This window comes from Cucumis sativus, chromosome 5, assembly GCF_000004075.3.
Source record: "Cucumis sativus cultivar 9930 chromosome 5, Cucumber_9930_V3, whole genome shotgun sequence".
NCBI classification, from domain to species: Eukaryota; Viridiplantae; Streptophyta; class Magnoliopsida; order Cucurbitales; family Cucurbitaceae; genus Cucumis; species Cucumis sativus.
This window is the reverse complement of record NC_026659.2, coordinates 4363528-4506617: the sequence shown is the minus strand read 5'-3', so window position 1 is coordinate 4506617 and position 143090 is coordinate 4363528. Positions and strand designations below refer to the sequence as shown.

General features: G+C 29.9%; 16 protein-coding genes, 2 long non-coding RNA genes and 6 other non-coding genes across 29 annotated transcripts; 14 read left to right on the top strand and 10 right to left on the bottom strand.

The window, feature by feature from the left end:
- The first annotated feature begins 1067 nt into the window (after positions 1-1067).
- Positions 1068-6565, top strand: LOC101203174 (metal tolerance protein 11). Of its 3 annotated transcripts, none has more exons than XM_004147657.3 (6): positions 1068-1438; positions 2351-2460; positions 2549-2794; positions 5145-5225; positions 5405-5638; positions 5796-6565. In XM_004147657.3, exons 1-6 carry the CDS (start codon positions 1270-1272, stop codon positions 6141-6143), a joined length of 1188 nt encoding a protein of 395 aa, XP_004147705.1. In that variant the 5' UTR covers positions 1068-1269; the 3' UTR covers positions 6144-6565. The 3 variants fall into 3 exon arrangements, with proteins under 3 accessions (XP_004147705.1, XP_011654939.1, XP_011654938.1); XM_011656637.2 differs by lacking the exon at positions 1068-1438 and adding an exon at positions 1822-2010; XM_011656636.2 differs by lacking the exon at positions 1068-1438 and adding an exon at positions 2038-2178.
- Positions 6566-15266: 8701 nt separating this feature from the next.
- Positions 15267-16032, top strand: LOC101203417. Its single transcript, XM_004147658.3, has 3 exons — positions 15267-15456; positions 15541-15646; positions 15816-16032. Exons 1-3 carry the CDS (start codon positions 15424-15426, stop codon positions 15953-15955), a joined length of 279 nt encoding a protein of 92 aa, XP_004147706.1. The 5' UTR covers positions 15267-15423; the 3' UTR covers positions 15956-16032.
- A 1597-nt stretch (positions 16033-17629) lies between these two features.
- Positions 17630-21885, bottom strand: LOC101203666 (glutathione S-transferase DHAR2). Its single transcript, XM_011656635.2, has 6 exons — positions 21678-21885; positions 21495-21585; positions 21249-21392; positions 18800-18917; positions 18576-18716; positions 17630-17933 (listed from the first exon to the last, which is right to left on the bottom strand). Exons 1-6 carry the CDS (start codon positions 21733-21735, stop codon positions 17844-17846), a joined length of 642 nt encoding a protein of 213 aa, XP_011654937.1. The 5' UTR covers positions 21736-21885; the 3' UTR covers positions 17630-17843.
- A 4954-nt stretch (positions 21886-26839) lies between these two features.
- On the bottom strand, positions 26840-28435 carry LOC101204391 (dirigent protein 24). The gene is made up of 2 exons (XM_004147662.3): positions 28187-28435; positions 26840-27973 (listed from the first exon to the last, which is right to left on the bottom strand). The coding sequence occupies exons 1-2, from the start codon at positions 28376-28378 to the stop codon at positions 26981-26983; spliced, it is 1185 nt and encodes a 394-aa protein (XP_004147710.2). The 5' UTR covers positions 28379-28435; the 3' UTR covers positions 26840-26980.
- A 2331-nt stretch (positions 28436-30766) lies between these two features.
- Positions 30767-31285, bottom strand: LOC101208257 (dirigent protein 10). Its single transcript, XM_004147678.1, has one exon. The coding sequence runs from the start codon at positions 31283-31285 to the stop codon at positions 30767-30769; it is 519 nt and encodes a 172-aa protein (XP_004147726.1).
- Positions 31286-33123: 1838 nt separating this feature from the next.
- LOC101203903 (spliceosome-associated protein 130 A) lies at positions 33124-38408 on the top strand. The gene is made up of 4 exons (XM_004147660.3): positions 33124-36378; positions 36786-37277; positions 37584-37738; positions 37834-38408. The coding sequence occupies exons 1-3, from the start codon at positions 33364-33366 to the stop codon at positions 37719-37721; spliced, it is 3645 nt and encodes a 1214-aa protein (XP_004147708.1). The 5' UTR covers positions 33124-33363; the 3' UTR covers positions 37722-37738; positions 37834-38408.
- A 931-nt stretch (positions 38409-39339) lies between these two features.
- LOC101204152 (caffeoylshikimate esterase) lies at positions 39340-41917 on the bottom strand. The gene is made up of 7 exons (XM_004147661.3): positions 41685-41917; positions 41452-41578; positions 41205-41351; positions 40977-41107; positions 40347-40484; positions 39857-39955; positions 39340-39764 (listed from the first exon to the last, which is right to left on the bottom strand). Exons 1-7 carry the CDS (start codon positions 41712-41714, stop codon positions 39486-39488), a joined length of 951 nt encoding a protein of 316 aa, XP_004147709.1. The 5' UTR covers positions 41715-41917; the 3' UTR covers positions 39340-39485.
- A 9903-nt stretch (positions 41918-51820) lies between these two features.
- Positions 51821-53378, top strand: LOC101221575 (60S ribosomal protein L35). Its single transcript, XM_004150913.3, has 4 exons — positions 51821-51958; positions 52117-52252; positions 52381-52537; positions 53076-53378. The coding sequence occupies exons 1-4, from the start codon at positions 51955-51957 to the stop codon at positions 53148-53150; spliced, it is 372 nt and encodes a 123-aa protein (XP_004150961.1). The 5' UTR covers positions 51821-51954; the 3' UTR covers positions 53151-53378.
- A 3157-nt stretch (positions 53379-56535) lies between these two features.
- Positions 56536-58266, bottom strand: LOC101221340 (3-ketoacyl-CoA synthase 19). The gene has a single exon (XM_004150912.3). It carries the CDS (start codon positions 58159-58161, stop codon positions 56752-56754), a length of 1410 nt encoding a protein of 469 aa, XP_004150960.1. The 5' UTR covers positions 58162-58266; the 3' UTR covers positions 56536-56751.
- A 3771-nt stretch (positions 58267-62037) lies between these two features.
- LOC101221801 (exocyst complex component EXO70H1) lies at positions 62038-64120 on the bottom strand. The gene has a single exon (XM_004150914.3). It carries the CDS (start codon positions 64013-64015, stop codon positions 62156-62158), a length of 1860 nt encoding a protein of 619 aa, XP_004150962.1. The 5' UTR covers positions 64016-64120; the 3' UTR covers positions 62038-62155.
- Positions 64121-76073: 11953 nt separating this feature from the next.
- On the top strand, positions 76074-76186 carry LOC116404187. The gene has a single exon (XR_004217124.1). It is a non-coding gene; the product is annotated as a U5 spliceosomal RNA (small nuclear RNA).
- A 2573-nt stretch (positions 76187-78759) lies between these two features.
- LOC116404184 lies at positions 78760-78872 on the top strand. The gene has a single exon (XR_004217121.1). It is a non-coding gene; the product is annotated as a U5 spliceosomal RNA (small nuclear RNA).
- Positions 78873-79794: 922 nt separating this feature from the next.
- Positions 79795-79913, top strand: LOC116404188. Its single transcript, XR_004217125.1, has one exon. It is a non-coding gene; the product is annotated as a U5 spliceosomal RNA (small nuclear RNA).
- Positions 79914-84301: 4388 nt separating this feature from the next.
- Positions 84302-84418, top strand: LOC116404183. Its single transcript, XR_004217120.1, has one exon. It is a non-coding gene; the product is annotated as a U5 spliceosomal RNA (small nuclear RNA).
- A 2056-nt stretch (positions 84419-86474) lies between these two features.
- On the bottom strand, positions 86475-89488 carry LOC116403702. Of its 3 annotated transcripts, XR_004216524.1 has the most exons (6): positions 89049-89481; positions 88702-88772; positions 88354-88424; positions 87758-88077; positions 87385-87511; positions 86475-86722 (listed from the first exon to the last, which is right to left on the bottom strand). It is a non-coding gene; the product is annotated as an uncharacterized LOC116403702 (long non-coding RNA). The 3 variants fall into 3 exon arrangements; XR_004216522.1 differs by having other exon boundaries at positions 87758-88424; positions 89049-89488; XR_004216523.1 differs by lacking the exon at positions 88702-88772 and having other exon boundaries at positions 87758-88424; positions 89049-89487.
- A 1014-nt stretch (positions 89489-90502) lies between these two features.
- LOC116404185 lies at positions 90503-90619 on the top strand. Its single transcript, XR_004217122.1, has one exon. It is a non-coding gene; the product is annotated as a U5 spliceosomal RNA (small nuclear RNA).
- A 2833-nt stretch (positions 90620-93452) lies between these two features.
- On the top strand, positions 93453-93566 carry LOC116404186. The gene has a single exon (XR_004217123.1). It is a non-coding gene; the product is annotated as a U5 spliceosomal RNA (small nuclear RNA).
- A 2568-nt stretch (positions 93567-96134) lies between these two features.
- Positions 96135-98736, top strand: LOC101222954 (3-ketoacyl-CoA synthase 19). Its single transcript, XM_004143636.3, has 3 exons — positions 96135-97166; positions 97683-98061; positions 98308-98736. Exons 1-3 carry the CDS (start codon positions 96375-96377, stop codon positions 98580-98582), a joined length of 1446 nt encoding a protein of 481 aa, XP_004143684.1. The 5' UTR covers positions 96135-96374; the 3' UTR covers positions 98583-98736.
- Positions 98737-102261: 3525 nt separating this feature from the next.
- LOC101218784 (cilia- and flagella-associated protein 298-B) lies at positions 102262-105011 on the bottom strand. 2 transcript variants are annotated; one of them, XM_004143540.3, is made up of 5 exons: positions 104692-104993; positions 104532-104581; positions 104161-104296; positions 102784-102890; positions 102262-102706 (listed from the first exon to the last, which is right to left on the bottom strand). In XM_004143540.3, the coding sequence occupies exons 1-5, from the start codon at positions 104879-104881 to the stop codon at positions 102665-102667; spliced, it is 525 nt and encodes a 174-aa protein (XP_004143588.1). In that variant the 5' UTR covers positions 104882-104993; the 3' UTR covers positions 102262-102664. The 2 variants fall into 2 exon arrangements, with proteins under 2 accessions (XP_004143588.1, XP_031740867.1); XM_031885007.1 differs by lacking the exons at positions 102262-102706; positions 102784-102890 and adding an exon at positions 103048-103287 and having other exon boundaries at positions 104692-105011.
- Positions 105012-107492: 2481 nt separating this feature from the next.
- LOC116403657 lies at positions 107493-111370 on the top strand. The gene is made up of 2 exons (XR_004216409.1): positions 107493-107556; positions 110610-111370. It is a non-coding gene; the product is annotated as an uncharacterized LOC116403657 (long non-coding RNA).
- Positions 108336-110171, bottom strand: LOC101223186 (probable membrane-associated kinase regulator 4). The gene has a single exon (XM_004143637.3). The coding sequence runs from the start codon at positions 109585-109587 to the stop codon at positions 108541-108543; it is 1047 nt and encodes a 348-aa protein (XP_004143685.1). The 5' UTR covers positions 109588-110171; the 3' UTR covers positions 108336-108540.
- A 1555-nt stretch (positions 111371-112925) lies between the features above and the next one.
- Positions 112926-125379, bottom strand: LOC101219173 (filamin-A-interacting protein 1). Its single transcript, XM_004143542.3, has 18 exons — positions 125049-125379; positions 124111-124332; positions 123433-123528; positions 122424-122476; positions 121840-121936; positions 120749-120822; positions 119553-119670; positions 118702-118812; positions 118509-118585; positions 117711-117777; positions 116358-116423; positions 115813-115920; positions 115590-115720; positions 115353-115419; positions 115164-115231; positions 114994-115084; positions 113818-113888; positions 112926-113548 (listed from the first exon to the last, which is right to left on the bottom strand). Exons 1-18 carry the CDS (start codon positions 125196-125198, stop codon positions 113185-113187), a joined length of 2031 nt encoding a protein of 676 aa, XP_004143590.1. The 5' UTR covers positions 125199-125379; the 3' UTR covers positions 112926-113184.
- A 3437-nt stretch (positions 125380-128816) lies between these two features.
- On the top strand, positions 128817-130977 carry LOC101202919 (leucine-rich repeat receptor-like serine/threonine-protein kinase At2g14510). Its single transcript, XM_011657869.2, has 2 exons — positions 128817-129010; positions 130404-130977. The coding sequence occupies exons 1-2, from the start codon at positions 128817-128819 to the stop codon at positions 130957-130959; spliced, it is 750 nt and encodes a 249-aa protein (XP_011656171.1). The 3' UTR covers positions 130960-130977.
- A 4846-nt stretch (positions 130978-135823) lies between these two features.
- Positions 135824-137517, top strand: LOC101203153 (probable LRR receptor-like serine/threonine-protein kinase At1g51810). Its single transcript, XM_011657868.1, has 2 exons — positions 135824-136020; positions 136950-137517. Exons 1-2 carry the CDS (start codon positions 135824-135826, stop codon positions 137515-137517), a joined length of 765 nt encoding a protein of 254 aa, XP_011656170.1.
- Positions 137518-143090: the final 5573 nt, after the last annotated feature.

The window sequence follows — 143090 nt, the reverse complement described above, 5'->3', positions numbered from 1 at the left end:
CACACTTAAACCTAATTTTATTTATTTTTTTAAATATATTACCAAATAATTAAAATAAAATATAACTCTCCTATTTTCAATTTACTTTTTTGAATTACCAAAAAGGTTATTGGTGAGCTTTGTTTATTCATTTTAATTGAAGATAAATAAATTGCTTTGACTTTGTCGAATATAATTTTAGGAAGGAACATTTGTAGAGAAAATATTTTGTTTTGTACATTTTTTTTAGAAAATGGTTAAAAATAGAGCATTTGTAATATGGGGTGAAATAGTTTGTCAACTTTTTTTTTTATTTAAAAAATATATATATATTTTTTTTATCGTTGGAGGGTTTTGATTGATATTAATTTTGTATTTATAGGTTAAAATAGAAGTTGAATTATATTGGTCCAAGAATTCATATATGTGGATAATTATTGCATTTAATTATAGATTCGAATACAAATTTATAAATTTCATATTAATTTTCTCAATAATTCATAGACTCTATTCATTTCGTATGACACGTGAAAGTTAGGTAAGTTTTATATAGTCAAAATTTGTTAAACGTGTATTAAAAAAGATTTATGATACGATTAGACACTAAAAAAATCTCAAACGACTTATTAAACACTCACAATTCAACCAATAAGAACAATTACAACTAGATGCTACCTATCCCTACCCAATCTTGGTTTGCACGAGTAAAAAGTTTAACAACTAAAGCTATTTTTTAACTTTAATAAAAATACTATATAACTTTCATATATAAAAAGTTTGCATCATCTCCTATGAGTATCTTTTAAAAAAAACATATTGTAAACACTTGTATTATTCCAATAAGATTTAATTGTTCCTTAATAATCATATGATTTAAAAATGCTCAACATAATACCATATGTGTAATATTTAATAAAACCCAAAGCATATATTTACTAAAAAAAATGTAATTTTATATAAAGAGAAATTCAAATTATATTTAAAATAGATTTAAGAAAAAGAAGAAAGGAAGAGGTTAAGTCAATTGATAGTATATTAATAGAAAGCAATGGCGCCGTACACGTGGCACTTGATTATTTACTTTACTGGTTCAAACGTTTGGAACTACGCTAACCACAACAGTGAACAAACCCAACTTCTTATTTTGCTAAAATGCCCACATATTCTCGTTAAATTTACCATTTGCACCACTACTACTCTCTTCCCTTCCCCTTCTTCTTTTCTTCTTCTTCCTCCTCCTCTCAAATTCCTCCATTCCTACATTCTCTCACATTTTCACTTCTCTCCAAAATGGTTCAGCCTGTTGTCTCCATCGAGAACGATGAGGAGAGCTCTCTGTTGCTCCAGTCCACCGCCGGTGACCTCTCTTGGCGTTTGAACTTCGATGGCTTTCAGTTCTCTCCAGAGCATAAAGAGAAGAAGCCCTCTCGTCCACTTCATGATTGCCTTGGGGTTTTGAGTAATTTCCTTTCCTATCTATTCTCTCTTCCTTCTCTTCTGCCGCTCCTTCTGTTTGGCTGAATCATTTCTTTTTTCTTTTGTTTCTGATCCATCTTTGATTTGTGAATATCGTATTCAATGCTCTTCCTTGCCTTGTTCTTTACTGGAAATATTCTTTTTCTATGTCGTCGCTTGTTGTTTTCTTCACTTTCTAATATAGCTGCTGCATATATTCCTTTTATTTTAATTCGTTTTTTCTTTTGTTTCTCAACAGTATTTATTCTTCTCCCACTTTGTTACTTCCTCTTTAATTTCTGTCCTGACATGGTGCGATTTTTCTGTTTGTTCTCTGTGACATTTTCTTTTCTTTTCTTTTTGCGTTGAATAATGGGGGAATTGTGGGTTCCGTTGGCTTTATTTTGTGTATTTAATGAGCTATTGACCTAATCATTCTTTGGATGAATTTAAAATTTGGAGAAGAGAATATGTAATTCCAAGTTTCAAAGGCCTGAACGAGAAGCTGGAGAATTATTTATTTATTTCTTTTGCTATAATTGGATGTGGATGTTTTGTGGTTGATTGATTCTTACAGTTTAGTATTTTTTCTCTCCATATTTAAGTGCTGAAGTTCATTGGTTGTGGTGTAGAGAGTTAAGCAGTAGTTCCCCAATATTTTGGGTTTCTATTTTGAGCTGGCTAGTTTATGGTCCTGGATCCTGTTAAAATTTTTACCTTTCTTTTGCCTTTGTAAAAGCATGTGTATGTCTTCATGTTTCTGTCTGTATGGCTACTACTATTTTTTGTAATTCGGGATTGACGTAGAGCATAGTTAGATTTCAGTTTGTTAAGGAAGGAGGAAAATAAAGAAGCAAAAGAAGCTTGGAAACTTCATTTATCTGTCTCTCATACTTTTCTTGGGGAATGAATTCAGGTCCTGAAGATTATGTAGCTGAGTACTACCAGCAGCAGGTAGAAATGCTCGAGGGATTTAATGAAATGGATGCTTTAACTGATCGTGGTTATGTTCCTGGAATGTCGAAGGTTGATATTGTTCCGTACTTGTATGTTTTCTTGATGATTAAGACATTCTTCACTGCTCAAAACCAAAATTTATTTATGGTGGTTGCAGGAAGAACGTGAAAATTTAGCAAAGAGTGAAACGTTTGCAATCAGAATATCAAATGTTGCCAATATGGTTTTGTTTGCAGCTAAAGTATATGCATCCATCAGAAGTGGTTCCTTAGCTATAATTGCATCCACACTGGATTCACTTCTTGATCTTTTATCTGGTTTCATTCTATGGTTCACTGCATTTTCCATGCAAACACCAAACCCCTACCAGTATCCTATTGGCAAAAAACGCATGCAGCCTTTGGTCAGTTCTCTTGCAACTTCCTCTCTACTCTTTGACTTGGTGAAAAAAATGATCATATAGATATAGGTTTACTTTACCCCAAGCCCATCTGCAACTGTGTGAAACTACCTCCTTGGTCACTGGCTTGTGAAACGTGTGTTTCACCTGTGCCTTTATTTTTTCCTCAATATGGGTACTAATAAAGTCTTATGTTAAAAGTTTCTTCTCTTCGGTAGTTTGATTCAGGGTTAACTAGATTTGATTGGAAGTCACTTAACTATTATTAGTTGACACCCATCCGTCAACTCTTAATAATACTGTTGTCGGTAGTTCGCTGCCATCGAGTCCCTCCGTAAGACTCTTAGTTCGAAAATAATTTCAAGTGTAGTTTTCTGTTTTTGAAAATTTTGCTTGTTTCATCCCAATTTCTTTACTACTATTCTCAGAAAGAAAAAACACTTGAATTCTTAGCCAAATTTAAAAGGCTAAAACTAGTTTTTAATTTTAATTTTTTTTTTTTTTTTTTTTTTTTTGTAGTTTCAAAATTTGGCTGTATTTTGTGTAAAACTCTTACCTTGCCTTAAAATTGGATTCTGCCTCTTGTTCATATTTTTCTAGCGGATAATGGACTGCAGAACATGGACAGCTTCCAAGGCTTTACAATATACGCCTTCCAGCTGGAAGCGACCCATACTTTTCGGTTTTGAACTCTGGATTTGTTTAAGCGTGAAGAACTACTAACCCTATTTGAGGGTGGCGGTGCATGAAGGAGGGTTTATTGTCTACACCTTGCTTTTGGCCAGGGTTTTGAGGATACTTGTAAATCCTAATTCACTTGTGTTTTGGATCGTCAAAGATAAGTACCACAAATTGAATCGTTTTTATGGAAGTAAAAATAGGGTCAAAACTTTGTGGGGCTGGAAAGACATCTTTGAAGGGAGGAAAGTGCTGGGAATTGGTTTAAGATATAGGGTGTGGGATGGGAAGGACTAAATTTTGAAAAACCCTTAATACCTTGCCCAAGCACTTTTCACTTCTTTCTACCCTTAGTAATGAGTTGGATAAGGTGATCGATCTATTTTAGCCAAGCATGATACGGTGAAATAAAAGCAGAAGTTACCTTTTGGTTGGAGGACTAGGCTTATTTAGAGAGTCTCCTCGGCGGTATGTACGAGTGGTAGTTCAAGTAGGCAGAGCTGTACATGGCATTTTAATCCACGTGATAAAATTGTTGTGAAATCTCGTCTCTTGTTTCCTTGGAACTTAGTTTTAGAAAAAAAGGGGGAAGAGGAGAAAACGCCAATTCTCATTTGCACGAAAAATGTTTGAAAGAAACATGGAAGCTCCAGGAAACTTTTAGCTGTCAAATGGGATTTCCGGAAAAGGGAAACGGAACTGGATGTTGGAATTTGATAATGCTAAACAATTTTGGTTTCCAAAAACCCTTACGGTTGGATATTGGCACTTGGTATATTTTCTCTGTAACTAGCTCTCTAAATCTAAATGAAGCCTCTACTTACACTACCCACAAAACCCAGAAATTGATTAGTTCTTTAGCATACCTCTATTTATCCTGCAGAGAGACAGACGTCCAAGCTATAGCTCTCAATTCTTGAATGCGATTCAAGAGAGCGAAAGACCCACAGTCCTCGGTATTGGGATTTTTGTCGATTCAGAGTCGCAGACAAGGAAAGCATTACCTTGAAGGGAGGAGCTCAGCATCCCATCTGTTTATAGATGCAGCTTGAATTGCAAATTTTGAAGCGTAATATTATTCTCTCTCCACTGGTAGACTTTTGAAGCGTCTAGATGACCAGTGGTTAGGGTATTCTGATTAAAGTGTAATATTATTCTCTCTCCACTGGTCAAGCATACTTGACTGCTAGCTAATATGATGATAAGTCCAATACCTCCGATATTTTGTCTCTTACTACGTCTTTTTTGTATATGTTATATAGATATATACAATACTATAGTTTTATGCGTGATGGTAGTTGAACGGATAAGATAAACCCACAATCTTGCTAAAACTGGGCTTGATGGTTCATTATCCTAGCGGTTGGCCCACTCAGCTTTTCGTCAACTCATTTCTTGCATTACCATTTGAAAAAAGTAATAGCTCCCTTGATTTGTTGTATACTTGTATGATTTTAAATTTTTTAATTCTTCAGAAGGCAAATAGAACGAGAATTAGATGAGTTCTCTTGCATTCAAGAGAGAAGGAAAAAGAGAACTACCAAATCCAAATTTGATTTTCTTCAGCAGTCTCTGTTGGTTGATTTAAAATTAATGATAAATAATAATTATCCATCTATTGGTTGTGTACTGTCACTGCTGGAGGATTAACATTCTACCTTTTGTTCTAATGCAGGGCATTCTTGTTTTTGCCTCTGTTATGGCAACTCTTGGATTGCAGATAATAATGGAGTCAATTCGGACTCTCCTATTAAGTGTAAGTAATTAGAGAATCGTCTCTCTTTCTCTTAAAAGTCTCCCTAAGTTTATCGCTTAAGCAGAAAAGTTACCCCTAGATAATGGACTGGAATAGATTTTCGTTCCACGACACTCCCCCAGATTGCTCAGAAGGTTTGACATCTATTTTCTTTATTAAATTTCCTGCTCCCCTTCCAGGATTCTGTGTTCAACTTAACCAAGGAGCAAGAGCGATGGGTTGTGGGCATTATGATTTCAGTTACTATAGTGAAACTAGTCTTAATGATCTACTGCCGTACTTTCACTAACGAGATAGTCAAAGCGTATGCCCAAGATCATTTCTTTGATGTAGTCACCAATGCAATCGGCCTTGTTGCTGCTCTCCTTGCTAATTATATAGCTGGCTGGATCGACCCTCTTGGAGCTATTATTGTGAGTAACAACCTCTCTTTCTCCATATTCTGCATTATTTGCTGAATCTGAAACTTCCTTACCGGATTTGTACAAATGTTTCTCGTCCTTCATTTTAGTTTCTAATACTGTCAACTCTTTTTGAAGTTACTCATGTCTACTCTGTGAATTGCCACAGCTGGCTTTATACACTATACGCACATGGTCGATGACGGTATTGGAAAACGTGAACTCCCTTGTCGGAAGATCAGCTGCCCCCGAGTATCTACAGAAGCTCACCTACTTATGTTGGAACCATCACAAAGCGATCAGACATATTGACACGGTACGAGCATATACATTTGGATCACACTACTTTGTGGAGGTCGATATCGTCCTGCCTGGAGACATGCCACTGGAAGAGGCTCACGACATAGGTGAATTGCTGCAAGAAAAGCTGGAGCTGTTACCGGAAATTGAGAGGGCCTTTGTTCATCTTGATTACGAGTACAAGCATAAACCAGAGCACGCACAGGCGCACTCTTAAGAAGTTGTAGGCAAATGGTGAATGATGTTTCATTCATTTATGTGGTAGTAAAATTGGAATAAGGAGGTGGTGTTTTGAGTTGTGTAAATTTGTGCCTAATTCCGCGTGAATGATGATGAGGAATTTTCTTCGGTGATTTTAGAAGAAAATTTAGAGCAACAAACCAAAGAAGAATGGTTTAGTGGGTGTCAGATAGAGAAAGCTGGTAATTGTATAAAAATAGAAAATTCTTAAGCCATCATTTCTCCTTAAATTTTAGGCATCTGAAGCAGAGGGTGAAAATAGGAGTAAGGTAATTTGTGTATTTATGTTGATTAGGAGTAAAAGAATGAACCAATTCGGAGACTTTGAAGAACCCTAAACCAAATCGATCCAAACCAATGTCTAACAAAAGAATCACATCAATATTGTTTTATTTTCAAGGTTCTTTTTGTTAATTATGAATTCAATTTGGATCTTTTTTCTTTTAATAATTAAAATTTGGCTTTTTTTTCCCTTCACACTTTTCTAAATAAAAAACATATTCTTTTGGTTTTACTGTCCATAATAATTGATTTCTTTTAAATAAAAAATATAGAATTTATTTTTTAAAGGTATATATATATATCATTACTTTGGTTCGATTTTGATTGGTTTTTTTTTTTTTTAATAAAAATTGATTTGAACTAATACGTTTTTTGAATTGTGCAATCATTTACTAAAAATCAAACCAATTTAGAGAATTTTATAAATAGTGGTTTTAGTAATAGCATTTCATACAAATCTTGCACATTGTATTTTTGTTTAAAACTACCTGTCATATTATCAAATATAAACTTGGAAGTACACATCTGATTTATACGCAATACGATATTAATATTTGATTTATACGATGCGATATTAAATAAGTTTTAGAAGTGTTAAAATAAATTAAATAAGTTTTAGAAGTGTTAAAATAAATTTTCCTGTGAACAATCATATGATATAATATTCTAAAATTTAAAGATATCTTTACAAAATGGAATTAGATCATGAAAGATTAAAATATAAGCATACTAAAGTGTACAGTCTTAGAACTTTCAATTTTTTATGTAATATATCATCCACGTATTATTAAACATTTTATACATTTAAGAATCTATCTCCACCCAAATGAATTTATACCCTTTTTGAATTATGGAATCCAGCAATATAATAATTTAAGTTTAATTAGATCCCCTAAACACAATTAAATAATTTTTTTTAGGTGCCTAGATGAATGTAAATATGTGTTTTCTCTTCTGACTAACTATAATCTAACCTTTCTACAACTTTGTGTCATTTCTCCAAAACAAAAAACATAACTAAGTGGGAAACATGATTTGCATACATAGTACATGACCTGTAAATTAATCTAAGAACTCACCTTATTCTTAGAAGACAAAAATGAAAACAATTTCTTGTGGACTTCATTAGAACATAAGTTTAAAACCCACTAGGCCATCATATTCCCATAACATTTGGAGAAGGAACGATTGAAAAGATTTGTGACAATCCATTTTGCCAAAACGAAAAGCTCTCTTGTGGGGATCTAAACAATTGTTTGCAAATTCAAAAACGAAGTTATCTTTATCATTGATTTGATGACATTGTTTATACAGTACAATTATTTTAGGGTTATCAATTAGTATGAACCACATGAATTGTTGGTGTGTGGGGTAGAAACTTAGATTCACTTTTTCTACCAAAAACAAAAAGTCCAATAAGATCAACAATTAATGTTTTTGAATGTAATACAATGTTGTCATATTTTATGACCTTACTTGAAAACAAATGGACAAAACACCTGCCCCCAAAGAAATGAAAGGAAGGAAAATGTGTCCCAATGACTCTAATGAGAATGTCACGTTGTAGGGAAGGACCCTTTTCTCCATGGATGGTGATATGCTTATACACCGTCTAAAATTTGAAATATCGATGTTGACAAAAATATCGTGAAGTTTCATTTCAATCAAAAATATTTATAAAATATCATGTCGTTTGGTAGAAGGGGGTATTTTAGTAAATTACAATAATGGAAACGAGAAATTAGATTTACATATTTGGTCTCATATTGGGTCCATTAAGTTAAAAGACAAGTTGGAGTTGTTCATTTTGTTGTCGACAAATCTTCTTCCCCTTTTCTTGATCTCAAACAAGTTATAGGAAAATCATCATTGGTTTTGATTGAATGGAAGGTAAGACCCTTATACTTCGTTGGTTATATATTTTTCCCAAAAGTTTACGTTTGAATAAAGAACTTACTCCTGAACTAATCTGCTTCAATATATACTGTGTGTTGTCTTAAATATTCATCAGTTGAATTCAATAAGTTAAGCTGATGGGTTTAATTAATATCATATAATATGACAGAAGAGAAGGGAAGAAAATGAGTGTACGTAAGATGAGAAAAAGAAAGAAAAAAGTTATTGGTGTTGTAGGTGGCGTCCGTCCAATAGGAATGGAAGAAGGAAGAAGGAAGAAGATGGAAAGATACTTCCAAAAGCAATCCTCATCAAAGCTAAAATTGTTGAGTATTAGAATTCAAGAACTCAAAAATAACCTAAACCAAATCTCAATTATTACTGTAATTTTCTCAAATAAAAAGTATTTAAATTAAGGTTATATTAGAAGTTTAACTAATTGGTATTAATAGATTTATATGAATATTATATTCAATTTTGTATCTATTATTGTAAGTGTGGAAACTCTTTAATTACTAAAATTAGTTTGAAATATAGCTCAAATTTGTTAGTTCTAACTTCATCCATGGTTTCTTCTTCTCTTTCTCCTTGTATATGAGATCTAATAATGTTCTAAGAAAACAATCTTGCTTCTAATTAAATTTGGAAATAAAAAATTGTAGTAAAACTGTAAAATCTAAAATGGGAGCAAAATTCATAAACAAAACCTACAACCTACAACCTACAACCCAAACATTTATCAAAGTTTATTATATATATTTGGAACATTTAATTTTGAATTTTTTTACTATTTCTCGAATTTTGTGTGTAAATAATTAAAAGCATTCACATTCAATAATTTTTCTTCATTGGAAAATTATTTATGAATTTCAAGTGTGGGATCTCTCTAAATTATACCATATTTAATTTCTTGATTTTGTTCATGCAAACTTGTGACTCACTATGATTAAAAATTTGATTATTAAACATTATGAAACTCTAGAATAATAATCAAGTTTTCAAAAGAAAAGAAAAGAAAAGAAAAGAAGACTCTTGATTCAACACGAAGTACTTTAATAATGGTATGGGGGATTCAATAATTATTTTTAATTTGAACCTTTTCTAGCTAACTGAATTATTGAATGGAATATTTAATTAACTTGAAATTTTTTAAAAAAAGAGAGTACATTTTAGTTAATGAACTGATTTGAAATTTAATTAATGGTGTAATCTACACCAGATGATCAATAAGACAATGATATGTCTAAGCTGATTAAAGTTAAAAAGACCAATCAAAACTAAACAAACTAATCAACGAGTCTAAGGTCGATTACTGTCGAACCTAAAGGAAGATCATATCTAAGAAAATTATCAAGTACAAAGGTTGGTTCTTTCAGAAAATTATCAATTATATGAACAAACATCTAAGGAAGTATTAGATCAATTATTTAAGAAGATTAACAAGTAAATAAAATGATAAAAATCAGAAATGATGATGAAAAACGATAGATATGCGCAACATAACTAGGATTAAAGATCAAATTTTACTCTAACTGTATCGAAACCATTTAGAAATAATTAACATGTCTTATCCTAATTAAATAAAATTAGGGTTGATAGAAAACGTACCTTCGATGCTACCCAATCTATGTAATCTTCTCATGAACATGAACCTAGGATCATTATAAGTAGTATTGACCCGCTAGATTCATATCAATCGAGCAGTGGAACCCGATAAGTGTAGGCTTGAAAGAAGAAAAAGTAATGAAAATTAGAGGAAAGAACAGATTTCTATGAGGGAGAGATGAAGACTTTTGTGAAGAATTAACTAGAATAATTAAAAAATTATAATTTTTTTTGGAAATTAGAAAATTCAGAACATTTTATAAAGTATTAAAATGTAAAATGCATGTAAAACCTTTCCAATTGTTAAACACCTACGATCCACTTACTCTTGCTAACTTTAATTCAAGGGCAATATGGTCTTTTGACCATTCAAGTTAAAGTTAAAATCAAAGTCAAACTTTGACTTTTTACTGTTTTGCCTGTCTTGAATAATTTCAGCCTCTCGAGTATGAATCCGCATTCATTTTCTCTAAATTCAAATCACATTTGAATATAAATCTGGTCAAAATTTGACTTTTCAAAGTAAAAAGTCAACATTTTGATTATTTTCATAATTTCCGAGCTTTCGGACATGAATATGAATTCTTATTTTTTATGTTTAAATATAAAGCTATGTCTTTAAACTAATAACCAGCCACTGTAATTATTGATTTGAAAACAATAAAAGAAAGGTAACGAAGATTATGAATTTGAAGCATTTAAAACCAATTGATATTCTTGATGAGCAAAGTTTCCTTAGTTTTGTTGATGGTCCACAAATGTCAAGAAAATTATTTATCGGTAGATAATAAACATCAATGATAATATATTAGTTGACTGACAATGCCTATAAAGTCAGTTAGGTTTTTTTGATAAACGGGATCCATCAAAGGATAAATTTTATTGATTTGCAATAACCATCATCGAGAAAAAATCAATATATTTGTTTTAAATTTCTCAACGAGTTTAGAATTTTCTTGATGGACAATGAACAAGGTCCATCAAGAAAATTGATATCTTGGTGGACATTGCCCAACAAAAAAAAAACATCAAAATTTCATATCTTAATGGTAACTTAATGAACAAAGACCGTCAAAATAGACATTTTTTGACGTGGTTTGTACATAAAAAAAAATAATGAAGGCATGGGGGATGGGAGGAGGGGAATGCAAAGCCAAGAAAAGAAGTAAAGAAGTAAAGAAGTAAAGAAGTAAGGGATGATAGGGGTCAAAATCAAAAGAGAACTTTCAAAAGTGGTCCGAAGTGTGTGATTGGAAAGGAAATTTGAGAAGGGGAATGGAGTGAGTGGCGAGTGGGGATATGTTGAAGTTTCATACGCAACCATTTCTTTGATACTAACTTTTCATATTTTGTCACTATTTCCCTCTTCCTATTTTAATTATAAACATGCCAATTTATATTTTTCATTTTACTCTCTAAATTTAAACAAAACAACTCAAACACAATATTTATTTGTTAAATCTTCTATTTTTTCTTTTATAATTTCTCATTTTAAAATTTTTAAATCATTTTTTATACTCGGGGTCAGTTAATTATGAAGTAAAAGAAACAAAATTCCATTTAATTATTTACTGTGATAAAAAATTTAAAACTCAATTTATTGAAAAATATTTATAAACGTTCTAACAATTATATAGATATTGATGGATTTATGTGATAGGATTTAAAATTTTGTTATATTTTGGTTTGTTTTGCTTTATTTCAAAACAACCCTACTTATTTTATAAAATAGAAATAAAATTTGTGGACATGTATTAATATTAAAGACAAAAATACAAGTATTTAGTGAAGATTTGATGTTCAAAATATAAATCTTAAAATCTAGGAACAAAATCAAAACAAAATTGAAATTTTAGTGGTAAAATTAAACTTACACTATAACATTCAAATCAAACTCAAAACTTAAAAGAATAAATGTGGGGCATTTTAAAACAACTAAGGGTATTTTAGTAACTCACTTATTTGTTATTTTTTATTTTAAACATTAATTTTTTAAAAAATAAAGCTGTTTGATAATTAACTCAACTTGTTTTTAAATTAGAAAGAAAAAGAAAAAACCTTTGAAAAAAAATACATTCTCTTAAAAGCAAGATTACACATGAAAAGTTTAGAAAAAAATATATATATTGTAACAAAACAATAGAATAATATAACATTTAAGTCCAATAGGTTGGATATAATTAAAAATGAAAAAAAAAATCAAAATGATTTATAAATTATTACATGCTTATAAATAGTAAAATAAATTAAAATATTTAAACACTATAACAAATTTTTTGAATGATAGAATCCGATAGACTTCTATCACTCTCTATCAATGTCACTGATAGAAGGATATCGGTGACTATCAAATATTTATTATCGATAAAATTTAAAATTTTGCTATAACTTGTAAATATTTTGTCAAATTTATTATTTTTGATAATTCTTTCGTAAATAATTAAAAAGATTGTTGGATGTTCGATAAAAAATTTAAATCTATTCATATCAATTTGAGTTATATTCATTTTATAAGTTGATAATACAGACTTAATCTCATTCTTACTTTATTATAAAATTGAGATGGATATATCAAATATGATTTTTTATCACGGCAAAGATTATTTTAAAATTTTTAATTGTTCTCGTGTGATTAAAAATTCAAAATAATCATTGGTATAACAAGAAAGATTTTTTTCTTTCCATAAAATAATATCTTTTCAACATACATTGTATACCGATACAAGAACTACTATTTCAAAATCTCAATTTCAACTCTAAACTAATAATTATATATAAGGTTAGAAAATGTATTTGTTTGAAAAAAAGTTCGTTTTGTCTTTTACCTAAGAAATAATAAAATTCCTACACTTTTCATATTTTTATTTTCTATTAAAAAATAAAAAAAAATGGTTTCATAATTCATTAAACACTACATTTTACATTATTAATTTACTTTTTAAAGTTTTATATATCAACTTCTTAACAAATGTTTTTATAAATCAATTTACATTATTTAAAGAAACTAAGACAAAGTACTTTTAACTCTTTTTTAAAAAAATAAAGTATTGAAAGGTCTTTTTTTAAAGTGAAAACTAAGTACGTAAGATGAGGAAAAAAATAAGTATAGTTTCAAAAATAAAAAATGCAATGATTAAGCATAAATGTGATTTTAATTTTCGCATGCTTTTCTTACGTCAATTTCAATTTACAGTTACCGACATTCATATCTACATCACTAATTCAAATATGAAACAATAAGGAAATTTTCTTCATTTTGGATATGGAATATTTATCGTATCTTCTTATTTGTTTGTTTGTTTCACGTACGTAGAACAAGAAAAGAAAAGAGAAAAAAGGGATCGTAGCACGACCCACCAACAAAGCGATTACTGGTGATCGACTGTTGAAATGCAATGGAAGTCGAGAGAACGAGGATAGTAGAGGTTTGAACTTTGAAGGTTAGAGCGAGAAAAGGAAAAAATGTTCGTTAAAATTAGAAACCTTAAACCTCTTAAGTGAAACGATATGAAATTTTAACCTTAAACCTCTTAAATGAAACGAGATAAAATAAAATTTCATATTAAGTTAGTCAAATCTTTCTCTCTCTCTCGTATTTGAGATGTTGTGTCCATGACCTTTAAGCTATGCTCACTTTAGTAACATATACATGTATTTGTGTTTATATAGTCTTTCTAAAAATAATAATGAAAATAAATGGACAAGAAATACAAATTAAAGATGGATAAATGAATAACATTCAACGTATTAGTATAAACATTTTATTAGTCAAGTTATATATATATATATATATATATATATGATGACAAAAAATAAGTCTTAACCCAAGTAATACGTACACTTGATGCATTTCGGATATACACCTAATACATAATTGATACACCTGTTACACATATTTATATACATAAATGTTGAAAATGACAAAATATTATGGGTTGTTTGAACTTCAGATTATGAAGAAGTGGAGTGACCTATTTTAGCTCACTCTATATTTACCCAAAAGATTATCATATAATCTTAGGATTATGATTATTCTACTTTTTTCCCCCCTTATTTCTCCTGTTCCTCACTCACTTTTTTTACTATTCTCTACCATTCTTCACTCCCCTCTTTCATTATTCCTTACCCTCATCTCTCCTATAAGTCATTATTCTCCACTTCTCAATTTCACTATTCTTCACTTCTCCAACCATAGATTATAGTAACTCAAACTATAATAATCTACACCTCAAACACAGACTATAATAACCCACAAAATATTATAATATTATAACTCATAGACTATAATAACCAAATATTATAATAACTCACTTCACGTTCCAAACGCTTATAAAGATTTTCAATTTAATGTCAATTAAGCAAATATACCTAATGACATTTGGGTAAATAAAACAAAGTTACATTTTTATAAATAAGTTAATCTTTATCAACTTTAGAGTAAAAAACATTGAACACCTTAACTTTTAGGAAGCGTTTGAGGTAAGAAGTGAGTTATTATAATTATAGATTATTTGGCTCTTCCAATATCAATAGGTTGGTTGTTTTACTCTTGTATCTTTCAACTAGTTTCGTTCAAGTAACGGATTCTAGCCAATTGAAAGGATCTTTTGATCAATCCATAGTTAGATTATAATAGTTTGTGTTTATGGTGTAGATTACTTTAGTTTGGATTATATAACAAGTGTTTGTGGTATATACTCTTATAATAAATATATGTATTTTTCTTCCCCTAATTCTTTTATGCAAAAATTCAAAATCTTTTATCATAAATTCAAATATTTAGAATACAAGTGTGTATCAAATGCTAATTAGAATGACATCAAGTGTATTAAGTTAGAAGGATATTAAGTATATATCACATGTCTATCACTTCTTTCTAACAAAGTAGATATTAATAGTAGTATATCGAATGCGTATTAGTGTGGATTAACAAGTCTATATACCATGAATCTAATTTTCATGGAAAGAGGCTTTAGTATATTTATGTATTATGGGCACGTAACTTGGGTTTACGAGTAAGCAAAGAAAACCGACATTAGAGAAAGAGCGGCGGTTGTTACAATGGCGGCCGATTGGGCCGGGGCGAGACTTGGGAGAGGTATTTTTGTTAGATACGAAGAAATTAACGTCCAATAGGTCCCACGAATCACGTGGTAAGGAGGATCACTCCCCCAGTTCCCAAAAGGAGACAAATGATTGGTCATTCAGGAATCCTCTTCAATCTCCTCTCCACCAATAATCACCCATTGCCCACGTGGTACTCTCCTACTGGCTGACCCCACCACCATTTCCTTATAACTCAACGCCTTCCTCTTTCCATCGCCACCCGTCGCTGTAAAGTTCTCAAACCCCTTTTCACTTCCAAATCTATTTGTTATTTTATATATATATCATACATATCATACAATCTATTTCTTTTAAATATACCTTCCTGCCTTAGATTGTGTTATATAATAACAATACAGACAATTTTAATGGCTGATTCTTCTGCTGCTTACATTCATATGGTAACGTTTTCACTTTCTCTTTCATATTAATTACTATAAATGTCTATCTTCTTTATATATTCATTCCCTTTCCCTTATATATAGGTACAACACTTGATCGAAAAGTGCTTGATCTTCCATATGAATAAAGATGAGTGTATTGAAGCTCTCTCCAAACATGCTAACATCAGCCCCATCATCACATCTACTGGTTCGTACGTTCACATTTTTTCTCCTCTCTTCTTCCACTCCTCATCATTTTCATCACAACCTAGATCACCAGTACTACTGCAGACAAATTGTATACACACACACACACATATATATATAGATGTAGATTCTTTGATCTTATAGGTGATTGTTTTAATCTGTTGTTACAGTGTGGAAGGAGTTGGAGAAAGAAAATAGGGAATTCTTTGAAGCTTATTCAGAATGTAAGGGAAGAAATGATAGAATATTGGCTGAAGAAGAGACAAGGAAGTTAATCCAAAGGATGATGTCTAAACATAGTGATGACTAGTTAGCTAAAATATTTGATCTACCTAGCTATATACACATGCATGCACCAAATTAACTAGTGATTATGACTTTTTCATTCTTTTTCTCTCTGCATGTACACACAATATTAAAAATATATATACACAAATATTAGAATAACACAATTTATCCAAATAATAACAATAGTTATATACATTATTTTCTTTCCATTTTAAACACTTCCACATATAGATACAATCAAAATAATATATTATTATTAGTTTGAATTAACATTGTCATCTTTTTACTCAATTTTAGTTTATGTAGCTTATTATTATTATTATTATTTTCAATCACATAATAATAATTTTTTGAAAAAAATATAATATGTGAATCTTTTAAAATTTTATTTTTCTTACATGGTGTACCAATACATCTTTTCGACAAAGTTATTGTTGTATTTGTTAAAAGATAAGAGTGGTTATGTATTTTGGGGTATTCGTAAGGCCACATGGCAAATAATGATTAGACTTTAGACGTTGAAGATTAGCGACTATTTTATAATAATATACATATATAATCATATGGTTTTTTTTTAATTATGGAAAAAAATTTGTTGGGTAATTGAGATTGTGACTTAAGACTCTTCTCCAATCGTCCAATATTAATGTTGAATTGAAATGCAAATAGGGCTTGACTCGACATTTGTCTTGAATAGGTATTGATGTTCATGTGACAATAAAAGAAAATATAAATGAAGCAAAATAATGCAGGGGGACAAGTAGCTTTCTTGCCATCTAAATCATGAACTTTTTTTTCTAGGGACATCGAGTGTGATCCTTTAGAGAGTTTAAATTCAACATTTTTGTGAGCTTTCAAATAAAATTTGAATAACTAGTTACAAACAATTAACTTGAGGAATAATGGAAATAGAAACTCAATAGGAATAAAATCATATTTGATAGAAAATGTTATTCGGATCATAAATCTAATTAATCATACATATTACTAGATATCTAACTGTGTCTACCGATCACTTCTAACTCTCGGATATTTATTTAAAAGGAAAATGTATTATCTATTTAGATGCGTGAAAGATTCATGTTAAAAAAGAATTTTAAAGTGAATGATGAAATTGAAATTGTTACTTTCTTGGTACCATAAACAATTATTTAATCAGTTTATTTTAATCTAGGTTAGAATTTATTTTTAAGGATGCAACTTCTGGTTTACCATTTTGACATGGGTCTGTTCTTTATGAAAACTCCTAACACATTAAGTCATTCATGAAAATAAAATGAGATCCTACTAAAACCATAGTGTCTGCTTTACCTTGTTTACATATCTTGTATTTGAAGTTGTATTTGTTGGGGTTGTGAACTCATTTTGGATCTTCATGTCCATAGAAAGTTTTTCTAACGAAAAAGAAAATCAAAATGGAGAGATCATTTTCGTTTGTTATAATTCTTTTGGTGATTAACCTAAATAGTATTAATATTAAGATGATATTCTATCTAGTAACTTTTAAGTAAGGTGGTTTAGATAGTTAGATTTTGTTTTTAAATACATAAAAAATGGAATAAAATAGGGATCATTCTTGCAAATTATGATGAGATGAGGGTTATAATATTTTGTAGTTGAAACTTCACTGTATGTTTGAACTATTCGAGGTTATGTTATAAGATTTAATGGAGTTAGTTTTGTTTTTAGCTTCATATAACCAAAGCTCTCACAGCCTTTACTAAAACAGAAGGCAGACTTAAAAGATTAGGCATAAAGATGTTACACTGTTCCGTTAAGAGCACCAGATAAGAAAAATACAATATTTATTGAAACATAGGGAAGATAGCAAGCAAAGCACCACCAGCCAAATTCTCAAGGATTAAACCCCTCCAATTATTTCATAACTTAGGGTGAATGCGTCCCTGTATTCATGCAGGATTCACCTTGGGCTCCCATCCAGCAATTACATGTTCTGGGGTAGCTTTCGTCTTCACGAATGATTCTCGAGCGAAAAGCAACTGCAAAATCCAGAAATCCCACCACCAAAAGTTTATCAGATAATGCGTCTATTCCATTCTTTTTCGCTACTGAGTTAGTTCTTCAGATCCCCCCCCCCCCCCCACCCACCCACAAGGATTGAACAAATAGCGATCCCGATAATCATGAAGTAACTAGCTGAACTCACATCCCACTTTAGGATAATTTTGTTTTAAATTGCAAAACTTCTTCAAATATTTTTACCGAAATATCATTGATCAATGATAGACAACAATGGACACATAGATGGATGTCTACTGGTTATGTTGTTTATCCATCAACAACATTTTTCTATATTTGTAAATAATGGACTTTTTCCCTATATTTGAAAATATCACTTAGATTTGATTTGTGCAAAACAACCTTAAATTGAAGAACAAGTTTATCCTATGATCCTCCATCAATTGAACACAAACCCCATTACAGCAGTTTTGAGTTCAGGAGAGCAGAAACCAACCATCTTAATAGGTTTCAAACTGCAGGCAATCTAAGAAGCTAGCAAAGCCTAGGCAGAGAGTGAACAAACAAAACTAATAACCAATACAAATCTGATACTGGCTTAAATGATTTAATTGAATTAAAAGTCGGAAGTTTTATAGCTCGTTTGTGCAACAACATTGTACCTCTTTGTAGGAGATTAAACAGGCCAAGTCTTTGGGGATACACCACTTCTTAAAATGGCCAAGAGCAACATCAACATGGTACAACTTCGGTGCCAGACTCAAATCAACAGCAGTTACCTTCTCTCCAGCAACATAAGGTCCCTGGCACCATGAAAAATTGCATTTAAAGAGAAGATAAAATGATACACTTTAAAATAGTTGTTCTACATATTACACATACATACATGAGCCTTAAGATGCTCATCAAGCGCCTTCAACTCTTCAAGTAAATTCTGCTCCGAATGATCCTTCGGGTCCTTGCTTTTCAAGAATTTTGTAAAAGCACTAAATATCTTCGATCCCCTATTAGCCAAAGGAGAGAGAGGACAGTTTTTTTCAGAACAAAAGCATAGTTTGTGATTTAGTTGAGGAAAGCCTTTACAATTAGAACCTTGCAAATGCCACATTCGGAGTACTGAATTAGGAAATCAAAATACTACTGAGAAATAATTTAAAGAAGAGTACAAATTCAAGCAAACACTTACATAGATCATGAGTTTATTTCAAGCATCGTTATAAGTTCAACCTCAATGTGGGATCATGCCCTAATCGTGCAGTAAATTCTTGTTCCATGACATGAAATGTCAATTGTAGAATAAATTCAATCTTTCTTTGTTGATTAAAAGTTAGAGAAATAAGAAATTCAGGCAGTAAAGAAAAAGAATCAGGATGTTGATTATTCATCCAAAACCGTAAGGTGTTTATGGGTGATTTCAAAATAAGTGCTCCTAGCAGTAGTATTTCAATTATAAATAAAAGCATTTTCCACCTTAGTTCTTCCCATTCAAGCACTTACAAAATCAAATGTGAGCACCTACGACTTAGGGGAATGGAATGTTGACCTGACCATATTCAAGCTTAAGAACTTGGGTGACAGGTACCTCTACATCAGCCAAAAAACACTTTACAAGTAAATTTTTACAAAGCGTTTTAAAGTGCATAAACTATTTTTTTTCCAAACCCCCTAAATGTTACTCTGAAACATGGTGATTCATGTGAGAAGTGTTATCGGTCCTTCAAGATTTGCTCATCTTGATAATGGATGCAATGTAATGATTTTGAACCTACCTAATGTTTTAATGTAATACAAACATGCCCTTCCAAAATTTTAAAAAAAAATTCTGCTGCCTCTGAAAAGAAGGCCTATTGTTTTAAGCAATTCGATGAAAGAAACAATTGGATCAAAGAGACTAGATGGGGATATGGAAACACTTCGGAGTTGGGTGTTCTGGCACACTTTTCCTTCATAACTTCCCACTTGACTTTTTTACATATTCTTTTTCAATCCTTGGAATCCTCTGTACGTGTTGTTTCTATCAATGAAATTCTAGTTTAAAAAAACCCACTACTCGTCAGTCTGCTCCATACAAAGAAAAAGAAACATGGTTTTCGCAAATTGCAAGACAAATTCAACTTCAATTCAAGTCTACAACAAGATGAGACCAACCATTCTGATTTTTTTTAAATGAAACAACACATGGTAATATAAAAAACTAAGGCCAAGAAAGAATGGAGATTCCCTTTACAAGAAAAGTCACTGAAACTGAAACGCAAAGGGAAACATGAAAGTGAACCAAGGACCAAAGTTCCCTAGATCCCTCTCCACACCCCTAAAAACTCTACAGTCCCCCTCATCCTAGAAAACCCATAAAACTGCACAGACGCTTGCAAGCCAAAGAAACCGAACCTTTCTCCTCAAAAGGCAAGTTGAGGAGAAACTCCTCGATCATAGCACTGATGTCTCTGTGACGTATACAAGTGTCTGGAAAAAAGAATCCCAAACTATGCTCGCGAAGTCACAGCACTGTAGAATATGGTCCCGACCTTCCTCCACCTTCCGAAAAAGAATACAACAAAAAGGCTTGACAAGTGAAGACAACTTCCTAGCGCTTATCCAACATGTTAGCACAATCGTGGAGAACCTGCCAAGTAAAGAGCCTTACCTTTCTAGGAACCTTAATCTTCCATAACACCAAAAAAGGCCAGTCACCTAAGGGGGAAGGATCAACCAAATATTGAAAGAAAGACATGCACGAGAACCCTTTGGGATGGGGACTCCAAAATCTAATGTCCCTTCTCCCCAGTCTAAAAGGGTGACCCTCGAGTAAGGAAAGAAGAGCAGCCACATCCATAGTCTCCCTATCGGAAAGAGAATGATGGAACTCGAAAGAAAAGGAAAAAAGGGTTGCCAGACCACACTAAAAACCGATAATGATGATTTTTTTAGAGACGAAAAATGATGCAGCGAGGGAACAAAACACAAAGAGATATCCTCCACCCAGTGATCTAGTAAGTATCTCTCCCCTCCCCCACCACACGACAACCAAGTACACAAAGAGAAGGGACCAAACATTCTGTTAAAAGAAGGGTCAAACAAGAAGGCAGTGAGACATGAGAAAAATGGACACATCAAACAAACACAAAGACGAGGTAACAATCGTCCCTACCCCCAGAGGAATTATCACAAAACAAATAAAAAGTCCAAATATGAACTGTTGAAAACATTAGTCAACATAAAAGCACAGAAAACAGCGAACACAATACTGAAGGCATAAACTTCATACATTAAAACATCTTCAGACATGGAACAAATGAACAAATCAAAAAAGGGTTAAAGAAGAAAAAAAGGCTTACACAGAAGAAAATTGAGGAGGAGTAACCAGAGAAGGCTCTGGATACTTCTTCTCAAGAGTCTCCACAATGACATCAGAATCAGGAACCCATTCGTCATCAAACTTCACCACTGGCACTTTTCCTTCTGGGCTCACTTTCAAGAACCTGCCAAAATCAACAACAATCAACACACGAGACACAACCCCATTTGCTTAAAATCCTCTTTCTGTTGCTGCAACCCAAATAAGCCAAATTTCGAGATATTACCAACTGGGTTTGTCGGATAGATTGATGAGATGCAATTTGTAAGGAAGTTTCTTCTCCTCCAAAGTTAAGAGAACCCTCTGACTGAAAGGGCCTGCAAGAGAAGAAAAACAAACCCCCAATTGCAAAATTGACAAAATCTGAAATAAATTTCAAAAGACGAGAGGGAGAGAAAGAAGAACATACAGTCCCCAATCTCATCGGGTGCACCAACAGCAGCCTTGACCGCAGCTTCGAGGGCCATTTTCGTAGAATATCTGGGAACTGCAGAAGAAGAAACTTGAATATGTGTAACCGCTTAAAGGAAAACGTGGGTTACTGGGTTATATATATTATTTGTAGTTACCCTTGGATAGATATCACAATCATTTACGTTGATCATGCCTTTCTAAAAGTTGAAATTAAAAAGAAAAGGAAAAAAAAATCAACCTCTAACTGACCTTTGAATTGTGAACCATATATGCCCACGTTTTAAAGTTTAATGTCATCTTCTCCTTGGCCATAGCACATCCTTTCTCATGTGTGGATTCCCTCTCATAGAAAGAAGAAGAAGAAAAAGATATGACACTAACCTATCGAATCGAGTCCATGTTAGTTTCACAGTTTTACTGTTTCGCCTCAAAATAAGTCATTCTCAAGCCTCCTCTTTTTTTCTCTTTAAAAACTGTAAGCTTCTTTCTCTTTTTCTCTCTTTCTTTCATTCATTTCATACCATTATTTGTTTTAACAAATCAACTCTAATAATATCTTTTTTAATATAACAAAATAAATTAAAATATTTATAGCAACAAATATAAATATACAATTTTATTTTTATTCCTAAAAATATTAAAAAATATTTAATTTTTCTTCTTAAAAATATTAAAATATAAATTTTAGTTTTAGTTTTTTTTAACTGGATAATGTATTTTAAAATAATAGTAGAGGGTGGACAGTAAAATTTTAAAAAAAAAAACTTTTGAAAATTAATTTTATAAGATTATTCTTTTGAAAAAATAGAAAGTAAAAGATTTGAGTTTTTCGTTTAAATAATCATTTTGTTTTTTATTTTGACTTCTTTTACAAAAATTTAGCTTATGAACATAAGTTGAAATGTGAAGAAGATAATTTTAAAAACTTATTATTATTATTATTTTAAAATTTTGTTTATTAATTTCATTCTTGTAGTTAAGAAACATGGCTTAATTTCAAAAATAACAAAATGATTATCCAATGAAGATTTTGGATTTATCTTTTAAAATTAAAATTTAGTAGATTAACATTATTTGTGTATATAATTTGTTATTACTTTTTAGTCTTATTAAATCAAAATTTGAGAAATTACCAAAAAAAAATCATTTTTAGAATTAGAATTTAACTAAAATTTTCAAATTTATTTAAGGTTGAAAGTTTGATGGGAAAATAAACATTAAATTTAATAGAGATTATAAAAAAAGTGTAAAAAAATAATTTTAATAAAAAATGAAAAACTTTTTTAACCACAACAAATCTTAAAGATCCATAATATTTTTTTAAAAAAGAAAAAAAATGATTTTTGAAATTTCTTCCTAATATACTTTATTAAAATGAATATATTAAATTTGTTTATGGAATATACATTAAATATATATATCATTATCTTAATCTTTTCTTCTAAACGCATATTATCACAACACTAATCTTCAATAAATCAAGTATACTCCCGATCCCTAAATATTTTACTATTACTAATTCATAAGAAAAGCAAATAAAAATAAGATAAAAATTAACTATCAATCTCATGAGAATAAAATTCACAAATTACGTAAACATTATTAACAGTGTCTAGTCAATTGTTGAAATAACTTGTCATAAAATTTGTTTTTTTCCAATTTTTCTTTTCCGAATTATTTACAAAAGCATTTAATTCCCCAGATTTTGAAACTATTTCTATATTTATTTAAATCTGAAACGGCAATTAATTTAAACCTTAAATTGAAAAGTAATTTTGGTTAGGTTCTTATAAATAGTTGTTAGAGTATTCTTTCGGGATTGTTTTTTATTCTAATCATTCTTCAAAGAAGGCATGATGGATTAGGATGTTATGCTAACAATAGGGAGCAATAATCGACAAAAAACGATTTAGTATAGACATCGTTGGTGCCACAACTTACTTTCGCAACACAAAAGCTATTGATCTATTCAACACTCGTATGGTTCCGTAAATCACAAACTATTGGTTACAATACATAAAATGCTTCCCTGAGGTAAAATTCTTTACTAGAAATTATTGGAATATAATAAAGGAGATTCTTTTATTAAGAAAAAAACGATGACTAAGGGATGAAATACACAAAGAAAAGATTGCAAAACAATAATGTGTATATATGAATAAGATGAGAATGAACCCATGTTTTGTTTTCTTTTCTTTTTAGGAGTTGGGGAATATTTCTAAGTTAATACCCATTTGATATTCCCATCATTTTTTTAATTGCCTTTGAAAAATATGTTCAAATGTAAAATGCAAGTTTCTTGCATGGTTATTATATTGGGTATGGACCATTGAAATAAATATGTACTACACCTATGTATGCGACTACTTTTAAAGTGAAGTGTCGACCACGTTTAAAGCCAAGTATCTATCTTCTTCTTATCTACATAAATATCTCAATTGTCATTGATTTTCATTTCTAGATAGAGTGTATTTGAAATACATTTTCAAGTATTTAATTTTTTAAAAAAAAAAGAATACTTTTCTGTTAGACTTCGAATAAACATTTAGAAAATGTGGGAAATTTTCAAGCAAATTGTCAAAAAGAATGGGTAGAAAGAGTCAAAAAGATGTATATGAACTTTTATTTTGTGTGTGTTTTTAAATTAGGAAGGAAAAGAAAAGTAAATTAACTTGACTAGAACAAAAAGATTTTTAAGGAGTATTGAAACTCTTATTCCGTTTTAAGTTCAAATTTGAATGAATAAAGATTATTCCATGGTTAAAATTTACAACATTTTAAATGTGTATACACTTAACTTGATAAAATTAAAAGTTTAACTTGGAGTCTATACACACTTAATAACCTTAACTATGGTCAAAATTATATTTTTCTCATGATTTTATCTTTGCATGAGTTTGATAAATGTACATGTTGTAGTCAAACTAAGATAACTAAGACTTCATATAAATTTATAAAAGTTAGGGTAACTAAGCCTTTCGAATTGATTCATTCTTAATTACGTGTTGGAATATAACATGATAACTAGGAATAATAAAGGGCATTTTATAACCTTTTTATAGATATATGGTTGTAATTATGAGTTTACATTTATTTACGGTTAAGAATAAAAGTGATGAACTCCATGTTTAAAGTGTTTGTAATTCAAGTAGAAAGTCAGTTTAATAAGAGAATAAAGGAGAATTCGTAGTGATAGAGGAACAAAATATGATTTTGTTGCCTTTAATGAGTTTTATAACTCAAAAGGAAATAATATAAGAAAAAACTCATCCCACTATCGAGAAATGAATGGAAAAGGTAAAAGAAAAAATAGAACTCTAAATGAGCTAGAAGTTACTATTTTACTAAAATAAATAAGTCAGTCATTATAGTAACAAATAACTCAACTTGACCTTACAAAATCTTTAAAGAATAAAATACCAAACTTGTCTTTTTTTTTTTTCTTCAGAATATGGGGCTTTGTAGCCTATATATGTTAGAATTCATGATCCTAAGAGAAGAAAACTAGTCATGTGAGAGCATATGAGTGTGTCTTTATACTGTACGTTAAAAATAGTAAAGCATATAAGTTCTTTGAGTCAGGTCCCGGGTTGTGCAAATAATGGTTGGGCTGACCCAAGTCGACCCAATTATGTATATAATAAACAAGATAGATTTAGATGAAAGACCTAAATTGACTATGATTTTTTACAAATGTCATGAAGTTTAATTTATTTTTTTAATTAGAAATTCATATAATTTTTCGACAATACTAACATTTTAATCAATATTAATTATATATTATATTTGTAATTATATTTAAATTATTTCCTTGTACTTTCAATTTATTATGATTTTCGTAACTTTGTTATATAAATTTGTTTATGTATTATGGTAATAAATTAAAAATGTTGTTTTAATGAAGTATTTGAGTGTCATCAAATATTTGAGTGCCATTATTATTTTCAAAACTTCCTTATATAAATTTATATCTTTATTATGTTAAAAAATTGAAAAATATTGTTTCAATGAAGTATAACATATAATTTTTTCAAATATGAAATTTTATGTTAATTAATTATAACCGTTAACAATCTTTCATCTCCATTACGTGAACAATCTGGAAAATTTCATCTGTCATCGGCAGCTCTTACACATATACCACATTATATATACAATATGACATATATAATTATGTACAGTAAGAAGTCCTAATTTATATATGTTATTTGGTATATATACATGTAAACGACATGATCATACATACATATTTTTTCTTTATAAATGTATTTTATTACATTATACTTGAATATATCCACAATCTATAATAGTTATGTTCTGTGTTTTAGTATCTATATACCTCATATTATATACAATAAATACTAGTATAGTATTTATTATTTTTTGATATGATGACCAAAATGTAGTTCTTCTTCACCGTTGAATTCTCAATAAACTCTAGAATGTATCGCATTCAAAACTAGATTTTCGTTTGTTTGCCTATTTAATCGAATATCTAAAATATATATAATATACCAAATGTTTCATATGTTTTGAATATCTACAATACTAACATCAAAATTTCTAACTAGATTATGTTCGAGAAGTTTTGTATTTGTCAGTCGTCGAATGTCTTCTTTTTCACCTCTGAACTCTCTAAAATTTTAAAGTAGAAATCGTAATCCACGTTGGAAGGAGTAGACGATCATTTTCGTAGAAGAAAAGCATAAAAGATTTTCCACTTTTTTTCAAAATCGTATTTCATGATTTTTTTTATTTAGATATTTGTTATAAATCAATTAAATAATAGGAATGAGTATTACACTCATTTGAGCCCACTTCTTTTCAAAACTATATCCTCCATTTACATATTTGATAAATTTGAGTTCTACATTTATTTAATATACTGGTCCATTTAGAATTTTTGTGAAATTTATTAATAATGTGGGTCCTTAATGTAATATCATATAGCAATTTAGATTATATGAATTAAAGATGTGATAAACAACGTACAAGAATCGGATACTAAACATCCAAAAGAAGTCTTAAAAACATCTTAAGGTATACATCATTTACTCATTTAGTGTTGTTGGCTTCAAATTTAGACGATTTCTAACGTTGAAGGGGTTTCAAATTCAAACAAACTAAAAAAGTGATTTTACATGTGCAATTGGATACTAAGGTTAAAGCAAATTACTTTGTCATTAAATTTGATATTTTAAATTAAATCACACCATAACATTTCATTCAAATACACATAATTAAAACACCAAACCCATCTTGATCTTCGAACACAAATCAAACCCCAAACTCTAAATCTCACTCCTCTGTTAGATAAACACTAAAATGAATAATAGTATCCATACCATCTGTTGTGTGCTGATCCTCTTGATGATGAAGCATCTCTACTGTTGCATACCCTCTTGCATTCTCATACTTACCCGTCCCGCCCACTACCGCAATCTGCGATCCTGCCATTGCTGTCCGGTGAACCCCAAAGAAGCTTATGCTATCCTCAACCACGTGCTCGTGGCCACCGCTGTGAAACAACGCCGTTAAAGCTACTGTCTGACTGGTCCCATCCAACGAGCTAGCCATGTAAAAACCTTGTGCCCGACCCACCACCGCTGACCCGAGCTCATGGCCTTCGGTCAGCTCATCGTCAACCACGGTGACGGACCCGAACATGAGCTGCTGAAGAGTGACTCTAGAAGGGAGTTGGCCAGCGGTGACAAAGGGCTGGTTATTGTCTTCGTCACCATTGAGGACACCATTGTTGGCGCTATTTTGGAGGAGCAAGTTGTTGCCTTGTGCGACGCCGTTGAAGCCGGCGAGGAAAGGGAGATTGTTGTTGTTATTGATGATGTTCTTGAGGTTGTCGTTGTTGAGTAGAGGGAGTGTTCCTTGAATTGGGAAGAAGTTGTCATTGGGCTTTGAAAACGCAATGCCACTACTATCGGAGTTGGCCACGATTCCGGTGACTACTCGGGCAGAGGGATGAGACCCTCCGAGAATGTCGTGCATGTAAAATGAAATTGGTTCTGGACCCTTAACTGCAGCCGGAAGGGGCTCAGTTGGGGGTGATGGCAATGTGGGTACAGCGGCGGCCGGTGATACCGCAGCTGGAGTAGTGGTTGCACTGTCATCTTCTTGATCATCCTGTGTTTGTCCTAGATTGTTGGTTGCTGCCACTGGCTGATTGGTTTGGGGTATTACAGAGTCGTCTTCCTCGTCGTCGTTGGTAGCGGTCGGAGATGGAGTGGTTGCTGGAATTGAGCTCCCCGTGATTGATGGTAATGTGGTGGTTCCACCCTGACAATGTTAATGAATGAATTAAACAACTTGTAGCTTCTCTTTAGTTGGATTTGAAAATCATTTAACTTCTCCTTTTCATCTTTGTATTTGATAGAAATGAAATTAATTGTTGTTTATACTAATTGAGTTGAACAACTTTCCTAATAAATCTTCAAATGACAACATGTTTAAAAAATTTAAAAAAAAAATAAGATAGAAAAAAGGGGAAACCTGAGTAGCCGGAAAAGTGGTGGCCGGCGAGGAAATGGTAGCCAGAGGAGGGGTAACTGCCGCCGTTTGTGGCTGAGACTCGGCGTCGGCATCATCGTCGTCCATTAATATTCTGGCAGCAATGGCAGATCTTAGACCATAGAAACTCACCAACAAAAAGAAGAAGAAGAAATGAAGAGAAGTTCTAGCCATTTTGCAAACTAGGAGAGGAAATTTTGATTGAAGTTTGAGAGATTTTGATGAAGAAGAAGGTGAAGCCTTGTGGGATTTTATAGTTTTTTGTTTAAGAATTATTATTATTCAAAAGTGAGAATTAATCAAAGTTGTTGTTATTGGAGCTAGTAATTTAATTAATTATTAAACAACAAAAAAATGGAGTTGGTTTTTGGATTTTATAAAGAAATTACCTAAACCTCCATTTTTGTTTAAATATGAAGGTCTTTTTTATTTTCTTCCAAAGTGATTTTGTTGAGTAATTTGTGTTTGGTGGGAAATGTGATTTGGTTGAACTTTAATTTCAATTAATTATGATACCAGAAACACACACATATTAAAGTGTTAAAAGCAATCTATTATTTTTAAAATATACATCAACTAATTTAGTTTATAATAATCAATTTATTTATTTCTAAAACTTTTAATGCTCTGTCAAATTCAAGATTGTTAAAAATTAATTGATAAGGTAAATTTTAAGGAGTATTTTCAGAAATAGAAAAAAAAAACTAAAAAGTAATTTATTACACTATTTTTTCTATAAAACATAAATATTAATATTTATCAATTTTTCTGGACAAATTTTCAAAATTTTAATTTATTTTTTCTCTAAATTATGGATTTGCGTGAGAGGGATAAAGTGAAATTTGAAAAAAAAATAATCTAAAAATAGATTAATTATTGAAAAATTGTCAAAAATAACAAATTTGACAAAATATTTAAGGCTATAGCAAAGTTTCATATTATATTCACGAGCAATTCGATAGGTAATTATTTGTAGGAGACTGAGAGCAATATTATATTTTTCATTTAATTCAAGTTTTTCACGTAGAATTAAGCATTTAACCCAAAAGTTTTAGTAAAAGGTTGAACAAAGATATAATTTCTACGAAAATGGAGGATATATATAATGGAATGGAGAGATCCGAGACAAAGAGTACCAAAAGTCATCCCTAATATCTATCTTATGCTCCTTAGCTTTTATGTATATCTCTATCATCAGGAGCCTCATGGTATGGTTAATTCTTAGTTGCAACTTTTTATATCGAATCACTACTATATAACTATATAGTATTGTGACAACACTAAGGTTTGGAAGAAGTTCAACAAAAATCACATTTGAATTATGAGAGATTCTAAATATATATGAAAGTATAGTTACGAAAAGCTTAAGAATATTTATAGACACTATACCTATAACAATAAGTTACGTCTTCTTTTGGTGGTTCAGTATGAGAAACTACAAAAGCTTAAGCGTGTTTAACTTAAAACAATTATATATATTGAATGAATCGTCTTTTAAATTTTATTTTTAAAAAACATATGTGTGAGTAGTTGTTAAAAGAACACTTGTTAAGATTTGGGTTATAAAAGAATGTGTTAAGTTTGATTTGAATTATTATAGTTTTGTTCGTGTTCCAACAGATTGTATTTATAAACTATTAATGAGCTAATTTGTTGTTTGACTAATAGTTGTGTGAATTAGACAAAAGTTGTTTGTATCACGAGAATTATTGTAAAAGCATCCACACCAACGGGTTTTATACAAGATTTGAGTTCAAATTACCATGCTAAACTTGTAAAAATAATTTTAAAAGATGCTAATTTCGAGTTAGAAACTGATCACTTAGGTTCCTCCAAGTATATGAGACGTATTCTCAATAAAACTTAGGTTACTCTAAGTGTGAGAGATCTGCTCACACCTTCAACATTTTAGGCTCCCCAAATATAAAGATATTAGTGGACGAACACTATGGCTCCCTCTAAGTGTAATTACATCATTTTAAGACTTCTTTTCTGCTTGTATTTCTTGTGAATATATTTTCCTCTACTTGTATTTCGTGTTAAGCGTGTTATGAACGAATTAATTAGATTTAGATAATCACTCAAGCTCAACAATGGCAAAAACTCTACAATCTTATATATTTGTTATTTCGACATGCACGAGACAATGACTTAGCTTGAATATTCTTCAAGACGACCAACTCTAAATTTAATCAAATCATCATATATATATATATTTGGGTAGACTAATTGAGACTATATTAAATCATCAAAAGGGCACAATATTTCATAAACAATTTAATTCACTCTTGGAAGTTAACTTAAATATGAGGGAGTAGAACTTTAAGTTTATTGACACCTTTAATTCAAACGAAAATTGTATTCTCCAAACACGCTACACATCTACGTCTAGTTCTAATTTAAAATTCAAAAGTTTCTTTAGTACAATCAAATAGCAAAGATTTAAACCATATATTAACACGTGCTAGTTGAGTTTATGATCGCTTTCACTGTATGAATACTTTCATTATAAAAAAAAAATGTAAAATCACTAAATACAATTACCAAAATACCTTCAAAACACTATTTGCTCAAGTAAACATTGAATTCTATGAACTTATTATATTTGCCACCAAACTTTGTTCTAAATGATTTCTTCAAAGTTGCATAACCATTAGCACCATGATACTTGCCAAAGCCACCAATTATAGCAACATGAGACTCCTTCACATGATCACTCCTATACACTCCAAATACCCTAATTCCATCCTTCGCCTCACCCTTACCAAAATACATTGTCATACCCATCATATGCCCACCACTATTCTCTTCACTGTTTTCCACATAAAACCCTTCTATTCTCCCAATCACGTGTGGTTTACTCTTTGAAATCTCAAACAACTCCTCGTCAATCCCTCTCACCATTCCATATTCCAACTCTTGGAGAGTTGATCTTGAAGGAAATGATATTCCAATTGTTGAAAAATCAGGTGTTTGAGAAGAGAATGATCCAGTGGTAGGGTAAGTTTGAGATATAGGGATGCCTTGATTGGGAGGGAAAAAGCCTAAAGGTTTTGAAAACGGTAATTGCTTGTTAGTCATCGTTGATTTAGTTGGAGAATAGTGATGGTTTGTTGAATTGAATACATCTCTCATTGAAAACGAAAGCCTGTGATGGCGGTAATGGCGATTTTGAGTCGGGTTCTCAAAGGTTCGAGCTGCAGAGGAGAGGGTGATGATGGTGGTGAAGAAGATGAGAAAATTGGCTATGATTTTGATGAGTAAAGAACGAGAATAATGGAGGTTGGCCATGTTTCTGAAAAGGAATAGCATATGCATATGAGAGTTTTGGGATTGCTAATTTTTGTATAAAAAGAAACAAAAAGGCAAATGGATTTGTTGGTATTGGATTGGTTTGGGTGGGGAGATTCATGGGCTATTGACAAGTGATATGATTAACTAAATATTAAGGATGGATTTAGTGTACCATTTATAAACCATAATATTCCTATAATAAACAAATCAATTGAATTTTGTATAATTATTGTGTATATTTTTCTTTAACGGAGAATTAAATATTCAATCTCTCTGATAAAAAAAAAAAAAAGCCAAGCACAATTAAATATATCAATATTTGACTAAATATATAATTTGATACAGTACCATTTTCTAATTTTGATCACTCCAACTTTTTGAACTTTTAACTTTTTTAGATATCAAATTTCATGTTTTGACCATTTTTTTAATATTTAAAAGACAATAGTTGGTAGAAAATAAAAAATAAATAAATGTTATAAGCTGAATAAATATTCATATGCACAAGTGTTTAGTACTAATTAACATGAAAATTAAAACTAAATAAAAGATAATTTTTCGAATTTAGTTAGATGTATTGTTGTGATTAATAATCTTGCAAATAAAAAAAATATAAATTTGAGATATTCTTTTGTTAAGATATTTATCGAACATTTTCAAATATAGTAAAATAAACTAAAATTAATATTTACAAACTATAGCAAAATTTTGAATTATATCAATATAGAAACTGATAATCTTTTATCATTATTTATCAATGTCATTGATAGAAAGCTATCAATGTCTATTATTGGTAGAATCTGAAAATTTGTTATATGTTATAAATATTTTATCAAATTTTCTATTTTTGATAATTCTCTTATATTTAAAGGTAAAAAATTGTCAATCACAATATACGAGTTACACTTTTAAGAATTCGATTGTTAATGATATCTTTAAAAAAATAGTAAATATTGGAAAATTTATTTCGAATGATATAGATTTATTGTTGACAAAGTATTTGATTTTTTGTCTTTTCCTCTAAAATTTGTAATTTGATTATATTATTTGAAATGTGCAAATAAATATATATATATATATATTAGATAATGCTATTTTTGTAATTTAAAAATAATCAAAATAAAAAATTTCACAAAATATTTACATGGAAATGAATTTTGTAAATTATTTGTCAATTTTTTATATAAAAATTGAATCAAATAGTCAAAATATTTAGAAAAGGATAGCTAATAACATCAATTATTTTGGATATCGTGAATATGACAAAATTAGTAATATCAAACGACTATCAAATGATAATCATAATTTATCAAAAGGCTATTAGATGATAATCATAGGACTATCAGATGGTCATCATTTTTAAATTTATCACTTCGTATATTTTAAAAATATGGTGACATAGATTCTATTATTATTATTTTTTCTTCTATTTTTGTAAAAATTTATATTTATATTTGTGAAGACCTCTTAAGTCTATTTGGGTCCCACTATAATCAACTACATCAGGCCTTCGTAAACTCGGATAATTTGCAAAAATCTGAGCCGTTAGATTCGAACGGATTCGTCAATTGGCCCAAATCTCTTTGCCGCGCTTCAGCTTCTTCTTTAATCGAGCTAGGGTTTATATCGCACTTGAAATTTTCACAATTTTGACGCATTTTCATTTTCGGGGGTTTACATCTTCAACTCCCACACTCTAAATCCTTCTCCTCTCACCTTCGTCTTCATGACGAGCTTCTTTTGAAACCCATCAACCCCCCCTCCCCCACCCTCTCCCATTTTCTTTACCTTTAAGCTCCTAAAACTCGTTTCTCTCCACATTTCACCGGAAAATTTAGTGCACCCACTTACAGTTGTCTTAAGCTATGTACCTTTACAGTCTCACTTTGCAACGAGCTACCGGGATTGTCTCGGCTATAAATGGAAATTTCTCCGGTGGTAAAACGCAGGAGATAGTGGTTGCCAGAGGGAAGGTCCTGGATCTCATTCGTCCTGATGATAGTGGTAAGATCCAAACTCTTCTTTCTGTTGAAATCTTTGGTGCGATTCGGTCTTTAGCTCAATTTAGGCTTACTGGGTCTCAGAAAGATTATATAGTTGTTGGGTCTGATTCCGGTCGAATTGTTATTCTGGAGTATAATAAGGATAAGAATGTATTTGACAAGATACATCAGGAGACTTTTGGGAAGTCGGGTTGTCGTCGTATTGTTCCGGGGCAATATTTGGCTATTGACCCTAAAGGAAGGGCTGTTATGATTGGAGCATGTGAGAAGCAGAAGCTTGTTTATGTTTTGAACAGAGATACAGCAGCCAGGCTTACTATTTCTTCACCACTGGAGGCTCATAAATCCCATACCATAGTATATTCAATTTGTGGAATTGACTGTGGATTTGACAATCCTATATTTGCCGCAATTGAGTTGGATTACTCGGAGGCAGATCAGGATTCTACAGGGGTGGCAGCAAGTGAAGCCCAGAAGCATTTAACTTTTTATGAACTTGATCTTGGTCTCAATCATGTCTCCAGGAAGTGGTCAGAACCTGTTGATAATGGTGCCAATATGCTTGTTACTGTTCCTGGAGGTGGGGATGGTCCTAGTGGAGTGTTGGTTTGTGCTGAAAATTTTGTGATTTATAAAAATCAGGGACATCCAGATGTTAGAGCTGTCATTCCTAGGCGTGCAGATTTACCTGCTGAACGTGGTGTGCTTATAGTTTCAGCAGCAATGCATAAGCAAAAAACAATGTTTTTCTTTCTTTTACAGACAGAGTATGGAGATATATTCAAGGTTACCTTGGAACACAACAACGACAGTGTCAAAGAACTGAAGATAAAGTATTTTGATACAATTCCAGTTACAGCTTCAATGTGCGTTCTGAAATCAGGATTTCTATTTGCTGCCTCAGAATTTGGAAACCACTCACTATACCAGTTCCAAGCCATAGGGGAGGATGCTGATGTTGAGTCTTCCTCGGCTACACTGATGGAAACTGAGGAAGGTTTTCAGCCAGTTTTTTTCCAGCCTAGGAGACTTAAAAACCTTATGAGAATTGATCAAGTTGAGAGCTTAATGCCTATAATGGATATGAAAATCATAAATCTTTTTGAGGAGGAAACACCTCAGATTTTTACTCTTTGTGGGCGTGGTCCTCGATCATCTTTGCGAATATTGAGACCTGGCCTGGCCATCAGTGAAATGGCTGTGTCAGAACTTCCTGGTGTTCCAAGTGCTGTGTGGACTGTGAAAAAGAACATCAATGATGAGTTTGATGCATACATTGTGGTGTCATTTGCAAATGCAACACTAGTTCTTTCTATTGGTGAGACAGTTGAAGAAGTTAGTGATAGTGGGTTCCTCGACACTACCCCTTCCCTTGCTGTTTCTTTGATAGGTGATGATTCTCTCATGCAAGTCCATCCAAATGGTATTAGGCATATTAGGGAAGATGGGCGTATTAATGAATGGAGAACTCCAGGCAAGAGGACCATTGTTAAGGTTGGTTCTAATAGGCTTCAAGTGGTGATTGCCTTAAGTGGGGGAGAACTTATTTATTTCGAGGTGGACATGACTGGTCAGTTAATGGAGGTGGAGAAGCATGAAATGTCTGGGGATGTGGCTTGCTTGGACATTGCCCCAGTGCCTGAAGGAAGGCAACGTTCGCGTTTCCTAGCAGTTGGTTCTTATGATAACACAATACGAATTCTATCATTGGATCCTGATGACTGTATGCAAATTTTAAGTGTGCAAAGTGTTTCTGCAGCTCCCGAATCTCTTCTGTTTCTAGAAGTTTTGGCATCAGTAGGTGGGGAGGATGGTGCAGATCATCCTGCTAGTCTTTTTCTGAATGCTGCATTGCATTCTGGGGTTTTATTCAGAACAGTAGTGGATATGGTGACAGGCCAGCTTTCTGATTCCCGATCCCGTTTCTTAGGACTAAGAGCACCCAAACTATTTTCTGTTGTTTTGAGGGGGAGGCGTGCAATTCTTTGCCTCTCAAGTAGACCTTGGCTTGGATATATTCATCAAGGCCATTTTCTATTGACCCCTCTATCATATGAAACTCTTGAATATGCCTCATCATTTTCATCAGATCAGTGTGCAGAGGGTGTAGTTGCTGTGGCTGGAAATTTCTTGAGGGTTTTTACCATTGAGAGATTGGGAGAAACATTTAATGAAACTGTCATTCCACTTAGGTACACCCCAAGAAAGTTTGTGCTTCAACCTAGGAGAAAACTATTGGTTGTTATTGAGAGTGATCAGGGAGCATTCACTGCAGAAGAGCGAGAAGCTGCTAAAAAAGAATGCTTTGAGGCTGCAGGGGCTGGGGAAAATGGAAATGGCACAATGGATCAAATGGAGAATGGTGGAGATGATGAGGATAAGGATGATCCTCTATCTGATGAGCATTATGGTTATCCAAAGGCAGAGTCTGAAAAATGGGTTTCATGCATCCGAGTTCTTGATCCTAGGTCAGCCACTACAACTTGTCTGCTGGAGCTTCAGGACAATGAAGCGGCATTTAGTGTGTGTACTGTCAATTTCCATGACAAGGAGTATGGAACCCTTTTAGCTGTTGGTACTGCAAAGGGGCTGCAGTTTTTCCCTAAACGGAGTTTAGTTGCTGGATATATTCATATTTATCGTTTTCTGGAAGATGGAAAATCCCTTGAGCTTTTGCACAAGACACAAGTGGAAGGTGTTCCTCTTGCTTTAGCTCAGTTCCAGGGAAGATTACTTGCAGGACTAGGATCTGTGCTCAGATTATATGATTTGGGGAAAAGAAGACTGCTTAGGAAATGTGAAAATAAGTTGTTCCCTAATACAATTGTGTCTATTCAAACATATCGTGATCGAATTTATGTTGGTGACATTCAAGAGGTATGCAATACTATATTAATTTTTGATAAAATCTCTTCCTTATTAGTATTTTTCAGCACAATACAGCAAAGATGTTCAAATTTTATTTTGGTATAATGGCTAGATCATGCAAACCGCCCCAATGAATATATAAGCATTCACAAATGTGCTTCATGTATGAGCTGTTAACTTGCAGTCAATACTACATTTATATTTGAGACCACTTGTTAGACAGCATTTTGGTCAGATGATTTGTCAACTGTAAAACCTTCTCTTCTCATTAAAAAAAACTGTAAAGTCTTATCGGAATCTATCTCTTATGGCAATATTTTTGTTATTGACTGAGAAAATAGTTTTTGTAACAGCTCTTATGTGGTTACGTCCTAACCTGACATTTGACACTACCTTTTCCTTGTCTGCTTTTGCAGTCATTCCATTATTGCAAGTATAGGCGGGATGAGAATCAACTATATATATTTGCTGATGATTCTGTTCCTAGATGGCTTACAGCATCATATCATGTGGATTTTGACACCATGGCTGGTGCTGATAAGTTTGGAAATATCTATTTTGTGCGGCTACCACAAGATGTCTCAGATGAGATCGAAGAAGATCCAACAGGTGGAAAGATAAAATGGGAGCAGGGAAAGCTTAATGGAGCTCCTAACAAGGTAGAGGAGATCATACAATTTCACATCGGTGACGTGGTCACATCGTTGCAAAAGGCATCTTTGATTCCAGGGGGTGGAGAATGCATTTTGTACGGTACAGTGATGGGAAGCTTGGGAGCTTTGCATGCTTTCACCTCCCGTGACGATGTTGATTTCTTTTCTCACTTGGAGATGCATATGAGGCAGGAACATCCACCTTTATGTGGAAGAGATCATATGGGTTATAGATCAGCTTATTTTCCTGTTAAGGTAAATTCTACACTGCCCCTGATTCTTGTTTATTTGAACCTTCTTTTTAATTCCTTCCATGTTTATGGTTCACGTTAGATGCATTTTGATTGATTGATTGGAAAATCAATAGTTGCTATTTGGCTTCCTTTCTTACACCGTTGAACTTGCTAGACTATCAATATTCTCTGCAGTCACTTGATCTTGTCCTGCTCTGCCATTACTCAATTGCTGCTTATTTTCTCATCATGTGTGCTGTTTGTAAGTCAACATTGTTTATTTGAGAACTCAACCAATTTTCTTCCAAATCTTGATGGATCTATGCAGGATGTGATCGATGGGGATCTGTGTGAGCAGTTCCCATCCCTTCCCTTAGATATGCAGAGAAAGATTGCCGACGAACTGGACCGTACTCCAGGAGAAATACTGAAGAAACTTGAAGAAGTACGAAATAAGATTATTTAAGGGACAAACCGCCAAAGGTAAAAAAATTTCCTTAACATTTGAAAACTACTACATGATTCATATCATAGAAGGGGGCAATTTGTGTTAATTCTTCAATGGTTTCAATTTGCAGGACAGAGTTGCCGCAGCTAGCTTTAGATGGAGTTTTTAATGGCTTTGAAGCTGACATTAATGAAGTGAAATAACAACCTTTGCACTTGTCACTCCATGGTTAAAGCGGCAGAGGAAGCAAATGACCATCTGATTTGAGAAAGATGTGTTCTTCAGGGTACTTTCAATAAAGGAAGTGGCCTTTATTGAGGGGTAATTTTTATCATTCTAATAGGGAAACAGACACTTTCATCAAGAGAAGAGGTCAAGCAAGTGGGATACTTGCAAAATGTAGAATGGTAATGTCTTAGAATGTAGTTGTTTATAGATTTAGCCACAATTGTTACTGATGTTATTGAGTTAATATTACACTTATCCTTTTCTTCAGAGTTCTGCCTTTTAAACGTAAAGAAGCCTTTTTGTTGATAAATTTGAGGTGGAATGTTCAATCTGATATGTTTTATGCCCTTTGAGGCTTTGAACAGGATGGGAATCTCATGTTCTAGTGTGAATGATGGAGGTGAAGAAGAATTCATTTTTGTTGTATTTTGATGTTGTAGATTAAGAATGGGAAATGTATTTATCCTTCATCCTTAACATCATTTCTTTTACCTATTTTTAGGTCGATTGACAACCATCTCAACAAAGAAAATATAGTTGAACAATTGATACTTTTTTGTAGTAGAATATTTTTTGAAAATTTGAACTCATATATTTGCTAAGGTTAAAAGGGGTTATTATAATGGATAACACTTTTAAGAACAATAATTGTGTATATCTATTAATAATAGGTAACTTCTATAGCAATATTGTTATATTATCTATTGTCGATCGACTTCCAAAGCTGAGATTTTGAACTTCTAATTCAAGAAAATAATGCATAGTGATTAGCAAACTAACTATGGTGTATTTCTTTAGAAAGAAAAAAAAAGTACCAAATTATGTGGATTTTGGAGTGGTACTATTGAATAGTTTAATTTCATCTTCAATCCTGAAGACAAATGCTTTTCTTTTTCTTTCTTTCTTTTGGTGAGGCCTTTTGAGTATTTAAAGGCCATAAATTTTGGATGATAAAGAAATTTTAATCATGTTTATTATTAATTATAAATTAAAAGTAGTTCTTTAATAAGGATTCTGGCTATTTAGTCAACTTAACTAAAGTGAAATTTGTTATGAAAGGACCCCTTTTATTTGTCTTATTATTATCATTATCTTTATCATTCATTTATTTATTTAAACTAACCACTTATTTTCCTTTTTTATTTTTAGAAGAACCACTTATTTGTCTTATTAACTAATTATAATCAATTTAAATTAAACCATACTTTTTTATGTTAATTCAACTTTTCTCTATGTTTCTTTCCTTTGTTTTCTTCTTAACTACAAGTGCCCTCTTAACAGATCAATTATGTAAGAAAAATTTTACCCACTAGTTTCGTTTGATAGTCGGTTAATTTTTAGTTTTTTCTTTCAAAATATAGTATAGAAATTGAAAACGTATAAAGATTGATATAATGAAGAACTTATAGATATCAATATGGCTATCGGCTTAAAGAGAACGTTCCAATATACTTCTAATAAAAATCAATGTTTATAAATTATTTACATATCACAAACAAATCAAACCAAACCAAAGACAACAAATATGATTGAAGTTATCAATAAGCTTTCTTGCTATTTCTTGGCTTCCAATAAACCATCATTTTCGTACTTTCTCTCGAGTTCTGATTTTAAATTTTCAACGATACTCCTTTTATCCAACCAACCGATGATATCTGAGAACACAATGTCAATATTCTCTGGCGTCTCGCCATACAACAAACCATGCCACATTCCTGGATACATATTCAACGTCTTGTCATCACTTGCCGCATCGTCGTAGAGTTGTTTGCTAACCAATTTGTCGGTAACCCGGTCGTCTTCGCCGTGGAGAAGGAGGAAAGGTAGAGATACCTAAAGGAGAAACAAACAAAAACTAGATATAAAGAAGAAAAAGAAAAGGAAAGAAAATTAATCAAACAAATACAAATAAGAAAAAGAAATACCTCATGGAGTTTGGTTTCAAGTAATGAAGTAATTCTCAAGAGTTCATAGCCAGTTCTCAACCGAGGCCGGCCCTTGTAACAATATGCATTTTCCCTAATCTGCCAACAAAGAACAATTGTTGTTTTATTTATTGGCATTTTCAAAATCCCTTTTTGTAACTTTTGTTTGTGAATATTGAAAATGGTTGTGAGTAAGTTTTTTGTTATTATATTTTCCAATGCAAAACAAAAGTTTTAAATGGTAAGGATGAAAAATTAGCTGATTTAGTTCGTCCAATTAAATACATTTCAATCCTAACTTTCAATGATTGTCTTTCATCATTATTGGTCTACGTAGGTCTTTTTTGTTACGTACTTCCAAATGTCTAATAGTAGTTCTTGAGCTTTTCCCTAAATTTGTTTTGAGTGGTAAAATTATTTATATATTTACAAAGATGTGAAAATAACTGTGGTCAAATTAAAAGAAAAGAAATTGTGTAGAAATAAATACCTGTTTCCTAACGTGAGGTTGTTTGAAGGCAATGTCAATGATATCTTGAGTTGGAATAATTTTCCAAGTTGGAATTACTTTACAAAGCTTTGTCAAGAGACTTATCACCAATGGATTTGGCCTCATCTCATCAGCAATCTGTCAGATATTATATCACACATTTCATTATTATCCCTACACTTACATAATAATAATTGATTTTATTAACAATAATAGAGCTCGAAAATCGAGATTAGGTCTTCAAATCAAAGATTCCAACCAAAGCAAAAGGTCGAATGCTCTTTTGTTTTTCTATTCTTAATATCAAAAGGCTTTGATATGGTCAACGTGCCTTTGCGTGCACAACGCATCACATCACATGTACGTATTATTATTATTATACTTTCCTTTTGAATTTGCTTCATTATCACTCGTTTTATTCAGTCAATAATCACATTCTTTGAATTTTATTTGATTTGATCTCAGCCTAAGTAAAAAAGGATTGTTGCAGAGAAGTAATGAGTTGGAATTTTGTATTTTTTTTAAAGAAGCCAAGTTGGAATTTGTTTTTTGTTTATAAAGTCTAAGTTGGAATTTTGTTAAATGAATGAAACTTTGAATGAAAAAAGAAAAAGAGAGAGGAAAAGTTACCTTACACATAGGAGCAACCAAGATGGCACCATCCCAAAAATCAGGCTGTTTTCTGTGTATCATCAGAGCCACTGCTCCTCCCATTGACTCTCCCATCAAATACCTTTTCTTCTCTCTATTTTCTTTCTTTTCTGGTTCCATTATTATTATTATTATGCATCATCATCATCAGCTTTCAATTCCAAAAGGAAGGATGAAACACAAATTGTATATATGAAAAATATTTACCTGATATTGAAGTGAAAAAGGAAGAACAATCGTCCACCACGTTATCAAAACTTGAAACATACCCTTGTAATCCACTGGATTTTCCATGTCCTTCATAATCAATTCCATACACTCCATATCCTTCTTTTGCTAATCTTCTTGCACTACCTAACCAAATGAAAAAGAAATGCTCAATTTCCAAACCCTTTTAACAAAATAAAACCAAATAGTTGGTTATGAAGAAGAGTTTATGAAAAAGTATACTAACTGTCCATTGTGATGCTACATTCCATGGCATACCCATGGCAGAGAAAAATCAAAGCTTTTGGTTCTTCATTCTTTGGAACCCAATTGCACGTGAACAACTTTAACCCACGTCCATTCACTATTACTTCCTGCCCAAAAAGAATAAACAAAAAACACCATTAATTCACGAGCAAACCCCCCAACAAAAAAAAAACCCATTTTAAATTTTCAAAAAAAAAAAAAAAAGGAACTTACCTCTTCATATCTTACATTCTCAATCTCCATTGCCGTCGAGAGAAAACTAGAGAAGGGAAATTACTGTGAGGGAAAGAGAACAGGAGAAAAGGGGGATTTTAAAAGAGAAGATAGATGGAGAGGTTAATGGGAAATTAAGGAATGGTTTTAATTTATAGGAAACAAACAAATGATTGTATGAAGGAATTGGGAATTGGAATAGGAAAGGTTTTTTTTATTTCATGAGATATTTTGGATTTTGGTGTTTTAAAATCTCTATATATAGACTTTGGAAACAACCCTTTTACTTAGCCCTAATTCCTTCTTTCTCTCATTTCTTTTGTTTTTTTAATCATAGTAGCCTCTATTGTTGTTATTTTTTATAAACCGTAAAAATCATCCATCGAGTTGTAATTATATCTTTCAACTTTTATTAATAGTATTTTAACTTTTAATTTTTTTAAATATTAGAAAATTAAGTTTCGAGTTTAAATTTTAAACTTGAAAATTTAAGATTATAATTGCAATTGTCGTCATACTTGAGATGTAGTTTTTATCATTTTTCCAACGAGATAATGATTTGAAGAAAATTTATATTTGATATTTTACATAAATCTAACAAAACCCATAAAAAAAATAAATAAAAATGCTTATGAAGTGACGATTGTACTTTCGTAAATTTTAGATATGTCCTTTAATATTGCGAAACGATTTATTCATCTTCTCTCTTCTTTCAAAATTTTTTTCTTCTATTTTTAAATGGTTTTATTATTGTGTTTAAACCTCATATTTCATCTCCGTTATTTTCAACAAGATGTTTTGAAGCTATTTCACGATTATTTCAATACTCTTCTTTATCTTTCTCATATTCTAAAATATCAAGAACATTTAAATAATGATCAACACAATCGTTAGATTTAAAGCTTTTCACGATCATTTACATTGGATTACGTGAACGCTTACCATAATTCAACACGAAAGTTTACCATGATCAACATGATCGTTTAAAATATATTATATTTCATTGAACAATCGTCTATCGCTGTAATATATCTTAAACGATCGTGTATACTATCCAACGATTATTTACCAATATCAAAACAATCTTGATACAAGATTGTTGTGTACCAAGATCAATTAGATTTGGTACAAAATCATGTACCAATATCGTTTATATTTGGTACACAGCCGTTTAAATGTTGTACAAGATCTGAACGATTGTATATCAATATTTGAACCAAGTTTTAATCGCGGGGTATTTTTGTTATTTCATGTTGTAGACTTTTTTATATGTTTTAATTTTATTAATTTTTTACATATTTTTCTATTTTTTTTTAAAACCACATTTATATTTAAGATGGATTAAAAAATTTACATGTTCTTGCAACTCTTAGTTAATTAACAATTAATAATTAATTTAATCTAATTTGAGCTTAGAGAATCTCCAAAATTCTTAAGATATCTCTACAAGAACATATTAGAATTAAGATATCTCTACAAGAACATATTAGAATGCTCGAAAATTTTTAGGTGACGAGAAAATTTACCGTATTACAAATAAATGTGGTAATCCATAGGCACGTTCCCTCCATGGGAATCTTTTTTATTGTTTGATGAAATAAATAATGACCATTTATTCTCATTATTTTTCACATGATTACAACGATTGTGTACATTTTTTTTTTAATATTGGTAACCCTTCTATAGCGTCTACATCATGTACTTCTTGACTTTTCCTTTAAATGGCAAAGCATCAAATTTGCGACATTGACATTGTTTTTATCTTCCTCTACACTTTTTTTAATCTATCCTTTTCTGATTTGAAATGGAATAATTTGTGAAATCTATACTTTTAATTTCAAGATTATACAATAAGATTGTTTAAAACAATAAAGGTCAATATTTGTATGTTTCTTTTTCTTCATTTAGAATTTAATTAAGTTTTTTGCGGGAGAGAAAAGAATCAATCCATAACAGAATTATGAAAATGAAAGGATTATTATAATCTCTGTTTCGAAGATGGAATAAATGGAAAAAGATGAGGGTTATGACAAAAAACTATTATTATTATTTTTTAAAAACCTATTTTGTAGATTCAATATTCAAATACTTGTATTTTTAATTGATCAAAATTTGAATTACATGTTCTATTAGTTTTCGTAAATATGATGTCAATTTTGAAAGATTTATATGCCAATAAATTAATTGATGTGTTATGTTTACGGAATAAATTATACCTATTTTTTAAAATTGGTGTTGTAAGTGAAAATTTGTGTATCGTTAGCAATTAATTTAAACAAACGACGACTAATATAATAGCATTTAAACGAAATGAAATACGATTTTTTTTATTCGGAATGCGCTTAAACAGTGAACGTTAATTACATTGTACATCAGATAATGCAAAATAATTTAAATAAAAAAGCAATGAAAATCGAAACAATAACTGGTTATGCGGTTCAAGCAGACACACAATTACACTATATTTGATTTATAATTTATGGTTTTGTGGAATTAAAATTAATTAGATATTTATGGGTTGAATATTTAATTAATTTTTGGATTTGGATTTTTAGTATTATTGAATTTGAATTTAATTAAATATTTTTTCATTGTTTATTTAATTAAATTGAATAGTGGAATTTTGATAATTATATGTATTTGTGGATATATATATATATATATATATATATTTGTTGTGAACAAAATTAAAAGATAATTATATTTGTTAAAATATAATTATTTTAAAAAAGTTATTTGTATTTTGAAAAAAGATAAAATTTTGATGCAATTGAAGAACTATTTGGAAAATTTTGGCAAAAACATTTAGAAAAAAACAGCTCATAGTTTTTTATTTTTTTTCTTCATATTGTGAATATGGTAAAATTAATGATATCAGACAGTAATCATAGGGCTATCGGATGACTATGAATTTTAAATTTGCTACTTTTACAATTTAGAAAGTGTAGTAATATGATTTTTACTATTATAATTTTTTTTACTATTTTTGGAATGACCCTAAATTATTTATGGAAGAAAAAGAAGGATTAAGAGGATGAAGGAGGGAAATTGAGAGGAAGAAAGAGAATGGTTAAGAAGAATTAAGGAAGAATAGACTCATTCATCTCTTCCTCCCTAGTCTTTGCCCCAAACGTGAAAATGACTATCAATTCCTTTCCTTTTCCTCTCAAAACAGTCCCTAAAGTTCTTTCTTTGTATAAACATCTACACGTCAAAGTGTTTTCATTGAGAAATTATCTTTTACTCAATTATCCAATAAAATAATAAGTTCAAAAGATAAGCACATGTTAATGATAATACTAAATTGAAAATAAATCCTAACAAAATCTCTAATCTAAAAATAAAATCCAAATCCAATAATAATAATAACAAAGTTAAATTACAAAAATAACCCTCATACTTGATGTTTGTGTCCAAAATACCTCTCAACTTTTAAAAGCTTCAAAAACACCCTTAAGAAACAAAAGCCAAATTTTAAAAATCGGTTTTGTTTTTTTTTTAATTTGGATGCAAGTTATTTTAAGAAACGAAGAGACAATGATTTTAATTTATGAAAATAAAATATCAAATAATTACCAAACGGGATCGAATTAAGTTTATAATAAAAAGTTAGAAAATTAAAAAATTGATTTTATTCTTAGAAAATTTTTCATTACAAAAATGTGGTGTGTTGGTTTTATTTGAAGTTTGTGAGTTTTAGATTAGAATCTTACTCTCCAACGTTGTCATTCTAAAAAATATCATGTAAACGAGTGATTGAATTTCATTTACACAAAAAAATAAAATGTTGTCCACCACTAGTAGTACTAAAGTTTCACACTATATCTATTTTTCTGAATGAAATTCATTTGATTGGTAATGCCTTAAAGAAGAGCCATTGTCACATAAAGTCACCGTCATAGCAAAAAAAATTATGATAAATAGCTCATGTCACCTACACTTTCTAAATTGCAAAAATGACAAATTTAAAAGTCGATTATCATCTAATTATATTTTCCAAATTTACAATATATTAAAATAGATGTTATGAGATTTTTTTTTTTATCATCTAATGCAATTTTCCTTTACAAATTTTTTGTTTTGTTATCTATTTTTATTAAATGTTTTCAATAGTCAAGCCATGATTTTAAAACTAAAAAAAATAGTTTTAAGAACTAATTTTTGATTTTGAAATTTTGCTTAGAATTCAAAATTAAATAGACTAAATATTTGTTGGCATACTAAGAAATAAAGAGAAAATAGAATTAATTTTTTTAAAAAAAAATCAATAACAAAAATGGAAATCTTCCTGTGGTAAATATTTCCTCTTTTATGTTTGAAGTGTCTACTTGTTTTCTTCCCATATCTTACTCGTACTATACATATTTTCTTGTAAATTTTTTAAAACTACAACCTCGTTGGATTATAACCATTTTTTTTTAAAAAAATTAAGTCTATTGTTTTGATTTATGTATTTTTTATCCACGTTTAAAATCAAAAGTCAAAATTAGAAAACTAAAAAATATATAATTTAAAAAAACTTATTTTATTTTCTTAATTTTGCTAACAATGGTACTCTTCTACTTAAAATTAAGATTGATACAGTAAATCTAAAGAAAAATGAACTAAAAAAAATAGTTACAAAACAACATCTGTGCGTTTTTATCTTTCAAAATCTATCTCTTAGAAAGCATTCAATTTTACAGTGAACAAAACTTTAGTGAAATTTGTAAACTTAATTTTTAAAAACTAAAAACAAACACTTTTAGTCTTTTTTTCAAGGGCACATAAGAATGAGCAATAGATTCTTCACTTTTGGCACAAGAGTGACAAAGAGTACTATTGTCACTATGTTTATTTTCCTTGGCAGAATTTTTGACACATTGCAAACACTAAGTAAGCTAAAAAAAAAAGGTTAGAAATTTTCATAAAATAAATATGGAAAAAAAATCATTTATTAACAATTATATTAATTTAATCCCTAAGAGGTATTTGGAAGGGACTATCATAATCATCTTTTATTACCGTAATATTATTTTATACTTTTCAATTAGCTAGCATCAATATTATTTCAAAACTCACAATCACTACAAGAACTCTTGGCACTACCAATAATTTTTTCTGTCATATCTAATTTTTGATGTACAATTTTGTATGCGTAGAGCATAACGTCATTTCTAAAGACCACACCTATCATATAGACAATAACGCTATTGGGTAAAAATACCAACACACCCTCCCATACAAATAATTGAGAGTTTTTTTAACCTTCTTAAATAGTTGGCTAAAACTTTCCCCAAAAAATGATTTGATATTTTAAAATCACTTATATAATATATTACATTTGTTATACTATATAAGTAATTAATTTGTCCAAACACTTAATTTGTTTATATATATATATATAAATTAAGAATATAATATATACTAAAGAATCAATAAAATCATTTCTAAACATATTCAATAATTTATTCAATATATATGAAAAAGTTTCTAGTCGACAATTATTTTTTCGTTTCAAAGTATCTTACTAGTTATACTTTTATTCAATGTAGAAACGATTATTTTCAAATTTAAGGTAACAATTTTTTTTTTTTGTATATATATGAGTTTTGAAAATAAAATTGTATTGAAAGTTTTTACCATAAATATGTAAATTTTAGTACATTTATTATTATATATATATATTCTGTAAAAATAAGAAATAACTTTTCATACTTTTGATATTTCTTTTGATTTAGGATAGGTATGTATAAATCTTTAAGAAAAAAAAAAACTAACAATAATAAAATAACCACATATTTTTGAAAGGCCTGTATTGCTAACCTCATATGTATTCTAATTTTCTTCTTGGAAGATTGTGATTGTTGGTCCTTAAGATGGGGAGTTTTAATTTATTTGTTGTGATTAATTTGGTTTTTGTTTCTTTCTTTAGGAATGATATCTACATTTTATATTATATTGTATATGTGTGTGTATATATATATTATGGCTTTTCATGGAAAAGAGATTGGATGATCACTATCTCTCTTCCATGGATTTTTCCTCTCTTTTTCTTTCTTCATTATCCTGGTTGTTGTTCTTATTTATTTATTTATTATTATTATAAGCAATAATGAGAATGAATTAAATTGGTAGTTTTATTTATATTATTATTATAAGCAATAATTAATGAATGGAAAATTCTACATTGATTATAAAATTCCCTATAAACTAACCCATACTTTATTTGTTAATTAATTAACAATTTGGTTGTTGTAGGTCACAAATCTCGATTATTGAGATGTTGACGTGTGTGTTAGCTATTATTAATTACTATTGAAATATCTTTAATTTTTTTCTAATTCAACACGTAAGACATTTAAAATTTTGAATTCTTTCACTCACTCAAGGGTACATGTATATGCTAAAAATTGGTGATATATTATATTTGATATTCGATCTTTTTTTTTTAAGTTATTTTTAAAAGTATAAAAAGTATTTCAAATCCAACATTCAACAAGAATAAAAAATCAAATAAAATAGATGAAAATAGATGAGTTGATAAAAGAAAATGTGGAGGAGCATAACAATGGAAGATTATGGACCTCCAACACTCATGCACAGAGACAAAATGAAAAATGGACCAAAGAAAAATTGATCTATAAAATATCATAATTATATTAATGTGGTAGAGAGAGATCATCTCAAACAAAAATGGAAAGTATGGAATTACCCCTCAACTTATTGATGAGATGTCATGTCATTGAATATGAATAGAATACCTAAATCATTTTAAGAAATTATATATATAAAAAAGCTATCAAATTTAATATGAATAGAATACCTAAATCATTTTAAGAAATTATATATATAAAAAAGCTATCAAATTTAATAGATTATCAAAATTTATGTAAACTTTCATTTAAAAAATGTCTTTTTAACCGTAAAAGATATAAAAAAGTAAGATTATGGTTAGTTTGGGAGGGAAACCATTAAAATTGTGTTTAAAAAATATTTCTCAACTAATTTTTACATTAAATTTCTTAACCCTTGAAATAAAAACCAAAATTTTAAAACAAAATTATAGTTTTAAATTTTTATTGATATGCGAACATTTCTATCGGTTTGATATCGATAGGTTGGATGAATCAATATTACCATCGTATCGTAGAAAAATTCACAAATCATAAAATATAAACATGAAAATGATACTAATATAAATATAATATAAATAATGGACGTGTATACTTATTTAAAAATAATAAAATTATCTACAAACTTTCAAAATTTCAAAAAAAAAAATTATTAAAACATACAAAACAATAACTAACCAAATAATAAAAATCTCACAAATAATAAATCTATGAGTGACATTTTTTTTTAATTTCACAATCTAAGTGTATCTTTAATTACAAAAAATAATCTTTCTTTATCAATGTTCAATGGTTGAATGAATGAATGAGTGAATGAGTCTCTAGTGGGCCGTTGCTTAATTGCGTATATAAGTTGAAAACTAGATTGTGTGTTGTAATATATTTTAATTTTCGAACTTTTTACTAAATTATGGGAATTAAACATTTTAATTATATCTTCACATATTTTCCTTCATATATAAAACTTCATCTTATACAAACTTCCTATAACAATAATAATAAAAAAAACCATGTTTTGATTTTTTGCAAAACTAAACTGTAAATTAGTTAAAACTGAAATTAAATATATTATCACTAAACATTTGATTTTAAGTATATTTGAATGAGTTTAATTATGTGAAGTTAGTATATACTGTACTACAAAATTAAAGGGTTTAGTATGTTAAAAAAAAACTCATTTTGATTAAGAAATATGAGAACAGTGTTCTTATTTGATTAAATAGATAGATATATAAAATGGAAGCTGGGCAATTCAACATTAGGAATTAATTATATTTAATGGTTGAAATTATATTTGGATTTACTTTCTACTTAAGAATCCAATTTGTAGATTAATTATTCAAAAGAGATAAAACTTCATTTAAGCATAACATAAGAAGAATAGGTCAATATGCAGTTTCTATTAATTATCAAGATGGTAATTACTTGAATTCAATAAAAGCTTTTCCTATATAAGTTTTAGGAAACATAGTGTCTACTAATAAAAAAAACTAAGTTTTGTTTAGTAGGTAACTTGAATTTTGTGTTATATTTTTATCCAACGAGCGTAAATTTTTAGTTGACAATCTAGATTATGTTTTCGGATCTATATGATTCAAATTTTAAAATCAATAGTTATATTGAGATGGAATAAAAATAATAATAACAAATATAGTATTTGATATTACAAATTTAATTGTTGTTGTTTTTTTCTTCTTCCAAATGAATTCTTTTCTTTTTCTATTAAATTAAAATATAAGGCATTTAAATAAATTTTAAAATATTAAAATATGAATTCTTTTCTTTTTCTCGTAACAAATAATAATCTCTGTTTAAAAATGTAATGTATTATATAATATAGGATGTTATAAAATAATAATTATTCAAATTTTTAAAATAAAGCAAGTTCATATAATCTCTCTTTTAATAGATAATTATAAGAAAAAAATTTCAAAAGAAAAATTATAAAAAAATAGCAATTTTGATAAAATATTTACTAATCTATAACAAAATTTTCAAATTCTATCATAATAGAAATTGATAGACCATATAAGATTATCGATTCTATATATCATTTTATCAGTAACATTGATAGACAATTTCATAAAATGTTATTGGCTTCTATTATGATTCATAGAACTCAATATTTTGTTATAACTTATAAATATTCTAATTTATTTCACTACTTTAAAAAATGTTCTATCTTTTTTATATTATATATATATATATTTTCTTATCCATAATAATATCTTTAATTATTATAATTTTTTAACAATTTATAAATATATTTTCACACCTTTCAAAAAAATTCTTCCAATTTAAATTTAATTTGTGAAATGTGTTACCAAATACACTTTATATTTAAAATTTTCCACATTTTCTAGCGTGGCAAGTAACCACTATTAATGTTCGTAAGAGGTCACTGTTTATCAATTGGGTTTAATTATCACAAAACTATATATTGTAAAGTCAAAGATAAGGTGGGAATTAGGATCATATTATTGTTTGTTTTATATTGTAAAGGTGTGTATATAATTAATTGGTTGAAAAATATTAAAAAGATTTAATGGAAAATTAGAGATACATCATTCTCTTAGTAGTCAAACATTGTAACTCTTCTTCGTTTATATTTTTCGAAAGAGTTAAGTAGTATAAGATGTCACATACTATAGAATAGAAAGAGTTAAATAGTATAAGATGTCATATACTATGGAATAGGATCACAATAATGTAGCACCACCAATGAGCTTCCTTGTCACTTTCTTTATCAACTATTAATATATATATGTATGATTCACTCAAATAATTCAATTATTTCCTCCCTATCCGATCGATTTTTTCCTTCAATAATACTTATATAAAAAACGAAGTTTGGTTGTATTTGTTTAGTAATTTTGATTACACTCGATCTTATACTCTTGTACTCAATCTAAACGATCTATTAGTGATAGTGGTCTATCTTTATCTATCTGAAATAGACAACTGATCGTTTAAATATTGGTACACGATCGTATAGTGAAAAAAGAATAATGACACAATACTTGATAATGAAAAACATATTGTTTTGATGAAAAAAAAGACGTCGGTGAAGATGAGATATGACGAACAAGAAATAAATTTTAAAAGAGAAGATAGAGAAATAACAAGCATATCGAAAAGAAGGAGGAGATAAGTAATAATACGAAGAAAATGGGTCGACATTTAACTCGAAATTCAATATCAAGAAAGGTAAAATTTTAATTTGTAAAAATACAATGGTGAATTCATAAATTTTTATTTTTTTGTTACATGGACATGGATAGTAAATATTTTTGGATTTTGTTGGACGGTATAAATTAACCATATTGGTAAGATATTAGTTTGTATAATAATCTCTGTGTTTTTTAAGAATATGAGATCTACGTGGTCTATTTTCGTAGTTAACCCAAAATCAAATTATTAGCCCAGCGAAGTTTTAGTGGACTACAAATTTAAAGCCCATTCCACATCAACTCTTCTTAATGGGCCTATAGATAAAAGCCCAATTCAGATCGAGAAACGGCCCATCCAATTTGAAACGAAGGAAATTACGGGCGTCTTAAATAGGTTTGATCTTCCTCAGTTTCTTCAACCTAGGGTTTTGCAGACCACCGCCGAATCCCAAAACTCAACTCCCGGTCTCTGCTTAACAGATTCTAATGGGTAAAATCTTACGAACCTTTGCTTAACTCAACCTTTTTTCTTCATGAATTTCTCCGTTGTCGAGCAACATTCATCATTTCGAGATTGATTTCGTCTTTGTTTTTTCTTTTTTCTTTTTGTATTTCTGTGTGTGATTTTCTTGATTTGATTGAGTGCAGCGAGAATTAAGGTTCATGAGCTTAGACAAAAGTCGAAGGGGGATCTTTTGGCCCAGCTTAAGGACCTTAAGGCGGAGCTTGCTCTCCTCCGTGTTGCTAAGGTCACTGGTGGTGCTCCTAACAAGCTTTCCAAAATGTATTTTCTTCTACTTTTCTATTGATTTTCTTCTTATTTTTTCTGTTTGTATATGTATTTTGATTGTTTTGCTTTTGGGTTTTTGCTATGATGTTTATTGGGTTTGTTTTGGTTGTTCTTCACTGCAGTAAGGTAGTGAGGTTGTCTATCGCTCAGGTATTGACAGTGATTTCCCAGAAGCAGAAGGCTGCTCTTAGGGAAGCTTACAAGAAGAAGAAGCTTTTGCCTCTTGATTTGCGCCCCAAGAAGACCAGGGCCATTCGTAGAAGGCTCACCAAACACCAAGTAAGGCCTTTCTTCATTTGAAATTACATATTCGTATATATTGCTTCCCATGCGGTTATATTTATATCTCTATGCTTAAAAATCTGCTAAATCAATTATTCCTTGTCAGTGTCTTATTTTCCAATGCTGGATTATCTATGTTGAATGGATATGGATTCTGTTGTGTGCTATAAATTTATTGTTAACATTGAAGTTTCGAGTGTCTAACGTGTACATTTTTATCTCTTTCGCCATTTATTTGACTCTTATCTTCAAGATTGTTCAGTCATTGGATTTTAGAAATTAAAAGATACTTCTTTTTATTAGAGAATGATGCTACTAGAATTGGAAGCTTTGTATATAGTTTTCATGCCTCAGTACTATTAACAAGACTCAATTTCATGCCTTATTTAGAATGTGTATTTTTGAGGTAATCTCTCAGTTCTCTATGGTAATGAAATATTAGGAGTTATCAGAATTGTGTGTTTGTTGTATTGAAATACTGGAAGTGTTGTTTTTCCCTCTTTCTGATTCGGTATTCTTGTATTTCATTTTTCAGGCATCTCTAAAGACGGAGAGACAGAAGAAGAAAGAGATGTACTACCCATTGAGGAAGTATGCCATTAAGGTGTAGGCTTAGAGGGAATTGATTGATGATCCTCCGTGGTATCATGCATCTTCTACTCATTTTGGCTTTTGATTTATCTATAACATTATTCAGACTTGAGTGCCTATTTTCAATCTTATTGTTAGATCTTTGAACTTTGAAATCTTTCCTTTCTTTCCATGTAATACTTTAGTTTCCCAAGTTATAATGAAATTGTTTTGGTTAATGACCTTAGGCAGCTCTATCTTTTGCTAAGTTGAATGTGCTCTGATTTTAAACCATAGGCAGCTCTATATTTCCATTTGATTCTTTAGTTTCCTAAGCAATAAATCTGCAGCAATTTGGTGTTTCTCTTTACCTGAGCTTAATTTTTGACTGAGTAAGACCAATTGGATTAATTGGAGTGAACCACAAACTCTTTTTAAATGCTTCAAGTGTCTAGTAATCGGATATGATTTTCTGTCGTTGAAACAAAAGAAACACTTGCGTTAACTCTCTCATAACTGCACTCATGTTGGGTCATAGTTATTGGTTAGGCTTTTCAGTAGCCATTTTAATTCGATAAACAATATATGGTAATTTTGGATGTAGATGTATATGTTAAATATTTGGAAGCAAAGTAATTCATACTGTTTTATTCATTGTGGTTCAAAGAGGGAAGGATTTTGGAAGTTGATCAAATTAAGTTCATATTATTATAGAGTTTTACATAACCTATAAGACTTTTAGGTTGAGTGAAATGTTGGAATTTTTGTTATGTTCATCTTTCTCTTTGGGTTTCGATTAAATGAAGTCTTTTTATAAGACAAGAGTACAGCAAATTATGAGGTGATGCAGTAAAATCTCTCTTTGGAAGTTGAATCGATTGAGGAATGTTAAGTTATTTGGTAAACATTCAATGTCAACTAATATAAGTTTAAAAGAGGATTTTCTTGACACCTCCCTTATCTTAGCTTCCACCAATTTGAATAAAAGAGGCTTGTTTGGTTCGTCATTTATTTTGGTTTATATCTATTCAAAAGCAAAAAAGAAAAAACACATTGGTATGCTTATTTTATATAGAACCTTTTAAATATATCCTTCTAAAATTTGATAGAATTGTAAATATATTCAAAATTTATTCGTGAGTTTTGAATTAAAATCAAATGTGTTATTGTCTACTAAAATCATTCCCTTCAAATTTGAATTTGTTTTCATTTGTTTCCATTGTTGAAATTGTAATGGTTTATTTTTAGGGGTGTTAGATAAATTGAGTGTCTTTTAAGAACAAGATCAATTCAAACCATGAACAACTCTAATTATTATATAATATAGGTTAACAGTCATTTACATAATTTGTTATTTTGATGACCAATCCCTAGTTGAGGAGAATGTGAGATATTAATTCGGTCAACCCATTGATCTAAACATGCTCGAGAAAGAAACAAAGTATAGCTGTCAACGTACTACATGTTATTTATGTGTTGTGAATAACATTCTACACATACAAAAAACAGTCTGAAACGATTAAGACGATATATCAATTCAAACATAGCTCATTTGATAAGATACTAATTATATAACTTTGAAGGTCAAAGCTTCAATCCCTACTTCGTTCAACCAAAGGAAAAAGCAATACTAATTAAGTTTGTAATGTTTTGTTTAACTTTCCTAAAATTATTTGGTACGTTAAGATCCCTCAAATGTATACTACCCATCAACTAAATTTACAAATATTTTAAACATAACATAACGTTTCTCAACTCATTTCAAACGTAGGAGATTCAAAACTCTCGCTCCTTTGTCCAACTAAAACAAAACCTTTGAGATATGAATAGAATGAGTGTGTTATATCAACATAGCTATTATATGGTTAACATCTCTCAACTAACATCATTAATCACAAACATCTTATGCAAAAAATAAATAATAATCAAGATGGTAGGTCATAATATAATATAATCTTTACATAATTAAGACAGTACTTAGTCACAACAGATCTAAAGAAGGAAAATATTATTTCATACAGGAAAACCATGGATAATAAATTAGGCTTGGGTCCATGACTTTAACTTCTTAGCATCACTTATTAATTTCTCAACTTTTGGTGGCTCTTGTAAAGTACATGTGTTTGTTTGTGTTTGGGGTGTGTGTGATTTTTTTTTATACCAACAACGCTTTATTATCTTAAGTTAATAGTACATGTTTTATGTGAATTGAACTATCTTTATTTTGGAATTTATAGAGTGAGTTAACTATTTAAATTTGGATCAAAATTGTCACATCAATAGAAAGTTAATTAATACTTTAGGGGTACTTTTTTGGTCAAATTAGTAAAAATAAGACGAGACATGTCTTAGTATAAGAACTATAATAAAATATATTTTTTTTCATTAGGTTGGATGTACACAATATATATATATATATATATTGAAAAGGGAAATATTTTTAGAATCACATAAATTATGATACAAGTATTGAGTAAAAGTGAGAAAAGATTAAAGAACAAATAAAAAGCTTAAGAAGTATAATAGAAATTTGAAGGGTAAAAGGGCAATTACAAAAATAAACAAATATTTGGAAAGTTCAATTAGAGAAAATAGAAAATTCATTGACCAATAATAATGGGAGATAAATCTTTCGTTGTTTTTTGATTTTATAAAGAGAGATTTTAGGTGGTATTCTTAATGAGGATTTATTGTTTTGCATCAGAAAGAAAAAGTAAAGAAGGTCCAAATGTAAATGCATAGTGATGAAAAGTTGGTGAAAGTGTTAAAGTATAACCCTCCAACACTGTCTCCTCAATCCAACATTTTGTATTTATCATTTGAGAGTGACTCTACATTTCTTTTTCTTTTTTTTTTTACCTCTTAATTTTTCTTCTCCACCTTCAAATATTTCCAAATTTTCATGTCTAAACAAGTGCAAATAAAACCTTTTGAAATTAAAAACTTGTTATAAATGTTCTATCATCTATATTAAGTTAGGGTATAACCGATAATTGATTAAAGCTTTGATAAGACCAAACAGATATCTTTGGCCTTTGTCCATAAATAACTTCGTAACAGTGAGGTAACGGCATGGCTATGGATATTTGAACTTTCGACCTCCACGTATAACATTTTCTTTTTTCTTTCAATTTACTAGTGAGGTTCTCCCCCACAAGTTATATACTCAACAGTGTTTTGGGGCACAAAATTATTTGAAGACATTATGGCATATAATAATACAGAACTCATCAAAACTACAAAATTTAATGCACTCTCACAGTGCATCTCCACAGCAACAGAAAATTATAGAATCATAATTCAATACCAAAATAATACCAACAAAAAGTAACCAAAGTTTTGAATCTTTTTACAAATATACCAATCAAACAATTACTGAATCATTATTGATAATCAGATTATTGAATCATAGTTTTTAAATCGACTTGAATCGAAATGGAGCAGAATTTAAATATGTTATATTTGTGGTTTCTCAAAATGAGATGTTGAACATGATGGAAGATCTAGGTAATCACTAAAGAAAATAGAGAAGCAACAAGAACAACCAATCTTTTACATGCAAAGCAAGAAGTAAAGTTACACTACCTCCCCTCCCAAAGCTGAACCAGAGAAACAGGAAAAAAAGAAAACAGACCTTTTTTTCAAAGAATTTGTTGCTGTAGAGTTTGTTTTACGTCGTCGAACTTAACGAAAGATAGACGCTCATCGTTGAGCCAACTGCACTTCTCTGCAAGCGGATGCTTGGTGTTTTTTGTAGGGTAGCTAAGGATACAGTCTTTCCAGACATTGTCATCTTTTAAGTTGCTCATTACCTCCCAAACACAGCTGTTGCATTCATAGCCTGCTCCAAAGCTTATCATCAGAACCTTGTCACCCTTTTTAAGCCTTTTTTTGGCTTCCATGTAGCCCAAAACATACCAAAGGCCACCTGTAGATGTGTTTCCAAATCTATGGAGTGCCATTCTTGCAGGTTCTAGGTCATAATCACTCAGGCCTAAGCTCTTACCGAGTCCATCGATGACTGCCCTTTCAGTTGGTGGTATCCCAAAGTGGTCGACTCCAGTCTTCAGATTCAAACGTACTTTCTTTGCTTCTATGTTTCTGTCGACAAGTTTGTAAAGTGGATGAGTTAGGATGGCATAGCGAATTAGTTCCCTTAATGGTAAAATTCTAGGCAGTAGACTTTGAAGGTTGAAGGTGAGAGCTTGAGTTGCAACAGCTTTTATGTGTTTGGTAAGACGAAAACCTCGGTGACCATGGTCGTCTTCAACTTGAATGGAACATCCATATGCTTCATTGCTTGATCCCAGATGCGTTCGAAGAATGCATTTAAGTTTAAGCAAAGCAGAGTGCTTCAGAGCTGCATTGTTTGTCAAGAGCATTGAACAACCTCCCGAACGGTACAAACAGTTCGTGAGCATCATAGGCTGTTCCTTTCCACTATACCAATTTGGCCCTATAGATTCTGTACTAACAACAACAGCATAAGCATTCCTGTTTGTCTTGAACAAGTGTTTCACAAGATCAATAGCAACAATACTTGCACTGCAACCCATCCCAGAGAGGTTGAAGGCCTTGATGTCTTCCTTCATCTTGTAACGGTTTATTATTCGAGCAGTCAACGAGGGTGCTGGTGAGAACAAAGACACATTCACAACAAGTATATCTATGTCAGATGGTGAAACACCCGTCTTAGCGAAGAGCTTGTCAAGTATACTTGAAAATACATCATCCATCTCCGAAATAGCTTCTGATAGAGAAGGGTTTTCTTCTGTGCCTGCAATTACGTTTCTTGGGCCATATGTTTCTCCACCTAATCCCGAATTGACTATGCTTTTGAGTAGGTATCTGTATTCTTCAAGCCCCAGGTTATTGTTCCTCAAGATAATATTTATACAGGATTCTATCCCCAGCTTCCTGTCTTCACTAGCTTTATAGCATTCATACCCTAACAAGTAGCAGCACTGCCCTCTCCTTTGCAGAATCAACTTCCAAATGTAGAAGAAAACATAGAAAAGAGATAGCAAACATACTGGTACGAAAATCTCCATGGACAGAGTGAGAGTGAGGAGATCAAGTTTCAGTTGGCTCTTCTCATTCTATTGAGTGTATATATATAACATATTCAAGCTCTGTACCAACTAAGACAGCCATGTAATTACTTTGCTCACAAAGAGATGAGAATTCCAGGCTGTAAATAGTTTGGTTTATAAAAAGTGCCATTAAATTTTGATGGGCCAATAAAAGACTCTGAGACAAACGGTAACCAACCCACCCACCTCATATGGTTAAAACACGGTACATGCTCCCAATATTACAAGAAAACTTACTAAATAGCATAGAATATGATCCCCTTAGAAAACTAACATCTGGTTTTCAGAAGTTCAAAACACGCAAGTCATAAATTTCAGTTTAATTATTAAGAGGATTCTTCAAAATTGTCGTTTCATAAGGAAACAGTACCTGAAATTTTCTCTTTGCTCTGTTTTTGGTTAGTTGGGGTAGTTGGTAACAAAATAGTCCCTTGAGATCAAAAGTTAGTCGATAATGCTACATAATAACCATTGGAAGTAGATTAAAAAATCTATAATTTGACAGTCCCATTTCTTAAAATTCCTCTTAAAGATTAATACATTAACTGAGGAGAAACAAACCATTCTCAATAGTGAGTAGAGAGAGAGAGAGAGTAGGGAAATAAGTACGTTGAATTTTACAAAGAAACTAATCAGTAACATGGATAATGGCTCTGGTAGATTCAGTATGGTAACTGGTAGCAATCATGAAACAAAGGGAAATCGATATCACATCAGAATTATCAAAATTACAAGACAACAAACCAAAAAAAAAAAAAAAAAAACAGAGGAATGAGATGTTTTCAAATCGAGTATGCAATTAATAACATGGGTATATAATCAAGCATGCAAGTTTCTGATTGTTAAAGTAAATGAAAGGCCCCATTACAATTCCATTGAAGAATTGATTAAAACTTTGACCTCATTACAAACCTAACCAATGAAGTTAAATTCGATTACCATTTGAGGCAAGTTTCTTCTTATGTAGCGTTGATAAGGAGAACAGAGCTTCCTCTCCCATTGCCACATGAAGGAAAGAGAGAGATTTAAGGCTGTAGGAATTGATGCGTCATGGTGAGATGACGGCACGTAGGATTTAGGGGTTTTGCAGAAAGGAGAAAAATGTTGGAGAGTGGTGGGTCCCTTGGTGGTTGGGAAGAAAGAATGATGAAAACATGCTAAGATCGATGGAAAATTTACAGATGAGAATGGAGGTTCTTCCATGGCGACGGGTGTGCTTCTGACTTTTTAACTTTTGTTATGTGGCAGACGGAGGGCCACCGGCTTGAACTTGGATGGTGCGTCGGTCAAGCTCGTCGCTGTTCGACGGAGGCGGCCCCGGTATGGTTCTGTGGAGGTGGGGAAGAAGAACTAAAATATTTAGAAAAGAAAATATAATAAAATTTGCTATCTCAATTATCTAATTATCTGTTTTGACTACCATATACTAAAATAAATTATTATCTGTTTTTATTGAATACATATATGCATGGGTGTGTGTGAAAAGAAGTTTGTCAAGATGAGGAAGATATAGACATGTTAGTAGGCGAGTGTAAATGTGGTGATGTGGCACGAACTCGTAGATGCCTCACGCAATTGACCGCGTACCAAATACACATCTTCATTGCCCTACTTTTATGGATTATTTCTCCCATACCCTAGTTTTATCGATAAATAATAAAATAACATTTTTAAAAAACTAACTTTCATTAACTAGTAACCATCCACACCATGTTAGAAAAATGAGCCTAAAAATCCACAACATACTTAGGTGGTGAGACATACTATCCAACCACACACCATCTCTTATTTCTAGAAATGAAGCACGTACTAAATTTACGATTCACCCTATTACACGAAAAAAATGGATCAAACCCAATATATGTATTCTCTACTCTTTTTTAGCTTTAACTAAGAAGACATAAAATGCTATCTGATATTTCATGATGCACTTCTGTTTCCAATAATTTTCACATGTACTGTTCTTAATGGGCCTAAATATTACATAAAAGTAGGGCTCAAATTACATATATACTCATTTGTATTATTAATTTGAATTTATAAACAAAAATATGTCAAATAGAAGATGGATTGACAAGGAGGAAAATCAGGTCATAGACGTAGGTTACGTTTTAGGAAAATTGAAATAACGCTTGAAAATTTCCTTCTTCGACAACGATACTCTATTCCTTCCATTCTCTTCATAAAAGCCTCTAGATAGTAGAAGATTTGGTGAAATATTGGCAGTGAAGAAGAACATACTCCACGACCAATTGAACCAATCAACTTTCGACACACTTTGGAGAGAAATTTCAGGTTAGTAAGAATGTATATTCGTATCATATAAAGATTAGGGTATATTGAGTATATTGTAGATATTCAAACAAAATGTTAACTCGATTAGCAAAAAAATGTATACGTAGATTTTGAAAGCGAAAAATTTAAGATTTCTTCAATTTTGAAGTAACCAAAATTTGGGCATTGAAGACAACTATGTCTCACAATAAAGAAGATAAAAATCATTTAGTATATTTGAAACGAATACGTTCAATTGAATGGAGAGAACATGTTCAATTGGTTTAATTGCATTATATTGGAAATAAAAAGGTATATATTTAGAAATAAAGGTTTACGATGAGTATATGTAAAATATTTTAGAAATACAAGTTTACGAGGAGTATATGTAATCTATTTTATAAATAAAGGTTTATGGTGAGAGTATATGTGATATATGATAAATTGTTGAGATTCGTGATTATATGTAATAATAGGACATATATTTTAAAACTAAATGTTTATGAAAATTTGTTTCCAGAGACATGATTGATAAAACTTTATCACGAGTATATGTGATATATGTCATTAGTAACCGTAGATGGAAAATTTTGAAAAATAAATTAATTGAATTAAAAACTTATTTATGAGTATACACAAAATAAAAGTTTGAAACAATATAATAAAAATCTAATAAAAGAAAAAAGAAAAAACTAGTTTAGTAAAGAAAGCTTGCATCGCTTTTGGTTATGTTTAACACGTTCCCAACGATCACATTTAACAACTCAATTTTAGAAGGAATTCTAATTTTTTTAGTTGACCAACTCAACATTTTATTTTCGGTGAGAGGATGACAATGGACGAAACATCATCAGGTATTTGTCATTGTCAATTGTCTCTTCAAGAATTTATTAATACAATTAATATATATAGATGTATATACTAATAAAATATTTATATACTATCAAATACATTAAATAGTATATATGTATTATGTGTTTTCTCTAAATCTTTATTTCTAAAATAACCGAAAATGAGAGCATGGTAAAAGAATTCTCTAATAGCCACGTTGAAATTGAATCAAGTTGTCTTTCTATATTGGTTAGGCCCAAAACTATGTAACGTTTGAGGCCCAATCATAGTCCAGTAAATAGTTGAGATCCATTAACCTTATATGTGCCAAAAATGAGAAAAGAGAGAAAAAAGAAGAGTGGAACTCGAAAGTTACTTTTTTTTCTCTATTCATTACTTATCACGACAACATATTTTATAATAACAATATAGAGTTCATAAAATTATCAAATTATAAATGGAAGTAGTGGGATATATTTCATGTTACAAACATTCTAAGAAACACAAGTACATTTTTTTTCAATATATTCTAATTCCCAACATTATTTTATTAATTTATATATTCTAGTTCCCAATATTATTAATCTCACATATTCAATATTGTATTTTGTCAAATTTGACCCCAAAAAAAATCAAATTGGAACTCTTAAAATCACCAAATTGAAACTCCCTCTTCACACCTTAGAGACCATATTTACCAACAACCAAAACCATAGCATAGGCTCAAAATTTGCAAACCAAAAGTCATTTTTGACTTTATGTATTATTATTTAAAAATAAATAAACATATCCAGCTCAGAAAATTCAAATTTTATACAATTTGACACGTGGGCATCTCCATGCCACCTCATCTCTTCAATGCAGAAGAAGAAGATGATGATGAAGAACTCCCCGAAGAAGAAACCCCATGAAACAAATCCGACAAATAGTTACCCAAATCATCCGGCGAAAATCTCACGCCCACATTCACATTCATTCTCTCAATACATCCCTCGTAAAACTCTCTGTAGATCGGCACTATTTTTCTCGCTATCGACACCTTCAGTTCATCTCTCAGATTCCCGTCCTCCACTCTCCACGACGTTTGTTTTCGATAAGCCTCTTCAAACGCCGCATTAAACCTCTTCAACCCCTCCTCCGCCGTCTCCGGCGACCCCACTTCTTCCGACCCTCTCTCCGGCAACGACTTTATCACTCTGTTCCACGCCGTCGCTTCGTAGTTCGTTGCATACACCTTCACTTTGGTTCTATGATTCGCCACCCACTCGCCACCGATTAGCATCTTTAGATTCGTCGTCGCCACCGTTTTCACGATGAAATTCAAGTTGTTTGCTAGGAATAAGTATGATAACGATACGTCTCTGTATACCTCGGCTTTTGTGTCTAGTTTACAGAGAAGGACTAGAATTAGCCAGCCCAGTTGCGCAGCCACCGGCGATGAGAGTGCGTCGTCGGCGGCGATGGTTTCCATGTATGACGACGGAATTGGGGAGTTTTCGACGGTGAGGATGTCGGAGAGGGTTGAGGCGTAATCTCCGAGAGAGGAGATGTAACTCATTGCTGATTGGGTTAATGGGTGGATTCCGCCGCCGGGAGTTGGGTTTTTTGATGAATCTTTTTGAATTGTTGATTCAAATTCGCAAAGGATGTCGCGGATTGAATCAGCGAGTTTCGTCATTGACGTTTGTGCTTGAGTTCTAATGACGGACGTTGAGACAGAGTCGAATATGAGTTCGATTTCCGGTAATACGTCAGAATTCGCATCGTAAAGCTCCATTAATATGAAGATTTTGTCGGAATCTTTCTTCCCTTTTGCGACTAATTCCGGGAATTTGAATAAAGTGATTGCACCTTCTTTTGTGATCTCATAAAAACAGGACTCTCTGATTCTTTCCGATCTCGAAAAAACATGATCGCAGAGAAATCTTTCGCCACGAAACAGAGTATTCACCGCGATTTTAACCGAGTTCATCCAGTTCTTGATTATGTTCTCGAGCGAATCCCAACTCCATTTCAAAATTCTCGAAAGTTTGAATTTCTCTGTTCCCAGACGGTACAGAGTTTCATCAACAATAGATTTTCGGATTACTTTATAAATTTTAACACACTCTTTCCCATACCCAGAATCAATCATACAATCCGCAATGGATTTCAAATCCGCCGAAACTCTATCGAATTCAGTTATAGAATCCCCAACAGTTTCCCCTTCGGCCGTTGACCGGTCAGAGGATCTGCTGGAGATGGATTCAGGATCGAGATTCTGGCGATTCTCACTCAAAATCTGGTAAAACTCCTTCTCCAATCGTCTCATAGCGGCCTGCATCAACTTCTGAGCAATAACAAGAACAGACGAGGTGGAATTTGCCGAAATAAAGAAGTCCATTGCTCGTCGGAGACTGTTGACAGAGTTGAGAAACTCCTCAGATTCGGCTCTGCCATGGCGGAAGAGGAAGGTGATTCTGTTGAACTCAGAAGCATCGGGGTCCCATTTCGTAATGATGGGTTCTGAGTTTACGATGGCCTCTTCCATGGCAGCGGACTCAGATGGGTCATAGGTCGGCGGCGGGAGTCTCCGACGAGGAGAGTTGGTGAAAGTAGAAGAGGAGTGGATGGATTTTGGAGAGGAAGAGTGGGAGAAGCCAAAAAATTCTTTTATGTGCATTAATTTGGTGGTGTTGTTACTCTTAGGGGGCTCTGAGAGTATCATTGGAACTGAAATTAGGAGAGAAAGAGAGAGAGAGAGAGAAAAAGCTTTAAGAGATGGCTATGGCTGTTAGAACAATTGAAGTGTGAAGGGATTTTTATAGACAACGAAGGAAGATGAAGAGTTGATTTCAAACAGCATTCTTAGACTAAAGAATCATTGACTGACTCAACTTTGTGTTATGTTTATACTTATTTTAATTTCGGAAACACATTAATATAATTGGAGGCATATTTTCTTTTTCCTTGTTTAGGAATAATTAATTATGGATCTGTCAACCAAAGTTTCACTCAATTAACATTAGTGTATGTTCAAATATAACCATAGATTAATTATTAACCAACTTCAAGCTAAGATAAACATAAGAATTAATTTGAAATTTTAGTTAATATCATTTTTAAAGTTTAAGTTTTTTTTTTTTTAAAAAATGAATATTAGAATTCAAACTTCTAACTTAAATAGTGTGTTTAAGTAGTGATGTATGATTTAGGTTAACATGATCTCAATTGACTTGCAATAAGTTTTGTTAATTAAAGGTATTTACTAACATTGAAATTGTGAACTTGACTTTATCACACATATTATTATATTGTAAGATGTGATACCCATGTTTTTAATTTGATGAGTTGGACATCATTTACCTATAAAAATTGGAAATATGTTCATTCAATAAGATATATTGATTAAGACACAATTGATGCATACCCTTGGTATATATGATAAGATATGGAATGATGGACTAACAATAATGTGTAAGGACTTGGGAGACAATCAACTTAGTGGACTTAGTACGATTTCTCTATACACTTGAAAATTCATCCGTTTTATTGATCCATAAGTTTACATATATGTTCGATATTTAATTGATGTAACAAGTGAATGAAAATTACTATTTATTTGTAACACAAACTTGATATCAATAATAGTATACTTAAAATATTGTTTTTATCTTGGTTTTGAATGTAATTAGAGTATTAGTTTGTTGGTTTTTCTTAATATTTTCATAATATTATGTACACACCTTGCTTGAAGAGTAGATAAAATCTCCCAATTACAATACTAATAATTGAAGATGGCTTGTGTCAAAACTTAAACCCTAATAATATCAAAATTGACTAATTTCAAAACTCACATTTACATCAACAATAATTAAAACCAAAATTTAGGCTTTTTCTCTAAACCAATTTGAAATAATAATTTTTATTTAATATTATTGATACAGTTGATTATAAAGCACTGGATTGTAAAACAAGTCATCATTTGAAATAATTAACCAAATTAATTAAATTAAAATATATAAATGGCCAAATAAATAACATTTTATTTTAAATAAATAAATTCCAAAGACTAATTCTTATTAATTAATCTGATGGAGTTGATCATGATATTGTTTGGTATCTTTATTGTGTGGAGATTGACTAATTATCTATTGGCTTCACGACTTTCTCATAAGAAGAAAAAAAAAGCAAATATTATATTATTATAATGTATATAGTATAAGTAACGGCTGACACTTAGAATAATATTCATAAATTTAATAGTAACGTTGTTCTTGTGCTTCTTCATATGTTGAATGTTTCAAACTTTCGATAATAGGCCTTAGGGTCATGTAGCATGCTATTTTTTATATAATTTTGTGTATTTTGTAATATATACTTTCTTTTTTCTCACAAATCTATAAATAAACCAAGTTTATAAAATACATAGATATCATTATAGACGAAAATAACTAAGAAATTTGTGACCTAAACCATCACATCTATTTCTAGAGTTCTATAGTTTTATTTGAGGTAGCTTGAATTTGACTCTCGAACTTCTTAATTAGCTTTCACGTTTTTTTTACTAATTAACTTAAGTATTGGATTATGAAAGTTAGGTATAGTTATGTCCTATGTTTTGGAATAACAATGATATTTTGTTACTCTTTTTTTAATGTTCATGAATTGTTTTTCTTACAATAAAGTGTAGAAAAAATTACTTTTTTAGTCTTTAGATTTTGATGAATATGTGCGTTTGATTTCTGACTTTTTAAAATATACCATTTTAGTTTATGAGTTTTTAGAAATAGGTTTAAAAGGTAGTTCAAAAAAAATTAGAAAATAGCGAATTTTACAAAATATTTATAATGCAAATTATATCTGATAGTTATTGATATGTTATAGTGATAAATAACTATCATTGATAGAATTAGAAATTTTGTTATATAAATATTTTAATTTATTTTGTTATTTTTAAAAATGACCTTAAATAATTATATGATATTTTAAGTTAGAATAATAACCACTAAAATTTATAAAATCTCTCAAACTATTTTTTAAAATTTTAAATATCATACAATTATTTTTTTAAAAATCAAATTCACACTGTACTTTTAGAACTTTACAAACCTATATTTTTTAAAATTCAGGCACTAAAAATGTAATAAATGAGTCTATGGTTATAAATTCGTGCACTAAAATGTCCCAATTTTAAAACTTAGGAATCAAAAGTACATTTTCATTCAAACTGGAAGAGACTAAAAAAGTAGTTTTGTATATGATGAATGTGTTTATAAAAAATTAATAATTGAATGATTTGACTTAAGATATGTGACTAGGAGTAGTAATTGTCATTACTAAGCCATATTACATCATTAATTATGAACTTAATGGACATAAATTGGAGTAAATTAAAACTATAAGTACAAGTTTCTCTTTTTATTATTGTTTTCTTATTACTTGCCTCGAAGTGCTATTAAATCATCGTTGAATACTTTGTAGCTTTACCAAAAGTTGATTGGTATAATTAATCTAGTTCAATCATAAGTTTTTCATCTAGTATGCTTTTCAACTTTAAACTTTCATATAATAAATTTTTTAAACGTCAAACATCTCAATAAAATTTTAATATAATTATCTAATAGATTCTTAAATCTTAGCATAATAGGTTGTTGAATATTTGTGAGATGTTTAATTAGGATAAGAAATTATTTATTAATTATAGTATTAAATTATTATATTTAGTTGGATTATAGTATATAATTTATGTTTGTGATGTAGATTATTTTAATTTTGGTTATAATAATGTGTTTGATATGTAAACTGTTTTAGTTTGAAAAAAAAAAGTAAATATTGTAACAAACTAATGAGAATTTTGAAATAATGTTAATTATAAATAATTTGAGACGTTACAATATTGAATTAGAACACTGGAATAAAGTTATTATAATCTTATATCATATTTGTTACAATCATCTCCTATAGTTTTTATTAAATATAGAATATGTCAAGAAGTTTACGAATGTTTTGTTATATATATCATATATACACTAAAGTATTTATTTTTATAAAAAATATTAATATCTATATACATATATATATATATATATATATATATATATATCACTTCTTCTTCATCAATAATCATTGACCTGACCATCCAATGGGCCAAGAAAAAATACCTATAAATAATGGAGGGAAGTTACCCACACCACTAAAGATTTGACCATATGCATCCATTTAAAAAGTTTGATCATATATCATTGAAAAACTAGAGAGATTGTTAGAATTTTTTTTTTTTTTTTTTTGTTGATTATGAAAGTTGGTGTATATTGAAACATACAAATAGATTTAATAATCTAAATTTATTTGTTAGAAATTTCAAATTTAACATGGTGCGAAAGTTGAATTTATAGTTTCTTCAACCTGAATGAGTTATGTTTGATTTTAGCCAAATAGGAACGTATCTATCAATTTATTTGTAACATTTCATTCCAAAATTGAAGAGTTATCTTCTTTCTTTCTTTCGTTATTTTACTATTGAGTTGAGTTGAGACAATAAAGTATTTAAGAATTTTGTACGATTAGAGTAGTTTTCTTCATGACAATACTTACCATAAGCGTGTCTCAACACGATTTGAGTATATATATACAGTTTTTGAAGTCTTGATTATTTATATATCTAAGCTTTGAGTTTTAAATTGTATAAACGTATTTGTTTTTAATTGAAGTGTGAATAGTTTGGTAGTATATTCCATTTAAATTTCTTAAAATTTAAGTGAGTCTTCACTCATCATTTCTTTCAAAATCGATCGATGCAAAACACTTCGCGGTCATGAATTGGAAAAAAACAGAAAGAAAAACAACAAGCAAGTCTTCCACCTACCTAATCAAAACTAATTAACACTGTTATCCTTTTCTTTTTTCAAATATGAAATAATGGGAGCAATTGATCCCTATGACCCTAAAGTACTTTCTTTTTCCTTTGGTTGAAAACCATCATGTAATGGACAACCACACAATTAAAATACTATTTTTATCATGATTCCCAAAATAGAAAACCATCGAAAAAAATACGAATATGGCATATAGATGCAAGAAAATTGGGACTATATTATTGTAAAAAAAAAAAAAAGTAAATAATTGGAATTTGATGAAAGAGGTCTTTCGAGTTGAAAAATTAGTTAGGTTAGGCTAGTTTTTGTTTATATATTCACTTCCATTATTTTTTATTATCGATTTAGAAAACTACAAAAATATTTTTTTCAAAAATCAGTTTTGGCTGTAATTTAACTAAAAACTCGATAATTATATTTAAAAAAGATATAAACTATTAGTACAAAATGGATAAAAAATAGGCTTAATTTAAAAATGAAACTAAATGATTATCCATCAACATCTTAGCTTTTTATTTTAAATTTAACAAAATTAAACTTATAAATACTCCTTTTAACTCTAAATTGACAATTTCTTTATTTACAATCCATAAAAAACTAAATGAAAATTTCAAATCAAAAAGGTCATGTTAACTTTTCTTTTTATTTAGAAGATGAAAATCATAGAAATAAACTAAATTTTTAGAAACCAAAACGCTTAAAAGTTCAAAACCTCTATGAAAGAGTCAAAGAAGTTTTCTTTTATAGACTTTAATTCCTAAAATAAAAGAATTATAATTACTTAAAAGGATAGTTTACATTTTTCTTTTACATTTCTAAGTTGGGTTGGTAGAGAAATATTGAGAAAAGAAAAGGAAAGAAAAATCGCAGAACCGGACCGGTCTTCCATTAACATTCAAAACGAATGGTCGAAATGACGTCACCTCATTGATGCAACATCATATCTTCATACATTTCTACTTTTATTTTTCTTTTTTCTTTTATTGATTTAGACTATAACCAAACTTTTTAAGAAATTACAATCAAAATGTGACTCCCATCTTATGAAAAACCAGCTAAATTATTCAAAACTAAACAAATTAGATTTTGAAATTTCTCAACCAAATACTCCAAAACCCCCGTAGACGGAAAGATAAACACTTTGAAGTTTAAACAAATTATAATTTCTTACCCGCAACTCTTAATTGTCTTTTGGATATGTATTACTTTTTTAAGTACAAGGTAAGGCACGTGTCCGAATTAGTAGGTGTACATATATGATAACAACTTGTAATGATGATGGATGATAATAACTATGACTTGTCAAATTTGACTATTTTATAATTGAAAATTATTAGGAAGAAAAAACGAAAAACAAAAAAAAAAAACATTTAAATCAATCTAAATGGATACAATTGATTGATGTTGTGTGAGTACCACTTGAAAAATGTCATACATATGTGACAATCTATCTATATATTTATATTTTATAGAAGAAGAAAAAAACAAAGTATCCTAAGAGGTTAATCAAGTAGTTAAAGATGTGAAGGGATTGGTTTTTGATTAATTGCATTTAATTTGAGTTTATAAAGTCAAGGTGGTCAAGGAGTAAAAGATTGCTGCTGATACCCTTTCCCACTACTCTGTATGGAGAACTACACCCCCAACTTTCATTTCTAATTATCTTATTAGTCAACTACAGCTTACTCAATTTAATAATAACAATAAACTAGAGGGAAAAAAATGCCATTTTAATCTTTAATTAAAACTTTTCCATAGTATTGATTTAGGTTTATTGATTTTTTTTCTCATAAGCAAAAAATCAATTCCAAATCGTTACAAGCTGTATGAGATATAGAGAATTATTTCATGGAGATTGAAAATCAATCTTCTTAAAACAGGGAGATCATTGAAGGTAATATAACAAAATTCTAAAGGGTTTTCTTTTTTATTTTTCTTAAATACTTATAAAATATATATAATTAACTTAATCATGCTTTAACTTTTGACCATGACACACATAATTCACGGAATTGATCTTCATTCGATTCATACTATATAAATAAATAAAGTCAAATATCTTTTAAGAATACAAGTAAGATTATTATTATTTTTTAAAGAAACGATACAAATAATGCTCGATAGAATGCATAATAATCCAACAAATTTTAAGGAATAAATCAATTAAAAATGACCCTTTGTTATAAAGTAACATATCGTATATAATATCAAATAAGGTTTTATTGGGGAAGGAATTAGATTATGATCTATGTTTGAATTGTTTGTGAAGAAAGCTAACATTTTATTATTCCTATGTGTATATGTATATTATAATTTTACTAACATGATACGCATTTTCATATTTCTTAAGAACATTATCGTTGGTTCTAGGCTACTTTTATATCTTTTTACAATCCATTCATTATCTAATTAATATTTTGTCACGTGGCAATTAATTTGACTCGACCAATTTATGTTATTTAATTTTTTAAAGACAATTTGTTTTCTTTGTGAAGCTTAAGGAGGTATCGTGATCAACAATTGCTTTTCAAGATAGGATGAATTACTAATATTATTGTTGGAATGCAACACTTCAACCATATCACTTAAGAAACACTATAATGTGTTGTTGAAAAATTATGTATCAATTTATAAGAAAATAAAAAAAATTAAAACTAGGTTGGGACAATTCAAATATATATATATATATATATATATATATTATTTTTGTTTGTTTTAAATGGATAAGAAAACTGTTTGTAATATATATTGTACTTAAGAAAACAAATTAGTTCAATATTATAATTTAAATTGTATATATTTGAAGTCTGTAACATCAAAATTGACCAAATCTTTTGTCTTGGAAAATCAATAAAACCCTTTTTTTTAAATTAGGAGGGAACATTCATAACAATTTCTATAAAATTGCAATTTAAGAGATGAAATGAAAAAGCCTAAATATAACATTTCTTATATCATTCTTGTCACCTTATATATAATAATAAACAATAGTTCAAAAAAACAATTTAAAACAAAACTTGACTTGATCAAATTAAATTAAATTTCTTACAAATTAAACCAATTATATTATTAATGAAAGAAAATCAAAGGATCAGAATCCACACCACACTCAAAATCCATTTAATTATGTGAATTAAAAAATGTTATTGACCTCACATAAGTATGATTAACTATTTTAATTAATATGATGACTCATTGTATGGGCAAATAACAATTTGTGTGTAGACATGATGCTTAGTTCATGGCTATATATGAATTCATACAAAAAGAAAAAGGTATTTCCTCTTTTTCAAATATAACAAACTAACTATATTGTAAAATTTTAACGAGAAAATTGACTTTTTAGTCTCTAGATTTTGATGATCTGCATTTGGTTATTGAGTTTTCAAAATGTATTTTCTTAGTTTGAACTTTTAGATATAGGTTTAAAAGATCTATCAAATACCTTTATACTTATATTTTAAATAATTATATGACATTTTAAATTAGAGGAATAACTTCTAAAAAAAAAAAAATCAAATCCGCCTATAGAATCACATTTCCTGTAATGACCAAAAAGTATATTTTGAATATTCAAAAACTAAATAAGTTTATTCTTATAAACGTGTGAACTAAAAATATCTATTTTTAAATTTAGGAACCGAAAGTATATATTCATCAAAACTTGAAGACTAAAATGGTGTTTTCCTCAATTTTAATCTATATTCGATTGTAATAGACTATGTAAAGCAATAGATCTAAATAATAGTCTATGTCAATCTATGATATTAAATATTTTCGGCGAACGTTGTCATTATTATTATTTTGAGAAGGAAAGAAAAAGGGTTATTGAACCAAGTTGTATTATATTTAATTGATATGGAAAGTCGAGTTTTTAAGATATAGTCAAGCCATAACATTTTTCCCACCAAATTGAAAGGAAGAAGATGATTCCCATTTTGGCCATTCTAATTTAGACTTTCTTTCCCCCTCTTCTCTCTCCCTCGCTCCCTCTCTTTCTTTTTTCTTAGTTTAATAGCAATTATTAACATTACTTATGCCATAGACATTTTTTCTATTTTAAAATAAAAAAGTCAAAAATAAATTAGCTAATAAATTCTAAATTTAAATAGTTTTTATAGGCTCCTTCTCTAATTACATTTAAAAACATATATTCCATAAAAAAATAAAAATAAGAAATAACGAGAACGTATTATATAATCTTTAATCTTTCATGTTTTGATGAGTATATATATAAATTTTAAATTACGTTATAAATTTAATCTTTTTAAATCAAAATTAAAAGTTCATCAAATAAAATCAAAACTTTATAACTTAATAATTTTTGTTAGGAAAGTATAATGAGAATTATAAGTTTGATATCCTAACTAAACTAAATTTAAGTTGAGATACTTGTAATTTAACTAGTTTTCCTACTAAAACAATTTATTTGCTATCTCTTTTAATAGCACACTTTCTTTTGTTTGTTTATTTACTTACACATAACATGTACAAGACACATTTCTTACTATTTTTACGTCTAAAGAACCACATTTATTAAATCAAAATGTATATGTTTAATTCATTACCATACACTTTCTTTTTACAAAAAAAAGAAGTATCGATCGGGAGAATCAAATTAATTTAAGTCCGAAATTGATAGTATAAACTTTTATGTTAATTATTTTAGCTTTGGACGACAAACAAATTAGTTAACCATTTTATCATTAGTCGAATATTTTCTTTTGTTTGAAAGAATTAAAATCTTATTTTAAAAGCACTCTTCAATCACATTACATTTTCCCCATATATTCTATAGCAAATAGCGTTTTTAATTGTACAATTTTATATATAGAAAAAAGGTACTAATGTATAAAATGATTTGAATCACTGTTTTTTTTCCCTTTCAAATAAACAATAAACATTTTATAATAAACAAATGCTTAATTTCTTAAATTTGTTAGAAAAACAATTTATAATGCCTATAATATTGCATATTATTATTTGACTTGGTGGCATGATAAGTAAATAGTTCTTATTTTTATAACGATGTTAATGGACCGTATGGATTGTTTGGATTGCAGATATTGTTTCGTGGGTATAAATATTAAGAACGATTGTAATAGATATAAATTTTAAAATTAATAAGTAAATATATTACAACATTTTTTTTTGAAAAAAATTACAAACATAGCCAAGCTTATCAAAGTGATTGACTAATATTTTCAATATGATCTATCAGTGATAAACTTCTATATAGACTTTGACAAATTTTGCTATATTTGCAATTTATTTAAAAATATTGTCATATATGCAAATATTTTAAATTCAATTGCTATAGTCGCAACTATCTCAAATATTAAATATCTAAAATCTCATGTATGAGATAGTTAATGTCTATTTTTTTTATGCGCATAATAATTCATGTTTAAAAGTTAAATATTTGTGTTCAATCCAATAATTTGAATATAAAATCTAAAATTAAATAAAAAGTGTTTGCAAAAATTGTAAATAAAATTATGATAATAGAGTCAATGTTACTATATTTTATAAAATACAAAAAATAGCAAATCTAAAAGTTGATAGCCTTTTGATAGCCGTTTAATAGTTGTCTATTAATCGTGTGATAGCCGTCTGATATCATTAATTTTACCATATTCATAATATGCAAAAAAAAAAAAAAAAAAAGATATCATGGGTTGTTCATTAGTTTTTTAATCAATAAAATAAAAAACAAATATTTTAAAATTAAACACTAAAAACAATTAAATTAATAAAAAGTCAATTAGAATATTGATAATTACCCATAATACTTTATATTAAGTAGTTAAGACACATACTTTTTCCTATAAAATTTCAATAAGACATTTAATACCCTTTCTTGTTTCATAATTTCACTTTTTAAAATTAATTCGGAACTTTAAAACTGTATTTTAATATCCTAGAAAAGTATGAGATTTTTATGTTTAAAAGATGAACAATAAAAATGTAGCTTAAGTAATAATTTATAATTTAATATCAATTATTAATTACTATTAATCTTAATTAATTATTAAATATAAATATATTATTTAGGCTTAATAAACTACAAACAATATCTATTAATGCTATCTTAATTATTTAATATAAATTATTATTGCCAATGATTTACATTCATTTAATTTCCCAGTAAGTAAATTGTTTCTAATAAAAAAATAGAAATTTTAAAGAATATAACAAATCATATTTTTATAGATCGTTTAACGTTTTTTTTTTGTTATATTTGGTTATTCATAAGAATTTTTTATTTTTATTTTATTTATATAATTAATTAACGTAACCCTAAATTAATTTTATATTAAATTTAATTTATTTTTTAGCATTTAGTTAAGTAATTATTTAATTTTATTTGAATCGAACCCAAATGTTTAAACTATTTACCTTAAATATTCTACCATTCAAATATATACATAATCATTCAATATACTTAATAAATAAATAATTAATTAAACTATATTTTTCAACGTATATCTCCTCGACACAAACTCTCACACTTTTGTAAGATATTAAAAAACTCATGGCTCGATTTAAAAGAGTAATATACTATATGAAACAAACACATGAATATTGAATATCTATTTGAAACCCCATAAAAAAAACCTACGAAATAAATGTAGCCTAAGTGATATATACATATTATATCATATTAAAATTGAGTGATTTTCAAATTATTAAGAGTCACATTTAAACCCAACTCCACACACTTTTAATACTCAATATCAATTCAATGATTAATTTCACTTTTAAATATATTGTTTTGTACCGTAGACATTTTTCATATTTATAAACTAATAGAGATTTAAAGTTTCAACTATATGGTTAAATCAACATTTACGTGAATAGGGATTGCCACTTTATATATTTAACCAAAGGTGGCTTAACATATGTTGGAAGCTTGAGTTGAACCCATACCATTTCATCCTCATTATTAAAACATAATTTAAATCTTGTATTCTTCTAAGAATCTTATTATATAGTGTACTAAAAAAATAATATTATTATTTGGTACTATATAGTCTACTTTTGATTCATCTTTATCCATTTTGTTTTGAGCTTATACATCACTGTCTTCTTTCTCTTTTATCATTTCTTATGCACACTTTTTTCTTCTTCATATTTTTATTAATATAATTATTAATTATTAATTCATGAGATACACTTCATTTCAATTTAAATCTCAAATCAATTATATATTTACTTGACGGTTAAGGTATGTTCACTATAATATTTGTTTGACTTTATTAACGACTTCATCACGAGTAAATAATTAAGAATATATTTAAATTTTAGGTGAATAAAAACAATTTATAAGATTCAAACAAATTATAGACTGAATTTATAATTATCATAAAGATAGGTTCATGAATTTGTTTTCAATAGGACGATCCATTAAACTTGTTGAGGCTATTATTCAATGTGAGGATCTTGTTAAAGTTCTATTACGTTTGATTTATCTTCTCCCCTTGGACTAAAGTTGGTTCTCTAATCTGTTAATCCGTCTTAACCAATCTAACTCTAAAAGCAATCTTTCACAAGCAAATTTTGCTTTTGTTGATGATTTGTTATTTATTTATTTTTATATTATTTATCTCTACTATTATAATATATATGTAATATAGCATATAACAACTTTTTTAATAAAAAAAATCATTATAATTAAATTGGGAAATGAAAAATAGAAACGCGTCAAAAAAACAAAGAAAAATGCGTTTTCTCTTTTTTAATGCATAAGAATTTTCTGTCTTCAACAAACGAGAGAGCTATTAGTTTATGGGAAAACTGAACAATTGACATAAACTTGATGAGAAGTTCCCACATCGAAAAGAAGTGATTATAGTATTACACCTCACTCATATATAAAGAAGGCAAATCAACCTTTACAAATCACGGAGCCGTGCGGTGGGCACAAAGCGAACTATTCTTTCGCCTTTTACTAAAGAATACCGTGTGCTCGCCGCCTTCAGCGGCATACGCCTATTTTTGGAGGGCTTCCCTTCGGGGTTGGTCCCTATAATTTCAGTATCAATTTTCTTCCTAATAATATATATTTAATGTTTAGTTCTTTCCGTCTAATTTTATGAAATTCTAAGCTAACCATCAATTTAGTAAGAAGTTTCGTTTGTGAATGTATAGGCAAGTTTCTTGGAGGTTAAAATAGTAATAGATATTCAAATATTTAATTGATCAATTAAGAGTAATTTGATACAATTAAAATGTTAATATAAAAATTGATGAACCATGCCAATTTTATTTAGACTTCCAAATTACAATAATATACAATTCTCATCCGACGGCATAAATCGAAGTAAAAAATTTGTTATTCTACTAGAATAATCGTTATTTAAACACACATATATTATAAGTTTTAGTTTTAAGTTGGAATTTTAAATATTTTTCTTTTAACACTCGAAGTTTATTAGTAAGATTTGGTATGAAATTTTCAATTCAGTATATAAATTAATCAAGAAACAAGAAGATGACATTTGAACTGTGTATAACACCAAAATAACACCAACAAAATATTATTTAAAAGTACTCCATCTAAATTGTATATAAATTATTCAGCCAACCACAAAAATTATATGAATGCAAAGCACATCAGAAGTAAATATATAATAATGAAGTTTGTAGTAAGATAACATATCTTCTATTTAAAAGGAAAAAAGAAACAATAATCCACAACCACAGGTCTCTTACCACTAATAAATTATTGAGTTTTTGTGGACAACAACTTACAACACATTTGTATAGACTTGATGTCTTACATCATACATAAACCAATGTTTCCAATCATCCATTGTATTGAATTAAAGTTCATAAGCAACAAAAAAAGCTATTGTAAGCATAGTATAAACTTATTTTAAAATATTTATATTTTATTGATTTTCCAATATAATTGAAACCTGAACGTTTCTGTTAACATCAATGTTTTAAACTTTCTTAATAAGAATAAAGTAATTTGATATCTATTTAAAAAATTCAATTATTAAAAGAGCAAAACATAAAAAGTGAGGATTGGAAAAGTTTTGATGAAATTTGAATTTTTTATTTTAATCTAACAAAAAAGTGATTAATAAGTAACGACTTGGACTATTTCAATGGACCCATTTATTTATAATTATATATTATACAAGTTTATTTTAAAAGTTAATTTTATTAGAATGAGTTTCAAAGATTTAGGAGAAAAATTTTAATCATAAAGTTAAAAATATTTATTTACGAGTTAAGTTATATAAATTTAGTCTCAAAATGGAAAGGTTCATCAAAATTAGAGAAATCTACTTCTAACTAAAAAAAGTTTGAAAATTTAAAATGATAGGTAAATTATTAGCGAATTATATATATAATTTTAGGGTTGATTTGCTTATTTAACGAGCGTTACAAAGTATAGTGTTTTTTTTTAAGAAAAAAAACTTAAACAATGATGAGTCTATACAAACAAAAACCATTTAGAATTTAGAATTTAGAAGTATAAATTTATTGAATTTGCAATTTTTAAAATTTTAAAAATGAGTATAAATTTCTATTGTTTCTAACACTTTTAGTCCAATAAAAAGTGGGAAATTTAAATAAAAGATTTTTGGTTCACTTGAACTATGGATTTTATTTTTTAACTTATTGTTTAAACTTGTGCATTTTTTAATAATAAAGTAGTAATATTAAATTAAAGAGAAAATTAAAAAGAAATACCATTAAACTTTATTATTTGTTTTTAAAATATACTATAAAAGTGTTCAAAAGTTGAATTATTACTCTCAGGTCCAAGATTCAGAATTTGATTTTTCGACATTCTCCTACGATCCCTACAATCTAACAACATAAAATTATTCTAAGTCAAACATGTTTAACTTTAAAGTTTTTATGATTGAGTCATCGAAGAAAAATGTGCACTTTATTGGTACAAATAGTAACTTTTAATTCTTTTAAACCTTAGATCCATCTTATTTAGATGTGACATCGGTTTATTCATGTCTCCCTTTTAAACTCAAAGCGTTTACACACACTTCTTTAGAATATAAATAAGTGAGATAGACTAAGTCAACAAACCATGACATAAAATATAAATTGCTTAATCTTCATCTTTTTATGTAATAGAGAAAGTTTGTAACCTATATTTTATATTGTAAAATTCTTCCATTTTTTCATGGTTTTTACCCAAATTTATTTAGGAGTTTTCTCACACCCATTAGGTACCATTCTCTTGGTTATTTTTCATCATTTTTATTATTCACAAACTAGTATATCCTTAAATTTATGTTCAAACGTCATTATATTTTCTTCTTATATATTTTTACAATAATCTTATTCATAATCATTTAATCATAATTCATATATATATATATATATATAATTTTAATTTATAGAGCATATTAGAATTTAAAACCAAAAAATAGAAAATAGAAAATTTAAAATATACATTTAATAATGTAAAATAAACTGATAGAGGATTACAGCTAACATCCAATAGTTGAGTAAAACATTTTAGAAGAAGAAACTCCCACATCGAATAAAAGTACTTCAAACAACCCTTCCATCTACTACATAATGGTGCTCACGATGCCCTTCCAATCCACGGAGCCGTGCGGTGAGTACAGAGCGAACTATTCTTTCGCCTTTTACTAAAGAATACCGTGTGCTCGCCGCTCATAGCGGCATACGCCTATTTTTGGAGGGCCTTTCCTTTGGGATTGGTCCCTACAATTTCAGTTTCGAACTTTATTTATTACTTACTTTTTACGTACTGCCTGGTCTTCTTTATGTGAAATTGCTTCTTAACTTGAAAATTATTGAATCGGTGGCAAGTATGATGGTGTATTGGTATGTAAAACAGTTAACTGACTCAAATATGTAAGTAGTAATACTTTGAAAATGTGGATAAATAATCTTTTCTTATCTCATAAACAAAAATTAACACACTTTCAAGAAGAAAAATTGAATTGCAATAAAGTATCCAAGTTCTACTTCAAATTATAGAATGTGTGATAAAGTATAAAGTTGAAACGTGTATCTTTTCCCATTTCTTTAATTTAGTGTTATCATAGGTATGAACTGAATTAAGGTCATATTAATTCCTTCTCTTTTATTTATTTATATTTTCAACTATAATTTTTCTAAAACATAATTTTAAATCTTTCTTTCTACTCAGTTCACCGTTTCCAATTTCATTATTTCATCTAATATCTTCATGTATCAAACATGCCCTCATCATGTATCAAATCCTCCAATTTATGGATGTATCAATGGCCCATCGAAGTATTTTGGAATCCTTATAAGTTATTCACCATCAATTCATCAAATTTGGATCACGAACTTCAAAGTTAAAAGAAAAGGGAAGCTTAGATCTTATTCCCGAAGGAAAAACTGAATATTTTTTAATAAAAGTAGAAGAGAAAATAAATAAAGTGATAAATAAGAGTGAAAGAATGAGTTCCAAAATGAAGACATTCCGTTGGTTTATTTAGAAGAAGAGCAACGTTAAGCAAAAAAGAAAACTGAAAATTGAAGAAGAGTATACCCTTGGAAGCTGAAAATCCCACATCGAAAAGAAATTCCGTAGTGAACGTGGCCTCTGCTTACATAATGCAATCGACATTTTCAGTTGGAGAGGATGAAGCCGTGCGGTGAACTCACAGCGAATTATTCTTTCGCCTTTTACTAAAGGATACCGTGTGTTCGCCGTTTCAAGCGGCATACGCCTATTTTTGGAGGGACCTATTTTACGATTGGTCCTTACATCAAATTTATTTATGAAATCTTGTATTACCAACGTTCATCGAAGTGAAACTATCTTATTTCGAACTGAAATTAAATGGCATAGGTGTTTGGCTTAAATTTTGTAGTTGTCAATTGAACTAAGCAAGGGTTCAATCACTAAAACTCTTTTTGTAGAGTTTTCAAGGGGGAGATTGGGCCCAATTAATAGACATGGGGTTATGGCCCAATCTTTTTCTTTGGTAATGAATTGGATTTTGTGAACATTACATAATAATATATAGCCAGGTTTTTTAGTAATGCTCCATCTCCCTCTATTGGCATTGGCCTTAAATGGGTTTAAAAAATGCCCTATAACCTACGTTAGTAAATATGAATCACAATTGTTTCTTTCTAATTTTGGAAAGGATTTTAATCTAACAATATTTCATTAGGATTGCCTGATAAAACCTTCAAAGTTCTCAACCCCACATTTTGCTATATTTAAATTTTTCTATCTCTTTTGTCACTCCTTTCGTTGGGTGTATGTAATAATGAATTGTTAATAGTCTAATTTGCTTTCTTTCTTATCGTTGTAGTGTTGATTAAAACACTTCTTTTAACTATACTGAGTGAATAATTAAATTGTGGAGTTAATTACCTTTTAATGTCATGTTGAATATTTTATAAAAGAAATGGAATCAAGTGATGAATAATAGTGCTGAATGGGATGCCTCATGGCTACATTGAGTTGGCGAAGACATGGTACTGCAACTCCTCTTGTGCTCCGATTGGGTCATTGGAGGGAGATAAAAGTTGATTATTCTACCCATTGATTGAGTTGTAAATTCACTAATAAATGTTTTTTTTATGCCTTCTCTCAACATAAAACTTTAAATCGTCCAAGTTTTCTTGAATTTGTAGCTCTAAACTCATCAAGAACAAAAGAGATGTTATTGTCTTAGTTTTCAATTTTCAAATCTTCAAAGATTGGATTTTACCTTAAAACGAGTGATCATAAAGTATACCTTTGTGGGGTTTTCAAATGTCTTAGCTGGGCTTGGATCCAATTACCTTTTGGGCCCAAGAATTTGACGTTGGGTTTGGGTTGAGAGCCCAACATATTCTGAGTAATTCTTTACTACGTGTCCTGAATTGGATTGAACATCGAGCCCGGATGACTAAATCATTGTTGAATTTAGGGATTGTTGCAAATTTAGTAATTAAATTCAAATTAATTAAGTATATAGCACAATTTTAAAAAATTTGCAAATATAGCAAAAATTGTCAAATTCTATAAATGATATAAGTCTATCACTGATAGACCATGTTGCAAATATTGGTCTATCACTGATATACCATATGAAATCTATCAGCGATACAAGTCTATTAGTGATAGTTTTGCTATATTTGCAACTTTTTTAAAATGTTGTTATATCCTTAATTATTATTTCTAAAATAGTCATCCATTGCAATTTTCATTGAATTTAATCAACCTTATCTCAGTGACAATATGATAAAAAAGAGACACGTGATAATGTCTTTTAGGGTTTTTTTTTTAAATATAAATAACAATATAAAGTACAAAAATTAGTCCAGTCAATACGTGATAAATCAGCTACACGATCGTGTAAATTTTAATACACTATCTCGGACATATCATGTCTCGAGATGAAAGAATTATGACTTTAATTCATTTGATATCAAAATACAGTGCACCGAGATGACCTGATATGAAAGACAGAAGTGTAGATCTACACGATCTTGTACTTTATTTTAAAACAATGACTTTCAAATTTAAACGATCACGTGTAAATCATGATACACAATCTCGGGCCTTAGTTGCACCGAAATGCCCCGAAGCCTTTAGTTCATTTGATCTCGGGTATACAATGCCCATAGATGTCTAGGGATGAAAAAATTCTTTCTTTAGTTATTGGATCTTGGGACTTAGTGACATCAGATGAAATAATTTTACCTTTATATTATTCGATCTTGGGAATACATTGCCTGAGATGGCTTGGAATGAAATAATTTTGCCTTTATTTTATTTGATCTTGGGCCTTAATTGCACTAAGAGAGATCATGACTAATAAATCACAAATAAGATATAAATCACGACGACATATATGAAATTTTTGAAAAAATGATCGCAGTCATGAAATTTTGTTAATTTGTTATACATACTATAAATATTTTGAATGTGTTATATTTATGTAAATTACTGTCCCATCATCTCTTTTTTCTCATTCATTTGTTTCTAATTAAATTTGAATGGAAGAGCTGAAATTAAAATTTAATTGGCCCTCAAAAATTGGTAAAATGTGAGTAATTTTGAATGTGATGAATAGGCAAAATATGATGGAATGAATTATATATATATGTTTATATATTTCAATGCTTCCATGTGCTTAACACATGCTCCAACTAAAGTAGACTAAATAATTTATATCATAGCAATATACTACTAGGTAGACTCAAAAGTGTAAAATTAATACCCATCTTAGTGGTTGGAATAACTATTTGGTGATTTTTTTTTCTTTCATTGTTTATAAATGTAACATTTACATACCATCTGTTTTCTTTCATTGCAACTCTATACACCCATTTATATCTTTGTTTTCTTTTTCGGGAACAAGTTGCATAAATCATACTTAACCACAAGAAATAGAATATATAACACAGTTTAAATTACAAAAAGAAAAAACAAATTGTTTGAGTAGAAAAACACCCTTCAATTTTTTAAAGTTTAAAGAATAGCCATAAACTTTAAAAAATATTTCGGTTAGGAGAGAAAACGTTAAAATTTTGTTTAAAAAACAACTCTAAACTAATCAAATATTTTATAAATAACTTTAAGTTTACATTTTTCTTTTTTAAAAATTACTTTCAATCATTCAAAATTTAGAACGATTTTCTCACCAACTAAAATAAAAACAAAATTTTAAGTTAAAATCTTAGTTTTAAATTTATTTGATTGCTCTTAACGTACACTCATAGATCACGAAATGTATTCGACTATTAACATATAGTTTGATAGATCTACTAATGTAAGATTTTTTTTTTAAAAAAATTTAACTGGTTGTGTTTTTAGTATGTTTTCAGGAGATTTGTTTTTTAAACTTCGTGAAAGTTTATGGAATTTTATATTTTAACCAAGATTTAAAATATTGATGTTGATCAATGGATATTTCTTAAAAATTATAAAAATAAAATAAATTTGGAGTAGTAAACAAATATTTTATTATTTTCAAATAAGTATACATGTCTTCTATTTATACTAGAATATGTGTCATTTTATGTTTATTTTTGTAGTTCATGACTTTTTTATTTTGTAATGGAAATATCGATTCACCTTTTCTATTGCTATTGAAGCAATGTAAATGTGAAAATATTCATAGATATATCGACATATCGTTGAAAATTTAGAGCTATAGTTTTAACTTAATTTTTTTTTGTTTTGATTGTGGGAGTTGGAAAAATGGAAGTAGTTTTAATTTTTTTTAAAAGTTTAAACGTGTTTATGAACTTTTCATAGTTCATGAGTATTTTTATACAAAATTTTAACGGCTTCCATAAAAAACCAATAGCAACGATATTTTTGAACAATTTTCGAAAATTTAAGGTTATTTTTGAAATTTTGATCTTTTTGAACTTTTTTTAAAAAAATAATGTAAATTTTGACTATGTAAAACTATTAACAAAAATAAGTGTTTGTAGGCAAAGTTGTAAATGGGGTACACGACTTTCATAAAGTGAATCCTGCACCTTACATTTTTCTCTTTTATATATATATAAATTCTGCTCGCTTCACACTTTTTTCATTATTTATATACAATATAAATGAGTCTTACATATTCTTATTTTTCTCAATAATATATATATATATATATATATATATATATATATATATATATATATATATATATATATATTAAATATTTCATTTATAAAGATATATTTCTTTATTAAATTAGCTTTTTTTTTTTTTCTATTTTTATTCTTTATATATGTAAATATATTAAATATCTCAGTTTTTCGTCACCATAAGATAACAAACCGTTCCAATTTCAAAATCACACCAATATATCATTTAGAGCAATCAAAAGCATCCTTTTTATTATCTTTGAAATTTATTGTACAACATTCATTATACATTTTCTCCCACCTTCAAATATTTCACAATTTTCAAAATAGAGTTTATAATTTTCAAGAAACATAAATTCAAAAATAAAACATATTAATAAATGCCTCAAAAAAGTAACCACGTGGCAGCTTTCCTTTGGAGCAGCAACCCAAAAGAAAAAGAAAATAAACAAAGCGAAAGCAGCTTTTGAAAGGAAAACTTCCCACATCGGAAGAAGTTTGTAAGTGAATTCGTCCAGTGCCTATTTAAACTCGCTGTACATATCAATTGAAAGACACGGAGCCGTGCGGTGAGCACAGAGCGAACTATTCTTTCGCCTTTTACTAAAGAATACCGTGTGCTCGCCGCTCATAGCGGCATACGCCTATTTTTGGAGGGCCTTCCTTCGGGTGGGTCCCTACAATACCAAGTACCAATTTTTAAATCTACTCGTAACATTGTGTAACGTATTCTTTTGTATTTTAATAACGTATTTGCCTTCTATATTAAGAGTAAGGTTCAGATTATCATATTTTATGGTTATGTTGCTGAGATATTAGTCAGTTACAATCTTGTTTACGACGCAGAGTTATAGTTTTTTTAAAATGATTAATAATTGGGGGGAAGGAAAACATGTAATATTATATTATTTTATGGAAATGATTGATACGGGAAGGTAAGGAAAGGAAGTGAAAGTGAAGTATGATGATGGTGTATGGAGAGCTGATTGATAATAAATCAACTTATTGCAAATGATGTCGTTACTGAATTATATAGTAGATGCATATATTTTTTAAATATAAAGGCAAAATATATACTTGAATTTATATATTGCACGTATATTGAAATGTTTATTTATGCATGTAATTAATCTATACATAAATTAGTAATTAATCATTGCACTATATTTTTTATATTAAAGACTTGATATGCCCTCTTACCAGGGCGCATGTCTATTCACGTCCGCAGCACACATTGGCATCCTACCTAAACCCAACTAATCTCACAGTTTTGTGCACCAATGCCCAGCCGCCCCCTAAACCCATCGATGAAAATTTACCACCGTAGTTTTAACTTCAAATTTTGATTTTTATAGTGGATGTTGGATTAATGGAAGTATTTTTTTTAAAAGTTTAAATGTGTTTATGAACTTCTTAATAATTGAAGTATTTTTGAAAGAAAGCTTTAATGGATTTCATAAAAAACTAATAGTAATGATGTTTTTGAACCATTTTCGAAAGTTTAAGATCATTTTAAAAACTTCGATCTTAAATTTTTTTAAGTTTATGAATGTTTTTGACATAAACCATAAAGTCGAGAAACATTTTGTAATAATTAAACATATAAAAAATGATAAAAGAATTGCCTATATAGCACAAAAGTTGGTAAAACAAACTAAAAAGCTCACGTCCAACTACCATTTCAAAGATTTCCTTTCAATTTCTCAAAATTGAAAGATATCAGTAATAACACTCATAATTTATAGTTGTCATTACAAGTGACTTTCAATTTAAAAAATGTGTTACCAATTGTTATTATTAATAACGACTATCAATTACGGTCATTAAAGGACAAACTTTACTAATTGACTAATCAACATTTGCTATGATATGTATTTTATTGTTGTGTTCAATTTTTAATTCATTTCCTTATTTGTGCTACTTGCTATATTCGATCGGAACATATCTAAATCTATAGATAAAGTTAAGACACTCCAAGTTTTACCTTACCTATATATTGATTCAAACTTGCTTAGTTTGAAAGCAACCATAATAAATTGAAGCTATAAACTATAAAGTACTTGGATTGATCACACAAGCAAATTTATATTTTAAAGCTCAGTTATATCTTTTAATGCTAACAAATTTTGAGTATGTATAATACATTTCAATTGGAAACTCAACGTTAACTATTAATTTTTGAAACATTGTCACTAGTACAAAAGTGGTCTACGACGACAGTTATTTACTGTCGCGAACGGATTTCGCGACAGTTATTTTCAGTCATAGAAGCGGGAGTCATGGAAAGGCCTTCGACGACAGTTTTTGAAAACTGTCGCAATAGGTTATTTTATGACATGAAATAAATGTCGTTAATCAACATTCAACGACATTCAATAACTGTCATAATTTATTTTATGACATTCAATAACTATCATCATTTCTTTATTAACGACAGTTAAATAATTGTCACGAATTCTATTATCGTGACATGTATTAATTGTCATGAATATGTTTTTCGCGACAGTTTTTTTTTGTAAAAATGTCATTGTTTAGTTATTGACGACATTTTTTTCCAGTCAACGATTGTGCAATCGTGACAGTTTTTCGATAACATTAAATGTCATTGTTTTGCTAGTGACGACATTTTTTCCAGTCAAATATATTGCAACTCCACCATTACACGAACCATTAGAATGACAATAATGTAGCTGAGAATGACAAATTTGAAATTATACAAGTTTCACACCAATGTACAAAAAAATAGCCAACACTTTAATATATATACACTATAATACGATTTATAATATTTGTACATCTTAATACAAGTTTCAATAATCCACATGTACGAAATACTAGCCCTTAATCAAAAAATATTTTAAATAGCATTAGAATACATCTAACAAGATTTTCTGCAGAAGCATAAACGACCAACCGAGAATGTTCGTCTCTGGAAATGTTCTTTGAAAGAAAACTCATGAAGTTGTCGACTCCAGTTGAACCTACAAAGACAACATGAATATAAGTATCCATAACACATACGTACAGTCAATGAGTAACTAAATCAATGTCTCAACAAAATACAGAACACAAACAAGAACTTCAACACTTGATTCCATGAAATGAAAAGAAGCACATGAGGACTACATTAGGCAAACGATCATTAAATAATAGTGTGAAGAAGTGTAATCCCAAATGATCAAAAAGTTGGACAATCAATCTAACCTGGTTTGGCGATACATAAAGTGGGTTCTCATACCAACAGTTGATGGAAAATTGAACATGTAAGTTTAAAGGATAACAATCAATTATATGGAAATGTATACAGTGAACTAGAAAAACAATGAAATCATTGACATAAGAAAGAAAAATAGCAAGATCCCCAACTAGGACTCCTAAAAACTATTCCCCAAAATCTGCTTAATCTCAAACTCTTCAAATCAATTAATTTTTTGCCATGCCAAATTCCTTTCCTAATGACGATTGTATGCCTCATATCTTAAGAACGACACTTCTGACATTTATCTATATATACCTTAACGTACTTCACTAAAAACACGCATTGTTCCTCAAGTGGTGTTGCTAACGGAGTGATGGTTATAAATAAAGCATGATCATGGTTAGTATTAAATTCTGTAGCAAGTAGGAAATAAATAAAGCATACCTGGTAATTCCAGAACCAGATATGGTCATCAACAATAGAGAAAACAAATGGCATTAACTAAAAACTTCACAGATGGCCCACTAGGGCACTTTGCCATACATAGATAAAGATCTTTATGTTTTCTGCACTGGAATTAGAGAAAAAAATATCAATGAGTGGAAAAATATGATCGCAATGTACAAACATGATGAGAAGGCCATATAGGAAAGTAATATAATGAAAAGCAAAAGGATAGTTAAAACATCCTTATAAGTTATACACCACAAGAATAAAACCAAAATGTTATCATCCTATATCTAATTAAAAATAAAAATTAGAAAACATTGTACCTTAAAAATTCCAGATTACGACAGTGCAATGAAAAGGTTCTAACCTCGAAAAATAGGCTGGAAGAACAACCTTTGAGCTCAACCAGCTCATTCAGTGTTGCACCCTTGCTGGACCTCGACTCCACCTTGTTATCCTTCTTACAAAGAAAACATATAGATCATTCACAAGTCCTTAAACCAAAGTAATACCATTCTATAAGTGTACAACTCACTCGTTTTCTCTTTAATCTTAACTCTTGGTGTCATGTAAACCACTACTGAAACTTTACCCATGATGATGATTACCAAAATCATAACTTTTAAATATAATAACTATGCGTATACACGTATGCATGAGGTCTCATGATTTTAATCAGTAGATGTCCTGAAACATAATCATATGACACAAGAGAATAACAAATATCAAAGGCGTTTCAAGTTTAAAACAATTACAAATAACATTTTATTATACTTCACATCTGGAAGCTCGAACACAAAATTCAACATACTCACTAACAACACATCACAAACACATATAACCCTAGACAAATTACAGCAAACAAATCCCAACAACCCGGCACTTAAGGCAAATTGGTAGTTAAGTTACTTTATTGACTAGTTTGACACAACTTAAGGCAAAGTACAAAGTTTAAGATCTCACATTTCATTTTTCATTCTTTTTTTCTCAAAGCTTCAGCCCATAGCCATGACATCTCCTTTGGCCTTGATTTCCTAATTCGAACGAACAAAAATCAATCAAAAATCAACCAAATGCTTCATTGAGGCATTTCATCAAACACATTGTAAGCTACCAAAATGTTTCACATCTGGAAGCTCGAACACAAAATTCAACATACTCACTAACAACACATCACAAACACACATAACCCTAGACAAATTACAGCAAACAAATCCCAACAACCCGGCACTTAAGGCAAATTGGTAGTTAAGTTACTTTATTGACTAGTTTGACACAACTTAAGGCAAAGTACAAAGTTTAAGATCTCACATTTCATTTTTCATTCTTTTCTTCTCAAAGCTTCAGCCCATAGCCATGACATCTCCTTTGGCCTTGATTTCCTAATTCGAACGAACAAAAATCAATCAAAAATCAACCAAATGCTTCATTGAGGCATTTCATCAAACACATTGTAAGCTACCAAAATGTTTCATCACCAACCTACACAAATTCTTGAAAACAAAGAAAATAATTTTAAAGATTGCAAAGAAATCGACACTAGCCATGACATCTCTTTTGGAAATGAGGATAAGATCTTACCGGCGAAACAATCCAATGGAGACAATGAAGAACTTCATAGAGAGAGAGAGAGAGAGAGATAAGGAAGAGAAGCTTACCGGCGGAGCGGTGGCGGTTTTGCTTCGCGAACGGAGAGAAGGGGAAGGATGGGGCGGCTGGGCTGCGGCGGAAAGAAAGACGGAAGGGAACGGCGGAAGGAAAAGAGAAAAGAGAAGGAAAGGAGAAGGAGACGGTGGAGTCGTCGCGGCGTACGGGAGGAAGGAGAAGAGGCGCGGCGGTTGCGGCTGGGGAGAAGGGGAAGGACGCACGGGAGGAAGAAGGAAATAGGGAAAAGAAAGAAAAAGGAAAAAGAAAAGAAAAGGAAAAAAGAAAAAAATTTCAACCCTAACATTCTATGACAGTTAATAACTGTCACGAAAAGTGTTTTCCGAAAAATTCCGTCTTTTCCCGCCAAAAACGCGAAATTTTATATTTCGTGACAGTTTTTTTTTCTTCCATTCATTTTTTGAGATATATAACTGTCATTGTAGGGTAGTTTTCTTCTAGTGTGTTATGAACCCACAAAATTTTCAAATGAATTTGAATCTTTGTTGCACAAAAAGAAATATATATCTATATAAAAGGTCAACTCATTTTCTTTACTAATTGGTCACTCCACATTTTCACATTTGAATTGTTATCAACTCACATGCTCCAAGTACATGATGATCAAAGGTCATAACTCAAGGTGGCATGCAACTAATGGGTGTTTTACCCTATTAAGTGAAGGTGGCATGCAACTAATTGGTGTTTTACCCTATTAAATACTTCACTTTACTAACCATTAATATCTAAATGTTTGTGACGATTTCTTGTGTAGATTAATTCAATACAAACACTAAATTGTTAAGCACTAATGAGAGTTGTCTCACAATCTTTTTTCTTGAACAAGTTCGGAAGGGGGATTTTCTATACAAGTTTAAGGAAATACAAAAAGATTTTCAATAATTTTTATCAAATAACATATGGGAGAAATTGAATTATTAAAAGTAAAAAACTAAAGTTAAACTAAATTTCTATAAAATAAAAGGAAAAAAAAATATATTTCCTATTTATCTACTTATTACATATTGGAGTGATCGGCCATATTTGATATATAAATATTTTTCATCATCATAAGATAGCAACCCCATCCAATTTCAACATCACACCAATATATCTTTTATAGCACTCAAAACTATCCTTTTCTCTATCTTTTAAATTTATTGTATTCATCCAACATTGATTATAGATTTTCACACCTTCAATTATTTCATAAATTTCGAAAAAGAGTTTATAATTTTCAAGAAAGGGAAATTCAGAAATAAAACAAATTAACAAATGCCCATGCTGAATAGAATAACCACGTGGCAGCTTTCCTTTGGAGCAGCAACCCTAAAAGAAAGAAAAGAAAAAAAATAAAGGAAGCAAAAGCAGATTTGAAAGTAAAACTTCCCACATCGGAAAGAAGTTGGTAAGGGAATTCGTCCAGTGCCTATTTAAACTTTGTATCCTTCCCCATTGAAAGTCACGGAGCCGTGCGGTGAGTACAGAGCGAACTATTCTTTCGCCTTTTACTAAAGAATACCGTGTGCTCGCCGCTCATAGCGGCATACGCCTATTTTTGGAGGGCCTTACTTCGGGTGAGCCCCTACAATAGTAAGAACCAAAATTATTAAATCTGTAGGTGACAGAGGAGCCGGTAAGTATTTGTGTAGAAATTACGTACTTGCATTTTGTTTTTCTATAATGAAAGTACTTTGAAATCAATGACTTTTTAATTAATAATAACGTATTTCACTTGTTGAATTTTATGTTGATGACTTGAAGATTTTTGGTCTCTTAACTTTTTAATTAGAAAATTTATTATTATAGATTTTTTTAAATGACAAAGAATGGAAGGGAAGAAAAACATGTAATATTGTAGTATTTCTTTTAGAAAAGGACTGAAACGGGATGGGTAAGGGCAGGAAGAATTGAAAGTGCGGAGAAGAAAAGTGAACTATGATGGTGTATTGCAAATGATGTGGTTACTGAATTATAAGCAGACGCGAATATCTTTTTAAATATAAAGGCAAAATATGTACTTCGAAATATTTATCTATGCATGTAATTAATCTAAACATAAATTAGTAATTAATCATAGATCTATATTTTTTTATATTAAATTCTTATGGGGTATTAGGGGGAAGGGTTAGATTAACCAACCCTTGTTGGGAAAAAGGTTATCAAGTTTTACTCTTAACTTTTCTTCTCTATCATTCTTCAACCTTTTCTCATTTATAATTAATTAATTTAAGTTTGAATATTATTTAATCTTTTTTCATTTATAATTTTCTCAATCATTCCTTGAACTTCTTACATTTATAATTAATAGTTTGAATATTATTTAATCATTTTTTAAATTTATAACTTATAAATATCTCATTATAATTAATCAATTTAAGTGTGAATATTATTTAATCATTATTTAATTTTTAATTTATATATTTATGAACTTTCTTAATTTTAATCTTATTTTAAAAATACAAAATTTACGGTTAATCAACTCAATCTTCAAATATTCAAATTCATATAAATATATTTGTGAAATTAAAATTTCGATATTAATCTCATCTTTGTTATATTTTGTTAAATAACTTAATTGAATTCATATTAAATTAAAGATACAATTTTAAGTTATAAGGTTTACATAAAAAGTCAATTCAAATACGTCCGTACGGTCGAAACGAATTCATAAAAGAAATGAATGGAAGTGTGTGGTGTTGGATATCTTATCCCTTGCATTAAATACTAATATATTGATTCTTACTTGTTTAGTCCAAAGAAAATCATAAAAATTATGCTTGGACTGATCAAACAAATTTTAAAAGCTCAAGCGATCAATTATAAGTAATATCTTTTGATTTTGAAAAGTTTGAGTCACTTTTACATGTATACTTCATCTAGTTTGGAAGCTCAACGTTTTAACTATTAAATTTTGGAACATACTAATTAACCTACAAAATCTATATTGGACGAGATTGTTCCACGAAAATAAAAATTAGTAGGTCAGGCGTTCTAATCATCCTCACTTTTTTTATTATCTTGAATATTTTGGCGTTTGACATTATCATCGATGTACATACACAAAATACATGATTACTAGAGGACCATATAAATTGCAAAGCTTCATACATCACAGTGACATGCAACTAATTGGTGTTTTGTTCTTTGAAACACTTCACTTCCATAACTTAAAACATTGGAATGTATATGAGATATATGCCATTACACCAATACAATTTCACATATAGGTCAATTCAACAAATAAATACCTAACTGTGTTCAGTAATCAACCAATGCATTAATGGTAGCCCAATACTCTTCCAATATTTTTCTCTCCAATTAGTTCCAACGTGGATTTCCTAAACAACTTCAACCAAATATCATATCATTCCCAATATTTTTTTAACAAACAATATATGAGTGAACATGTTCTATATTTAAATTAGGTTAAGGTATTATTTTGGATGATAGACTTTAATGTATGTTTATTCAATTTTAATCTATACATTTTCAATTAAAAATGTATTCATCCAAAGTTAGTTTTTACTAAACTTGGTTAAATAACAATAATATTTGTTACAAAGAAAATTCAATACATGTAAATATACAATTTTTTCTTTTATATCAGAGTGAACCATAGACCTCACAGTTTGAGTTAAATTTAAAAATTATTGTAACTACCAATATTAAAATTAGAACCAACATTTTTATATAATAAAATTGAACAAACTTCAAAATATATTCAAAATAACATCTTCTAAGTTTTCATATAGGTAACTTATTAGCTATTTTTTTAAACAAATACTCGATTGGGATAATTGCTAAATAATTTCATATTATGAGTTACGTTTGGATTAAATTAATAAAATAATATTTAAAATTTTTTTTTTGTTTAAACTAAATGATTTAAAATACCCTTAAAAAATAGTTTTAAATAGTTTCCAAACACTCTAATTCTTTATTTTTTAAATTAAATATTTTAAAAAATAATCCAAATACACCGCAATATTTCACCAAACTATCATCACATCTCATCATCGTCCAAAATTTATGGATTTGGGCTATTACACCAATAGATGAATTAGAACACTAAAATCCATCCTCTTATCTACTGTGTTCCATCCAACATTGATTATGGATTTTCAGATATATATGCAAAATTTCAAAAAAGAGTTCATAATTTTCCACAGAAAAATTAAAAAAAAAAAAAGAAAACAAAGGAATAAATAGAGTGCTGTATGGGATAAACCACGTGGCAGCTTTTGTTTGGTTTCTTATATCTGAACAAATAGAGCAGCATCCAAAGTAAGAGTAAATAAGTTAAAAAGACAAAAATAGCCTTGGAAAGTCATAGTTCCCACATCGGAAAGAAGTTGGTAAGTGAATTCATCCAGTGACTATATAATCCCATCATCATATTCCTTTTAAAGCCACGGAGCCGTGCGGTGAGCACAGAGCGAACTATTCTTTCGCCTTTTACTAAAGAATACCGTGTGCTCGTCGTTCAAAGCGGCATACGCCTATTTTTGGAGGGCCTTTCCTACAGGATTGGTCCCTACAGTCTTAGTCAAATTCTTTTATAAATGCTAGATTTGTTTATACTTGTAAGGCTTGTAGGTTAAACCATAATTATTAATTTTTTATGAAGACGTATAATGAATGAGCAAGGGTTAATTGCACAATTGATGATAAGTTTGTTGTAGTGGTTTGAAACTATGATATTATAAATCACGTGCAATTCACACAGAATTTATTTTTAAGAAGAAAGTAAATTGACCAAAAAGTTAATATACTAAAAGTATTTAAATTAAAAAGGGTACAGTTGTAGAACTATCCTTTCGAGTACATATGAATTCGAAATGTACTTGATGTTTTCATACCCAATTTAGTAGACTCCAAATTTATAATCCGCATCATAATTTGTCCATAAACTAGGAGAATCTTTATATAATAATATGGGTTAAACAATACAATCGAAAGCTTAAACAAATCCTCCCCTCAACCAAATAATACGGTTTACTACAAATCACACATTGTTAAAAATTAAAAAAAAAATCGCACTGGAAGGATCTGTTAGGATATAAAAGGAGGAAGTTAATGGATGGCTCTTTGTGTATTTTTAGAAAGTGATTCTAGTTTCAATAGGAGAATATCTCCTATAGTTTCAAGCATGTGAAATATCTTTCCAAAGATATAATAAATTAAATTATATTCTAAACTCACACTTCGTAATTAATTGATCATCAGTGTAAATAAAACATAGAAAACAAAACAAGAATGATACTGAAAAATATATGAATCTTTCTACCAAAATAGCCTAACACTACCTATTTGAATTGAATAGAATTTGGTAACTTGAAATGAACAATAAGAGAAACCCTTAGTTCAATAAGAATATATGACCTATTTGAATTGAATAGATTTTGGTAACTTGAAATGAACAATAAGAGAAACCCTTAGTTCAATAAGAATATATGATTGAGTTAGATGATAGAATTAAATAATTCTTTAATTTTCGTTTGGAGCATTTCTTCTTCTCCTCCCATAAGGCTTCTCGACACAAATTTGCTTTTTCTTCGACAGAAAAGGGCTCAAGACACTATGTGCTTCACGCTAACACCTCTTGTGTTGCACTCTCTTTTTCTTCCTCACACACACACATAATATTTCTTGTGGGAAAGAAAAAGCTTAAAGTTTTGTTATGGGTTAAAAGCACCATTAACACCTCTCTCTCTAAATGCCCAATTAAAACCACATTTAATTCTTATGGGTTAAGAAACAAATGAGTTTGGAGTTTTGTACTCCACAATTCCTAAAACTCTTATTCATTTTATTAAATACTAATATTCAAAATTTCAATTTGAATATATTTGTATCATATTTCAAATTTTAATGAACTAAAATTACACAAAAAAAAAAAAAAAAAAAGCACTATAATCTTGTAAAAAATTGGACCGCAAAATTGAAGTTACACTCGACAAAATGGAATAGAACCATCACATGAATGAGATGCTTTCCAAGGTTTCAATCCCTTTCTAAAATTTCAACTACTCCAAATCGTCAAATTTAATATTCTTTTAACCACAAATATAAACGTAATAAACTAGGTTTGAATGTTAAAGTTACCATCCACGTCGTTTAAAGTTGAGATCCTATTCTATATATATAATACGAAATGACAACTATACTCATCACGAGAAATTGAAATTGAATTAAAATTGCTAGTTTTCTTTTATCTTCTTGTTGATACATAGAGGAGTTGTTTGTCATTATAATTTGTACTTACCATTGTTAACTTGGATTAAAACCCTAAACAAACTTTGAATATAATAGTTTATACAAAAAAGAATAGAACTTAAGTAAACTTACCTGCATGTGTATATTAAGAAAGAACATATAAATCAATTATCACTTTTTTTATACACTAATTAGTTATAAAATTCTTTAAAGAAAGTAAGGTTTCACACTCTCTCAAATAAATTTGTATTAAATTCTTCCAATCATATCAAATAATATAGCAAAATTATTGTTCTACCTATATTTTACAACCACATGTTTAATTTCATTACATATATACATCTACATGATTTCTTTTATTGAGGGTAGTTCCATTTAAAACGGTAGTTTTTATTCTTCGACAATATATAAGGTGGAGATCAAAACTAAATATTGAAGTCGATAGTACACCGGCCGTTCATATAGTTGAACCCATATTGAAACGTTTCTATGTTTTTATTTATTTAAATTTTTTATTTTGATCTTTTAACCTTCATACATGCATAGATCTCATTTTAGTTGTTGATATTTGAAATTTTAATTTAATGCTTTAACTTTTGTTAAATGAGCATTTAATCAATTCTACTTTTATCGCCAAAAATGGTAGTGTATAATAACACATTATCAATCCATTAGTACTTATTGGTTTGTGTGAGAGGAGAGATGAGGAGTAAGAAAAGCTAAAACATTGATTGGCAATTTTTCATCCTTTAATGAACGACAGAGAAACAATCAAAATGGTTCCAATTTTTTTTACATAATAACTAGAAGGAGACATCTACATACTCCATTCTTTAATCTTACCTTGAAAATATAACTCTAAAGCTACAAATTATAATTATTTTTTTCAATCAAAGGAAGATGTGATCAACATTAATTCTAATCCCTCTCTTTCTTTGGCTTTAAATTCATAGAACACCAAACAACATGAATTCACTACTCTCTCTTCCAAAAGAAGAAAAAAGAAACCCATCAAATTACTTAGTTGATCAAACAATAAGCAACAAAGATTTTTTTTTCTTTTTCTCTTTTTTCTACTTTTAAACACAAACCCTTCGTTTCTCCTAAATCTCATAGCCAAAATGGAAGGAGGACTCATGATGGCACTATGTTTAATCACTATCCTCTTCACCATCTTCACTCTCTTCAAGCTCTTCCTTCAATGGAAAAACCAATCTTCCTGCTACATGCTTGCCTACCAATGCTACAAACCCACCGACCCAACCCGAACCCTCAACACAGATTCTTGCGTAAAAATCGTCCTCCGCAACAAAAACCTCGGCCTCGAAGAATACCGATTTCTCCTCAAAACAATCGTCAGCTCTGGCATTGGCGAACACACCTATGCCCCAAAAAACGTCCTTGAAGGCCACGAAGAAAACCCGACGTTAAGTGAGGCTGTTGCCGAGATGGATGACATCATTTTCGACACGCTTGACAAACTCTTTGCAAAGACTCTCGTTTCCCCGTCGGATATCAAAATCTTGGTTGTAAGCGTGTCGTTGTTTTCGCCTTCTCCTTGTTTGACGTCTAGGATTGTTAATCGTTACAAGATGAGGGAAGATATTAAGGCATTTAATCTATCAGGAATGGGATGCAGTGCAAGCATTGTCGCCATTGATTTGGTTAATAATTTGTTTAAGTGTTATGATAATTCTTATGCCATTGTTGTTGCTACTGAATCTATGGGACCAAACTGGTATGTTGGGAAGGAAAAACAAATGGTTCTTTCAAATTGTTTATTTCGTTCGGGTGGTTGTTCCATGCTTTTCACTAATAAAAGAGAGTTGAAACATCAAGCCATGTTGAAGCTCAAGTGTTTGGTTCGATCCCATCTTGGTGCAAATGATGAAGCTTACCAATGTTGTATTCAGGTAATCAATTAACTGATTTTAATTTCATCCTTTTTCTTTCCATTCTTAATATAATATTATTACGAAACATTTTATCATTGAAGACTTAATAGATAAACATTCTATATATCTATATATACACAAACCAATTGAGTCATGTGCTCAAATAACAATGATAAATGTTTGAATATTGACCTTATAGTTGGATATCTAATTTTTAAACTTCAAATAAAATAAAGGGGTATAGTAAAGAATTTTGTTTTTATTTATATTTTAAAAAATTCTCAAACATTCTCTAAAAAGATATTTAAAAAAATCCCAAACATTCTCTAAAAAAGATATTAAAAAAGTCTCAAACATTCATCTATATATATATATAATAGTAATAAAAAGGAATCTAAGGATATATAAAAAATGGAATTATATTTTTAAAAAATTAATGATGATTATTATTGAATTATTTTCGTAAATATTTGAGTTTGTTTTGTTATACTAGAAAATAATTTAGTTAAATTATATTTATATTTTGTATGAAAGGTTGAAGATGATCGAGGGTATCGTGGGTTTAGGCTAACAAAGAACCTCCCAAAAGCAGCTTCAAAAATATTTGCAATGAATTTAAGGGTTTTGGTGCCAAAGATTTTGCCATTGAGAGAGTTGCTTCGTTATGTTATAGCTAATTCTTTTGTTCAAAAGAACAAACCACCAAAAGGAGCTGCCATGGGATCAGGAGGGGGTGGTCTACGTCAAGGTCCAATTACAGGTTTGAATCTTAAGACGGGTGTCGATCACTTCTGCATTCACCCCGGCGGGAGGGCTGTTATTGACAGCGTTGGGAAGAGCTTGGGCCTCAATGCTTACGATCTTGAGCCAGCTCGAATGGCACTGCATCGATTCGGAAACACTTCATCTGCAGGTAAAAGGGTAGATTTAATAAAGAAGAGGAAGAGTAGTTTGGTAAAAGAATGGTTAGAACAACATAACTTTAAAATGAAAACATTTTTTTTCCCAAAATATGAAGTGTTTTGAAGCATTCTAAACATCGTTTCTAATGGGTTGATAAAACTTCAAAGGAAAGTTTGAAAAAAATAGCAAAATTATATTATAGACAAGAAGTTAATAAGACATGAATTTGAGATAGCTTGACATTGTTTACGTGAAGGATTTTGGTACGTGTTCGGGTACATGGAAGCAAAGAAGAGGTTGAAGAAAGGAGAGAGATTATTAATGATAAGCTTTGGAGCAGGATTCAAGTGTAATAATTGTGCATGGGAAGTGATGAGAGATTTGGAAGATGAAAATGTATGGAAGGATTGTATTGATTCTTACCCTCCTCAATCCTTGACCAATCCTTTCATGGAGAAGTATAGTTGGATCTATGATGAATCTTTAAACTTCATTAGGAATAAAGATTTTAATTTTATAAAAGACAATTAATCTCTACCACTTAATAATTAACTAAGCTTTACTTATTCCATTATTGCATTATTATTGTTTTTTTTTATCCCTCTCTTATGTATGTTTTTGTGTAATATCCCATTTGGCTATTGAATTTGAATAAATAAACTTGATTGTGATTGTTTGATAATAATTTTGATAAATTTTTCTCTCTCTAATTAATTAATTGTAAGTGTGTTTCTCTTTAATTAATTTTCTCGAATTAGTCATTTAATTGTAATATTATTTGCAATAATCTAATGGAGAATTTACATTATACATGACAATTTGTCTATGATAATGTGTTATATATCTCTCTCTTCTCTCTTTTACTTTTGGAATTGTTCACTTTTTTAAATGTTTAAGAATTTGTAATTTGATTGTGCACTCACTGGTTAAGTTCGTTGTTTCAATGTTTTGGTTCTTCTATAAAAAGTTGTTTTTCGTTATTTTCAATATAGTCGAAAATTCTACTCTTAGGATCACGTACATTCAATGCATACATATCGTCAAATACTTCGATCATTCGATCTTTCACCATGATCTCCTAACATTTAAAACTAAAAAAGAAAATGATTGGAAGAAGAAGCACTTTCATCACTAGAGGTTGCTTCTTCACCCCTCATTTCTAAATGTATATACTCAGAGTGAGTGGTTGTGCATGAAAGGCATGGGTTTACATGCAACCAAAACACAGTAGCAGAAAGAAATAATTAACTTTTGATGAAGCCAATAATAATAATAATAATTAATAATGTAATAAATGGTCAAACAAATAATATTAAATGTGTCTGTGAACTCAATAACTGAGTTTCTGATCAAATGGTTAATTAGATATTTCTGACACTCTCTATCAACTTGTTTCCATCTTTAATTTTGAAGTAAATAACCAACCAACACTCTACCTCATCGATCATCTCCCTCCATCTATCATATATATAATCTCACTTACTTTTGTCCTACTTTTTTTAATATTATAACAACCTCACCTCACTCCCAATAAACCAAATAAAACATATATATATATACCTATACGTCTGTTCAAATTTGTTCATATATACTCACCTGTTGTACAAAGTAGTTTTGTTTTCTTCAAAAAATTTCCTACTCTTTCTTTTGCATATGAAAAAAAAAAAAATTCAATATTCATATGATTCTATATCTATATCATGTAATGATGTAAGTGTGTCTTTTTAAGGATATATATTTTGGATACTTTCATCATCTAAAATTTGTCCTCTCAAAGTTGATTAAAGAATAATAAATAATTTTTATGTAAGAAAATTAAATATAATACGTTCATGTGTTCCCAAATTTACTGTCAATTACTTTTATTTTATTCTCACTGTTTTGTTTTAATATCAAATCACATTATTTGGAAGTGTATTAATTAGAATTGATTTTTAATGCTAACATGGAGTGTTTTTAAATAATATATATATTTACGTTAGATATCCTATTCGAACAATGTTAATGGTAAGATAAATAGAATTAGTTGGTAAATGGAGGGGAGGGTTTAGCCAACCCACTTATTAAGTGAATCACGTAAACAATCCAACTCACTATTCCTTTATGGCACTACTTCACTATCGATCATCCAGGAGTACTTAGTCTTCTAATGTGGTCCTTGCTGACTTACACAGAATTTCACACGCTCCATGCTATTCAGGTTAGAGCTTAAGCTAGCTAGTGATGCTTTCGGCTACTGGACCATCACCATCTAGGATGCAACACTCCATCGTTTCACCTACTAGCACGACACTTGTATTGCTCTCCCACAACTCCGTCTTCACAATTTAGGCGACTCCTATTTTGCTCACCGCCACTACAAGAATCACTTTTGCTTTTTTTTTTCCTCTAGCTACTAAGATATTTCAAAATTTTGAATATTTCTCGCGTAACTTCCTCTCTCTATTGTTTATACTACTTGCACCTAATGTTGCTTTCTTAATTTATCTTTTGCACACAATCCCTACAACTCTACACCTTGTCAATTGAGTTGTCAATCTCACTCATTAAGCCAAAACCAATTCAATCAAAGTTTACCAAACACATTTTTTTTTATCTCGAACAACTTTGATTTAGACATTGATGAATTAAGGTTTGTCAGATTGAGTATTATTATCAATTTATCATTGATGGGACTTGAGTTTCACCATCATGGATTGAAAAGACTTCTTGTGTGCCCCCTTATCTCACTTCTCAACTTTAGGGTTCCTTCATTTATTTCACATAATTTCAAATGGGAAAAAATAGTTACAACCACTTAAATAATGTCAATTTTATGAAAATTAATTTACATCTCTAAATTATTAAACTTTTATCAATTAAAACTTTTAAGTAATAACAATTTTGGGTTTTTTTTTTTCTTTTTTCAAGAAATCAATTTAGCCAACGGTAAGTATTATTTCATTTTAAAATCGTCAATACATTATTTCACAGTTATGGCTTATATATATATTTTTTTTCTAAGGAGAATTATTGAATTTTTCTATCTATATTGATTTTTTTCAGACAAACATAAAAGTTGAAATTGAATAGATAATTAGCTACTTTCGATTAACATAAATGGTTTATTATCTATGCATTTCCCCCCCTATTTTTCTCTAATTATTTAGGAAGGATCATGTAATACTTTGTCTTGTTAATGCCTTTTGTTGAGTCTTGAGAGAAGAATAATTCTTTATTTGATATTGAGTTAATTAATTTTAAACGAAAATATTGATAATTAATTAAATTACTAATAGATATGGAGGATGTTTATTAATGAATGAAATTTAGCATTTGAATTGAAATAGGTCCACTATGATTGGTAAACTTCAATGAATTATAATGTAAGTACGAATTTCACATTTCTTCAATGAATTTCAATTTTTGAATAGTAATACATAAATTCATGTCTGTCCTATTTTTATTTCTCACAACATCATATTGATTGATTGTCCCAGTGGTCGAACCTTCCGATTTACGAAAACGTTGAAATATTTAGTCAATTTTTTTAGTTCAAAAGTTGAAGAGATCAGAGGAAGAGAGAATTGAAGACAGTATTAGAGCCAGAAGAAACTCAGTGTTTTTCAGAAGAAACAATGGTGTCTTTTTGGAAAAGCTTCTTTGTGCATTCATTTTGTTATTAAATGCTATTTTACAAATATATATATAGTTGTTGAAACCATAAAGGAAATATTCAAATTACCTTTTTTTCTTTTATTACTTTCCTCTGCTTGGAAGAATCCTTTTTATTCACCTGAACTTTTTAATTCTGTCAGAAGTAAATACAACTTACTCGAACAATGGGCATGATGAATGGGTATTTTCAACATCACTTATCTTTGTGCATTTTATTAAATTGTATATGTAGTAATATTTTAATTATTTTGTTAAGTGTATAATAAAAGTGAGATGTATAAATATGTGATACTCGAGATACAATTAAGTATTACATTTTTTTAACCTAAAATTAGTTTGGACATAAGAGAAGTCTACGATTAATAGATGGGTGTGAGTTAATTTTGAATAGAAAAGTGATTACAAGCGTTCAAAATATTTGGGGTTACTTAGTTTCAAACTTTCAATAGAAGGATTCAAACTAAAATTGGATAACCGAAAGAAAAGAAAATGATAGATAGAGTTTCAATATTAAGAAGAAAAAAAATTCAAACTAAAATTGGACGATTGAAAGGAAAGAAAATGATAACTTGAGTTTCAATATTAAGAAAATAAATGCTTAGATATTAACGTTTTCTTTTCACCATTTTTTTTGGCTTAAATTTAAAGAACTCAACCAAAATAATGCTATGCGAATGGTTTAAATCCAACAAATTTACAACCCAAACATAGGATCGGTTACTCAAACAGAAGATAGAGATAACACATTGATGATATAAGGATTATGATATTCAACATATCATATATCAAACTAAAATATTGAGATCTTATCTGCTTTCTCACGTCCAAAATCTTGTCCACTTTTCCATATATCCCATTACTATCAAATCTCAAAATTTTCACATAATAGCAGGAATTTGAACTCGAGCAGGTTCGTCAAGCACGTTGCACTCATAGCTGACAGATTGCATCAGTATTCAACTTGGGGGTGTAATTTTCGGTTGTAGTTTAAGAACGATCTGATAATAGATAATTGGAGCAATTGGTCATCTATATGAAAAAAACAAACGAAGGAACAAACCCAATGACAAAATACCTTAGTTTTCTCATTTCTTCCAATATAATCGCAGAGTTGTTTCTCCTTCATGAGCTCTTTTCCTGCTAGTTTTAGCTGAGTCGTATCCTTGTCAAGAAGGCCGACATCTGAACGAAGATATAATAGATAATCTTGTTTCTAGTCACCTTCATCAAGAATTATAAGGTTGATCTAAAACAAAGCAACTTTCTTTCTGAGGAACAGTTTTAGAAGATTGACAATGATGAGTGAATGGATCTATTCGTCACCAAGTACAACCTTATCAAAGAGCAGATACGAATGTTATTTAGATAGAAGTTGGAATACCTTAAGGATATATTAGTATTGAGCAAAGGAGTTCATGGGAAATTGTTATAGATTCAGTGAGAGGAAAGGGAAGAAATGAGGGTAGACAAGTAAACAGTTTTGAGGCTGATTGGCATCTCGAGAGAGGAAAGATTCCAATTATCTTGAATACATGGGGATAATCTAGGTGTTTGGAGAGCTGGAATGTAATTTGAATTACTGAGAATCAAATAAGTGTTAGAAAGCGTAAGTAATCTAAAAGACAAAACGAAAATGAGATCGTCAAACATAAAAACAGTGAGAAAGATGGTTGGACTGAAAACTGTCGAAATAGAATGAGTTTTGTATCACAAATCGGGCTCAAAACGCTCAATCCAAACATGATTTTTTATTATATTACATTACAAACCTATCACATTATGGGTCACCGAACACCCATATATTTCAATTTATTGTAAAAGATAGTTTCAAGACAGGTCTTTTCCTAGAAAACTGACATAATTTTCCTTGGAAAGTTAATATTCTATTTCCTTTTGAGGAATCTGTGTGAACCAGACCAGGTTTTAATGTTGTATTTCTTCATGTTAGCATGTATAACACAAAAGTTTATATTTGAACGCACATCTTTAGTTGAGATAATGTTTATCAGTTCAAACCCCAAACAAATTCGACGTGGGATCTTGATTAATAATTCGAGTAATATAGAACTACTACGAATCTAAACATAGCCACAATGTACTGTGGTACAAAAGGTAAAGAACTCAAAGGATAAACAAGTAAATCAAGATACTTGCACCTCTACTCTTGAGATCTTTAATTCACCAACTAAAATAATACCCCCATCCTTCTCGCTCGCTCTATTCATAACCAATCTCCCAAATGACTTTTCTAGCTAATTACTAATGAACCCAAAATAAAATCTCTATAGAAAAACATTATGTGACAGAGAAAAATATCTTTCAGAACCATCAAGGTAATGCAGAAGAACAGTTAGTTACATACAACTTTAGAGTAATGGACGGTAATACTGTTGTTATTTAAGAAGTAACGAAAAAGAAAAACAAGAAAAGATAGGAAGAAAATCTCAAATACCTGATGAAAGTTGTTGATACTGAGTGGAATCATAGACACCCAATATATCAAACTTTGCTACCAATTCTCTTTCAATAGTCTCAAAATGGTGTCTCAACACAAGAAATGATAAAGGCCTATTGTGGATAACCATGTCCTGTAGTGAGAAAATCGAAATCAATCAATGAAAAGATGCAAAAGAATAGACTAATAATTACAACATTCCCTTCTCTAAATGAACACAATTCTACTTCCTATGCTATAACAACAGTTTATTCATGAGAAAATGCAAAACAATCACAATGAATCGTATTTACTAGGTTTACTAAACAACAGAACTCTCATCGATTATCTCATTATCAAAACACGAAAAGGGGAATAGAGAGTGAAACCTTAGATGCGTAGGACTTTGCTTCTGAGAAAGCTCTCAAAAGAGACGTAGCTTCATATCACATCCATCAGAGAATCGATGAGCGTAAGATGATTACAAAAGAGAAAGAAAGAGTAACGAGTAAAATAGAAATTATTAGTCCGGATTGCTAATATTCAAACCTTTGGGATCGCCACTAAAGGGAAGTAGAAGGGGTTCGAATTCTGAAATAAGCCGATGAATTTTAGATTGGAGATTGAAGATTTGAATAACTTCCGAAGCAATTTCATCGATCAATAAGTCGCTCTGACACTCGTAAAGAAACTCGAATTCGCAGGAATCGTGGCCGGACTTGACGTGAACTCTCACCATTTTTTAGGCTTCGCCGGGAACTGTTTGTATTTGTGTTGTACTCACTGGAAACTAAGAAAAAGAAAATGTAAAAGAAGTTAATTCGGAGTCAAATATATTCGTAAGTCTAAAATGGTCAATATCTAAGGGAATGTCCGTATGAGACTAAGAACTTATTAAATTTTGGAGTTAACCCATTAAATACTTACCAATATTTGAAAACACAATGTTCTCTCGGTGTAATTCTTTCTTCTAAACGATCATAATACAATATCGTCTACGAAGATCAAAACAATTGAATACTAAATTTAAAAATCAGCTTTCATCGATCTATAAAATCATTTATATCCAAATTATTGAAAAGTTACTTAACTGAAATAATAAAATAATAAAAAATATATTCTAGGTATGAATCTAACAAAACAAATATTTTCGTATCTACACAGATATTACAACATAAACAAATAAGATTATTTGAAGATTTAAAGATATTTGGTTTTTAACCGTTTGATTTTATGCTTTTATATACATAATAGTTAAACTTGACGTGAGTGCACGCTTAGCGTGTGATTAAGTTTTGTTAGAACGTAAAATTTAGATTAATTTTTATAAATATAGCAAAATATCAAAATATTTACAGTGGTATAACAAAATGAAAAAGTTCAATAAGTGTGTAATTTTTATTTTCTTTTTCTTTTTTCTTCCAACGCCTTTTTCAAAATATCAACATCATTTAAATATTATTTTCATATGATTTAAACTATCGCTTACCTAATCAAGATTGTTTAGATTTGAAACTTGTTTTTCATTTTTTTAAAAAAACTATACTTCATCATGTGAATATGATCTAAACGATTGTATATCATAGTCAACTCAGATCATTTAGCATGGTCAACACGACTATTTCAACAGTCAACATTCTAATGATTTTAATGGTCTACATATTTTTTCTCAAATTTAAATTATCGCATTTGAAATTTTTTACAAAATTATTTTAAATGATTAATCAATTTTTTTTTTTAAAAAAAGGCAAATGGTGCGGTAATCTTTAGTAAAAGGCCAAAGAATAGTTCGCTTTCTGCTCACCACACGACTGATGGGATACAAAATTCTTTACATGTGAGAATGAAATAATTATATTAATAGAGTACTTTTTAAAACTATTTACAAAACTACAGTTGTTTTAAAACTCATTACAAAACTAATGCTATTTTTTACATTTTCTTTTTTCTCTCTCATTCGGCGAGTATTGAAGACTCGCACAATTCCATTTTTTTCTCTCATTATTTTTAGTTTTCATATAAAATTTTCTTTTTTAAGTTTTTCACCTAATTTTTTATCTAATTCAATTTAGCTTTTATTTTTTTCTTCAAAATTAAATTATACTTCTTCTATATATATATATATTTCTTCTTCCAATTTGATTTTAAAAAAAACTATATTCAACTTTTTTTCCTTTTTTTTTTCATATAAATTTTTTATCTTAATTCTATTTGAATTTTTATTTTCATTCCTGAAAACTAAATTGTATTTTTTTTATAAAATAAATTCATATAATCTTTTTATCTTTATGAATTTTAATTTTATTCTTAAAAACTAAATTCTAGTTTTTTTTATATATAATTTATCTTTATTCAATTTGAATTTAATTTTTACCGGTTTGATTCATTCCTTTTTTACCCTTTCTACTTTTAGGTATCCGTAATTTATTTTTTAATATAGCCTAATATTTTTATAGCAAAATTCATCCAATATTTTATAATCTATTTTAAAAAATTCTATATACATTTTTAATAATTTCATTTTCATATTATTTCTAACCATTCTCCTTTTTATCTTTTTTAATCTTTTAAGATAGGTATATTTTGTTTCATTTTTCTATAGAAGAAAAACACAATTACATTTGTGTTATCATTGATGATCAACATCTATCAATGATAATACAAATGATAGATGCTAATTGATTTCATTTATATTTATATACTATTTTTTAGATCATAGAATTTAAACGTCTAGAGTTATTTGAATTAGACATAATTTATATATTATTTTTAGTACATAGCTTTTCAAGTCATTTACATTTGTGGCAAAAGAAAAATTATTCATTTGTTTCAACACTTACATGTAAGGCTATTAAGTTATCGTGGTTAATTAGGGTTGAGAATGACCAGCATATACATAGTTCAATGTTTACAAAGACACCAAGAAGTTTCACTTTCATTTGTCGCACATTTGAAAATTAAGAAATGACTAGAACTGATAAATATAAGAGCACCTGCTAAGGATTCACATCATATCGTATGAATTTTCCTTTTAAGACAATAATTTTCATAAAACAACAAATTAGTTTATAAATAATGATTTCTACATAACAACAAATTAGTTTCTTATCTAAAAAATAACAATTAAGAAGGAGGAAGAAAGCAGAAATGAATGGAAACATTGTAAAAAGAGAAAAATAGCTAAAATATTTATAAAAATATATTTAAAAAATTATTGTGAATATAGTAAAGTTTCATTTTTTAATTAGTGAAAATTTTATTATATTTTATAAATATTTTTAATAATTTTGTTATTTAAAATATAATAATAATTTTTTTTTTCTTGAAAAGGGAATAATTAATTAGTTAAGCATTGCGATACACAAGCGAGTGCTTGAAGCATTTTCATGGCTTTGAACACGGCGCTTGTTTCAGGTGAATCCTTTCTTTTCCACTTCTCCGTGTTCAATTTCTCAATGCGTATTGTGGTTGCGCTAATTTGGGAACGCATTAAACCAGGTGTTCGGAATCCCGATTGTTTCCTTTTTCTATGATTACAGAATTGCACTTTTATTGATTATCGATACATTTTGTTTACAAATCATGTCATGGTGATATCGCCGACTCTTTGAATTTTGGACATCAATTTTACTTTCTGTCGATCGGGGACAAAGTATCGAGCATCGCCGTCTTCTAGTTTAGATTTCTGGATAGTGTAGTTTGATCCTGAGTAAATGAAAGCTTAGATAATTGATTATGAAATTGATTATGAAATTGATCAAGTTTTTAGGTTAATTTTTTCGTGTGGATTTAAGCTATATTAACGGAGAGTGCATGAGATCCTACATTAATTTTTCGAAATTCTGGATATTTGTGCGACGTACGTACAATGTACGAGAATGTAGGATGTAGGATTTTTTTTCTACTCTTAGATTTTAAGTACAGCCATTCCAATTCTGTACTTTACAATTTCAAGCTGTACATTGCTTGATTTTTCGAAGTTGATTGATATATTCCTCCATAAAGTGGTAATGGTTTCACTTTTCTACATAATGGAAATTTTCACTCCGAGAGTGTTCGTTGCAAAGAGAAGGAGATTTGTTGAATGTATAGCGAGCTCTATGAATTTTGTGGATTAATTAGATTTTAGAAGGGCATATTTGGTGCTTATTTATTAGAGATTTGAGTTTATCTAATAAAGAGATGAGAGATAGTTGCTGCAATTGTTTGAGACAGACATCTTGTGTTGCATTTTCATAAAGTCCTACATGTTGTACTCAACAGTACAAATTACAGATAGCCATGAACAACATTTTTCGTTGACTTATAGCATACCCCAAGACAGGAATCTTATAAGAAGAACTAAGATGTCATTAATATCTTATAGGTCTGTACTTTCTTATTCTCTATCAGTCTCTATCATCCCCTGCCAAGTTCTGGTATTTCCTGATCATCAGAAACTGTAAGGGTTGAAGATGATAATAAGTAAATCCCAACTTCACTAACTGTCTTTCTTGAACGCAATGGTTGCTGAGATTGAGACTGCTTGCAGTGTTCAATTGCTCCCTGAATTGAGTTCTCAATCTCTGAATTCACACTCCCACATCTCTTTAGGTAATTCCCGCTTGAAATGTTTGGACATGAAGAGGAAGTGGGATGTAATGGTGCAGAAGACAATGATTTGATAATTGGTTGTCTCTTAATAACCATTGAGAATGATCTTCTGTTGCGACTACTGTTTTCCGTATTGCCTTTGTCTTTGTTGGAATTGGCGATAGAGCTCGAAATTGGTCCAAATGGCTTTCTCTTTTCCACTTTAGCTCCCTTTTTTGAACATTCATTGGGCTTTGAGGCTGATCCTTCATGTGCAATCTTTGCAGCTGCTGCGCAGGACTCATCTGAGCAACCTGATTTGGTAAAAAAAGATTTGATGTAAGTCCTGGAAGCTTTCAGCTTGAGACAAAGGGTAGAATACTTAAGCTTTTTGGTCCAGGACTTTTTCGAACTTTCACCATTCAAATAGCTCACATCTGCTGAATACTCTAGAAGATATTCGTCCGGATTTAGCTCCCTACTAATCCGAAAAGATTCGGAAGGAGAAATGTTGCAGGAGTCAAAAGGAGTACTGGTAGGTGTATTGACTGAAGTGGTTAATGGAGTGGTGTAAAATTCTTCAAACGTGTCTTTTCTGTAATCATAATCGGAACTAGACTTTTGCAAGAGTTTCTCTATCATTTTCAGGCGTGGGGGATGATGAAGGGGAAGAAGCTTCCCATTGTAGAAGAGCTCATCAGCTGGAGAAGTCGTTGGCTCTCTCCCTCGAGAATTCAAAGACATTTGAAACTCGAACTCTCTGGATTGTCGCGGCGAGCTTTTGGAGCAGCAGCGAAAGTTAGTGTAGGAACCAATTTCAATGTCTATATAGTCATCATCTGATGGATCACAAGATGGAATGTCAACAGCCATATCTAGTAACTCTCTCTCTCTCTGGAATTTGCTTATATGAAACTATGCTTTATCAGGTGGTTTAAGGGTAGGAGCACCTTTACAACTGAGGATGCTTGTCTTTATATCAGGTCTATAGAGAATAAAGTATGGGGAAATTATAATTGGCACTGTTTTAATAATGCTTCCAAATAGGAAATTAAAACATAATTGGAGGTAACCTTCTTATCATAATTTTATTAATCCTCGGTAAACTATTTATTTATTCCTTTTCTTTTTCTTTTTATAACATATAGTGAACTAGTTTTTTTTTTTTTTCCTTCTTTTGGGTGTGTGTGGCTGATTTCTCATTGCTTTTCACTATGCTACTACAAAAGAATGCACTAAACTAGTCTGGTCTCTTTCTTTAGTATTATTCTTTATAGTGATGTAGAAAACCATTAAGAATATAAAATAGTGAAAATTTGCATCTTTTTCATTGGGGTTTACTTTGCTTCCAAGTCACCGAAATTGGGTAAAATGTTTCTCAACCATTATTAAAGAATCAGTTGACAAAAATTTATCAAACAAAGTAAAACACAAAAAATTAGAACCAAATAAACAAAAAAGGCTTAGCTTAGGCATTGTCCTTCATTCCAAAGAATATAGATGTTGAACAACATTACTCAAGCAAAACAACACTACATGCTGTACCTTAGAGTAAGAGGGATAAAATCCCAAAGTTCCCTTTCTAAATGCTAATCTAAGATTCTTAGATTAGGCACCTGAAAAAAAAAATAGTAGAACCATCTTTTTCAACAGCTGTCTAGCTCTTCAGACAAAAATCAGTTTGAAGAACCAAACCATGCCCTAAAAACTGGCTTTTTTGCTCTCTTACAGCATGCTAAGCTCCTTCATATTTCCATGTGGTCCTTGAGAAAAATATATAAATTAATAAACAAAAAAACATGATTGAAGACAGCTCCTCTTTCAACTAGAACATTACTTAGAGGCTGCTACAGAAGCACTTTTGTCTGATTTTATTTCTTTCTACTGAAATTCAGGGTGGCTTTACTTTTCATCAATCTTTACCAATCCAAATACACTGATTGGTTAGTATTGAAATCTTTTCCCTCTTCCTTTTTGTTTTATATGTTTTACATCAAAAAGCTTACGTTTAAACTGCTCCTATAAATATTTATATATATATATGTGTGTGTGTGAAAAAAAGTTCTTGACCTCATAGTGAATTAACAATGTCCAGACATTTAATAGTGGAGGAGGGAAATTTCGGATTAATTTTGCCTTTGAATGCTTGAGACTTTTGCTATTGTCCTCTGCTTTTTTAATACACTCTTCCACGTTTTTGCTTTGTCTCACTATGTGTAAAGATAACTTATTTTAGAATTTTGGTAAGTCATGAGTTGCCAAATGCAAACAGTTTTCGGTATAATTAGCCTCAGAGGGTGAAACATGGACTCCACAACTTGTGAAAATGCTTAAGTAGAGAGAAACATGAAGCTTCTGAATTTGTCAGCACCCTCCTTCTGGGCACGCTCTGCAAATGTACCTCAAAAGCATTGTATTCAACTTCATTCATATGATTTGCTCACTATTTTCATACGCGACTTAACTCGAACCTGGTCTTCCAAGGATGATCGTGTATTTGACTCCGTCTGGTTCTTCATTATCGTTTCTTTAAGAATGAATTTTTCTTTTGAAGTTTGTGTAATTTATTATGATTTGTAGGAGTATAGTTTAAAATAAACAAGTTTTCCTATCGAATTACGCAACCAGCCACAAAATCAATAGCTGTTTCTTGCGATTCAAAATATGCAATTTGGTTTTTCAAATTTTATGACTTTATATAGTTTTTAAGTAAATCAACGTCAATTTTTAAACATAAATTAATATTATGATTTATATAATTATAGTATTGTTGGATCTATCATGTCTAATCTCAATCTAAGAATTTGTCAATAAAACCGAATCATAACCATAGTCTACCATTTATTACTATTTTATGAAGCGATGGAACCCAACTTTTTTCTAGTGTAAAAAGAAATAGAAAACAAACTAAGCAGCATAAATATGTTGACACAAAACACCATGTTCCAAAATTCTTTAGTGTATGCCTAACTCATAAGCAACACAAAAGCATTTTCACCATAGTTTAGAAATTCCACTTCTATGATTTTATAATTTACAAATTGTATCTTTTATGTTTCAAAAACAGTTCCAATCATTACCATAGTTAATAAATTAACAAATTAAACACCTCCCGTTGATAAGTTTTAAAGAAACCTATATATACTTGATACATATATCATTAAAATAAACCACAAAGTTAACTTTTAGAGTTCACAAACTACACTCTTTCAGAACTAATTTTTAAATTGTAAGACATGCTTTGCAAAATAAACAGATCATAAAAAAAATATAAATTTACAAATACCCCTTCAAAGAGAGAGAGACCAGCTCACTGACATCACAAACACAGAGTAAATTAAAGTATTTAATAAAAAACAAGATAACAATTCTGAGAGAGAATGAAAGAAGAGGAGAGAGAGAGGGAGAGAGAGAGGATACAATTAAGAGCCACAAATAAGATTAGAGAACCCACCACCCAGAAAATCAGGATAAAAAGCTATCTTCTCATTGGCTAAAGCCTAAAGGGTTGACAACTTGAAACCTTTTATTATTATTACTATCATTATCATTATCATTATCATTATTTATCAAGCTAGGGTTGTTATTAGCAACAGAAAATTTCTTGCTCTGTCCCACTCAAATTCTAAGGAGCGTTTAAACCCTCCAATTTGATGTGTCATATATACAGTATGTCAAATCAAACATAGCTCAATAAACATATAAGTGTAGTTACGAGATAAGTGGTTTGAACTCTCCTACCTCCAAATTGTCTGTAGTGGTCTATTTTATAATCATCCTACATACTAAATATTGATATTGTAAGTCTCGGACTGTAATAACCATCGACTATAATAACCAACTGGGTGCTTCCGGAGCCAAATTCAGAGGGAGAGCCAAAAAGATAAAACTATAAGGATTTGAAAACTGCCCTATCAAGAAAGATTTGGGCCAGACATGTTTCAGCCCACTACTTTGTGTGCCCTATCCTTGAAGGCAGAGGAGGCTTATAACCATCATGTTGTTCTTTAAAAGATAAGACAAATTCCAACTACCATATCCAAGAAACCTTTCTGAGACATATCAGTATTAACAAAAATCTCCTAACCCCACACCAACTAATTTGTCAGGAAACATTGGGGTCTCCCACCAAAGGATGGTGGATTGCTTAAGAAACTAAGAACTTACCCCCTTACAATACAGTTTTAATTTATCTAAAAGGTTGGACTTTCTTGCACATTAAGTCTGTCTTCTGGATTTGACTGTTTCCCTTCTTTGGCTTTATATTACAACATAAATGTTCCAGAGTTTATACAAAGTGAACGAATTAAAAAAAAACCACGAAATATACAGAGCACAATTACAAAGGAAAGATTATAATGAAATCATGCAGTTTTAGGGGGTATGCCAAAAGCAAAGCTATGAGACTGACCTTTTTTGATTTTTCATAATAAATTAGGTTGGTTTGTTCATGAATACATAATATGACAGTTAGTTCTTTGAGTCACCTGACCTCAGCTCCTTTTCGAGCTCGTCAAACTCCCATTCACCAATGTCTTCTGCTGAGTAGTCGTGACTTACTTTGCCAAATTCTGATTCCAGCTTCGCTAGCTCAGCTGCAGCGTCTAGTGTTTGTTCTACCTCAACTGCAGGTAGTTTGGGATCCTTGCCAGTTTCAATTTTTGAGTTCTTGCTGTCTTCCATTGGAGGTTGGGGAACACTACTGCTTTCCACCTCCTCTCTAGATTCCTTTTCGGGAGTTTCGATTTCTAGATTGGGTCTCTCAATAGATTCAAATTTTTCCCGGAGTTTTTCAATATCATTAAACAACTCTTTAACTCTAGAATCATCTTTCCTGAATTGAGGTTAAAAAGAGAGAAGAATTACTTTTGGGTAAAATGATGAAATGTCACATAGAGGAGTGTTAGAACAGAATGCATGAGTTAAAAATGGGAAGAAAATAGTGTTTCTTCTATTTCATGAATCAAATACAAGGTCTTAGAAGAAAGACCAACTACAAATAAGGAAAGAATCTTCGTAAATTATGAATATACACAATAAACATCCAATATTACAAGAGATAAAAGGAAATCCAACAGCATGACAGAAAAACTTGGATCATACCTGGAAACTTGAGCTTGTTGAGCCAAAAACTGCTCTTTCATGTTATCCACAACACTGAAGGTCGTAATAATCTGAAACAAAAAAACGAATTTGGTTACACTTGGCAGGAAAATTGTAGATAGCAGATATATGTCCTATAGGCTATAACTGGGACAATTGTTTGCAATGCGTTGATTAAAAACTAAAAGTAAATATACGTATATTACGAAACAAGCCAAACACTGCACTGAAAGACAAGGCCCATGCACAAACCCACTCAAAATTTACAAGTCATGTATCAGTATAACCATCCCAATTATCCATATGAAATATAACAGAAAAGGAGAAACAAATCAAAACAAGTAGAAACTGAAAGAAGAAGTGAAGTGAAGAGCAGCATTCGAATCCTAGCAATCTTGAACAAATTTTGAATATTTCTCCTATTTTCTCTCCAATAAATACCCCAGACATAAGAGTCAAAGATCTGAGACACCAACACCTGCCTCTATTATGAAGGAATCGTAAGCTCAATCAGAAATTAGATGCAGAAGTCAATATACATTAGAGACCGTGTTACTAAATCGTAACTAATTTCTTTTTCCCTTTTCTTCTGTTGTTGATAGCATAGATTTCTTTTTCCCTTTTCTTCTGTTGTTGATAGCATAGATTGCACCAACATAAATTAATAATGCAGAAAGGATCATCAATTACAACGAAGCACAAGCATCATCTTTTCCTTCTATTAGTAAAGAAGCATTCCTCTGCTAAACTTCTATCGTTGCTAATTAGAAATGTTCTTGCAATTTTCGTTAGGCATGGAGTTTTAACTCCCCCACTTTTGGTAACTATATCACATTAATGAAATGTTGCTTAACCCAAAAAGTAATAAACAAATTCATTGCAAATGTAAAACAATAACTATATGCTGCCATTCCATCTTTGAGTAGTCTGAAACTGTGAAAGTGTAATATGAGCAAAGTACTGCTTATATCACACAAGATGTATTAACATCATCATTATATGTATGTATGTAAATATATATATATATAAAACCAACAACACCACTGTTGGACAGCTAATTCAAAATATATATATTTGGATGGGCGATATGAACAATATTTTACACAAAACCAACTCACCAACAGCATCAAACCTTGAAACTAAAATAAATTTGGTTAAGTAATAAAAAGTTTATACCTTTGCTTCATAGCCTAGATATTCCTTTTCAAGATTACTTGTAGGGCTAAGAACTTTTGACTCATCATTTTCCAGTGTGGATTTCTCCGACCTGTCAAGAGTGATCGGATAGATAAGAAGCCATGCTTAAAAAAAAAATACAATCTTGATGAATAAAGAGAAAAGGTTACCTCTGCCGCAAATTCATTAAATTCTCCACAAATTTTTCAATACGGCTGATTGATGGCTCCAACTCTTTCTACATCAGATGATCCGTGCAAGGTTTCAAACATGGGAGATCAAAGCTTACTCATAAATTAGAAATCATATTTCATGTTACATTTAGGATACACATATTCTTCAGAGAATTTTATAAATACCTTATAAGCGGATAGAAGATCAATAGCCAAGTTGACAAAGTAACCTTCATGTTTTTCCAAAGCATCACTTCAGAAAGAAAAGAAACAAGCATTTAAGTAAAACGAACCTCAACTGAGAGAAGAAACATTGTACAATGCTCATTTGCAGGTTCCCTCTCTTTCAAAAAATCCTTCGGAAAAATTCTTATACTGAAAAAATATTGATGAAAAATAACAAGCATGGCCTAAAATACATACTTGACCTCCTTTTCCTTATTTTCTCTATATAGGCATTGGATATTCCACGTATCTTCCAGAAAATTAATCCAAATATTCAAAACGTTTGATTCTGCCTTACACGAAGCAATGGATTTGAACAGCTCATCTTCCTGAGAGAATTCACAAATAACATACAATGAATAAAGATGAGAACATACAAGAAATAACATAATACATCAAAAGTAACTAAAAGAAAATGCACCCTTGTCTTTATATGTGCAACAATCTTGTTGTTGGCCTCCTCAAACTGATCTCTCTCTTCCACCATATTACGAAGGCGTGCATGGGCAGCAGCCAAGGAGATATTCACCTATGCCATTATACCATATATGTTTATCTAACAGAAATGTGGAAAGTGGATAAAAGAAAATAAAATTTAAAATTCTGTGGATAAACAAATTTCAAAATCCACTAACGAAACTGTGGAAATGAAAATGTAGATTATATCTGACAAAGGAAAAACAATAGTGGAATTTCTCAATATTGGGCTCAAAGACATCATGATAACACACAAAAAATTGGGCTTTTCTAACATTACAACTTTACAACTACTAAGATATTTAGAAATTTATATAACGATGCTCAGGCAACTAGGGTATCTCACTGTCTCAGGCATAGGCGTGACTTCTATATCAATGATAATACTATATCATAAAAATTGTGTACAAATACGTAAATAAGCAGCACAACAACTCTTCATTATATCATGGTTAACCAAAAGATCATGGATGGAAGACAGAGAAAAACCTTTCTTAATTGATCTTCAATATCATCTCTCTGTCTTTCAAGTCCTGCAATTTCTGCAGCTAATTCCTGTAAATAATAGAAAACATGAACTCAAAATTTCTAAATACCTAGTTGAAAATAATCTAACATGGTTGTAGTTAGGTTTCATTTTGTCATCTGTATACTCTCTGCCATATAAATGAAACAAAGTTCAAAATAGATATGAAGTATGATTGAACATAAAGAACGAGATACTGCTGCAAAGTAGGTCCCTGATACAATACAAGATCAAAAACATGAGATCCTGACATAATATTGAGGATAATTTATAAATTTTGTTCTTAAAACTGTTTAGCAAGCTGGTTTCTTACAATTATTTTCTACATCTTGGACATAATCCGAGGAATCTGATTCCCCTTTTTGGAACTCCATGATGCATAAGAAGAGAAAATGACGGGCCACGTGGAAGAAATTTTCTCTCTAAAGATGACAGAATAACCCTCATTCTCACAGTGTCGAGTGGGATGCCTATCTACTTCTTCCCCCTTCCCAGAACTTTATGTTTTGAGCATAAAGGTCTTGAGACACTTATTAGGGACTTCCTCTGGGAAGGGGTTGATGAGAGTAAAGGGGCGCATCTGTGAACTGCGAGGTGGTGGGGAAGCTGTAAACCTTGGGGGTAGAATTAGGAAATCGAAGGATTAGTAACAGAGCCTTATTAGAAAATAGCTCTTGTAATTCCACCTTGAGTCTACTACCCTTGTGTTTGTCACCTTGTTCATTGTTTTTTAACCTTGACCAAACTCAAAATGAAGTACTAAATGTGTAACATTTTGAAACTTCCTGATAAAATGAAAACTAGACCCAAGACAAAAAGGTTTTTTTTCTTTATTTTTAATTTGTTAAATTGGTTGGTGAATGAAGAGGTCTATTATTTGTCTTTCACTTTTTCTTTTATTTTCATATTGTTTTTCCTTTGTGAAGGTGTACTGCCAAGTGCTCATCTGAGACTGTTTTCCTTTTTTTTCCATTTTTCTTTTTTTGCAACAATGTACAAATTACCTTCCTTGGAGTGTCTAAGAGACGAGATACTCCATTGTAATCATAGTCGAGCTCAAATCCTACCCGGAAGATAGTATTTCATTATTTCTTTTGGGAGGGAGGCTCCTCAGTCTTAACCCCTTTCGTTCTTAGGTTGTGTGGAGATTTTTTGTTTATACCCTTCTGATTCTTATTTGACAAATAAATAAAATAAAACATAAAAATTGATAATAAAACTACCCCTCACTTGCAATATAATTTTCTAAAATAAAACTATTTTTATTGTAATAAACCAAAAGCTATTTTTAAACAACACTCCAAAGAACACCCAACCTTTTCTTTTTCACCAGATTCACTTGCTTTGGTAAAACGAACATTTAGGGCTTCCTCTTTTTGTGTTCTGCAAATTAAAACAGGGGGAAAACATCATAAATATGTGCATGAAATGACAAAAAGAAAAGCACGCATCCCTCGTGGTGAGCCACTAGACAAAAAATCAACCTGAATGGACTAGTTTGATTAGAAAGATGTACTTTCATTCCAACCAACATTTGTAAATAGAAGAAGAAAAAAGAGAATTACAACTTGGCATAGAGAACCTCCAGAGAGAGATTAAGCCCAACTCTATCTCCTAACTCCTAACTCCTAATTTTTTTATTGAACATATCTCTCTGTTTCCTATCAAAAAAAATACTGTCATCAGTTCATACGATCTAATGAAGAAACCTAAAACACTCTTCAGCCAGTAGCCACTAAGTATTTTTTTTCCTTTTTCTTTTTTAATTTTTTAACATGAAACAGATATATTGAAACTAAAAGAAAGAGAAAGACACAGCCTAAAGGCAGGGGGTTGAGAAAACCCCTCCACAAGCTTAGATAAGAAAAGCCTTTCAATTGTGAAGGAACACAGACAAGCTGGAATTACTAACGAATTTCCTATGACTAACACAGGGAATTAAGGCCCAAAGGCTTTAAAAAAAAACCAGTCATCAACGAGAAGAATTCTAAACAATTTCTCATGTCAAAGTCCCAAACAGATAATACAGAGAATATCAACATATATCAGCAAAGAAAAAGCAGCTACATGTCTGAATTCTAAATCACTGCCATTTAGGACATGGAGATCTTTACCTATGATCTGTAATCCGCCTTTCAGCTTTCACAGAGGAGTTTGAAAGAGACTCTGACAAAACTTTCAGTTTATCGATCTGTATATAAGTAGACAAGTTTACAGCCATATACCACTTACTGCAGCCCATAGGCTAAATTTAACACAAGCACAATGCATAAAAATAAAAATTTGACGGACAGGTTCAAGGCATACCTTCTGAGCATGGATTTCAGGAGAATCCCCATTGTTCAATAATTTCTTCTTCAGCAGAAGTCCTTCCACTCTAGAACAAATTCGTATGTGTGAGAGTGCTGCTTTCAATGCCTGCCACACAGTGACCAAAGACCTTTTTCCGCTCCATCAAATTCATAAACGAACATTACTTGACATTTTATATCACAAGGCAATTACTCAGTAGTACACACTATATGGTACACAATGTGAAGATATCATTTCTCAAAGAAGCGGTCACCCAGTCTGATAATAGCTAAGTTGCAATGAGAAATGAAGTATAAAGTACAAGTACAACCTACGGACAATGAATGCATTAATATCCTAATAAAAACTTTAAGGTTTGTTGGATGATCATAAGCAATACAATAACAGATACTCACTGCTGTGAAATCATCAAGAATGAATTCAACCCATATTTATCACCCACACTAAACATATGTTTATTTATGTTGGATAAAGTTTTCATAAAAATCGCCTTGTTGTGTTACAATTTTTAAGAGTACTTTTAAACAATTACAAGCACTTCTTAAAATTTTCAATAATAAAACAGTTTGAGAAATTCTAAAAAATAAATAAATACTTGAAGTGCACATAGACAAAGCTTTGTTTGATCCAAAAGAGAGAGGGAAGACAAAAACATTCTCTGGTGCTTACAAATGAAGGGTTCATTAACATTTTCTTTTTCCAAAATGTACCCCAAACTCATCCATAGTCTAATGCATCAACAGATGCATTTCTTTTTTTTATCTTTTTTTATATTGATCAATGAAAAGTTCCATGGTTTCCATTAGAAAATAATGGAAAAAAATATCTTCCAATAATAGGCTCACCTCGATTGTTTCAATTGTGGTTTCTTCTGACATCTGGCCGGAATCTGCATTGGATGACATTGGGGAACCTGACATTCCTTCAAGTTTTGTCTTTAAATTGGATAATTCAGTATCTACCCTGTGACCAGAAAGCCAGACAAATATTAGAGAAAAGACCATATTATTAGCCTATTCTGACCATTTAACGCAGCCTAGACCTAGGGCATTCTCTATCCTCTTCATTACTTAGGAAATGCATACAAAAATTGAAAATTATTTCGAGAAACTGAAAAATCATTGAGCATGTATCTAGCATGCAGAAGTATAAAATAAAAACATAAATAAAAGGTAAGAAATATAAAACAATGGCATATTATCTTTGAAAGTGAAAATCTATCCCCTAAGACTAAGGCTTGAAAAGGGAAGGTACTAGTGTCCAACTGTTCTTTGTTTTCTTCAATATGCTCACTATATGGGTATGGCAGGATTAACGTAGAGGTCAGATGGAACTACATGGCATTTTTTTTCTTTGAATAAGAAGCAAAACATGACCAAATTATGTTTATAAGAGAGGCCTGAGAAGATTTTAGATAGCAGTAGCAAGGTAAGGAGATCACCTAAGAAGCACGGACACAGATACAAGACACGAATACGACACGGACAAGGCGAAACACCATATTTTAAAAATCTAGGACACGACACAATAAGGACACATTTACTAAAATATTCATTTTTAAAATATATATATCATTTTGAGTAAAAGAAAATTCATAGTAAATGAATTGATGCATTTATATGCTTAAAAGACTTAGTTTGATGTATTCCATGCTCAAAAATTATTATTGTCATATATGTGTCTTTTTAGTCTACTCAACGAGTGTTCTATGCATGTCCAATACATTTGTTGCACTAGCAAGCATCCAATAGGTGTCACCAAGTGTTCGACATGGACACGCTAACCAAATTGAAGTGTCCGCGCTTCTTAGGAGACCACAAAGGGACTCCTTCATAAACATTAATCAAACAAAAATAAACTTTTTTCTTAAATGAAACAAGAAGATTAAAATAAATCCTTAATCCCTAAAGCTGCTAAATCCACTAAATAAGTATAATTGCTATAGAACAGAGGTGATAAATAATATAACATCACACTCACACAAAAGCTGTAGAAGTAGATATCAAGAGGTAAAGAACAAAATAACTCAATTCTTACCCACCTCCCAAGATCAGCGCTGATCTTCAACCCTGAAATTGCACTTTGTGCAAATTGGAGCAATTCCTCCCGCTTCACCTGTATTTAAGACCTCCCATAAAACTTTGCACAAATAAAAGAAATGGAATGGGTTAATGTGATAGGCCTAGCAGTCATGTCTTACTAACGTAACGCATAAATCCACACAGTAGAAATCATATGAAGATCATCGCAGTTGAATTTGTTGCACACTGATGATTAATATTAATATGAAAATATATTAAAAAGTAAAAAAGAAGAAACACTTCTTTTTCTTTTTCCAAACATTCATTGAGAAAAAAAAAATGAAAGAACACAATGGCATCAAAAAATAGAATCCCCCTCCCCCCCCCCCCCCCCCCCCCAAAGAAAAAAAGGAAACCAAATGACATACTACAAATGGGGGCTCCAATCCAACAACAAAATAAGATCTAATGATTAATTACAAAAGACTTGATCACCAAAGCCCAAAGAGTAACATAGAATCTAACAGGAGGAACCAAACATTGCTACAAGAACCCTCCAAACCAGAAAACATTCTATCATTTCTCTCACACCAAAACTCACAAAATGGCACAAACCCAGCCAAAGACCCGACAAAAGGAAAATATATTCTACTCTCTCCTAACTTGACATCATTTCTCTCACACCAAAGCACCGCAAAATGGAACGAAACTCAGCCAAAAACCCCACAAAAGGAAAAGACATTCTATTCTCTCCTAACTTGTCGTGGAACTCTATTATTTCATTAGGTTATAATTATTACCATTAGCTATTCTTAATATCTCTTACCCTTCAGAGTCTAACATTTCTTAACATCAAAATATGAAAAGAGAATGAAAAAGCTCTAAAGCAATTAGCTGCTACCCCTGAGATATTTGGTTCCAAAAGGGATTGTTGACAGCATACGAAACTCATAGTAAGTTACAACTTGTGCTTTTTTACACTTGGATGATGACACCCTCCGCGAGATAAGAAGAAATTATTTTTATAAATAAAAATTGTAGAGTGATGAGTTCCTAGTAGATTTCAAAACTTTAAGGCAGACAATATATGCTTAAATTCTTAAATCTTTACCAATACTTCATCCTCATAGCTGGAAAAAGATTTCGCCAGATCTTGTATGCTGCTAACTATTGCATTATGAACTTCCTTCCCCCCAACTAGACATAATCTGCAGGAAATATTATTAGAAATGTTCTCAATAAAAAGCTGATCTCAAAGAAATACTAGTGTATTATATCCCCATCAGAAACCAAACAAGTGATATTTAAAAAGAACAAGAACAAAAACAAAAACAAAAACAAGATCAGAAAAGGTTTGGAACAGAGGCACAAGGCTAGAGCAGATAACTTATTGACAGGAAACCGATAGTCAAATTAAGGGTAAACAGATTGATGCCAAGCAAAATAAGGATAAAGATGGTCAGGGTCCCTCATCGCAATATGAGTTAAATATGGAACTCCAAATATCTCCACCTCATAAGAAATATTAAAATAAAATAATCCTCATAACTTCATGAAGATGACACAATTTTTTTGTAATGAAACGAATATGAACATAATTAAAAATTGAAGATATGCATCTGTTGGATTCTTAATAATTAGTACTTCAAGACAGCCATAACCATCTAAACTATTAGCTTTAAGTGAGGGACAGACCCAAACATGTCCAGGAGAAGGGACACTTCTTCCTCATTTGGCGCTTCAAGAATCTGTGGCACAGAAAATAGTTAATTCGTCGGTGTCTCCTTCATGACCAATTAAAAAAACAGAAGTTTGTGAATGATAAAATAGAAACTTAACAATTCAAAATATGATGTCTCACTTGCATTTATTTCCTCCATATTCAATGAATCTAACTGATTCATAAGTCAGTTCAAAGAAAGTGGAGTTAAGACTTGTTTCCATCATCACTTCATAGTACTTCCTTTTATATACTCACCTCATACAAAAAAACATGAGCTACCTATCCACTTTGAATAAAATCTAATTAACATGCATAGTTAAATAGCTGAAAAGGAAGAAATTCACAAACTTGAAGCTTTTGCATAAATTTCCATATTTCCCTTAACAAAAATTACATCAATCAGCACTGAGATAGCACAGTTGTACATATAATTCTCTGTTTTCTAAATATTTTTGAAATAAAAGGAATACTCTTAGATGCCTTATTCGGTATTGACCAATGTTGTCTATAAGAAAAGTCCAAGGCATATAATTTTTCAGCCAGACAAAGTTGAAAAACTATGTTTTAAGTTTTTAACTACCCCCCATGCAATGCTATTCCTTAACTCAAGTTTCATATTCATAGTCATAAGAAATTATTGACTGGTCTTTTATAATGGTTTCTCAACTGATTATTTATATTATTTAATGATCTGTGTATCTCTTCATCAAAAAATTTGATAATCAAAAGCACACATCTTTTTGGATGAGTGTTCAATCCTAGCCAAAAACTAAAATAAATCATTCAATTTCGGCCCAATAAACTCCTGACCCTCATCAAAACCTACACAGAAACCTCCTACCAATGAACAAATACACCATATTGTCCTTTTTGGTGTATTCAAAATACCAGAGCAGTAAGGTCACCCTAAACAAGCACAACTGTAGCTTTCCTAGGAACAAGCCACAGATATAGAGAAAGGACGCAATAAAATTAACATACCATAGATAATGTAATTCCCTCCAGAGCTTGACTTTGAAGAAAAACATCACAAAAGTTCATTGGTTCCCCTCCAACATCAGGATCGTAATACAAAACCTAATCATAATGGTAAAGGTCAAAACTAACAGAGAAGTAAAATTTTGCAGAATGACTACTATTGACAAGTATTTTCAAATTTTGGAAAGATGATTAGGTGATCCAGAAATGAATTTTAATACTTAGATGTGGCTTGTTGAAATTACATGTCAATTGACTAAAAACGTCACCAAAATGAGCATGGGCCAACTAGCATAAAGTATGTACCCTTGACCATGAGGTCAAAGGCTCGAGTCTCTCACTTTGTGTATATTATTGAACAAAAAAAATACCTCACATAAATAAAGGTCAAAGAGTTTACAGGTAAAGAAAGGGCAAAAGTTTAATTGACATCTCTAGTTGCCGCACCGAGAAATCTTTGGGATCTCCATAACATTGTAAAATCAATGTGCAAAGCAACTTTCATGTCAATTTTTAAAATCCACGAGGTTAGAATGTGGAATTCATGAAAATGCACCAAGGTTTTTGAAAAATGCATCAACTATGATTCTATGAACGATATGTGCCCATTAAGTACAGGTAACTGACAGAAGTATTTATAATAATACTTGAATGAAGAGGTGTCCAAAAAATGTTACTCACAATAGCAGGTTTTCTTGGGCTCTCCTTCGCATCTTCAAAACCAAGATGTTGCTCCAGGGTTTTTGCTTTCTCCTCCGAGGAAGCATCAGATAATTTTTTAACCTCTTTAAGCACAACCAACCATCTTTTCAACAGTTGAGCTCTTTCAGGGCCCCTACAAGACACAGCAGCTTCTTCCAATCTTTGTATAGTCTGCTTGATACTTCTAAGATTCCGTGCCCCCTATACCAATAAAAGCCAAAAAAAAAACAGAATTATAGAATAGCCAATCTCCCTGGTATGAACCTGTAAGCAGCCAGAAGCAGCAGAACCAGATACTCGAAAAGAACTAAGCGGTTGAAAAAAAAATCAATACTAAATTGAACGATGAATACGCTGAATCTTATTAAAGTTCTATGAAGACAATTCTAGGTGAGTTCCCAGAAACTCAAATAGATTTGCACTTTGTTTCCATGGAAAGCCCCTGAAATCGATATTCAGGACTTTGTTTTTCATTTCTCCGTTTCAATGTTCAAATACCATAATTAATCGCCCTATGGTACTATCTCAAAATTCACCCCATTCTCCTGTTTTCACAAAGTATTTTCCAAGATTCAAGTCAATTTCTAAAAGCCTCCATGTGACATTTCACCAAAAACTTAAACTTTACATAAAGAGCTAAACATAGAGAGATATCAACGAAGAAACATGCACAAAATTAAACGAAATAATAAACAAACCATCCAAGATTTCCTAATCCCATCACAAGCTAAAAAATGACACCAAACGAAGAAAAAGAACGTGACAAGATATAAACTTGAAGAAAAATGCACAAAATTAAACCAGATTATAACAAGGCATTCAACATTTCCAAATTCCACCACAGCTTAAAATGACACAAACCCAACAAAATCAATAAGAAAAAAACAAAAGAAATGAAAATGAAACAGAGGAAGTACAATGCGATCTTGGAGAATTTTAGCACCCTCGGCAACGGCCTGACCAGCGTGGTGAACGACGGTGTCGGCATAATTCTTGACAACCCGAGTGAGGTTATTATTATTCCCAACCTCCACCGCCTTGCTCACAGCCAATTTAATCCACGACATTCCAAAATCCTTCTTCGTCTGTAACGAGATTTTGGGTAGTAAGAAGCAATTGAATGATGAAGAAGGAGAAAAATGGCTATGGAGGAAGATGGTTTTCCCGCATGGAAGACAGCTTTTAGGGGTTTATGTGTTCTGCAGAAAATGGCGCAAAGTGTTCCTCCCAAATGGTGAAGGATCAAAGTCAATTAGGGAAAGTCAGCGATGCAACGGAATTAAAACGGTGTCGTTACGAAGTCTCAACGGATGGATCGAACCTGGGCCCATATTGTACTCACGCGGCCCAGTTCATATAGTACTATCCTGGCCAGGCCCAATTATAACCGTCACTTGCCACGTTTTTTATTACGAAAATAATTTTGTTAAAGAAAATAAAAGTAAATAAATTTTTTATATTTATGAATTCTGTTGTTGCTCAAAATTTATCTTTGGGATTTATATTCTTTATAATAATAGACAAAACAAAATAATTTATGATTACCTAAAACAATACAACACTTGTTTAGTTAACTTCAAAATAATAACATCTCTCATTTACACAAGTTGATTTTCCATTTAACAAATATCTTTTAAATATTGATGAAAAATTGGATGTATTATTGCAATTTTTGAAAGAATATTGAAACTTTTTTTTAGAAATAAAAGAAGGTTCATTAGTACTTTGCAAAGTTTTTTTCAAAAATAATAAAAAAAAATACAAATTATTTACATTCTACCGCTATAATAAAACCTATTTCTTTTATAATTTAACACATATATACTTATATATATATATAAAAGAAAAATACCTCCATTTATTCTCTTGAAAAAAAAACCATGCCTACTTATTTTATTTTATATAATAGACATTAAATAAAATATAATTAAAGTTTTAACATGGATTTACATTTTATTCATTTACTTAATTCAATAGATACGTTTATGGATTTACATATTTATTCATTTACTTAATTCAATAGATACGTTTAAGTAAAATGTCAATGGGCAATAATACAAAACATTAATTGAAGTTAGTTTTACGGAAAAGCAATAATTGATGTTAGTTAAGTCATTGTTGGATAGACAATAAGGAAATCAATATTGTTCCAATGAAGAAACTTCTTTATTGCCTATCTTAGACCCATTTTCATCAAGCTATCAACCCAAAATGGTGGAATTGTAAAACCATACAACAAAACTTTACTTTTACGGCTTTTGCAAAACTTGGATGCTAGCTAGTGTAATCGGTTTGTTTTCACTTATGGACAACTCTCTACATACTTTTTACAATAGTGATATATATAATATTACTTGCTTTGGATATAAAGTTTTATGGTTTTGTTTTTAATAGCTAAAAATACCTTTAACTAATGGAGATGTGGTTGCTTTAGCTAATGGTTATGGTCTTCTTCTTATATAACCAAGTGGAACTTTGATCGCACCTCAAACAGTTGTCTCTTAGAACAAAGAACCATGTAGTCTCTTTTTCAAACAAAGGACTATGTAAACTTCCGTCAAATAGTCATCTTTTTGTTTACCTGTTTAGATTCAACAAAAGTCTTGTTTTGTCTTGACTAACTCTTCTTTATTTAATCACCTTTTTTATAAAGCTTAACCACATATCACATGATTATAACATTAAAAAGTTTCACTTTTCTTTGCCGTACAACGTTGCACACAATACATGTGTTATCCATGGTTATCGCTTTAATACCTTCTTCTACCTTAGGTATGTCTTTCTAGCTTTGTTTATTTATAAAATTTTGAAATTTACACTTTTTGGTGAAAATCTATGTTGAAGTCATTATTAATATTTAAGGCAGAAGAAGGTACGAGTTTTGACTATTTAAGTTATCGTTCTTCAAATTCATTAACAAAATATATGAAATTTTTATATTTCACCTTTCTTCGACCTACCAATCAACAAGCTTCAACTGTATTTATTCCGGCATCAAATTTTAAACTTGATTCTAGAAGGTTTAAATAAATATGCATTTGGTCCATTCTCTTCTTATTGATATAAAAAGCAAGTTGACCCAGTTGAGTGTGGTTACACACTTCCTAGGGAATTACATTTTTTAACATATGCTCTTGTTTTCATCAACCTTGCTGTTAAAAATAATGTTATTTTACTAATCATATTTATTAATTTTAATACCTATCACTTTAGTATAAATCTATCTCCCCAAAAACATCAAACCCAAATCCCCAAAAATGATTTCAAATTCAAGGATTTTTTCTCATGTTATGAAGAATGAAGCATTGTTTTGGTGGTTCTTTAGTTTATTGGCATTCCAAGTCTTCTCCATCAGTTGTACCTGTAAATTGCTCTCATCTCTTTTATGGTTTTCAACAATTTTTGGAATGATAAGTTTGAATCTTTGATCTCATGATTGAAAGTGTATATATATATATATATACATCACATAGTTGAACTACATTCATATCCTCGTGTAGGTTTGATAATTGTTATTTTTTATATCATTGGTTTTCAACAAATATACATATATATAGCAAAAATCTTAACTTGACAACGTGGTTTTTTTTATGTTTTTAATTTAACAGAGTCCTTATTATTTGAATAATGTATTGACTAGTTTGTTACGTGCGAATTTGAATTTATTTCAACTAGTTTATTAAAAAGTTATCAAAATATAAATTATTTGAACATTATTCCCACTCATTCGATAAGGAAAAAGAAAAACCAATTTGTGGTGTTTTTTAATTTTTCAATACAAGCTTAGCTGAGTGATAATTAACCGAGACAACAAATTATAGAAATGACTTTTATTTGTAATAGTTTTAAAGCTTGAAACTACTTGTTCTAACCATTAAAAAAATATAAATTACTCTTTTACCTTAAAAAAATCAATAATTATCATTATCAAATAATTGTTTTAAATGGAAAAACTAATAAAATTATTTACAACTATAGTAAAATTTTATTATTTATAAGCGATAATTAATAGACACTAAAATACATGTATTACCTATCGGTATCCATCTGCCTGTCAAAATGAGCTTATATAGATATGCATGTGAGAAAAATGAATGTAAATAGTCCTTAACATAATCCTTTTGAGTTATTTTAAATATGAATTTTGTAAAACTAAGAGAAAAGATAATGTTAAATAGTCCTTAGTTTCTATAATTTGATAAAACACTCGTTTATGAGGTTGGTTTAGCGAACAAAAATAGTAATTAAACAAACAAAAATTAACTAAATTTAAGTAAGATTATAAATCTAATGTTAAAATTGAAATTTTCTTTTCTTTTTTTTGTTCTTCAGTTACCTCCAAAGACGATTGGGTGAACATCGATTGTGGTAACGATGATTTTTTATTCGACAACCAAGTAGTTTTATGGGACACCGATGAGTTTTACACTGATGTTGGAATCAATCAAAAAATTCGAATAAATCAAAATCAACCACTCGAAATTTTGGACACACTCCGATATTTCCCTTCAACTCAACAAAGTTGCTACAAATTTCAGACTTACCAACAAAATCTACGATACCTGGTAAGATCGGGATTTCTTTACGGCAATTACGACGGCCTGAATAAGCCGCCAGTGTTCGACCTGATTTTAGATGGCAAGAACATGTTGTCGGTCGAGCCAGCATCGGCAACAGATATTATAATGGAGGAATTGGTTTATACATCAGAGAGATCTGGATTTATGAATCTGTGTTTGGCACAGAGAAAAGATGGTGGAGTTCCGTTCATTTCTTCGATTCAGGCTGTTCCGACAGGCGATGATTTGTATTCGAAAATGGAATCAAATGAAACTTTTCGGCTTGTTGCTCGGATTAGCTATGGGGTGGATGAAGATGGGTATGACTCTTAATTGCCCTTTTGAAAGTTTCCATGGATTTTTTATTTAATTATAGTCTAAATTATAAAAACTAACTTTCAAATATAGGGAGGAAAGGGTTAAGTTGTTAAATTATAAAAATGTTAGTTAATTAACGTTAACACCTCTATATGTTAGTAGAAAGCTGAGTGATAAGTAGTGTTTGAATCTTCTAACTTTGAAAAGCTTTGAAAATAGTTCACAGCTAAAAATATAGTATAGGAATGAAAATCTTTTTGCAAAAATATAAGTTTTTTAACTTCTTTTAAAATATTTATAAGGTTAATAGATTGATTATTTTGTTCAAATTGTTATTTAAGTTTGAAAATAACCAACTTAAAAATTAATACAATCATTTTTTTCCATACTTATATAATACTTTCAGCAACCAAATATAAACCAAAGTTTCAAATTAAAACATAAAAACTTATAAATCCTTAAGTCAATATCCTCTGTCAAAATTTACCAAGACTATACTAACCCAAAAAAAAATATTATTCGACTATTAATATTCACTTAACTACTAAGGTACAACATTGTTAACACATTTCATTCTTAACGTACATTGGTGTTTTCACTATTCTTCTTTTTATGTTATGGTCTATTTACGTCAATTTGAGTAGGCAATTTTTTATAGATAAATATATGTCAAATAATAAAATAAAATAAGAAAGTAAGACGTCATTGAAGACGTTACAATAGAAAAAATATTGAAAAGTTAGATGGTTTTATTGAACTTTCAGATTTTGGATATTTTCAAACGTAAAACACGGATAGTTTTCATTCAAAACTAATTGTCTAACATTTAAGGGTATTTTTTTCATAGGTGTATTTTTTATATATAGATTATCCTAAATTACAAAAATAACCAGTAAACTTTTCTGTTAGTTTAAAAACAATTTCTATAATTTTTAAAGTAGCATAGTACTCCTAGCCCCGACTCGAGTCTTCACAGTTGATTATCAATTGAGTAGAATTTATATAGAACGTAATCAAGATTGAGATATGAATTACATGGCAGTGACATTAGAAATAAAACTAAACGACCAAGAAAAAGTCAAAACGAGTTTACTTGATAATTTTGACTTTCTCGTCTAAAATTTAAATGTTCAATTTCCATATTTATAATTATTGTGCGAGAAAAAATTAGATGACCTCGTTGTTTCATATTATCTCAATCAGTGTTTATGTTTCGAAATTCTATAGAATATATATATTCAAACGGTAGTTTTGAAATATTTATAAAAACTCACAAATAAAATTTTCAAAAACTTTCTTATATTCAAATATCTTAGTATCAAACCGTTTATTTTTTAAGCTTAGAAAATATATTTATATTAAACCGATTGTTCTTTTTTATATATATAAAAATAGGATTTTATCAACCGACGATGATTACGAGAGGATATGGACATCGGGAAAGACTCCCCCAAATTGCAACAACGTAGGGGTGACTCCCGATTTCGAATCGCCAGAAAACGATCCACCACCGTCCGTCTTAGAGGAAGCCATTGAATCCGTCAACGTTTCTTCTCCTATCATCCTCACCGTCGATTTCCCTAAATCTTCCTCGTCGTCCCAATCGGCTTACTTCGTCCTCTATTTCACCGAAGTGGAGGATCTCTTTGACCAGAAGAATAGAACCATCAATATTTTCATCGATTCGGTGCTAATGTCCACGATTACTACTACCGTTTTAAAATGTACAGTGGTTACTCTGTTTCCGGTTGATGTTAGGGGGTCGACAGCGAAGGTGACGCTTGCCGCTGCAAATTCCTCCGCCAACCTCCCACCGTTGATCAGTGCTATGGAGGTTTTCACCAAAGTTATCGCCACCGGCGGCGTTGCTGGCAGCAACGGGCCATCTCAATTTACTTTCTTGTCATCTATTTTGATGATTTGTGTTTCTGTTTTGGTCAATTTATTGTGATTATCTCTTTTATTTTTTTTTTCAAATGAACTGCATGCATGCAATTATCTTTTGATCAAACAAAATGTTAAGTTAAAACTATAATTTTCTTACGTTTTTTCAAAATATATTAAGTTTTGAATGATATTTTTGTTAAATGAATGATAGAAATTATCCAAACTAACTGTTTTTCATTTTAGAACACCTCCCTTTCTAATAAAGATTAATATACCATTTATTTTGTACCATAGCCATTCAAAATGTATACTTTTTTTTATTTATGATGCAATATGATTCTCTATATATCTTTACGATGGTATTATATTCTACATTTTAGTCATAAGTCATCTTAGCTTTCATATTTTTTTCAAAATTACCCACAACGTTTTATACGAATGGAAGGTGGGGATGTTGTCTCTCATATGGGCGATAGTTTCTTTAGATTTTTTATCAAGCCAATGTGAAAATTTGATTGAACTTTCAACATTTTGCAACGACATGAACTTGCTCATGACATTACGTAAAAAGTTAGTAAAAGGTAAAATTTTAATATTGGAATAAACTTTTTAGTTAAAACTCAATGCCTAAACTATTTTTGATATTATACTTTTAAGTGGAATATTCATGTCGAAGTCTAATTACTAACATATTTTTTATGTTAAAATCCTATTTGATCCTTAAATTTTGAATCTTAGTCTATTTTGATTCTTGAATTTTAAAATGTATGTTCCATTAAAAATGATGACGTGATCATCTATATTTTGATGATTAATTTATTCTACAAATCTTTTATACCAATATTGAAATATAATTAATAGACTTTAATTAAATAAACCCAAATTAAAACCTAATTTTAATTTGTTCTTTTTCTCCCATACTTAAATCTCTCACATCTCTTCCAATTTCCATACCCTTTATTTTTCCATTTTCCCCACCCTCTATTTATTTATCTATTTTTCAAATTGAAAAACATATTGGTAAAATAAAAAATAAAAAAATATAAGTGACAAATTGATATTAATAGATAGGAATAGTTGCAAAATCAGCAATTATATCCAAAATAATTAAATATATAATAACATTTTAAAACATTTACAAATATAGCAAAATTTGTCAAATTCTATCAATGATACAAGTCTATAACTGATAGACCATGTTGTAAATATTGGTCTATGTGATAGACCATACGAAGTCTATCAGCGATACAAGTCTATCAGTGATAGTTTTGCTATATTTGTAATTTTTTAAAAATATTGATATATCCTTAATTATTATTTCTAAAATGACCATCAATTACAATTTTTCTAATAGGTATCTAACATCAACGACAAGATAAAATAAACTATAAAATATATTTAAATTCTCCACATGATTTTAAACAAATATTCCTACAACGAATCATAAAACCCCAAAAAAGATTAAGAAATAATTGGGAGAGAAAAAGAAAAAAAAACATCTCAATAAATTGCTAAATATCTCAAACTTTGAAGCACTCAAAACTTATATAGAGATAAATTGCATCAATTTACCATCTAGTTTTTAACTAAAAATGAAAGGGATTGTTGCAAATTTAGCAATTAAATTCAAAATAATTAAGTATATAGCAACATTTTAAAAAAATTGCAAATATAGCAAAATTTGTCAAATTCTATCAATGATAGAGTCTATCACCGATAGACTATGTTGTAAAAATTGGTCTATCACCGATAGATCATACGAGTCTATCAGTGATACAAATCTATCTGCAATAGTTTTGCTATATTCGCAATTTTTTTTTAAATGTTGTTATATCTTTAATTATTATTCCTCAAATGGTCATCCATTACAATTACCCAAAATTAAAACTCATCCAAAAATAGAAGCCCACTCTACCATTCCATTAGAGAGTTAAAAAGTTTAGGGACTAAATCAAACACTTTTAAAATGTCCAAAATAGAATAACATACAAAATTTAGGAACCAATATAACATTTAAACCTATTGTTTATGTTCCAATATATCGAGTAAAATAGTGTATGGGTTTTAAATGACTCTGCTATGTTTGGGTGCTACATTTAATTGTGATTATGATGAGTTTTTTTTTTTTTCACCTTTAAATAATGGGATGACTAGATAAATGGTAAAATTAAATGTTTATTTTGGATAAATAACAAAAAGAATATTTAATTATTAAAGTGTCAAAATTGAATAAATAATTAAAAAATAAAAGTATGAAATCGTAAAATATACCCTATTTGAATGAAAGAATTAAACTCAGAGAGTTTATAAACGGTTCGAAAGAATACTATAAGTAACTAAACAAAATACTACGGTTCGAAAGAATACTATAAGTAACTAAACAAAATACTATGGTAATTGATGCACCTACCATACATCAAATATATTAAACAAAAATTAAATATCGCTGCTATGGTCCTTAACTATAGAAGGAAAGCTGATGGCAACAACCAAACGACGTGGATCATTAGAAACTTGTAGACATCCACAAGGATGGACTTCCTTCATAGTGAGACAAAGCATAGTTAATTGTACCATTAATGTTCTTGCAATTGCGACTTTAGGACCATGTGACTAATAAAAATATGATTGACAACAAAGAGGGAAGTTTCATCGCCTCTAATCACTTTTTCATAGAATTGTGAAAGTCAAATTTATTCACCAATTTGATTGGTAAATAATAATAATATATTTTTTTATTAAAGTGAAATTTAAAACCTACGAATTATAAACTTGATTATAGACCAAAGTGAGTATGATAACTACAGTTCTTAGGAAATTACATCAAGTTGCCTTCAAAATTTTAACCTATGCTCTTGTTTTCATCAACCTTGCTGTTAATAACAATGTTGCTTTACTAATTATATCTACCAATTTTAATAGCTAATCACTATATTATAAATTAATTATCTCCCCAAAATCAAACCCAATCACTCCCTTACACAACCACAAAACTAATTTACTTTTCCCCTACAAAAAAAGAAAATCAAACCCAAGAATTTATCCTCATGTGATGAAGAATGGAACATTATTTTGGTGGTTCTTTGTTTTCTTGGCATTTCATGTCTTCTCTGCCTATTCTACATGTAAATTGTTTCTATCTCTTTATTACGTTTTTTAATCCTAACTAAACTTTTTTGGAATTCAGTTTAAAGTGAATAGCTGGTACAACCATTTTGAAATTCTAATTTTATGATTTAGAGTACATACGTTATGTTATGTCAATTCGATTGTATTCGTCGCATAGGTTTTTTTTATATGCGAGTTTTATTTTGTTTATTTCAACTATATTGTAAAGGTCTTGATTAGTTTGATAATGTGACATTTTGATTTGTTGTGTTTTTAATTTGATAGAGAATGAGATGAGGTAAGTATATGAACAATCTATATCAACCAATTTGTTATGTGTTAATTTGAATTTAAACGTTAATGGATGAAAAACTTATATTCGTTTCCCTAAACATATAGAAGATAGATTTGAGTTCATTCCCACGCATGGTTGAATCTTGCTAAATGAACTCAGTTAAATGATGATTAACATGCACGAAAAGTTATAAAAAAAGACTTAGATTTCTAATAAAAACAATTGTTACTAATATACCTTTTGTTTGGTCAAATTTTAAAATTACATTTTCAATTTCAAAATATCACAATCCAACTTTATAAAAGGTTCACATTTTTAATGATGGATTTAAAAATACTGGATTTGTAAAGTGTTGCAATTTTTACTATAATTTTGGGTGGACTAATTGATTAAGAAAAATAATTACATATTTTTAAAAAAATATTCAATTTATACCTATGAACATTTGTTTTTAAACTTTAAAGTAATAATTGTATTGATTAAATATAAAATTTCAATAATTATATCAATTTAAATTTAAACGTCAAACTAATAGTTTAATCAATTTAAATCATACATGAATAGATGTTGAAGGTTTAATGGGTAAACCATTAGTTTGGTTTAGAGTTTAAAAGTTAAAAGGATTTAAATTAATATAATTAATATATTATGATTTAAACCGATACGAGTTGAAAGTTCAAAATTAATAATAATAATAAATAAATAAAAACAATTCATCTGAAAAGTAAAATTTTATTAGGGGTATGTCTCACTACACGTGGCATTCACCCATTGTATTTTCATGAAAAAGAACTTAGTAAGTTTGAAAAGTTATTCTATATTAAACAAACTTAAATTAATTTGTAAAAAAAAGTGTTGTTATATATACATACAAGAAATTGAAGATAAATCATAAGTTTGGTTTTTTTAGTTGAGAGAAAGTTAAAAGTATGGTTCTATAAAATACACTTAAATAGTCCTTTCCATGAAGATGATGTATTTTGTACAAACCATAAAAGTAATGCTTGTAGTCGTAATTATCTAATGTTAGAATGTAGTCCTTAATTAACTACCACCAATTTTACCTTTGATCATTTTTTAACTCTTTATTACTTGTGATAATTAAACTAAGCTAAAATTGATTTTTTTTTCCTAATTTTGTTTTTTGTTTTTATTTTTTAATCCAGTCACCTCCCCCCTCAATTGGGTGAGCATCGATTGTGGCAGCGACGATGAGACGCTCGACGACTATCTACTTATATGGGACATCGACGATTTCTACATCAATGTCGGAATCAACCAAAAAATACGAATAAACCAAACTCAACCGCTCAAAATTTTGAACACACTCCGATCTTTCCCTTCCTCGACGACCCAACAGAGTTGTTACAAATTTTCAACTTATGAAAAAAACATACGCTACCTTGTCAAATCGGGATTCCTCTACGGCAATTATGACGGCCTGAATCGACCACCAGCGTTTGATTTAGTTCTGGATGGCAAGAAAATGTTGGCGATCGAGCCGACATCGACGACAGAGATTGTAATGGAGGAATTAGTTTATACATCGGAGAGATCTGGATTTATGAATTTGTGTTTGGCACAGAGGAAAGATGGTGGAGTTCCATTCATTTCTTCAATTCAGGCTATTCCAACGGGTGATGATTTGTACTCAAAGATGGAATCCAACGAAACATTTCGGCTTGTTGCTCGGATTAACTATGGGAGGGATGATGAATTTGAGTATGATTTTTAACTGCATTTAGAAAGTTCTAATTATTGTTTTTTTGTAGTACTTATCGAGGGGGATATTTTATTTATTTGGATTAAATTTCAAAATTTTGAAAAACTATTTACACCCATAAAATAAATCATTAAAAAAGATAAATATTTTGTAAAATATTCTATTTTCTTTTATAATTTTCCTAAAAAAATATTTTGTATTATTGAGTTATTTCAAACATTCTAGAGTTAAAATATAATTAATTAATTTTTTAAAAAATATAATTGTTTATATATATAAATTATTCTACTAATTCAAATCTTACACCAACTAATTTAATAAAATGACAATTAACGTTCATCCAAGGTTAAAGTGATCTTAGCTCGATGATAGTTAATATAACTTTTCATCTTTGATGTGAAATGTTTAATTCTCTATCCTACAATTATTATATTTAAAAAAATCACTCAACTTCTGACGTACAAGCTTTCATTATTGTTTATTATTTTATTTTTTACTATGTTCTATTTATCTAAACTAGTAGAAATATTTTTTTTAGATAAATAAGTGTTAAGTAGTTAATAAGAAGTTCATGGGTATTATTATTAGCTTTTATTATCTTGAAGTATAAATTCTTTAAAATAAATAAAATTTAAATGATCAAAATCTCAAACGTTCCACTTTCTTCCTTAAAACTCTTGCACTAAATTCTTTTGACTTGTCGTAGATCATGGTATCACTTTCTTAAGTTTCAAATTCTAAAGAATTTATATTCGAATAATAGTTTCTATACCTCTCATTTCTACGTAAAATTTGGTTGTATTTAAAAATATTTTAAACAATTTTGTTACGGAATAAAATTTCTTTTTTATAAATTTGAGAACCTATTTTTTACCATTATATTTTATCATCTATTTACGATATTCTCATCTGTTTCCTCGAGAAATAGTCCTTCCTCAGTGGACGATTACGAGAGGGCTTGGACATCGGTAACAACTCCCCCAAATTGCATAAATGTATCAGCGATTCCTGATTTCAAATCACCGGAGAACGATCCTCCCCTGTTCGTCTTACAGGAAGCCATCGAATCCGTCAACGCTTCTTCTCCAATCATCCTCACCATCGATTTCTCCAAATCCTCCTCGCCCTCCCAGTTGGCTTACTTCGTTCTCTATTTTACTGAAGTGCTTAATTTCACTTCCGAGAACAGTAGAACCATCAATATCTTCATCGATTCCGTGCTGATGTCTACAATCACTACTAGCCTTCATAAATGTACGGTGGTTACTCTGTTTCCGGTACATGTTAAGGCGTCGACAGCGAACGTGACACTCGCCGCTGCAAATTCATCCGTTGGGTTACCGCCACTGATTACTGCTATGGAGGTTTTCGCCAAAGTTAACGCCACCAACGTCACTGACGACAGCATTGCTGGCGATGGCAGAGCGTCGATGCAATTTAGTCTCTTGTCCTTTGTGATGATGCTTTGTGTCTCTGTTTTAGCTAATTTGATGTGATTATCTCTTCTGAGCAAACAGAATGTTGATTACAAGAAAATACACAATAAGTTTAAATATGATTTTCAAAGTATATATTTGAAAATTTGTTTATACTTTCATTAAAGTGATAAATTTAAGGTGATCATAGTTGATACGAATCATATTATATATTGTTTACAAATTATATATAATATTAAGATGGCTCTTATTAGTTATTTGATTTTATCTCTAACACTAATATTAATTTTATTTACAAACTCAACAATTATTCGTTAGCTAGCAGGCTGATTATTTGGGTGATGTTATAAATAACGTCTTTCAATTATGAGATTAGCGGATGTGTCTATTTTCATAGAATTTTAATTAACACATTTTTTTCCAAATAAATTTTAAAGTTTGAACGTTAAAAATAAAATAAAATAATCAGGTTAATTATCATTAATATAACAAATAGGAAAAATATCTACCCATGTAATAAAATGAAAAAGTTTACAAAACTTACTATTTTTAAAATTATTTCAGGTTTTGTAGTTCCTTTTCATATATTTCTTTCTCTTCTTTCTTGTAATTTTTTTAAATGTTTATATTTGTCTTCAGTAGCGGATCCAGAAAATTTATTGACAGGGGCTTCAAGTTGTATCTTAGAGAAAAAAATAAAAGTCTGTAAAAAAACTACATAAGTAAAACTTAAACTGTGGACTAACAATCATAGTTATCACTAAACTGTCTATAAATTTCAAGTATTAATTGATTTTGTTTGTACATATTATATAAAGACAATAAAGTTTAGCCTCCTATACCTATACTAAATCCACCGGTGTTTGTCTTTCCTTTCCATATTCTTTTTATTTGGTTCTCCAACCAAATATAAATGATCGAAAAAAAATTAGATGGATATTGGATTGTCAAATTTAATAATAGTAAAAAAACAAATTTAAACGAACTTACCAAAATGGAAAAAAAAAATCTATTTAAACGATCGTGTAGGAAATAATAACAAATTTGAATGATCGTTTTCAAATATATTACGTGTTGATGGCAATTAATCGCGGATAATTTTTTTGTATGATATGTGAACTTTTTTCGTTTTTAAAATTTTTATAATACGTAATTATTTTACCAATTTGTTATATTTTTTAAAAGACCCCGATAATAATAACAACAACAATGGATAATACATTTAGATTGAAATGTTGATTAAACATTTAAAAGTGGAAAGCACCTTGAACAATCAAATTTAATTTATAAAGTTAAAGTGCTTCTCTTTCCATATAACTTATTTCTCGAATTTATTTTCTGTAAAATAATTTAAAGTAGTTCTTGAGTCAACATGAGTATAATATAATTAAACGTGTTTAATACTTGTGTTGGTAAATAAATATCAACATTTTTAGTAAAAAAATTAGGATGATAACTGTTCATTTGAGCCTAATAATTTATAAATTTTTAACATGTTGTTGGTAATATATTGGATTAGATTTAATTTTTGTAAACATATGAATCAGAATCACTATATACATATGAAAGTAATTATTATAACCCTTAATTTTACATTTATCAATGTTATAGAAGAGTTATAATATTTCCTCTACTTTTAATATCAATTTCATGATTAAGGTTAGAAATCTTCATGGGTAGGTTTAGTTTGGGCTTGATGTTTAATGGAGGTGTGTAAACCCAACCCAACATATAAGTTATTTTGATTAACCCATAGTTAAAATACAATAATTAGATCCAAATTACAAGGGCAAACCAAGATGTCTATTATTGTGTTTAATTATTTCATTTGATTTCATTTACCTGACTAATCTTACTTGTTTGAGTTAAACCCTAATACAGTAATGTTGACATAAATACTTTAAACATATATAATAGATTAACTCGAGATCATTCATGTCAAATTGTCAATAACAAGTTATATATCAAATTCCATTGATGATGACTACAAAATATCTAATGGCTTCCTCAACAAAAACTCTAAATGTTAGAGTTTTCTCTTGATGGAATACAAGAAGGACTGATTGCTTATTGTTTTGGTATATTAGAAATCATAGCCCTAAGTCTCTTTATATATTAGTTCAATTAGGATTCTTGCTAAATCCTAATTAATTGAGAAATATGCTTCTATCTATTTAATCCATATTCAATTAGGAATTTTGGACCTAGAATAAAATAACTCAGTGTGATCAATTATTAATTTACGTATACATCTCACACTTTAATTATACGTATTATTTAAATACGTCTAACAGATAATTTTACGTATAAATTATTCTCATCAATTTTCGATTAAACATACTAATTGATAAAATAAAAAAAATTGAATACCGTAGTCAAAATTATTGAAAGTTTGAAATCCTATAAGATGTAAATAAAAAATTAGGGTTTCAATCCATAACTATTTGGTTTTCGTTTTTGAAATTTGTGTCTATTCCGCTCTATTTTTTTTTTACTTAGGTTATTCCTATTTTACATGTAAGACATTTAAATATAAATGTGAAACTACCAAATTTGTGTTCAACCTGATGGGAGGCAGTAGGATACAAAATGAGAAATGGACTTTTGGTTAAAAGCTCCAAATGGTCAATATTATAATCATTTGTATCTAATTTAATTAGTTAACCAACCAAACAACTATCTTTTTCAATCTTACTTTCAAATATCATCACTTCTGTTGTTAATAAAAGACTTCGTCATTGATTTTGACCTCTAACACATAATTATTACATCTCTAACCTTTGTTTTGTTTTATATATTTTTTTATTTACATTCTTTGACATTAAATAAAATAATATTACCAAAATCAACTTATTTCAATAATAATTAACACAATATTCTTTTCTAAATGTTTAATGCTGAAGGTTTGATATTTCTCTGCACAATGGTTCTTCTAAAAATCGTTACATTTGTATGCGATATAAAAAAAATAAAAGTTATAGTAAATGACAAAATTGATAAAATATATTTATAAATTATAGTAAAATTTTAAAATTTATCAGTAACTGGTACTAATAAAAATTGATGGATTATTAAGCCATATATGATATAAGTTAGCATAAAGTAGATTTTAAGTTTCACAACCACAAAAACAAGATTTCCTCTCCTCTATAATTTTCACATGTTTTTTAATTGCCTCTTTTACATATTTATGTTGACCAATCGATTTATGATTTAATATCTAATGAATCTTCTCAACACTTAAATATCGCAGGGTCAAATTGGTTATCTCATAAAATTAAACGATACGTGCATACAAGAGAGATTTATTAAGGGGTCAGGGGCAGTGCCCCTCACATTCTCAGTTTTTGTATTTTAATATTAGTTTTGAAGTATTAAATTACAATATATGTTAAATAATGCTTTATTTTTACTATATTATGGTTCTTGGGTAGTAATTGTGCCACTACAAAATCACAAGGTTTTGGATTCAATTCTTATATGCTACAATTATTTTTATGAAATATTGTTCCTACATAAGTCATTGTATGCATAAGTTGGCTTTTAACTCATAAATATAGAAAAAAGATTGCTAAAAGTTAAGACAAACGTTTCGTACAAGAATAGAGCTTTGAACTCGTTTTTTTTAATGCCTAGTAATTTGAGCTACATTGCAACGTTTCAATTGGGCTATATTTTGATATCATGGCATTAAAATTATATACTTATCAAGTCAAAGGGACCCTCTATTAAAACACTTTTCCAATTAAAATAAATACACACTTAAATCAATATGGGATTTTGACATTACACCAAGAAAATCATCACTCATACAAACCCTATCAAATAAAATCGAACAGAACAAACAAATAAAATAATTTTTTTTAAATATAGCAAAATCAAATTAAAATAATAAATTATTATAAAATAGATCGAAACATACTGTGTTATCTAACACACAGGTGAATAAACTATTTGTTTATTGTAGTTTATTATAAATACATAGGATTATATTTTGTTAAATATTTGTAAATATTTTTAGAGTTATTTAAAATATATTTTTCTAAATAAAATAAAATAAATGGTTTATTTATTTATTTTGAATGTGAACTGCCGCCGGATTGGGAACGTTGAAAGCATTTATTTGATTTATTTATCTTTTTGAGAGACAACGTTGAAAGCATTTTGGTCTGCCTTTTGGTGCCATTTAATACAAATCAAACCCTATCGTTGAAATTTCATCTTCTTCTTTTTATTTTCTTTAATATCCTTTTTATTTTCTTATTTTATTTTGAAAAGTTCTATATCTTTTTTAATTATCAATTACTCTAATTTCTTTTAGATATAGGTTGCCTATTTAATCTCTAGATTTTCGTGATTCTGTCTAATGGGCATAAATATATATATAAAAAACAAATTATTGGACAGAAATTTTTTAAAATAATAATTTATCAGACACCTTTTTAATTATAACTTGAAAAAATATTAGATATAAAATTGAAAAATTTTATGACCAACACATTTTAAAATATAGGGATGATTGTCTAAAACATTCAATTCAATTTTGTTTTTGTCGCTATTTTTGATGTATAACTCAGTAGGCACATACATATACCAAAACTGATGATTTCTTTTCTCACAACGACGAAAAAAAAATCTTCAATACTTCTTGTATTCAAGGAATCATTCAAATGCTTGTATACATCTCATTGTATATGTCGAACATTTTGAATACTATTTTGTCTGTGTAATCAATATTTCGAAAATTATTTTTTTAACCTATATTTCAAAAAAAATTTCTCATAAAATATGTAAATACCTTAGATTGTACAAAAAATTAACATAAACTTCAAAGTTATAATTTCAGCTTTGCATGTCTACCTATATTTATAGTCGAATTTAAATATTGATGGTTTGTGTAAACTATTGTTTATATATAATTTTTTCAACAAAAGAAACTAGCTCAATAAATGCATCGTAGGACAAAGAAGAAAAGAGCGTGAAAGTATCAAATGGATTTTGAAATAGTATTTACTTATACTTAATTGTAAAGTTTTATGTACATATCACAATTTTAATCGGTGATGGAAAGGTAGAGTAACTTAAAATAATCAATTTCACCAACTTTAATTGATTGGTATCAATTGATTCCTACTAATTAAAATAATTATTTTTCTTGTATTATTAAAAGTATACATTATTTATTTTGAAAGCAAAACAAAAAGAACTAAAATCATAAGAATGAGATTTAAACGCAAGATGTAAATCATAATTATATGGTACAACAAAAGTTGTAATTAACTTAATTAAAACGCAATTAAAGGCCGTGGAGATATGTAGAAAATAAAATACAATGACATTGCGAGAGATGACATTTGGAAAGCTATATATGTGTGTGTTGAAATAATTTGTCCTTTCAAAGCAAAACAAATAGTAATATTTTGATTTTATTATTTTTTGTATGCTTCTTCAATTGTTCAATTTAACTTGTTTATTTGGATGGAGCATTTGAGATAGGAAGTTGATCCAAATAATCATAGAATATTATTGTACCCAAAATATTTAAGTAAACGTGTGGATTGAAATCTATTAGGGTTACACTAATTTTGAATCCATATGGATAAATCCAATCTTCATTTAAAAAACGAGAAGAA

What these genes read in the sequence shown, in the direction of transcription:
- LOC101203174 (XM_004147657.3), top strand. Translation starts at nt 1,270, where the DNA reads ATGGTTCAGCCTGTTGTCTCCATCGAGAACGATGAGGAGAGCTCTCTG. An exon ending in TTCGGACTCTCCTATTAAGT is followed by an intron (nt 5,226 to 5,404) that starts GTAAGTAATTAG and finishes CTCCCCTTCCAG; the next exon opens with GATTCTGTGTTCAACTTAAC. An exon ending in ACCCTCTTGGAGCTATTATT is followed by an intron (nt 5,639 to 5,795) that starts GTGAGTAACAAC and finishes GAATTGCCACAG; the next exon opens with CTGGCTTTATACACTATACG.
- LOC101203417 (XM_004147658.3), top strand. Translation starts at nt 15,424, where the DNA reads ATGGCTGATTCTTCTGCTGCTTACATTCATATG. An exon ending in CTGCTGCTTACATTCATATG is followed by an intron (nt 15,457 to 15,540) that starts GTAACGTTTTCA and finishes CCTTATATATAG; the next exon opens with GTACAACACTTGATCGAAAA. An exon ending in CCCCATCATCACATCTACTG is followed by an intron (nt 15,647 to 15,815) that starts GTTCGTACGTTC and finishes CTGTTGTTACAG; the next exon opens with TGTGGAAGGAGTTGGAGAAA.
- LOC101203666 (XM_011656635.2), bottom strand. Translation starts at nt 21,735, where the DNA reads ATGGCCCTCGAAGCTGCGGTCAAGGCTGCTGTTGGTGCACCCGATGAG. An exon ending in CTATCCGACAAACCCAGTTG is followed by an intron (nt 21,393 to 21,494) that starts GTAATATCTCGA and finishes TGATTTTGGCAG; the next exon opens with GTTCTTGAAAGTGAGCCCAG. An exon ending in ATGAGCATCTTAAGGCTCAT is followed by an intron (nt 18,717 to 18,799) that starts GTATGTATGTGT and finishes TCATGGTGCCAG; the next exon opens with GGACCTTATGTTGCTGGAGA.
- LOC101204391 (XM_004147662.3), bottom strand. Translation starts at nt 28,378, where the DNA reads ATGGCTAGAACTTCTCTTCATTTCTTCTTCTTCTTTTTGTTGGTGAGT. An exon ending in CCACTTTTCCGGCTACTCAG is followed by an intron (nt 27,974 to 28,186) that starts GTTTCCCCTTTT and finishes TAACATTGTCAG; the next exon opens with GGTGGAACCACCACATTACC.
- LOC101208257 (XM_004147678.1), bottom strand. Translation starts at nt 31,285, where the DNA reads ATGACTAACAAGCAATTACCGTTTTCAAAACCTTTAGGCTTTTTCCCT.
- LOC101203903 (XM_004147660.3), top strand. Translation starts at nt 33,364, where the DNA reads ATGTACCTTTACAGTCTCACTTTGCAACGAGCTACCGGGATTGTCTCG. An exon ending in ATGTTGGTGACATTCAAGAG is followed by an intron (nt 36,379 to 36,785) that starts GTATGCAATACT and finishes CTGCTTTTGCAG; the next exon opens with TCATTCCATTATTGCAAGTA. An exon ending in CAGCTTATTTTCCTGTTAAG is followed by an intron (nt 37,278 to 37,583) that starts GTAAATTCTACA and finishes GGATCTATGCAG; the next exon opens with GATGTGATCGATGGGGATCT.
- LOC101204152 (XM_004147661.3), bottom strand. Translation starts at nt 41,714, where the DNA reads ATGGAGATTGAGAATGTAAGATATGAAGAG. An exon ending in AGAATGTAAGATATGAAGAG is followed by an intron (nt 41,579 to 41,684) that starts GTAAGTTCCTTT and finishes CTTTTTGGGCAG; the next exon opens with GAAGTAATAGTGAATGGACG. An exon ending in TTGAAACCAAACTCCATGAG is followed by an intron (nt 39,765 to 39,856) that starts GTATTTCTTTTT and finishes TTTCTCCTTTAG; the next exon opens with GTATCTCTACCTTTCCTCCT.
- LOC101221575 (XM_004150913.3), top strand. An exon ending in CCTAACAAGCTTTCCAAAAT is followed by an intron (nt 52,253 to 52,380) that starts GTATTTTCTTCT and finishes TCTTCACTGCAG; the next exon opens with TAAGGTAGTGAGGTTGTCTA. An exon ending in GAAGGCTCACCAAACACCAA is followed by an intron (nt 52,538 to 53,075) that starts GTAAGGCCTTTC and finishes TTCATTTTTCAG; the next exon opens with GCATCTCTAAAGACGGAGAG.
- LOC101221340 (XM_004150912.3), bottom strand. Translation starts at nt 58,161, where the DNA reads ATGGAGATTTTCGTACCAGTATGTTTGCTATCTCTTTTCTATGTTTTC.
- LOC101221801 (XM_004150914.3), bottom strand. Translation starts at nt 64,015, where the DNA reads ATGATACTCTCAGAGCCCCCTAAGAGTAACAACACCACCAAATTAATG.
- LOC101222954 (XM_004143636.3), top strand. Translation starts at nt 96,375, where the DNA reads ATGGAAGGAGGACTCATGATGGCACTATGTTTAATCACTATCCTCTTC. An exon ending in CTTACCAATGTTGTATTCAG is followed by an intron (nt 97,167 to 97,682) that starts GTAATCAATTAA and finishes TTTGTATGAAAG; the next exon opens with GTTGAAGATGATCGAGGGTA. An exon ending in CGGAAACACTTCATCTGCAG is followed by an intron (nt 98,062 to 98,307) that starts GTAAAAGGGTAG and finishes GTTTACGTGAAG; the next exon opens with GATTTTGGTACGTGTTCGGG.
- LOC101218784 (XM_031885007.1), bottom strand. Translation starts at nt 104,881, where the DNA reads ATGGTGAGAGTTCACGTCAAGTCCGGCCACGATTCCTGCGAATTCGAG. An exon ending in CTTTAGTGGCGATCCCAAAG is followed by an intron (nt 104,582 to 104,691) that starts GTTTGAATATTA and finishes TGTGATATGAAG; the next exon opens with CTACGTCTCTTTTGAGAGCT. An exon ending in GTATCAACAACTTTCATCAG is followed by an intron (nt 103,288 to 104,160) that starts GTATTTGAGATT and finishes TTTGATTCTCAG; the next exon opens with TAATTCAAATTACATTCCAG.
- LOC101223186 (XM_004143637.3), bottom strand. Translation starts at nt 109,587, where the DNA reads ATGGCTGTTGACATTCCATCTTGTGATCCATCAGATGATGACTATATA.
- LOC101219173 (XM_004143542.3), bottom strand. Translation starts at nt 125,198, where the DNA reads ATGTCGTGGATTAAATTGGCTGTGAGCAAGGCGGTGGAGGTTGGGAAT. An exon ending in AGGGAATTACATTATCTATG is followed by an intron (nt 122,477 to 123,432) that starts GTATGTTAATTT and finishes TCTGTGCCACAG; the next exon opens with ATTCTTGAAGCGCCAAATGA. An exon ending in TTGCACATATAAAGACAAGG is followed by an intron (nt 115,721 to 115,812) that starts GTGCATTTTCTT and finishes GAATTCTCTCAG; the next exon opens with GAAGATGAGCTGTTCAAATC.
- LOC101202919 (XM_011657869.2), top strand. Translation starts at nt 128,817, where the DNA reads ATGGAGGAATTGGTTTATACATCAGAGAGATCTGGATTTATGAATCTG. An exon ending in TATGGGGTGGATGAAGATGG is followed by an intron (nt 129,011 to 130,403) that starts GTATGACTCTTA and finishes ATATAAAAATAG; the next exon opens with GATTTTATCAACCGACGATG.
- LOC101203153 (XM_011657868.1), top strand. Translation starts at nt 135,824, where the DNA reads ATGGAGGAATTAGTTTATACATCGGAGAGATCTGGATTTATGAATTTG. An exon ending in GGGAGGGATGATGAATTTGA is followed by an intron (nt 136,021 to 136,949) that starts GTATGATTTTTA and finishes CTCGAGAAATAG; the next exon opens with TCCTTCCTCAGTGGACGATT.